Source organism: Ovis aries, chromosome 12 (genome assembly GCF_016772045.2).
Source record: "Ovis aries strain OAR_USU_Benz2616 breed Rambouillet chromosome 12, ARS-UI_Ramb_v3.0, whole genome shotgun sequence".
NCBI classification, from domain to species: domain Eukaryota; kingdom Metazoa; phylum Chordata; class Mammalia; order Artiodactyla; family Bovidae; genus Ovis; species Ovis aries.
The window spans coordinates 20905749-21027926 of record NC_056065.1 but is presented as its reverse complement, the minus strand read 5'-3'; the positions used below and the strand labels follow the sequence as shown (position 1 = coordinate 21027926).

Genomic DNA, 122178 nt, shown 5'->3' with positions numbered 1-122178 from the left:
AAAAATATACCATTTGCTATTGTACATTGCTATGGACTGGAATTTTGTATCCTCCCCCGCAACGCATTCTCCAATTCCTATGTTGAAGCTCTATTCCTGATATGATAATATCGGAGGTGGAGTCCTTTAGAAGGTAACTGAGTCATGAGGGAGGTGCCCTTGTAAGAGACACTAACAAAGACAATCTCTCTCCCTCAAGTAGACACAGCAAGAGGTCAGCTGTTGACACACCAGGAGGAGGGTGCTCATCAGACATTAGATTTGCTAGCTCCTTGACCCTGGACTTTCCAACCTCCAGAACCACGAGAAATAACTGTTTGTTGTTTCTGCCACCCAGTCTATGGTATCTGGTATAGCAGCCTGGACTAAGACACACACTCCATCCCCCTCAACACACACACACACTTCCTTAAGAAATTACAAATGTCAAAAAATACTTACTGATTTCTTCAAATGTTTTAAAAGTGAGATTCATGTGGCACAAATGTATTAATAATAATATACTAAGCATACTAATGGTCCTCTGTGGGCATTTAAAAAGACTGAAAAAATAAAACTCCCATCCCATTTCACTTATGACTCCTTCAACACATATATTCATAAAAATCTGTACCAAAAATAAGTATATAGAGTGATAGAGAGAGGAAAATATAGAGAGAGAGAGGAAAAAAATTATCCAGAAGACGCCAAAGTGTCAACGTATTTGAGCTCCTCTTATCTCTTGGACTTCTCTGCTGTTCTATGTTTGACAGGGACATCTTCGGGTGTCTATAAACTGTAATTAGATGGCCTCATGGTTCAGTACTCCATGGTCCTCAAGGCCAGCATGGGTGGCTATAGACTAGGTAAGTTGGTGGCCACTGAATATAAGTATGCTCATATGTGCAAAAGCACAGTGACTGGGAAGTCCTAAGAGGCTTTCCACAATTCAGGCATTCCCTTCGCCCACGTGTCATAAAAGAAGGGTTGGACTTTCCCTTCAATCCCTCTTCTGCAACTCCCTCCAGAGTCATTTCAGGTTCTCAGTCCCGAAAGGGAGCCTCCAAGCTAGTCCATCCAAAGTGTTTCACAGAGACATTTTTTAATGAGTAGAATAATACCTGATCTAGTAGAAGTCTCAGTAACTTTAAAAATGCAGTATTTTAAATTAAAGTACTAACCTACTGTAATGATTCTAAGTTACTGTCAGTCTATAACTTCGTGAGATTGCAAAGCCTAAAAACAAAAAAATGAGTAATTCTAAACTATGCTAATACTGAGAATATTCTCCCTAGCTATCTGAACATCCAGATAAGGGAATATGATAATACCTAATAATTGGTTTCTTGGTTACTATTTTCCATTGTTCTTTCTAAACAAAAATAAAATCTATTTATTACTATTACCCTAAACAGTTACCAAAACATATACCCAAATACTGTTATATTTTAGATGTCAGAAGAATTTAAATGTTGTAGGGTAAAATATTTAGGGTAGAGATGAGAGTTACTTAAAACATTCACCTAAAGATACACACTTAGTTTCTAAAATAATATGCTAATCCTTAGATTCATGTATGGTGGTATTTTGCTCAATTATTTGATAGTCAATATGCAGAAATACTAATATACAAAAAACATTCCATCTTTATGATAAAAATTATTTTATATAATTTAAATATGCTTTACAGCCTTTTAGCATAAGTGATACATTTTTTTCCTTACAACAGCACTTCAACTTTATTTTGGAATAAAATAACTTCTGAGAGAAGAAAATCTACAAATATTCTCTTACTATCAGTTTGAAGTTAAACCAAGGACTATACAAAAACAACTATTTTTTTTTAACTAAATGAGAAGTTATTTACCTATTTCTATCACCTGATGTTAGCACAGCAGAATTTTTGCAAAGCTTTAATATGATTCAGAAACAGATTAATAGCAAAAAAAAAAATTAAAATCTTTGATTCTGAGAAGGTAAGTTTTTAGGTGCTGCAAATTTCTCACAATGATCTACATATTAGGCTGCACTGAAATACTTACGTGTGTTAAGTTACATTGAGATATTTAGGTGCTCATGTTACTACTGAGGAATAACTGTTCACATTTATTTATATTACATTGACAAAACAGCAGTCCTATAATTCAAGAAGACACTAAATTTCAAAAGTTTGGATAAATATAAAAATGCATTTTGAGCTCTGCTGGTTTAAGCATTTGATATCTTAGATGTATACCTTCCTTTTAGGATAACAAATACCAGGCCATGGACTAATTTGACTCTGGTTACATAATACTTGTAATACTCAAATGGGTTTGCAAATATAAACAACTCTGCTCTAGCATAGTTCTGAGGGGAGGATTATCCTTCCATATATATAACACACACAGACAAGTGCAACTGGGTAGTAGGAGGCAACTATTTTTATTATGGAAAGATGGTGAAAGAAATGAATCCTTTTATAAAATGAACAGACCATTTTTATTAAATAATTCCCCTACAAACTTTGCAGCTTAGGCCCAGTGTCACAGAAATTTTGGAATGGTATTTAAATAGTCCTGCTTTCGCATCTCTTTCTGTTTAATATCTAGACTTTAAAAGCCACCCAACTTAGTAATCTTTAAGGCAACTATAAGGAATCAAGCCTCAACTCAGATGCAGCTTTCTGATGCAGACTATCTGCTGTCTGGGCTTCCCTGCTAGCTCAGTGGTAAAGAACCTGCCTGTAAGTCAGGAGCCACAGAAGATGCTGGTTCGATCCCTGGAGGAGGGCCTGGCAATCCACTCCAGTATTCTTGCCTGGAGAATCCCATGGACAGAGGAACATGGTGGGCTACAGTCCACAGGGTCGCAAAGAGTCAGATAACGACTGAAGTGAGTAAGCACACACATACGCATCTATTGTCTACCATTTCACTGGTCAGTCTGTCCATAAAAGAAAATTTAAGCTAACTCAAATATAGGGGAAAAAACTCAAAAATAGGGAAAATAAGAGAAACTAGAACATGTCAAATATGCTTCCTAAGAAATTATGTCTCACTGTTTAAGTTAAATATGAGAATTTCCACCTCAGTAAATCTCTCATACAAAAATAAACACTTAAAATAAATCTGTCATTATTTATATACATTACTTAGCATATAAAAAGCAATATAGAAGTAGAAATTTGATATTTCTTAAATCATTATTTGCCAGAGTATCTATAAAGAAAATCATTACCCCAAATCAGAAATGCTATGATTTAAAAATTTTGTTATTAATACATAGGTTTTCTCAATACCTCACCAAAATCACCACCAACCCTTTCCCACAAAAAAATATACATATTCAGGTCTGTAAGTTAGAGGCTGAAAAACACTAACATCAAGGAGTTCATTTTAATTATGAATTGATGTTGCATTTCCACAAACACTGGTGATAGCTGAATGAAATACCAATATCCAAGAGCAGTATGTAAACCTATAGTGAACCTAGCAAAATGCACCTCTCAAGTAGAAATATTTCTTTTTACAAATGTTCTAAGGAACAATGCTTAAAATCATATAAGGTTTGAAATATAATTTTAACAAAGTTTACATTAAAAAAGGAAACACCAAAGTTGGTAATAATGAAAGTCTTTTGGCTTTCTTACAAATGCAATCTCTATAGTTTCCCAACCTTCAGAGTATGAACTATTTTTCCAGGAAAAATAAAACGTAAACTGTGTTTCTTATACAGCGTTATGTGTCAGAGTCACTTCTAGACCCTGGTCCGCTGGCATCTGGTCCGTCACTTTCTTTGTCCCAGTCTTTCATGGATGCTCCCATCATGAAATCATCACGCAAGATTGTCCATCCTGGGCCCTCTTCTGATTTCGCTTCCGTCTGAGGGAAAGTACATGATCAAAATATTCAGAAGTCAATTTCACCATAAGGAAATTTTAAAATTCTAGGCTACAAAACAAACCTGTCGACACTGTTTTATAATAGGAGTGAAACCAAGACAAATGATAGATTAACTGTATACATTATGATCATATACACACAAATATGTAGTACCGTGTTAGAAAATGTGAGCCTCCTACAAGAACCACAGAGGCAGAATTATATTTTTATCTGCAGCGTGTGTGTGTGTGTGTGTGTGTGTGTATGTGGCGCGGGGGTTGTTTGTGGTGATAATCTAGGTTTGGGATCAATTTTATAAATCTTCTGACAATCAAAACAGACTTACAAAATATTATTTAACATTCAGTGACAACCTATTAGAAAACATTTGGTAAATTATTTTAACACAGAGAGAAATTTTTAACAAAGCATTTTAATCCAAAGTTAATTAAAAGAGTGAAAAATGAAACTAACCTGATACTGTGCTAGGTGTTTATAGATGCTATTACATTTAAAATTTGATAAAAATCTGAACCAAAGGTTATGTAAGTTACGATCTCACTGCCTCCCCAAATCATGGACTCAAAAGACTAGTCACATGCTAAAACCATAAATAACCGAACCAGGCAATAAACATAATGGTCAATCCATTTTGTTTATTCATAGGATTTATGTAAAACTATGCAAGAGAGTCTAAGAATTACAGCCTTTTATTTCACGGTACAACAGTACCACCTTGTGGCATTAATTAAGTAGTGCAGGATGCCGAACTAGTCCCTTTTCTTTATTCCAAAAATAGTCACTGAGAACTGCCTATCAAACACTGTCCCGAGTGTCAGAAAGAGAGATGAACAAAACAAAGTCCCTGTCTTCATGGAGCTAACAGTCTGTGCTTTTCCACTTACTCCATGCACAGAAATACACAATGCGGGGAAAATATCTAAATATACACGAACCCATTTGGTTAGAGAAAACAGTTACTTTATGGGAGCCTATTAACCTATAAAAAGCAATTATTAGGAGAAAAGATGTTAAAAACACTTACCAGGTTAAGAGATTACTGATCTAATTCTGCTGAAGCCATTTTTTTTTTAATTTCAAAAAATATAGCCCTGAAACAGTAATGCTTTTTTTTTTTTTTTTTAAGGATGCTATCACAGACAGGAAAAAATATCTTTTTGGATTACTCATCAAAGCTTTTTCCTAAACACCCAAAGACTGGAGAGCATATAAAGGTGAACAAAGATTTCAGAACTGACTTAGTAAATCAAACAGTACACTTTGTACTATAATTTAACCAGCATGAAGAAACAAGAGACATCTGTGTTGGTTAAAAACCCAACCACAGAATAGTTCCAAAGCTTTCTGTGCCGCCACTGACAGAGGGCGACAGAGCAGAAAGGCAGTTTATAACGCTGCTCCTGGAGGACGCCAACACACCCCCATTCCTCATCTCTACAGGACCAAACCCACATTCCTAAATGACTTCTGCTTCTGTTAAATTAAGTTACCTAACTGAATAAAGGCCATTTTCCCTGAGTCAGCTAAAGTTTTCTCTGCCAATCTCACCTTACTTAAATAAGCGAGAGCTGTTCCCAAGGAACAGAGATCCACTTTGAACCATTAACTGTAACACCTCTGCCAAGTTAATTACTCAAGGTTTTCGATTAAATTCTAAAAAGTATATGTTTCCTGGTATTTGTTGTTAGTCACCAGTGAAGTAAAAGTCACTCAGTCATATCTGACCCTTTGCGACCCCACAGACTATATACAGTCCACGGAATTCTCCAGCCCGTTGGACACTTTGCGACCCCATGGAGTGCAACCCGCCAGGCTCCTCTGTCCATGGGATTTCTCAGAGGCAAGAATACTGGAGTGGGTTGCCATTTCCTTCTCAAGGGATCTTCCTGGCCCAGGGGTCAAACCCACGTCTCCTGCACTGGCAGCTAGATTTTCTACCACTGTGCCACCTGGGAAGCTCATTCCATGAGGACAAGATCCAAAGACAAAACAGCAACATGATTTTAGAAGGTGGAAGCAGATGGACCATGTCTTGGCAAAGCCAAGGAAGGTGAATCCTACAACTCCAACTGTCAGTCTGACAACTAACCCAGTTCACCCTGCAGACTCTTCAGGGGAAAAAACCAAAACCCAGGAATGGGCAGTTCTGCTACTTTTGGAAACAGAGGAATCAAGATAAAGAGAAGTAGGTGAAAGTGTTTCCCCTGGATTCCCCTCCCCACTCGCCTGGCAGGAGACTAGAGGTTTAACCTCCGGAGGGGTAATGGGCTAGCGCAGATGAAAGCACTGGTGCAGTACCAAAACCAGGGGATTAAGTTACAAACAAGCACATACACTTCACCTCCAATGAGTCCCAGCCGCCTTCTCATGGTGGACTCCCAAAATGCTGGCAGCCAGAGCTCCTCCAGGGAGGAGATCAGGAATACTCCATAGAAAATCTAACCAGTAACTACTAAATAACACACTAAGGGAAGGCTACATTAAAGCTCACGTGTCATGTGGACAAACTCCACATATTCAGAGCGTCCAATCAACTTTTCTAGGATTATTTGTTCTAATCATGAACAAGTAAGATTTATCAAAAAGAAGAGGAAGAATAATATAAACAAACATTTAAAAAGCAACTTCTAAGAAAAAGAAACTATTCAAATTAAAAAAAAAACTTAAGGGAAAATATCATTATTAGCCCTGAAGAGTTAGGAGATTATATCGTATCTACAAAATGAGAACAGTTGCTATTTTAAAAGAAACATTAGCAGAATAACAAAGAGCTTAGAAATAAAAGCAGGATGGCTGAAAAAAAAAAGTATAAAGGTGAGAAGACAAAGCTAAGGAAATCATGCAGAAAATAGAGCAGAAAGAAAAAAGTAACGAAAAACATTAGAAAAGGTAAGATAACTGGAAAAACAGTCTGGGAGACTCCAGCATGGTGACTACAGGCAGGCAGGGAGGAAAGCCTGGAACAGTGACCTCAAGGAAGACAAACCCCCGGGGGGTTGCTGCTGTTGTGCAGTCACTGAGTCGTGTCCGACTCTTTGTGACCCCATGGCCTGAAGCCCACCAGGCTCCCCTGTTCATGGGGTTTCGTATGCTTTACCAAAATAGTGGGAGTATCAACTTACATTCCCATCAGCTATGCAAGAAGGTTCCCCTTTCTCCACACCCTCTCCAGCATTGGACTTTTACCAGCAACACAAGAGGGTTCCCTTTTCCCCACACCCTCTCCAAAATTTACTGTTTGCAGACTTTTCGATGATGGCCATTCTGACTGCTGTGTGGTGGTATCTCATTGTAGTTTTGATTTGCATTTCTCTAATAATGAGTGATGTTAAGCATCTTTTCACGTGTTTGTTAGCTACTTGTATGTCTTCTTTGGAGAAACGTCTGTGTAGGTCTTTTTTCCCCACTTTTTGATGGGGCAGTTTGTTTTTCCAGTATTGAGTTGTATGAGTGGCTTGTATATTTTGTAAATTAATTCTCTGTCAGTTGGTTCCCTTGCTATTATTTTCTCCCATTCTGAGGGTTTCCTTTTCACCTTGTTTGTAATTTCTTTTGCTATGCAAAAGCCTTCAAGTTTAATTACATCCTACTCATTTTTGTTTTTATTTCCATTATTCTAGGAGAAGGGTCACAGAAGATCAAGGGTTCTATGTTTTCCTCGGTTTTATAGTTTCTGGTCTTACCTTTAGGTCTTTAATCCATTTTGAGTTTATCTTTGTGTATGGCATTAGGAAGTGTTTTAATTTCATTCTTTTCAACCGAGCTGTCCAGTTTTCCCAGCACCACTTACACAGGGCACTATGGAAGATGGTGAAAGTCGCTCAGTCATGTCCAACTCTTTGTGACGCCATGTACTATACAGTCCATGGAATTCTCCAAGCCAGAATACTGGAGTGGGTAGCTGTTGCCTTCACTAAGGGATCTTTGCAATGCAGGGATCAAACCCAGGTCTCCAGCATTGCAGGTAGATTCTCGACCAGCTGAGCAGTACATGGGTGCAATCTCAAAAACGACAGAATGATCTCTGTTCGTTTCCAAGGCAAACCATTCAGTATCACAGTAATCCAAGTCTATGCCCCAACCACTACTGAAGAAGCTGAAGTTGAACATATACCCCAACCACCAATGCCAAAGAAGCTGAAGTTGAACAGATCTATGATGACTTACAAGACCTTCTAGAACTAACATCAAAAACAGTCGTCCTTTTCATCATCGGGGACTGGAATGCAAAAGTAGGACGTCAAGAGATACCTGGATTAACAGACAAATTTGGCTTTGGAGTACAGAGTGAAGCAGGGCAAAGGTTAATAGAATTTTGCCAAGAGAGCACACTGGTCATAGCAAACACCCTCTTCCAAAAACACAAGAGATGACTCTACACAGGGACATTACCAGTGGTCAATACTGGAATCAGACTGATTATATTCCTTGCAGCTGAAGATGGAGAAGCTCTATACAGTGAGCAAAAACAAGACCAAGAGCTGATTGTGGCTCAGATCATGAACTCCTTATTGCAAAATTCAGACTTAAATTGAAAAGTAGAGAAAACCACTCGACTGTTCAGGTATGACCTAAATCAAATCCCTTACGATTATACAGTGGAAGTGACAAAAAGATTCAAAGGATTAGATCTGACAGAGTGCCTGAAGAACTATGGGAGGTTCGTGACACTATATAGGAGACAGTGATCAAGACCATCGCCAAGAAAAAGAAATGCAAAAGGGCAAAACGGTTGTCTGAGGAGGTCTTACAAATAGCTGTGAAAAGGAGAGAAGTGAAAGACAAAAGAGAAAAGGAACCAACCATCTCATCCTCTGTCATTCCCTTCTCCTCCTGCCTTCAGTCTTTCCCAGCATCAGGGTCTTTTCAAATGAGTCAGCTCTTTAAGTTTCAGCTTCAACATCAGTCCTTCCAATGAACATTCGGGACTGATTTCCTTTAGGATGGACTGGCTGGATCTCCTTGCATAAGGGACTCTCAAGAGTCTTCTCCAACACCACGCATGAACACAATATACTACTAAATCATCTGTTATAACCTAAAAATTACACAGTAGAATGAGTACTAAAATACACTGAGAACTGAAGCATACTTTAAGTTAATTTCTATGAAAGCCAGAAGTTGGGCAAATTATCTCACACAACAGATATACATAATTGCAACTTATTTGGATCTTTTCCATAAAGATTGCTTACCATTAAGAATAAAACTTCCTTTAAAAAATGCAGCACCCACAAAGAAAAGGTGGATCAGACATTAACATAAGAGAAAAAGAAAGTGTGAGGCAAATTCCAAATGTGTCATTCACTGGTAAAATTTAAGGTCCCTAGATACTGTTGTTCAGTCACTGAGTCGTGTCTGACTCTTTGTGACCCCCATGGACTATAGCCCATCAGGCTCCTCTGTCCATGGGATTTCCCACTGGAGTGGGTTGCTATTTCCTTCTCCAAAGGATCTTCCTGATCCAGGGATCGAACTCTCATCTCCTGCATTGGCAGGCAGATTCTTTACCACTGAGCCACCAGGGAAGTCCAATCCCTAGAGAGATTTCATTAAATTTTGAGACATCATGAGAATTAAAAGTTTTTGTTTTGTTTGTAAAACAGAAGCAATGACAAACTGATGTATTACAATTACAATATAGAGAGTTCTGGATCTGAATTACTGGTTAACTGCTGACTACAACAACACTACAAATGAGAAAGTTTAGACAGAGGTCTAAGATTGGAAAGAAAGAGACAAGGACCCAAACTGTATACATGAGACTCAGATATTTACCTCTGTCAGACGAAGTTGTGTTGACTGATCAAAACGTACCAGCTTATGAAGTCGGTCAGATTCACTGCAAGGCCACAGTGACCCAATGACCTAAAGCAACCTACAAGACAACTCTCTGCGCCTACATCAACTGAAAAATAAAACTGACTTAAACGCAAAAGCTAATGAAAACCACATGACACATGGAAACAAAATAGTCCCCACCCTCACTGGCCTGGCTCTGTACAAATACTTAATCAAGATCATACAGAAGCAGTCTGTGCTGATTTTGAAGATGAAGACAACCCTTCAAAATGTTAATCAGCTTCCATTTCAAGGACCAAACATACACTGGCAGCTACTGAAAAGGAAAACTGAAAACAGAATTTTGGAATTATTCATTAGTCTAATACCAAACAATTAAGAACCTGAACTCATTTCAGTTTTGAAGGGGGAAAAATTAAGCCAAATCCTAAAAAAATAAACATGATGATCATATCTATATTTAGCCATCAGCAACAGCTGATTTCAATGCTTCCCCTAAGAAGACCGCTGTTTTCATTTTAATTTATTTTCATCTAAACTAAAAAAGGTTCACACCACTGGCTAAATTCATCTGAATACCTTTGCTGCTGTAAATTCTTTTATGCGATTTACAACTGTAGTTAGTAAATCTCCTCTACATGAGTGAAAGGCAATCAAAATGGAATCAGTAGTGTGCAAAGAGCGCCCTCTAAAACAGAGCCCAAGAAGCCATTAGAGAAGTATGACTCATGTACACCTCTGCCTGGATGGAATCTGACCTTCTGATCGGAAGAAGCCATTCAGGTCATTTGCCAGAAATTCATGACAGCAGAGTCTTATCTACTTGTTGGACCTCCTACCCTGAAACAACTCATGATTCTTTAAGGACAAATCTCTGACTTGAGTCAGTTGATCACAATTCTCGGTGGGTGACTTTTGTTAAATCCCTGTCTCTTTCTCTTCCAGGATTATCCAAATCTGCCCCCCTCAAATTTTAATTCTTAAGATCCAACAAATAAACTCTTTCCTTATTTGCAGCCTCCTGCGTTGAGAGGTGGTGGTGGTGATGACAGATCCTATCTTAAAGTTCGGCCTATGAAATTAAGAGCATACGAAAAACCCCTTCATATTAAAAAATGTATTCTGGTAGAAATCAACAGAAGTAAAATATAGCCCCAAATCTTTAGAACTTGACTAAGAATATCAATGATTTTCTAACTGTGTAAGACATTGTGACATCCCACTAAAGAACTGAAAATTGAATCATAAGAATTGAGTATTTTCAATCTTGAATATAAGAGAATTTCAATGAAGAACCTACTGATTCAAGAACATACTGATGGAAGATCCCCTGTCTAAGCAAACTTAACTTTTCTTTAATTCTCAAAGAATTCTTAATAAGCAATTCCCAAGTGAAGAGCAACTAAAGAGCCTCTTAATGAAAGTGAAAGAGAGCATGAAAAAGCTGGCTTAAAACTAACATTCAAAAACCAAGAAAATGGCATCTGGTCCCATCACTTCATGGGAAATAGATAGGGAAAAAGTGGAAACAGTGGCAGATTTTATTTTCTTAGGCTCCAAAATCACTGCAGATGGTGACTGCAGCCAGGAAATTAAAAGAAGCTTGCTCCTTGGGAAGAAAAGCTATGACAAACCTAGACAGTGCATTAAAAAGCAGAGACATCACTTTGCCAACAAAATGACATCTAGTGAAAGCTATGTTTTTCCAGTAGTCATGTACGGATGTGAGAGCTGGACCATAAAGAAGGCTGAGCACCATAGAATTGATGTTTTCAAACTGTGGTGCTGGAGAAGACTCTTCAGAGTCTCTTGGACAGTAAGATCAAACCAGTGAATCCTATAGGAAATCAATCCTGAATATTCACTGGAAGCACTGATGCTGAAGCTGAAGCTCCAAGCCTCTGGCCACCTGATGTGAAGAACCAACTCACTGGAAAAGACCCTGATGCTGGGAAAGACTGAGGGCAGGAGAAGGGGGCAACAGGATGAGATGGTTGTATGGCATCACCAACTCAAAGGACATGAGTTTGAGCAAATTCCCAGAGATCGTGAAGGACAGGGAAGCCTGGTGTGCTGCTATCCACAGGTTCGCAGTAGGACACAACTAAGTGACTGAACAGCTGTCTTGATCAATTTCTGCCTTCTCCTTCCTTCACAGGCTTTTTTAGTTCTTTTAACTGTTTTACTATGATGGTATTCTGGGAACAAGCCCACTTGAGTTTCATTTTTGTTAACTTTTTGTTTAGTTTCCAGATTCTCATATAGATTACAAATTCAGATGGATAATTTCTAAGATCCTACCAAACTAGAAAAAAGCATTTAGTAGTATATCCTAGGTAAAAAAAGATCAAGATGCTGAAATCACATCACCTTTAGTTATAGCCTAGGCATACATTAAATGTACAGAGCTCTCTAAGAAAAACAAATTCTGTCTGGCTTTCCAAGAATTCAGGCCTCATACTCCTGGAAAACAAGCTTCGTTGATGCATTTTTTTTTCATCCACATACTGTTTTTTGTTTATTTTTTAATTCCATTTGCTGCCCTTGACTTAACTATGGACTTAATTAACACTTATGTCCTTGCTCAACGAAGTCTCTTTCTGGTTTTCTTCGATTCTAACTTGCATCCATCCAGCTCCACAGAATTAAATTTTAGGAAACATTCCTGCAACTCTGATTTTCTTCATTGTTTATAATCTCTGAAGGACTGCTAATAAGTTAAAGTTGACAAAACTGCCTAAAAGGACAAAAGTAACATCTCAAGGAGTCTTTTGACACAAGTCCTCTATTCATTTTCATACTTAATTAGGAATGTGAGATATTCAGAATACACTCCACCAGTCTCTTAAAGTACATCATTATTTTTTTATCTGCTACATTACACAGTACACATCAATGAGAATTCAGATTTATAACAAATGAGCAGAGCAGTGAATTTATCTAGAAAATAGATACCAATGTTTTAGTATCACAAACTGTTAAGACCTTAAATGACACAAACATAACGTAAGCCTCTCCTCCACAGGAGAACATAGCAAGAAGACACCTCTAATGATAAAGGAACTGTGTCCTCTCCAGACACCAAATCTCCCAGTGCTGATCTTGGACTCCCAGCCCCCAGCACCGTGAGAAATGAATGTCTGTTGTTTTTAAGCCACCTAGTCTGTGATAACCTGGTGTAGCAGTCTGAATGGGCTAAAACGGTATGTGATCTGACAATTCTCTCTTCTGAAATGTGAGGGATGATAATAAATACCCCCTCTCTCACAGATTACACGCACAGCCAGCCATATGTCACTGATTATAAATACATGGCTGCTTTTACCACCAGATAGACTCCTTGTCAGTCTTTTAAATGTAATATGTGATGATTCTCCCTCCATTCTTCTCTTTAACTTGTTGAAGAACAGCAAGCATCAAGGCCCTTGCAGCAACAGAATGCAGAGAATTCTTGCTAGTCCAGCACTGCAGTTAATGAGACAAGGTATCAACAAACAAAAATTCCCCCCCCCAAAGTTTTTTTAAGTTCTTTGTAAGACCATGAAAAGCTATCAAAGGAAATGAAGTTTTTTCTGGTAGATAACATGCGTAGTATCAATCTACTGAAGTCAAGAAAAAATTTAAAAATAAATGTATTGTCTCACTAGAGCTCCCTGTACAAATAGGTGATTCCAAGTCTGAGATACAGGAAGTTCAAGGTTCAGTCTGGGACATCTTGCTGCCCTAACAAGCAAGAAAGCACTCAAAGAAAAATGAGGTCAAGTCAAAAGGCCATGAGGGCTAGTATGCACTGGTTCCCATTACCTCATTTGTGAATTTAAGTGTCAAAAAACACAATGATTGTAAAGGACTGAACAAATAATAACTCCTGTGTCCATGATATTTTAAAAAAAAACAACAACAAAAACAAAGGCAAAACAGGAGGGAAAGAAGGTTCACTTGCCACAACTGGAGATGACTGCTAAACCAACTTCTCACTCCAGAAAGCAATAATTAAAGGGAAAGGAATCTTAGCCCCCACCTTTAGGAACTTATATTCAGTCCTAGAAAAACAAACAAAAAGTAAATGGGAAAGTCATCATTCTGTAAATGACATTAACTGTTTTAGGCAAGAATAATTAATTGATGCTAAAAGGCAAAGATACGCAGGGAAAGGTAAACTAGATACTGGCTTCTTTCAAAGTATACACCCCAGAAATGACTTTGTAACTGTAGCGGGGAGATGTACCCTTAATAGGGGACTGTTTATTGCCACTTTAACCGAATGAGAAACCATCACTAATATGAAATGTGATGCAACATGAAGTACAGAGCATTTAAGTATCACACCTATGAAACAGGCCGAGAGTCTACCCTAAATCCTAAACTTTAGCCCTAACTTTGGGGTTACATAAAAAGGACACAGAGGAACAAGTTAGTAGAAGAAATCATGACAAAATCATCAGACAAATTCAGAATCTGGATTCATTTTCAAGACAACTGCTTTCTCTCTGTATAGGGTCTCCTTAAAGGGTGGGGGACGGGGGGTCACACGTGGGATGGGGAGGACCAGGGACTGGCCAGGAAGAAGAGGGAGGAACCAAGATTAACACAACCAAACGAAGGCATGAACCCTGACTGGATTCTGGGTCTCAAAGTTACAAAAGCATTCTTTGAATTTTGTGGTATGTGAATCATATCTCAATAAAACTCTTTCTTAAAAAAAGAGTCTCTGAGACAGCACAGAGAGTACCTTCAAGTAATCATCCCAACAAACAAAAACCAGAGGGAGCGAGAATAGGCAGACAGCTATATAAAATAAACACATGGACAACTGCTAACAATTTTAGCAACCAGGTGAGAGAAACAGTGGTCTTTCATACTTTTTTCCTGTTTAAAAATCTTCTATAAAATAACTAAAAGAAAAAAAAGGGTTCTAAAATTCTATTAGGCAAACAATTAAATGATACCCAGTAACTTTACAAAATTTCTTATTAAGTGAATAGAAAGTCAATGCCAACAGTAAACTTGTAAAGAATTTTCTCTTCTTTGGCCACATTGCATGGCTAACTAGATTTTGGTTTCCTGACCAGGAACTGAACCCAGGCCCACCGCAGTAAAAGCGCAGAGTCTTAAGCACTGGACAATGAGGGAATTCCCTAAAGAACTTGCCAAATGAGTTTAATGAATTTCATTATTCTGGAGTGTTTCACTATGATAATATTTTATTTTGCTTCCTTCTTAGCAGTTTTGAGGAATAAGATTTTAAAATGAGTCATTCCCAAGTGCTACCATGCAACCAGCGAAGGGGAGCTGAGACTCGGGAGAACTCAGCAAGCTGCCTGGCTCGCCGCTTGGTCCAGTCTGGGCAGGTGGCCCTGTGGCTCGCCAGGCAGCCCCCTTCTTTCCAGCTTATCTAGGTGAGAGAACGGAGACAGTTTTCTGCTCTGCTTCTAAAAAAGTACCTCACTACTCTAAGCACACAGGCACTGACGGCTAAAAGAGGGTTCTGAAGCAACATAGACTGGGTTTTGATCCAGAGTATCTCCATTATTATCAGTGGGATCTGGGGCAGGTCATTTAATCTCACTTTGGGTTTCTCAACTCTAAAATGGAAGTTCTAATATTTCTTAAAGTGATAACTACAGAAAAACACCTTCCACAGTACCTGGTGCAAACAATAAGACGACCCCCTCCCAGCCCCGCTACCACAATTCCTACCTAGAAATGCCTTGAGTCGTCATGTACACAGAACTCCCAACTCAGGACATCTGTGATATTCTAATGATGCTATGTGCTTTGCTCACAATGATGAGAAAGCTCAAATGGTAGGAAAGCACACACTCAGAAATCAAAGTCTCCGCTGTAAAGAAAATCTTTTAAGTAACACATTTCAACCATAGCTTGAAGTGAGGGGTAAGAAAAAGTAGACACATTTCTAGGTCCTCAAATCTAGCTTTATTATTTTGTTAAGAATTATGTATTAGTAAATCAGATACACCTAAAACGAGAGTTGCTGTAGCTTAGTTGTTTAAGTTGACCCCGTGGGCTGCAGCCCACCAGGCTCCTCTGTCCATGGGATTTCCCAGTCAGTACTGGAGTGGGTTGCCATTTCCTTCTCCAGGGGATCCTCCTGACACAGGGAATGAAGCCGTGTCCCCTGCACTGGCAGGTCGGTTCTTTACCACTGAGCCTCCAGGGAAGTGCAAAATGAGAGAGAATTTTCCAAACACAATTTTTATTCAATTACTGGATAATTTTTGGACTACCTTGTAATTCAGCGGAAGTTAACAACAGTTTCCCTTCAAACTAGCTTCCAACTTTAGATTCATCTTTGACTATTTGTTAGGAAAAAAAAATAAGAACTGAATATAAGAAACTCATTCTAATAATGACAAGCAGTTGCAAACATTTATATAGCGCTAACCAGATGCCAAGCATTGTTCTAATTCTAAGCACTTTACAAATACTAATTCACTTGACCCTCTCAGTTATCTCTATGAGGTGACTATAACCCCTAGAATGACTGTCACAAACAGAGGAAAAACCTGAGGTTTGGTGAGGCTAAGCAACCTCTCTTCACTAACTGGTAGACCAAGTATTTGGAACCCAGTTTGTCTGGCTCTGGAGTCTGGCGTCTCTGCCACTATATATAATACACCATCCACCCCATACACATACTCAACTGCCTACAACACAGAAACGATGATTTTTAGTGAGAAACAATAAAATATTCTTTTGATTTTTAAAAATGCACCATAAGTGCAAACACATGCTACAAGACATACTTTATGCGGGACATTTAAATTTAAAAAAGAACCTCAGTCTCACTGATGAAAATTCTATGTAGGCAGCCACTTCAGCAACTTCAAATAGAACATTTCTTCAAAGAGGGCCAGAATATGTATGGCACCATTATTAATTTTTAACAGTAACTAAAGATTTCCACAGCAACTCCATAATTATATTCTTCACTTATACCCGTATTTTCCCCATGTCCATGCTGCACGTTACCACACTGGCAATCCTAAATTCACTGTGATTACAACTGCTGTTCACATCAGAAACCGCCCTACATCAAAATTAAACAGCGTATTTTAAAAGAAGTGAGTACAAAGAGAAACTGGCTTTAAAGTGTTCCCATCAACAGCAGTGTGCACAATCACGTGCATTTTCATTTCAAACTCCGAGTCTCTCTTTTGTCTAAACTCTAATCTATTTAGGCATTTTCAGTAAACAAACATTAAGCTGAATTATTTACAAAGTTAGCATTCCACACATTCCTGTTGGAGCAGCTTTTATGTGAGAGTAAAATACTGTCGCCCTGCAATGTAGGGGCAACTTAAGGACAGCATCTTTCTCTCCATCCCCCACCCCCGCCCTGGCCTGGCGTTCCACACCCCCAACTCCCTTTACAAACTGAGGCCTGAAAATTGCTGGGGACCACTGGAGGACGTGTATGGAGTCCTTCCATTCCCAGGCGTTCTCCTTTGGGAGCAGGAATTCAGAAGGTTTAGGAACCAGCATGAATGCACAATTTTAAAAGTACACAGCAGTTAAGAGTTAATTTGGTCTAAGTTACCAAGATACCAAAGAAGCCAGGTATTGCAAAAGTATTCCCACCACTAAATATCTAGCTGTGAAGAAATTACATGGCTGCCATTTATGAGAAACAGAGTCCCCTAACTTATTTCTGTGTTTGACACATATCTGTGCTTGTGCTCCTAGCACAAAATCAGGAAGAAGTAAATACCTTATCTCTTTTAGTAATTTCTCCCCTTGATTTTGATCGAAATTTGCTGCCCTGCAATCACTAGGGAAGCTGCTTTCTAACAGAAACTAGCTGGCACTTTCCCTTACTACAAGATTATCATTATAGTTTCATTATCACAAAAGCCAAAATGGACATACTGGCAATTTCAAACAGACGAAAACCTTGCAGAAAGTCTGTAACTTAAGAGTGTTAGTAACAGTTAGTCAATGATCTCCTAACAGCAGCCAATATATTCTCCTTAAGAGACTTACAGATTTAAATTGCATCATGCTTGCTTTAGTGCCACCTTTAAGGAAACAGGCACTTAAATGCCAAGAAATCTGACTGAATTTCAGTCAACTTTTCAAGAAAAGAGCAAAAGGAAAAATCACAACTTTAAAGGTATGGAAAAACATGAGCAACTCTAATTACCAAAATCTTGGGTTATTCAACATACTGGGAAAACAGATCACTCTAGACTGGTAAGTGTTCTGAAATGAGGGTGAGAAGGTACTATTTTCTTAAGGAGTAAAACAAATCTTTTTTACACAAAATGTAAGTTTTTGTTGCTTCCTTAAACAGAGTGTCCTAAATACAATTTAATCTTTGTTTTCGCTGAAGGTCAACATCAAGGAAGCAGCCAGTGTGCCCCGCCATGTGTTGGTATGTGGCTGGTACAGGGCTTCATTTATTTGGTCCAACAGAGGGATTTACAGATTCTAGATTAAAGAATTCCCTCCAAATAGGTGACAATTATTTATTGGAACCTAAAAACGTTAACATTTCTAAAATATACTACTGACATTCCCCGACTCTGTAAACTGGCTAATTGTTCTCCGGGTGCCTGGGACCCTACAGAAACGGAAAAACTGGCCCCCCCCCACACACACACATGCACACACACCACACACCACACACACACACATTCCCTACAGAGACAGAAAAACTGGCCCCCCCACACACACACACTCCCTACAGAGACAGAAAAACTGGCCCACACACACACTACACCACACCACACACACACACACACACACACACACACACACACACACACACACACACACACACACACACACACACACACACACACACACACACACACACACACACACACACACACACACACAGCCCAGGCTGCCTGCTTCTTTGTGTCATGTTTCCTGCACTAACCCAGGGCCTCTCCCCACAGCTGATGTTTTCAGTCTGATCATTGCTTCTGTCATTCACGTCATTTCCGATTACAACCTGGAGCAGGCACTGCCTCCGCAAGTCTTGACCTCGCAGACACATTCCACTTTTTATAGGCTCCATTTGGTGAAAGTTCTCACCATTTCTGAATCTCCCAAGCTGTCACCCTCACAGTCCCTCCCCCTCCTTCATCCTTCTAAATCCTGTCAGTCCCAGACTCACTCACCCTCCAAACTGCCTTTCAAGCCTGCCTCCTCTTTTCTATTCACCCCCCGACCCACCCCATCTTACACAACCTTAGTTCTCCCCTCTTCTCTGATTACTGCAAGAGCCTCCCACTTGTTGGCCTTCTGATACAGGTGTTACATCCTTCAGCCTTCCTTTCCTTAAAAATAATAAACTCTGATCACATCACTTACCCGATGAAAAATTACAACTGGCACCCAAATGCCTAAAGGATAAAGGCCAGATTCCTTAACTAAAGGCACAAGACTAAAAAAATCTGGTCCCAACTTCCTCAGAATCCCCTTTTCCAGCTCCCCATTGCAAAGAATCAGACAGGACTGAGCGACTTTCACTTTTAACTGTCAGTAAATACCCTATATCCCAACCTTTATGGAGGAAGAAAAGAGAGAAAAAAAAAAAAGAAAATTATAAAGAATGTGAAAAACTGAAAAATTGCTAGGCTTTTCCACCTTCGAGTAGTACAGTGATTGGCAATTCTTTTTTCCCTAATCAATGAAGTAAAAATGAGATGCATTAGCTCCTTTTCCTTGAATTAATAGTAGTGAAAACATCTACTGATTATGGCTTCATTCTCTGATGCTTACCTCATTTAAGTGTTTTCAAAGACTGCCTCAATATAGGCTGGTTTCAGCAACACTGAACACTTGTTCTTTGTGACTTTCTTTATGAAATGCTTCTGTTTGAAGGTAAACACTTCAACAGAAGTATCACTCACTGCTGCTGCTTCCCCTGTTGTCATCTGAATTCACCATTACACAACAGAAGACACTCTTCCAGTTCCTCAAAGCACCTTCCCTTACCGACAGCTAGGTAGGTCCCGGGGGTGAGCCAGTGCCATCTCTGTGTCCTCTCCATGACACTGAAATCACAGCTAAGGTTCTTAGTCTTCCAAGCACACTCCTCGAGTGACATTTTCTATGAATATTCTCACACCATAACTTTTCCAACATTTAAGACTCTAATTTCATAAGCAAATATCTGTACTGCCTGGAACACATACTAAATCAATTTTCCAAATGTGTTCTCTTCTTGTTTCTATATGAACTATTTGGTGGACTGATTCATTCAAAGAACCAAACCTCCATCTACTGAACTTGATGTTTGACACTTTATCCAAAATTTCTATTTCTTCAGGTAAGAACCACTCCTTTCTTGGCTTTCTCACTTTCACTAATGATGCTCTTTTTCATAGCCCTATCTCACAAAAAATTATTAAAATAAAGAATAAAAATAAAATAAAATAAGTCTGCTGTACTTAAGATTTGCTGTATCATGATATGATAAGGAATAGAGAAAACAAGGGGCATTACTGAGAAGTGAATATTGTGTAATGAATTAGTAATTCTATTTTTCAGACTAGATAACAAAAATTATCAGACTAGTCAAAATTTTTAAAACACATACTCTTTTTCTTTATTTTCTAAGAAATAATGCTAAACACACATGTGCCACAGCATGAATCTAAATATCTAAAGATTTTCAAAAGAATAATCACAAAGATTGTTTCCAAAGAAGAAAAAAAAAAAACTAGAGAATGGAGGTGTATACACCTTCTTTCTGTGGACATCCCTTCTTTATATGGCTAAAATTTTAGGAAGTATTTTTTTTAATTAATTCACTTAAAATGTCCATTATCAAAATTTCAAGGTTTACTATTTGTGAAATACCTTATAATCAACTTAAGACTACCAACAATTCTATTAATATGATAAGATCAACCTTTTTGCTGTCAAAATAAAAAGGAAGTCTTCCAATTAAACATCAGCCATGCATTTTATCTCCAATTTTTATGGAAAACTTAAATTAGAATAAAGGTATCAAGTTATAAACATATAAGAAAACAACACAGAAGAGAAAATAAGAGTAAACACAATAATCCAATTAATTGGGAGGGGGAATGAAAACTAGATAGAGTAGCAGCAACCAATTAACAGAAAAATAAATTAACATTTAAGTGAAAACCAGTGGATTCACGCTCAGAAACTGGAAGAAATGGGCAGAGGTGGGGAGCCAAGCACGTGATAAAACCAGAAGACTGGCTGACAGTCCATGTAAGAGGCAGCTATTAAACTGCTAGGTCCGTTCTCCAGCCTATGGAGGCAGTGACTGACTCTAACATAGACAGGAGTTCATTCCCTGAAGATAATTAAATCAGAGAGGTCGTGCACTCCAGAACACTGGTTAACACAAGCAGCTTATACTGAATAGTCTTCATACTGAATGCTGGAGCCCCAAAGACTATTCCTATATTCTGTTCCAAGAATACTGGCAGCAAGTTCTTAACCCATACATAGGCAGCAGATCGCTAAGAGTCTTCTCTAGAAAAGATAAGTTCCCAGAAGAAAGTCCTACAGAAAACTGACATTTGGACATTCCGCAATGAAAGAACCAACCCTCTTGACTCTTCCACAGCTGAGCTCACCAACCAGTAAACTCTGGGCTCATGCTGGGATGTGCAATCCATCCTCTTTGCTCTTAAATACGAATGGACAGTGAGGCTCACCATGTACTAAGGAAGGCCTCCAACTGCTGAGTGAGGCCAAGACAAACGGCATGAATGAACTCAGAAGAGATTAAAACAAGGCAGAGAAAAAGAAAAACTTAAGATCCCTATAATTAATTCCCCACAGAGAATAGACGGTGCATTTGTGAAATAAACGGGTCCGAAGAACAAAAACAAAACAACAAAAAAAGAGTTCCTCAAAAATAAAAAATATGAAGTCATATATTTTTAAAATTCAACCTAAGGGCTAGAAATCAAAGAACTTCCCCAGAAAGTGTCAGAGAGAGAATTGAAGGGGAAAACATGAGAATAAGAGGATCAATCCAGAAGATCTAACAACCAATTAGCAGAAGCTCCAGAAAGGGAACACAGAAAAAAAGGGACAAAAATAATCAAAGATATTAATTCAAACAAAGCAAACAATGTGTAGAGAAGGGAGGAACAGGAATTTCTCACTGGGTAGACAAAGTCGCCACGGTCCAGCACAAGGAGTGAGCAAGCTGCACAGGGCACTTCGCTGCCACGCTGTGGACCAGCAGAGATAGAGAGATGACCCAAAAGGTTTCAAGGAGTACAGAACCAGAAATCAGAGCAGCGCCAGACCGCTAACCAGCAAAAAAAAAAACCAAGAAAACGAAACAGTAATTTCAAAGTTCTGAGGGAAAATTATTTCTAACACACACATCTATATGGTGTTAGTCTCCCATGGCTGCTATAGGATTACCACCAACTGGGTGGCTTCAAACAACAGCAACATATCCTCGCACAGTTCAGAATCGGGCCAGGCCTCCCTTCCTGGGGACTGCGGGCACTCTTTGGCTCACGGCTATCACGCCAGCCTCTGCCCTGGCTGTCACATGACAGGCCTCCTGAGAAGCCTGCATGCAAGTCAAGAAGCAACAGTTAGAACCAAACATGGAACAACGGACTGGTTCAAAACTGGGAAAGGAGTACAGCAAGGCTGTATATGGTCACCCTGTTTATTTAACTTATATGCAGAGTACATCATGCAGAATGCTGGGCTGAATGAATCACAAGCTGGAATCAAGATTGCTGGGAGAAATATCAACAACCTCAGATATGCAGATGATACCACTTTAATGACAGAAAATAAAGAGGAACTAAATAGCCTCTTGATGAAAGTGAAAGAAGAGAGTGAAAAAGATGGCTTAAAACTCAACATTCAAAAAACGAAGATCGGAGAAGAACAAGATGGTGGAGGAGGAGTAGGTGGTCATGGAGTACATCTCTCCCCACAGAACATCAGAAATACACCTTCAGACACAGAAGTGCAGGCAGAACACCAGCTGACAGTGGACAGGAGTACCTGACCAGCGGAAAAGAATACATAAAACCACCCAAAACTCGGCAGGATGAAGGGACTAGGGGAAAAAACAGGAGTGTTAGGAGGACTCAACCTGCCCTCGGTGGGGAGGAGGAACTGAAGCAGGGGTCTGATCCCCACATCCAGGCAATTGTCTGAGTCAGAGGAGGAACATTTAAGGCTGAGAGTGAAACAGCTGATCTGGGGCAGCCTAAATGGAACGAGAATCAGACAGTCCTTGCCACAGCCATACAGTCCCCGGACAGGGACGCAGGTCTGCTGAAGGTGCAGCAGCTGGGAGCTGGAGTTTAGGGATTGTGGAGCAACCCCAGGCGAGGGCTGCTGTTGACTGCAGAGAGACGGATCTGGGGGATGTGAGGGAGGAGACTGTGGTGGGAAAGGCCTGTGGAGGAAAGCCAGACAGGCAGCCATGGGAGCAAGCAATACTGCTGAGTCACACGAGGGGGTGGAGCCATAACCATAGCCCCTCTCCCCACAGGTGACAATGACCGCATCAGCAGCTGAACAATAGAGGCCAGCCCATCAAATGCCTGAGGCACTGAACTACAGAGCAGGACCACATCCAGAGTGCTCCTTTAAGTGACTGACATGCAGATCTACAGAGTAGGACCCCAGCCAGGAGGGCCCCTCTATGTGCCTGAAGCACTGAACAACAGAGAAGGACCACTAAGTGCCTGAAGGGGTGGAGCTATGGAGAAAGACTGGCCAAAGCGGCCTTCTGATCACCCGCCACAAGAAGCTTGAAAAAAGACTCTGACAGGGCCATAACTCCTGCACCGGAAGCAGTCCATGTGCCTGGACACTTGGCGCCGCCAGGGTCCTCGCAAGCCAAGAAACCACGCCACCTTCACACTCAGCTCTCACTGGGAGAGAGCTGCTACAGGCGAAAAAAGTCTTCGTCTATGCGAGCAGTGTCGCTTTGGTTGTAAACAACTCTGCGACCCTGCAGACCGTGGGCTGCCAGGCTTCTCTGTCAGGGGGGTTCTCCAGGCAAGAATACTGGAGCTTATTGGCCAATACTGGCTGCCATGCTCTTCTGGAGCACTATACTTCCTGCTGCCCCAGCCCCCAACTCCCCTGAGTACCTGGTGCTGCCAGAACCCCTGCGACCCAAGCAGCTGCACCACCTCCACACCTGGCCCTCACAGGGGCAAACTCAAGTCCTCCAGGGCAGTCTCAGGAGCAAACCCCAGTGATGACCCAATGCAGAGGTGGAAATAAAACCACAATTGAAACCCAGGGGCAGTGTGACTAAGGAAGAAGACCCAAGACCTTCCCACCAGCTGTACAAGCTACAGGTTAAATCCACACGATATATCAATTAGGCAGACTCTTCCCTGGTGGCTCAGACGGTGAAGCGTCTGTCTACAATGCGGGAGACCCGGGTTCAGTCCCTGGGTTGGGAAGATCCCCTGGAGAAGGAAATGGCAATCCACTCCGGTACTATTTCCTGGAGAATCCCATGGACAGAGGAGCCTGGTAGGCTGCAGTCCATGGGGTCACAAAGAGTCGGACACGACTGAGCAACTTCACTTTCACTTTGTGTCTAACGAATATTCAAAATGACATTGATAGCGCCCACAAAAGAAAATGCACTAGTTCTGATACCTATGGACTCTGGAGGAAAGAACACACAGCAGGACCATATGAGGATCTGAGCTGCCCCAACAACAGGTCCAGAGATCAGCACAGCATTGGTGGGCCTCCCAGGGAGGTGAGGTGGACTGTGACTCCCAGCGAGGGAAAGGACTCTGACTTTAGTGACTCAAGATGAACATTGTTCTTATGTTTTGATTTATTCTGTATATTCTTTTGGATTTTATCTTTTTTTCCTCCTTTTCCCCACCCCACTCTGTTGTAGTTATTGATTTTACTGGCACTATGAAATCTAATTAAGATTTTGAGCTGTTTTTTTCTCAGTCACATTTTTTATTGTTATATACCTCTGCCTCAGTTCTGTAGAGTTTTTCTTTCTTTTTTCTTTCTTCTTCCTTCGTTTTCTTCTTTTTAAAATTTTAACTTAAACCTGTTATTACTTCTTCCACATCTGTTTCTTTGTTTGCTTTTCCTACTGCTCCTTCCCCCTTGCAATTAATCTTTAATGTACGTAAGTCTCTTTTCTCTGCCTCTATTTAACTCTGCATATCTATTCTTTCTTTTCTCTCTTTCCTTTCCTCTCCACATACCTGTTAGTTTTGTTTGCATTGCTTTATTTCCCAGCAGGCACCCTGCTTTAGTTTCGTCTTCCAGTTTATGCGCTAGTTTTGTTCTTAACTAGTACATATAATCTTTGGTTTCCTTTGTTCATCAGATCAATCTTTTACACTTTATTTTTCGTTCTTTTTTTTTCTTTCTCTTAACCCTATTATGCTCTTTCTGCATTTATTCCTTTGTTTGCCTTTCCTACTGTTCTTTTCCCCCGGCAGTTAATCTTTAATGGATACAAAACTTCTTCATCTACCTCCATTTAACTTTGAATATCTATTCTTTGTTTCAGTTCCTCTCAGCATATCTGTTAGTTTTGTTTTCATTGCTTTATTCCCTACTTGGCACCTTGCTTTAGGTTTTCCAGTTTGTGCTTTAGTTAGTTTTGTTCTTAACTGGTAAATGTAATTTTTTATTTACTTTGTTTGCCAGGTCAATCTGTACTTTATTTTTGTTGGACTGTTCTGACTTTGTTTATGGGTGTATGTATATATATATACACATATGTGTGTATGTGTGTATATTCCATTATTTTAATTATTATTTGCCTGATTTTGTAACTGCCATTTGTCTGGGGTTCATCATGGTTTCTCATTTCTGGGTATTTGTTTTAATCTCACTCAATGCCATAACAAACCACTTGTGGAATCTTCATTCCTGATCAGAGATCAAGCCCTGAGCCTTTGGAGTGGGAGCACTGACTCTAACAACCCTAGACTACCAGAGAACTAAACGTAGGGAGTATTAAATAGTGAGAACTCACACAAAGGAAACCATCTGAATACAAGACCCAGCATCACCCAACCACCAGTAGCACCTTGTGCAGGATGCCTCATCTAAACAAAAAACAAAGCAAAAACACAAACCCAATCATCAGCAGACAGCGTTACCACCTCACTCAGCCCTGCCCTCAGACGAAAAAGAAACAAACAAAAAAGTCAGCGGAAATGTCACCCTGTATGAACCTTACACAAACCACTGGTCCAACCTCAGGAGGGCAGAAACCAAAAGGAACAAAGAATTCAACCCTAAAGCCTGTGAAAAGACCTCAAACATAGTAAGCAAAAAAAAAAAAAAAAAGAAAACAAAAATGAAAAGGCAAGAAATACTACACAAATGAAGGAACAAACTAGAAACACAGAAGTCCAAACATATGAAGAGGAAATAGGCAAACTACCTGACAAAGAATTCAGAATAATGACGGTAAAGATGATCAAAAACCTTGAAAACAAAATGGAGAAAATGCAAGAATCAATTAACAAAGACCTAGAAGAATTAAAGAATAAACAGACAAACAACACAATTACTGGAATTAAAAATACTCTAGAAGGAATCAGTAGCAGAATATCTGAAGCAGAAGAACAAATCAGTGAGATGGAAGATAAAATGGTGGAAATAACTTCTGAAGAGCAGAATAAAGCAAAAAGAATGAAAAGGGCTTAAGACAGTCTCAGAGACCTCTGGGACAATGTCAAAAGCACCAACATTCGAATTATAGGGGTCCCAGAAGAAGAGAAAAAGAAAGGGTATGAGAAAATTTTTGAAAAGATTATAGTTGAAAATTTCCCCAATATGGTAAAGGAAATAGTCAATCAAGTTCAAGAGGCACAAAGAGTGCCATATAGGATAAACCCAAGGACAAACACGCCAAGACACATACTAACCAAACTAACAAAGACTAAATACAAAGAATATTGGAAGAAGCAAGAAAGAAGCAACAAGTAACATACAAGGGAAACCCATATGCTTAACAGCTGATCTTTCAGCAGAAACTCTGCAGGCCAGAAGGGAATGGCAGGATATATTTAAAGTACTGAAAGGGAAATATTTACAACCAAGATTAAGGTACCTGGCAAGGATCTCAGTCAAAATTGATCAAAAATAAAAAAGCTTTTCAGAAAGGCAAAAGTTAAGAGAATTCAGTACCACCAAACCAGCTTTACAACAAATGCTAAAGGGACTTACATAGTCAAGAAATACAAGAAAAGGAAAAAGATCTGCAAAATCAACCGCAAACAATTAAGAAAATGGCAATAGGAACATATATATCAGTAATTACTTTAAATGGATTAAATGCTCCAATCAAAAGACAAACTGGCTGAATGGATACAAAAACAAGACCCATATATATGCTGTCTACAAGATACCCACTTCAGACCTAAAGACACATATAGACTGAAAGTGAGAGGATGGAAAAATATATTCCATGCAAATGGGAAGCAAAAGAAAGCTGGAGTGAAAGTGAAGTCGTTCAGTCGTGTCAGACTCTTTGTGATCCCATGGACTGTAGCCTACCAGGCTCCTCAGTCCATGGAATTTTCCAGGCAAAAGTACTGGAGTGGGTTGCCATTTCCTTCTCCAGGGGATCTTTCCAACCCAGGGATCGAACCCGGGTCTCCTGCACTGCAGGCAGATGCTTTATCGTCTGAGCCAGCAAGGAAGCCCAAGTAGCAATCCTCATATCAGACAAAACAGACCTTAAAGTAAAGAAGATTACAAGAGATGAAGATGGACACTACTAATGATCAACAGATCAATCCAAGAGAAAGACATAACAATTGTAAATATCTACACACCCAACATAGGAGCACCTCAGTACATAAGACAAACACTGACAGACATAAAAGGAGAAATTGACAGTAACACAATCATAGTAGGAGACTTTAACACCCCGCTTACACCAATGAACAGATCATCAAAACAGAAAATTAATAAGGAAACACAAGTCTTAAATGATGCATTAGATGAGATGGATCTCATTGATACCTTCAGAACATTCCATCCAAATGCAGAATACATGTTCTTCTCAAGTGCACATGGAACATTCTCTAGTACAGACCACATCTTGGGTCACAAATCAAACCTCAGTAATTTTAAGAAAATTGCAATCGTATCAAGTATCTTCTCTGACCACAACGCTATGAGACTGGATATCAATTACAAGAAAAAAAACTGTAAGAAATATAAACACATGGATATTAAATGGTACGTTTTCTAAATAACCAACAGGTTATTGATGAAATCAAAAAGGAAATCAAAATATTTCTAGAATCAAATGACAATGAAAACACGACAACTCAAAACCTATGGGATGCAACAAAAGCAGCTCTGAGAGGGAAGTTTATAGCAATACAATCCTACCTCAAGAAACAAGAAAAACATCAAACAGACAATGTAACTTTACACATAAAACTGGAAAAGAGAAGAACAAAAAAAAAAAAATTAGAAGGAAAGAAATCATAAAGATTCAAGCAGAAATAAATGAAAAAAAATGAAAGAAACAATAGCAAAGATTAATAAAACTAAAAGCTGGTTCTTTGAGAAGATAAAACTGACAAATCTTTAGCCAGACTCATCAAGAAAAAAAGAACCAAATCAACAAAATCAGAAATGAAAAAGGAGAGGTTACAACAAACACTGCAGGAATACAAAGGATTTTAAGAGACCATTATGTACAACTATATGGCAATAAAATGGATAACCTGGAAGAAATGGACAGATTCTTAGAAAAGTTCAATTTTCCAAGAATGGACCAGGAAAAAATAGAAATTATGAACAACCCAATTACAAGCACTGAAATTAAAGTTGTGATCAAAAACCTACCAAAAAAAACAAAAGCCCAGGATTAGATGGCTTCACAGGAGAATTCTATCAAACATGTAGAAATGACCCAATGCCTATCCTCCTGAAACTCTTTCAAAAAGTTGCAGACAAAAGAACATAGCCAAACTCATTCTACGTGGCCACAGTTACCCTGATCCCAAAACCAGACAAAGACAATACAAAAACCTACAGGCCAATATCACTGATGAACACAGATGTAAAACTCCTCAACAAAATTTTAGCAAACAGAATTCAGCAACACATCAAAAAGCTCATACACCATGATCAAGTTGGGTTTATTCCAGGGATGCAAGGATTCTTTGATATACACTAATCAATCAATGTGATATAGCATATTAACAAATTAAAGATAAAAATCATATGACAATTAAAGGAGATGGAGAAAAAGCCTTTGATGAAATTCAGCACCCATTTATGATTAAAACTCTTCAAAAGTGGGCATAGAAGTAACCTACCTCAACATAGTAAAGGGCATATATGGTAAGTCTACAGCAAACATTATTGTCAATGGTGAAAAATTGAAAGCATCCCCCTAAGATCAGGAACAAGAAAAGGTGTCCACTTGCATCACTATTATTCAACATAGTTCTGGAAGTCCTAGCTACAGCAATCAGAGAAGAAAAAGAAATAAAAGGAATCTAGATCAGAAAAGTAAAGCTCTCACTGTGCAGATGACATGATACTGTGCATAGAAAATCCTAAAGAGAGTATCAGAAAATTACTAGAGCTAATCAGTGAATTTAGCAAAGTTGCAGGATACAAAATTCACAGAAATCACTTGCATTTGTATATACTAACAATGAAAAATCAGAAAGAGAAAGTAAGGAATCAATCTCATTCACCACTGCAACAAAAAGAATTAATTATCTAGGAAGAAACTTATCTAAGGAGACAAATGGAGAAGGCAATGGCACCCCACTCCAGTACTCTTGCCTGGAAAATCTCATGGATGGAGGAGCCTGGTGCGCTTCAGTCCATGGGGTCGCTAAGAGTTGGACACGACTGAGCGACTTCACTTTCACTTTTCACTTTCATGTACTGGAGAAGGAAATGGCAACCCACTCCAGTGTTCTTGCCTGGAGAATCCCAGGGACGGTAGAGCCTGGTAGGCTGCCTAGTCCAGTCCATGGGGTCGCATAGAGTTGGACACGACTGATGCAACTAAGCAAAGGAGACAAAAGAACTGTACACTGAAAATTATAAGACACTGATGAAAGAAATCAGAGATGACAAAAACAGACATACCCATGTTCCTGGGTAGGAAGAATCAATATTGTGAAAATGACTATACTACCAAATGCAATCTATAGATTCAATGTGATCCCTACCAAATTACCAATGACATTTTCCACATAACTAGAACAAAAAATTTCACAATTCATATGGAAACACAAAAGACCCTGAATAGCCAAAGGAGTCTTGAGAAAGAAGAATGGAGCTGGAGGAATCAACCTGCCTGCCTTCAGATTATACTACAAAGCTACAGTCAACAAGACAGTATGGTACTGGCACAAAAACAGAAATATAGACCAATGGGACAAGAAAGAAAGCCCAGAAATAAACCCATGCACCTATGGGTGCCTTATTTTTGACAGAGGAGGCAAGAATATACAATGGGGCAAAGACAGCCTCTTCAATAAACGGTGCTGGGAAGACTGGACAACTACATGTAAAAGAATGAAATTAGAACACTTCCTAACACCACACACAAAGATAAACTCAAAATGGATTAAAGACCTAAATGTAAGACCAGAAACTATAAAACTCTCAGAGGAAAACATAGGCAGAACACTCAATGACATAAATCAAAGCTAGATCCTCTATGACCCACCTCCTAGAGTAATGGAAATAAAAACACAAGTAAACAAACGGGACCTGATTAAACTTAAAAGCTTTTGCACAGCAAAGGAAACTATAAGCAAGGTGAAAAGACAACCCTCAGAATTGGAGAAAATAATAGCAAAAGAAGCAACTGACAAAGGATTAATTTCTAAAATATACAAGCAGCTCATACAACTCAATAGCAGAAAAACAAACACCCAATCAAAAAGTGGGAAAAAGACCTAAACAGACATTTCTCCAAAGAAGACATACAGATAGCTAACAAACACTTGAAATGATGCTCAATACTGCTCATTATTAGAAATATGCAAATCAAAACTACAATGGAGATATCACCTCACCCCAGTCAGAATGGCCATCATCAAAAAGCCTACAAACAATAAATGCTGAAGAGGGTATGGAGAAAAGGGAATGCTCTTGCACTGTTGATGGGAATGTAAGTTGATACAGCCACTATGGAAGACAGTATGGAGATTCCTTAAAAAACTAGGACTAAAACCACCAAATAACCCAGCAATCCCACTCCTAGGCATACACCCTGAGGAAACCATGGTTGAAAAAGACACATGTATCACATTATTCAACGCAGCACTATTTAGAATAGCTAGAACATGGAAGCAACCTAGATGCCCACTGACAGATGAATGGATAAAGAAGTTGTGGTGCATACACACAATGGAATATTACTCAGCCATAGAAAGGAACACATTTGCATCCGTTCTGATGAGGTGGATGAACCTAGAACCTATTATATAGAGTAAAACAAGTCAGAAAGAGAAAGATAAACATCGTATTCTAACGCACATATATGAAATCTAGAAAAATAGTACCAAAGGATTTATTTACAGGGCAGCAACGGCGAAACAGATATAGAGGATAGAGTTACGGACATGGGGAGAAGGAGTAACATGGAAACTTACATTACCATGTGTAAAATAGATAGCCAACAGGAATTTGCTGTATGGCTCAGGAAACTCAAAAAGGAGCTCTGTATCAACCTAGAGGGGTGGGATGAGGAGGGAGACAGGAGGGAGGTTCAAAGGGAGGGGATATATGTATACTTATGGCTGATTCATGTTGAGGTTTGACAGAAAACAACAAAATTCTGTAAAGCAATTATCCTTCAATTAAAAAATTAATTAATTTTAAAAAATAGGAATAAAAAGAAAAAAAGAAAGATGCCTCCTGGCAGAACAGACTGTACATGGAGTGAGGGCCCTCTATAATTGCTGGAGGGCTGGAGGAGGGGACTTTGGAGTGTTCGATTAAGGGCAAGTTGGGGCACTGGTCCTCTAGGGGAGCCACTACCTGGGCCTGGAGGGGACTCGGAGGCCACCAGTGGAACTGCTATATTAAAACATGCACTGTCAGTGCATCAGAAAAATAAGGAGTAATGCATCTATGTATAGTGGACATGTGATAAACCAAAACTAACATGTTAGCAGTGGGAGGATCTGGATGGTGTCTATATGGATATTCACTCTATAACACTTTCAACTCTTATGTATCCTTGAAAGGGCTCATAATTGAACAAAATTAAATAAACGAACAAAATAACAGACTTGTACACCTGTCTATAGCTGCTACTACTCTAACTGGCCCTTTAGATGGCTGCAGGGTGACTGGACACTGGAAGAACGAGTCTGGCCCCTGCACAGGCACATCTGCCGTGGCCATGAAGCTGGGGCTGTGGGAGATCAACTTTCTTACCTGTCTTCACCGCATCTGCCATCAGCAATGTCCCAAGCAGCAGGAACATGGCCCCCACCTCGCCCCTCCTTGCTATCTTTTCTGCAATTCTTGCAAGTGTGCTTTAATTTGAAGAAAATTAGTCTGACTCCTTAATTCAAAGAAATCTGAGAATCGCGGTTCTTAGCTTCCTAGTGTCTGCAGTTTAGGGATACACAGAAGGAAATCATACGGAGTGAAGTTAAGTGGGACAGAGAAAGACAGTTATATATCACTTACATGTGTAATGTAAAAAAAGTCACAAATGAACTTATACACAAAACAGAAATAGAGTCACAGATGTAGGAAACAAATGTATGATTACCTGAGGGGAAAGGGGAAGGAGGGATACACTGGGAGATTAGCACTGACATATACACACTCCTTTATATAAAACGGATAACTGATAAGGACCTGCTGTATAGCACAGAGACGTCTACCTGATACTCTGTAATGACCTATGGGGAAAAGAATCCAACTATACTTCACTAAAAATTTAAAAAACTAAAATATATACTTTAAAAAATAAGATTGTGGCATCTGGTCTTATCATTTCACAGCAAACAGATGGGGAAAATATGGAAACAATGTCAGATTTCATTTTCGTGAGCTCCAAAATTACTGTGGACAATGACTGCAGCCACGAAATTAAAAGATGCTTGCTCTTTGCAAGAAATGCAATGACAAACCTAGACAGCGTATTAAAAGCAGAAACATCACTTTGCCAACAAAGGTCCATCTAGTTAAAAGCTATGGTTTTTCCAGTAGTCATGCATGGTTGTGAGAGTTAAACCATAAAAGAAGGCTGAGCACTGAAGAACTGATGCTTTCAGAGTCCCTTGGACAGCAAGGTGATCAAACCAGTCAATCCTAAAGGAAATCAACCCTGAATATTCATGAGAAGGACTGAGGCTCAAGCTGAAACTCCAATACTTTGGCCATCTGATGTGAAGAGCCAACTCATTGGGAAAGACCTTGATGCTGGGAAAGACTGAAGGCAGAAGGAGGAGGAGGTGACAGAGGATGAGATGGCTGGATAGCATCACCAACTCAATGGACATGAGTTTGAGCAAACTCCGGGAGATAGTGAAGGACGGGGAAGCCTGGTGTGCTGCAGTCCGTGGGGATGCAAAGAGTCAGACAAGACTAAGCGAGTGAACAACAACAACCATGAAACCCACTGCATGTATCCAGTCAATGAACGTGAAGGTGAAGTTGCTCAGTCGTGTCCGACTCTTTGCGACCCCATGAACTGTAGCCTACCAGGCTCCTCGGTCCATGGGATTTTCCAGGCCAGAGTACTGGAGTGGGTTGCCCTCTCCTTCTCCAGGGGATCTTCCCGACCCAGGGACTGAACCCAGGTCTCCCACATTGTAGGCAGACACTTTACTGTCTGAACTAAAATGAGGATCACCCCACTCCAGTACTCTTGCCTGGAAAATCCCATGGGTGGAGGAGCCTGGTAGGCTGCAGTCCATGGGGTTGCTAACTTACCTTTCACTTTTCACTTTCATGAATTGGAGAAGGAAATGGCAACCCACTTCAGTGTTCTTGCCTGGAGAATCCCAGGGACGGCGGAGCCTGGTGGGCTGCCATCTATGGGGTCACACAGAGTCGGACACGACTGAAGCGACTTAGCAGCAACAGCAGCATGACACAGTTTAAAAATATTTGTCACAATGTCTCAAAGTTTCTAATAGCTTGGAGGAGTATGGAAATTCTTGAAACAGGGTTCTTCAAAAAAAAAGTAGTAAGTTTCCAAAATCATAAGTCTGCCTAAGGAGTCAAAAACAAACAATCAAACCACACACACCACCACCAGCACTCCTTAAGTATGCTGACTAACAGATCCACCCTCTGTTACATTATTATAACTCTACCCAGCTTCGCTTAATGTAACACTGCTGGCTCCTTTTCACTTCTGAACATTATTACGTCACAACCATAAATAACCGGTGTAACCAGGTAAAGGAGTTCAAGATATAATCGAGACTGGTATCTGGGAAGATACCTGCCAGTGAATCCAGTCTGTAGGTGAATGGACTCTAAAGATTGCACAATATTAGGAAGATGAGATTAAAAGCCTGTGTTCTGAATACACCCAGAGAAGGACAATGAGCAGCTTCCATAAATGCTCTTCTGTCAAGATTGTATGAGGAGAGGAGGAGAGGCTATTAGGGAAATGTGTGGCATTAAGGGTGCTAGGACAAGGTGAAATGGGAAAGGGAAATCTTATTCTCTACTTAATCAATATCCTCCTTTATCCAGTTCATTAATGTCTGACTCACTGGCACACCAAATCTATTTCCACTTTGGCCTTCCCTCCTCCTCTTCAGTTGCCCTGAACGTCCACCTACTTCCACTAGACACAGACTAAACTGCTCTTATGTCCTAAATGAATATTGGCTACTTTGAAATTCTCCCCACAAATACGGACAGCCACTTAATTACAGCTATTGTACTCAGTGTAACTGGCAATGACAAACAGTCTAAACGGACCAGTTTAGAATCTCTATGTTGTCATGCTAATCTTATTTACTTATTTCCTTGAGGTCGTGCTGCTGCTGCTAAGTCGCTTCAGTCGTGTCCAACTCTGTGCAACCCCATAGACGGCAGCCCACCAGGCTCTACTATCCCTGGGATTCTCCAGGCAAGAACACTGGAGTGGGTTGCCATTTCCTTCTCCAATGCATGAAAGTGAAAAGTGAAAGTGAAAAGTGAAAGTGAAGTTGCTCAGTCGTGTCCGACTCTTAGTGACCCAATGGACTGCAGCCTACCAGGCTCCTCCACCCATGGGATTTTCCAGGCAAGAGTACTGGAGTGGGTTGCCATTGCCTTCTGTATGAGGTCACGTGTCCACCTGAATTGTAAACCTTTAAAAGATAAAAGGATAGCACCAGGTACAAATAGGTAACCTGAAAATACAATGATGCCACTGAAAGAACCTTTTCATAACTCATGATTAAAAGGAGTTAGAAACCAACCAGGAAAATACATCAATTCAATATGCAAAATGTGAGTCCTTCTGATATTCAAAAGATAGATCAAATTCAAACAGCTTAGAAAACTTTTGTCAAAATGAGATAAAATGGCAACTTAATCAAGAAACTTGAAGAATACTTCAACTCTAGAAGAATTTTAAAAGTTAAGCCCCAGTCATTTCAGAACCTTTCAGTACAGTTATTGGGATTCATAGGTCAGAGGGCTGGAGAAGCGGAGCTGCATGCAAAGGATCACGAAAAGCATTTAGGTTCTTTATCTCCCAACCAGCCGAGTATCACCAAAGCTGCCTCAGCACAAGGATGAGTTTTCATCATACTTCCTAAAGCTCTAATTCTTCATTTTAGAAATTATGCACCATGTCAATTACCACTGTGGGTTAACAGTCTCAATTGAAGCTGTATCCCTCACTTGGCCTTCTATTCTACAAAATGCACAAAACACAGGATTTCAGATAGAAGACCGTCCTATCTCTAAAAAATTTACCTAAATCTACCAGTTCCTAAGTTTTAACAGCAAGGCCCTGGCATCTGTAACTGGCAACTTCTACACTGAGTAAGTCAGTCATCATGAAACATAAGAATACGGAGTTAAAGTAGGCTGTGGGCATGTGGAAATCTTAATAACATCTGAAAAGAAAAAATATTAATTCTATAGTATGCTTTTTTTTAATTTGGCTGCGTCGAGTCTTGGAGTGGCACGCGGGTATAGTATGCTTTTCAACCGCCAAACTCTTTAGAGTTGACATCTATCTGATGTGCGGAATCCTGTGTAAAAGTCTTACCTGTTTGGCTTTCAAGTTCTTCCCAGCAGAATTCTCACTTGCACTTCCGTCCATCCCTCTCAGAACACTGATGAAGTCCTTCTTGGAAACCGAGGATATCAGCTTAGCTCGTTTTCTAATAGAGCCTCCAGCTTCTTTAACCTTTTCATCTACATTCTTTTGATGCTTTTGAACGGCATTAAATAACTGCACCACACCCCTATGGAACACAAATGACCAGGATAATGTCATTAAATAACAATTACACTAGAACACAAACTCTTGAGGACAAGCGCAATCTATTTTCACTGCTCAGAAAAGAGGCAATCATCTAATATGCACTCAAGTGAAAAGCACGGAATAAATCTGAAAGGTGAACGTACATTTCAATGAAACTGAATATAAGTATCTGACTAGAGAATACATGTGAGTTGGTCTGTGGTTTTTCTCAGCTTCAATCTTTGTAAATCAACTTCTGAACTGATACTTCTCAAAATCTAATCACATAATGGCTGAAGACTTTAAGTGTCAATGGGATAAGCACAGGCTTTACAGTTAGCTATCTGATTATCTGAGGCTAGAAAGATCTCCTGGATCTTGATTTTACCTGTAAATGGCAAAAATAATACTCAAGAAGCTTAGAAAGTATTCAGCTACCTTATCTGCAGGTTTTATGATATAAAACTAATTTTTTTAAAAGTTTATCTGGAGTACTTTGTTCTGAAGTTAAACTCATTGAAATTCTGAACATTAAGACTTGTAGTGTCCATTATAGTAGTCACAGGCTACAGGTAACAGGTGAACACATGACATACGGCCAGAACAATGTTGCAGTGTGCTCCAAGTTTAAACTGCACACTAGATTTTAAAGATAGTTAGCATGAGAAAAAAAAATTTTAATTTCATTAATACTTGTTTTGTATTTATTACATGTTGAAATAATTTGAATATATTGAGTTAAAATTTATCATTGACTTTCATTTCATTTTTACTTTTATCAAGGAGGCGCTCAGAAAATTTTAAGTTGCACATGTGGCTCACACTGGATTTCTAGTCGATTTCTACTGGCCAGCACTGCTTTATGCCATCGACACCCCTTCCAGCTCTAAACTCCTCTCATCTCTTCATGTTCCTGCTATAATCATCATCAGTGCAGGCAATCCGCCACAGGTGCTGAGCATCCCTGCACGTTCTTGCTGGGTTCTGAAGAGCACAACGCCTGCTCTTTACCAGCCCGTTTCTCAGGGCTGTGTCTGCGGTGTGCAACCTTGAGAGATGAGGTAATGTCTCCCCCCAGACAAAGAGCAGGCTTGTTACCGTTCCCCATAAAAGCAACGGATCCCCAGATACAGAGTTCCTCTCCTGTAACACAAACCACCGCACGCACAGGCATCTGTCGAGGGCACCTGTGCCGCCCCCAGGGACACAGGGAACCGGTGGGAATGTGAAGCTCTGGCTATGGCTTCAGCTGTGAGTAACAGTCCTTTGTCTCTGACCTACAAGTCCTCTGCCAGAATCCAAGAAACCTTACCAACCTAGCTTATTTGTTTATAAGATGGGTAAAATTCCATACGCTTCACAGCAGGGCTGGGACCACGGTGCCGAGAGGGAGATGCCCAGGGTATAAAATATAAGGGGCACTTACTCTCTGGCACCAATCCTGTACTCTTCTCAGCTCTGCGTGGGTATTAATTCATTTAATTCTCAGAGAAATCCTATAGCATAGGTATAACGTTCTCACTTGTTTCCACGGATAAATAAACTGAGACAGAAGGAAATTAAGTAACTGCCCAGGGACACCCAGCTAGTAAGTCAGTGCTGGGATCAGTTAGCAGTCTTGCTCTGCTCTCACTCCCTCACCCATCCGGCCTCACTGGCTCACCATCCAATACCCAGATGGATTGCTGTAGGCAGCTAGGAAGTTAAAAGGGATTTCACTGAATGTAACTGTTGTATGCTTTAAATGGTAATCCAACTGCTACCTCCTTCATGGACCCGTCCTCAACTCCATACACAGTCTCCCATCAGATGTTCCCAACACACAGGACACACCTTTACTCCCAAAGAGACCAGAAACCCGCTCCCCCCCCCCAGATAAGTGGGCAAGGACCATGCAGCAGCCTCCAGATTCTATTCATCTGTGGGCACAGATGGCCATCAACTAAATGTTGGTGTCACTATTAAAAAAAAAAAATGCTGAGTGAAAGGACAGCATGAAGCTGCGATAATGTGTAATCTGTTAGTCATAAGTATAGTGCAAGATAACAAAAACAATCGCCTCGTGCCATAAATTTAGATAAGCATCCTAAGAGAAACGCAGGTAGAGGTCTGATGATAATGTTCTCGTGACCATAAAACACAAGATGATCCAAAACAGGTTCACACCAAATACACACTTAGCCCATTAGACTCTTGCCTCATGAGGCCGCCAAAATCTGTGGCTGAATCCAGTATTAGGTAGGCAGGCTGAGATATAAATCACTTGGCTCTGATCAGGCAGAGCTTAAGAACCAAACCTCATCAGAAATGGATCACTACAAAGCTTCAGTGCACTTAGCTTTTACAGGGCAAGAACACTGTCTTACCTCGTAGCAATTCTCTGAAGATTTCTCTCCGTTTCTTTGTCTTTGACAACATCTGGCTTTACTCTGCACATCATTTCCCATTCCCGCTTCTTATCAAGCTGTGTTATAAATAGTGTTATGTGAGAGAATATTAGGCATTTTTGAAAGTGCAGCACACTTTGATATGATACTCTGTGAAAGGACAAAGGTAATAAATCATTCGAGCTTTAGTTTGTCACAGGGCCTTTCAGAAACCCACCCTTTCAGGGGTCCGGCTCCGGGAGCCTGCGGTTAGCACTCGGCATGTCACGTGAGAGGCACCAAGTGAGCAGCCGGCAGGCTCTCCGACAGCAGGGGCCTGGAGCACCGCCAGTGTGCGGGGCCAGGAGGGCCAGGCTGGGGGTGAGGGAGCCCCGTGCCCAGCCTGCCATTGCCAGAAGCCTCACAGGGCAGCATCAGCAAGACGCCAAACCACCCTCTTCTGTAACCAGGAGTTTAAGCACCGCTTCTCTTTATTTTTAGAACCTGACTTCCCCAGTGGCCAGAATTATTACTAGCGCTATAATAGATAGAGCCTATTTAAACAGTGACTGTTCCTCTTTCCTCTTATGGCACATCCGACCGCTGTCCTTGCCATACATGGCTTATCAGTCACAAACTAGAGCAAGCTGACTCTCCAAGATAATGCAGATACAGAAACAGATTAGGAAATAAGAATATCCCACAGACAACATCATCTCACTCAAAACTGTTCTCAGGGGGTTTCCTGATCTCAGGTCCTTGATTTGGCACACTTGCTTCTCCAGGTCCCCTGCTCAGGTCAATGTATCACCAAACATCAAATAAACTGAATATGATGAACTAATTATCAAGAAGCTGGTAATAAACATCAAAATCAGGAAGAACCAGTGGGAAAAGTCTCCTTTTATCTTTTCCTTTTCTTCATTCATCTGATCTCTCACTTTGTATTAACGAAAACATCTGTTCACGGTAAAATCAAATCTTTGCTCTTGCTATACTCTGAAGCCTTTTTAAAGAACAGATTCTCATATATATCCGAATATATATATATACATATATATATATTCTTATATATCCGAACAGATCGGATATTTTAACTATAATGAAATTCATTGTCAGATTACACCAGAAATAAAAAATCTTACTTTTAAGTTTAAAACAGTCAATCCTTAATTATCTTTTGTACCGAGGGGATAATAGGCATGCATGATCCCTAGTATTTCTTTACCTATAATTAGAAATAGGTAGCCAATATTCTGGAAACCAATAATACTTAACATTAAGAAACAAACACAATTTACACAGACTCTACCCAGAAATAATATACTCAAGAGCATCTGTGGCTGCTGTGTCGTGTTCCTGGTATCAACACACGTGCTTTCATGCATTATGTGGACAGCATCAGCTCCAGCACTCAAAGCTTTGGTCTAGAGCAGAGTTAGGAATTTCTTTCTGTTGGCTTTACAATGCTGTTCTCTTACTGGAACACTGGGACTAGGGGTAATTAAGGATTCTGATATTTTTAAAGCCTCCTCTAGCTTTTGCCAGATTAAAAAAAAGAAAAACCAAGGTTCAAATTTTAAGTTGAAAAGCTATCAGTAAGACTCAGAGACAAAGCTGATCTTAAATAAAGTACAATGAGAATATTGAATTAGTAATAGAGTATGTTCTGTTTCAAAGGGCAGTACTTGAAAAGTTCCATCTTTATACAGCCTCCAACAGAGGGCACCCAGTATTAGGAACAAAGAAAACATTCATCTTGAAACAAGATAAGGGGATGGTGAACTTAAAAGCAAACAAATGCCACCTGAAACTTAAGTTTTCTCTCCTTTTTACGTATAAAGTATCTCTTTGAAATGAGTACTCTTATATTGTCAGTATGACTGTAGAAAGTTATTTTTCTTTCATTAAAAAATAGTATCTATTTCAGCAGCCAAATAGTTTAGACATATTATTCAAATAGTTTAGACATATTATTGTCCTACTGTTCATTTATTATTATTTATCTTTGTAATACACAACAGCAAACTTAATTAAAAGTCCAACTTCTGGCCTTTCATTAGCAGACAGCACCAGTCTAGCTTCTTCCATCAGTGGTTTAACAAAAGATATAATGAACTCTATCCATCAGTAAAATAGTTTGTTTTCAGAACTGCAACCAACCCTGTCAATGACATCATCACAGATTTATATCATAAAATAGATTTTAAGCTAAAAGTAACTAACATGATTCTATTAGTTCAGAGTTAACTTTATTAATAAAGTCAGCATCTGAACAGGTAAGTTGAATAAGATATTCAAACCCAGGAGTCACTGGCACAGGTATAAGTACTTGACTTTTAAAAGGACACATTTCCTTGGAGTTCACATTTTTATTATTTTGTTTAGATGAATAAAAAACATGCTCAAGAGAATGATTCAGACTAGGTTTCTGAACGCAACCTTGGTTATCCACTCACAGATAAAACACAAGTTAGGAACTGGAATGCTAACTGGACAAACACTGCAAGGAGCAATCTGGTAGCAATGAGAACTAGCCTTGACACCCAATGTACATAACAACGGGTAGGACACACCTGTTTTCTTTTCTCTAGTCGCTCTTGTTTCAACTTTTCCTTTTCCTTTTCCAGCTCTTTGTTTCTGACCAGGATGCTGGGCTTGCTTTCAGGAATCTTCTTGTTCAGGACTCTGGCCATGGCATCTGCCCAGCCCGCATTAGTCCCCACACTGGCCTCTGCAGCACTGGCATTGTCATCCTCGCGGGGTTCAGCTTCACCTTCGCTGTCAGCTTCTCCTGCTTCATCACCAGAGGAAAAATGATCTTCTTCCAATGCACAGCTTCCTAGAGAACCTAACAGGAGAAACAAACTAAACTTTAATACTGGAGGCAGAGTTTGGCAAGGCCGAGGTGAGACCCCCCAGGGGCCTTCCTAAGGCTAATGGCTCTCCATCTGTCTCCATTCTTATTTCCCTAAGTCCCACAGCTGCCGTGATAGTGGAGAATGGCAGGACCCTCCATCCTACCGTCACCCACCCACAAAGACCTGGCCCGGCCGTGTGGACAGGGGAGGCCGCCACAGCATCAGCACCCAGGACCCAGGGAGTGGAAGTCAATCCATCAGCCTCAGGGCATCCTGTGGTCAACGGTGACAGATGCTGCCATGGGGCTGCTGCAGGGTGTGCTCAAACCCACAGGCTTTTAATTGTGTTATTAAACTACTTGAAGAGACTAACAAATATTATTTTAAAAACAAGTAACAACAAAACACTTTAACCTGTCAAGAAAATGGAATAGTATTTCCACAGCACAGAGAAGTCACAGTAAGTTCTCTGAGGGCTTTGGCCCAGATGTTTAAAATCCTGAATCCTGGCATGGAAAAATCTAAACACTTGTTTCCTTTTATAGAATCTGCCTATAACATTAATAAACTGGGTTTATTAATGGGTTGCAACATTTTTGAAAAAATAATCTAATGGAGTGATATGTGCCCAAAATTTGACTGCACTGCTGGATGGCCGAAAGTTTTGAGTGAAGGATCCAAATTTGTACACTGTGGAGCTGTACCATGCAGAACCACTCAGAACCACCTAAAGAAGCATACACATGAAACTATGTAATCTGTAAGATTCAAACGGCTGAGATCAGAGGAGTGGCCAGAACACGATCCAGTTGGTGGCCTCGCTTGAAAACCAACTTGCTGGGAACCCCTGGGTACTTTAAGTTTTGCAGTCTGTCTCAAATTCTGAATCTCACTGTAGTTTAGCAACAAGAACACAAGTGCCAGTGAAATCTGTGTGCCACTATATGATCCCGAGCCTTCTGAAGAGCTTCTGCTTTGCTCTTCAAAAACCTGTGGAACTAAATTAGGAAGTACTTCAAAAGTAGTTTTATATTAGCTCATGGCTACGATCAAAGAGAATGGAACTGACCGTATAGTCAGCTCTTCCACTCTGAGTGATCCTCCCTAACCTCTTGACTTGAAGTCATGAATTACGACAGAACTGCTGAAAAGACTTGACTTAGCTAGTCATCACTACACTTGCTTTTTGGTATTACATTTGCCTAATATCTTTGCTTCTTTGATTGCTGAGAACTCATGAAACAAAAGGATGGAAAACTAAGTATTTAATACATTTCAAAAACAAAAATTTGCAGCATATTATAAAATGGCAAATAAAAATATATAAAACAAATCATAAACTGATTTAATAAACTACATATATAAAACGAGTCTCAAGCATAGGAGTAAGAATGAAGTATCTTCAAAAGGTAACAGAACAACACATAAAATTAAACAGAGCAAAATAATACTTTAAAAAGGCATGATCTTACATAAACTATGTTAATGGTATCAAAAAATTAAAGGAAATGATAAAGAAGCAGGAATCATTAATAATTCTACTGTCCTAATGTATTGCATATTTAATAAAAAAAAATTTTGAAAGAGAACTTAATTTGACACATAATTTGAAGCCGCCACTGTATCCTGTATGCCTGGCAAATTTAAATCTGAGAATGTGACAAGGATGTGATTTAGGTGATATAAAAACGCTCACTGCCTGCAATATAAGAGTAAGTATACAAATTTTGCCAAACAAAATCTGAAAGCACTACCATTCAATAAAAATCTGTGTGTCTACTATATACCAGATTCCAGAGCCCAGAAGCATCTCCTAGGACCAGCGTTCCCTGGAAAGTACATTGAGAAACAGAGTCTGGAGAATGTAGTTAAGTGAAAAACATGTATGTTAATACAGACTATGTTTATTCCTCAGAGCCAGCAGCACTGGAGAGGTACTAACAACAAAATAAACAATTCTTTGAAAAGTACTTCTTCTAGGTACGCAGTCATCTAAATGTAAAGAGGCACAGTGGTTTGTGTCAATGAAGAACCTCTGAGTGATCAGAAGCAGAGGTCTTTACTAGCTCCTGGTAAAAAATGTCAAAACGGCAACACTGACACCTAGTGTTGTGTCCTAATGAAGTCACACACAAACTGCAGTGAATTTCACATAGTCACCTACACAGGCAGCCCAAGACTTTCTGGTTGTATAAGCCACTGCAGTTCTCCATTTCTAAACCTGGGCTATTTTTCTTTGGTGTGTTTCTTAGCCAGCTTGACTACAACAACATGCATGCTACGGACACAATAAATTCATAAAGTTTTATAACACCATTTCATACAACCTGCACTTACTCCAGTTTAAAAAAAAATAATTCCAGAAGAATTTGCTGCAGTCATGGCTTTTTATTATATTTTTAAGAGGCCCTAACTCAGAAGTTTTCAGTCATGCATTCATGACCAATGGGAATGATGGCATTTTCTAGAAATAAATTTAAATACGTCAATGTTATGAGGTCAGCTAGCATATTACAAAACAAAGTTTTCTTCTGGAATACCAAAGCGAATCACTACACAAGTCAGAAAATAGAACTGGCCCTTAAAATTTTACTGTGGCCAATGAAGAAGAGATTTTTTTGAATTTACCACAAACTGATATCCAACAGAAGTGGGTGTAACCCAGGGATCTAAGGGCCCCAGATAAGCAAAAAACTCCTTTGAAGTTCTCTGTGTTAAACATTAACTCTAATTTTGCATTCTTTTTTAAAAACCTGGAAATTAAGGAAGAGCAACAAAGAATGCTTACTGGAAGTAAGAACTAATGGTTCCAACAGAACTTTCTGCGTTTATGGAAATGTTCTCTTATCAGAGCTGCCCACCAACCACAAGAGCCTAGTGGGTCCTTCCCATGTGGCTAGTACAATGAAGTCACTGAATTTTTTTTTAACTTGACGAAATTTTAATTCCTTCAGCATGACTAGTGGCCACCACATTGGGGAGGGCAAAGTTAGACTTCTGAGGTAACCAGGTAGGCAGAGGCCTCTCTCCATCTCTTGCTGCACTTTCCCCAAACTTCCACCAGCCTTTCAAACTTGCCATCTGTCCCTCATCCCAGATACGGTGAGCTGCTGGCAGAAAAGTGAGTTATTTTCCTTACCCTCTGGGACTGGGATAAAGTTTTTTTAAAAACTCACAGTCCTTCAATATGAATGAAGACGAAGGAAGGAGAAAATGAAAAATCTAGATTTTCCCCTTGAAGAAGTAAAATATTTAGTAGGATACATAAATCAGTTAACACCAATGGAAAATTTTGGTTTAAAATTTGTAAGCGTTCTTCTAATAGAAAAACAACGAAGAAAAAGGTTTAGGGGTTTCTTTTACAAAGATGATTTCAAGTTATTTCTTAAAGGTAAAGAGCGAGCCTGAATGACAAGAGAAGGAAAAAGCCAAAGAAGTAAGATTCTACAATAAGGCCAACCAAAAGAGGCACGGAAAAGATCACTGAATCAAGAACCGAAACGTTCTAGATTTGAGTCAATGCCCTGTATTAAAATTAAAATTACTACTGTAATCATCACTACAACAGTCCAGGCCGAAGAAACCAGCATGCGCAAAATGCATGGGGATGTTGAAGAAGGGAAGTGAAGTGAAATGGCTCAATCGTGTCCGACTCTTTGCGACCCCATGGACTGTAGCCTACCAGGCTCCTCTGTCCATGGGATTTTCCAGGCAAGGGTACTGGAGTGGATTGCCATTTCCTTCTCCAGGGGCTCTTCCCAACCCAGGGATCGAACCCAGGCCTCGTGCATTGTAGACAGATGCTTTACCGTCTGAGCCACCAGATATCTATAAAATATAAAGAAGTTCACATAGGCTGAAACTGGAGCTGTGGAGACTAAACGGTAAGAACTGGGTGTGAAAAGCTTGTTAGTTTATATAAATAAGCCGGTCTGATTTATCATCCAAGAAAAAAACATACATCAAGCCCAGGTTCTGCACTATAGGTGTGTACTTCCAGTAAGCGGCCAAACTGCTACTGCTATTTTCACCTCCCACTTACCTCAGATCCCTCCTTTTAAGAAAGTTTCTCTACTGGATTAAGAAGGTTTTTCTTTTAAAATACAATTATCATCTGGGAGCACTAAGGACACTGCTTAACCTTGATCTTCAGTTCAGTTCAGTTCAGTCGCTCAGTCGTGTCTAACTATCTGAGACCCCATGAATCGCAGCGTGCCAGGCCTCCCTGTCCATCACCAACTCCCGGAGTTCACTCAAACTCATGTCCATCGAGTCAGTGATGCCATCCAGCTATCTCATCCTCTGTCGTCCCCTTCTCCTGCCCCCAAATACCTCCCAGCATCAGGGTCTTTTCCAATGAGTCAACTCTTCACATGAGGTGGCCAAAGTATTGGAGTTTCAGCTTTAGCATCAGTCCTTTCAATGAATAGCCAGGACTGATCTCCTTTAGGATGGACTGGTTGGATCTCCTTGCAGTCCAAGGGACTCTCAAGAGTCTTCTCCAACACCACAGTTCAAAAGCATCAATTCTACGGCACTCAGCTTTCTTACAGTCCAACTCTCACATCTATACATGACTACTGGAAAAACCACAGCCCTGACTTGACGGACCTTTGTTGGCAAAGTAATGTCTCTGCTTTTCAATATGCTATCTAGGTTGGTCCTAACTTTCCTTCCAAGGAGTAAGCATCTTTTAATTTCATGGCTGCAATCACCATCTGCAGTGATTTTGGAGCCCCAAAAAATAAAGTCTGACACTGTTTCCACTGTTTCCCCATCTATTTCACACCTTTAGAGTTTACTTTAAATCAAACAGAACTTATAAAAATTTGAGATCAGTTAGTAGTGATTAAAGAGTAAAGACATAGAACTCAGGCTGCCTGATTCAATCTTAACTCCAGACACAAACCTACGTGACTTTTCTGAAGGTTTTTACCTTTTCAACCTTAGTTTCCTCGTCTGTAAAAATGGCAATAAAACAGTACCTACTTCATTGGGTTTTATGATAATTAACTGTTTTCTTAAAAGAGTGCCTAGCCCATAAGAAATGTTTACATGTCAATTACACCCCTCCCCGCCCTCCACCCCCATACCCTTCAAGACATACATAATATGGCTGCAGAGCAGACAGGAACAAAGAACAAACAACTTTGGTGGCTGGAATCTACAGGACATATGAGGTGCTGAATGGGAAGCTTTAGATGACCTGTTACAGCACAGGGGTTAAGCACTCAGAATATAAAATAAGCAGACGTGGAGCTATGCCCCATTTCCATTACTTCCTACTAGCATAATCTTGGGCAAGTTACTTAACCGCTCTGTGTCTCAGCTTCTGGGAAGCTGGGAACAAAAACAGTACCTACCTCACTAGGTTGTTATGATGATTAAATGAGATAAAACAGGAAAAGCACTCAGCACAGCTCTGGCACACAGCAGGCATTAAATAGATGACAATAATAAGACGACAGACAAGGAGACTAAGAACCTGGGAGCCAGAGCAGGGAGGCATCCCAAAAGTTCTAAAAAGGACTGACAAAAGACAGGGGGAGGGGGAATAAATCTTCCTTCCACTGTAATTCCACCCAGTCTTGGCTCTCCTGTAACCCATACGCCAGGGGTTCACGGTGAGCAAGACACCTTTGATTCTGTTTCAGAAGCGGTCGATTATCTCTGTCCTACAGCTTCCCAAGCACTCTAAAACAATGATGAATATTAACTAGCCAGCAAGTGTTTAGGGCTAGGTACTATTTAAAGTGCTTTTTATGCATTATCACTTAATCCTCACAACACTCTCTGAGACGCTATTATTATTCTACTTACAAGGAGAATGCTTCTGAAGCTTAGAAAAGTTTTAAAAATCTACAGAGTCACAAAGTGAACAAGGTGGGATGACAGGGTGTTGATTTCTAAGGCACTATACAAAGCTCTGAATCCAAGATTCAACTCAGACTAAGGTAACTGAACTAAGGCCGAGAGTAGCCACAATATACTGGGTTGGCCAAAAAGTTCATTTGGGTTTATCCTACCAAAAACCTGAACAAACTTTTTGGCCAATTCAATAGCTTAATAAAGCTTGAATTAAAAAGGAATTTCTCTCTAAGCCATAGCTAACCAGAATGGCCAGTGCTCACATCCCATTCTCATTTTGCCCGAAGTCATACAGAGCTCCCCAGTCCAGGTATTAAAACATCTGTTCTATCACGCCATGTGCTCTTTCCTGCCCTTTACTACTTAATTTAGAATATTCAAAATTGATACTTGAAAATTTTTTTAAAAAGCATTTACTTGTTAAAAAAAAAAAAAGAAGTTACTCAGGTTTCCATAAAAATAACCAAAAATAAAATGATAGTTTTACCACGGGACAAACTGTTGGATGTGATTACTATGTGCTATCTGGGCAAACCAGACAGAGCCTGGAAGTAGTCTGTTTCCTGAGCCTGTTCTATAAATTGCTAAACTACTCAAGTAGGACTATGATATACTTCATTTCTTAGGCATGTTCCTTTGCTATTTTAAGTAACTTAAACAATGCAGGAGGTTATAAGCTACAGTTGGATGAAAAGTTTATTTATCTGCTAGGTTATTACATCTTAAATACTGCTTTGTAGTTTATCAAAAAAGGAAGGGATTGCTCCTAGGACCTTCTAAACTGGATTGGTATCAAGTCTTGTTTTAGAAGTATAAGGCCGTTATTCAAATATGTGACCAGAATAATTCAGAAAAAACGAAATTAGCATTCCTCCCTGCTAGTTTATAGACACATGGGCACGTGCTCTGAAGGAGCAGTCAATCACTCGATGGCACTGGACCGAGGCTTTTTTCACATGGGTTGATTTACCGACTACAGAGGTTTTTTTTTTTTTTAATAAAGATTACAATCTTAAGCAAGTAGCCACTGCATATAAACCTCCAACAGTGCATAAATTCTGTAGGTCTGAGTAATTCAGTAACTCAGAGGTACAGGTTATCATTGTTGTTTAGTCACTAAGTACGCTTTGCAAGCTCGTGAACTGTAGCCCACCAGGCTCCTATTCCATAGGACTTCCCAGGCAAGAATACTGGTACGGGTTGCCATTACTGCTCTTTATAATACTTGACATCATCACCACTGTTTTCATTTTTTCACCTGAACTGATCTACCGAATGGGAAGGCTGTGTTTTTTATTTAGACTACAAAGGTAAGAGCCAAGCACACACGGTATCTAAACCACCACCAAGGCATTAATTGAGTAACTCTGAGTAGTTCCAGGTTAACTAATGTAGGCATGTCATCCTCTCCTTTATATGCTTGGCATTTATGTATTACTTGAATGCTGACTAGAGCATCTTACCTTACACATATCTTTGATTTGGGATCATTTGCAATTTTACTACGACCAAAGTTCAAACCCTACTGAAGAGTATTACAATTTATCAAAACTTACAGTCTGAATCATTTTGCTATCATTCAAGTTTATATCACATATAACTTCTGCTAATCTGTAACCTCAGTGATATCCGGAACACGAGAAAAGAGTGTAAAAATCACATTAAGAGAAGTTTCCAATTTTATAATAAATGGATATCGAGTACTACGTCACATTATCAGGATTCATGCCAAGTTCTGAAACACAGCTTTTACCAAAGCTTTAAGGTAACAACTAGGAAACTTCTGCAAAGTCTGACAAACAATATCCAAGAGTTTTACACTCACGAAAGCACAATTTTCTACCTTTCTTACACAACATGTCAAAAGAAACTAAAGCCAGAAGATAAAAAATAAAAGTGCAAACAACACATGGGGTATACTTGTGTGTAAGTAGCATTTCACTGAAGGAAGCTGCTTCCAAATGTTGATATAAGGCACATCCTTATCTATTTTTATGAACCAATTAAAATTCAAAGATAAGTCTCCGACTCAATTTCCTGATAAAATGAGCTGGTACACTTCAATAACAAGCCTGTAATGTGCACACTGATTCCTCATGTGTCTGAAGTCCACTTCAGTCGCCTGCCTTTATAGTCTCTCAGAATCCAGCCTCTGTGAATTTTTGATAACTTACTATAGTTCTGCCAAGGTCACACGTACACAAATATCTGAACTAGAAAAGCTATTTCCGGGGACTTTCCTGGTGGTCCAGTCGTTAAGAATCTGCTTTCCAATGCAGGGGACACAGGTTCGATCCCTCGCAGGGAGCTAAGATCCTGCATATTGTGGGGCAGCTAAACCCACTTGCTGCAATTAATACTCAAAGCAGCCAAATTAATAAACAAAAATAAATTTTAAAAAAAGAGAAAGCTGTTTTTATCACTTTTCCAGAAATATCTGATTTCACAAGAGGAAAAAAAAATCCATTTCTTTATATTAAATAAAAAATTCTGAGTTAAACCAAAGGAAAACATCTCCATCCAAAGGGCCTACATTACTGAATTTATTAAATAAAAGGCCTTTTATTATTTGTCTTTATTGAAGAGACACATTCTAAATCCTGAAAGAAAAGGCAGAGGGAGACAACTAAATAGAACTCTAGAGAAGCTGGTCAAGAGAAAGTGAAGGGAAAAAAAAGAGTAGCTAGTGGGCCAGCATAAGCATGGCGAGGAGGGAGGAGAGCAAACGCGTTCAAGAGATGAGGAGTTCAGACACCATGTCACCAGCAAGCCAGGGGGGCAGCAAGATGTGTGCCCGGAGGAGTAAACAGCCGTCAGGCCACATGCAGATCACCAGTGCACAGTGACACGGGCCATCCTCCTTATTCACTGGATTCTGTTTTGAAGATGAAATCATGAATTCAGCCTGGCAAATATCAGGTGCATGCTATCCACAGAACAACGAGGCAGAGACAATCCATCATTGTCAAAATCACTATCACTAAATAGAACCACTATTAATGCCTAATTTTACCACGAAAACATGACTGAATGGCTAATTACGGAGTAAGAAGGACAGAATTAAGAGATAACATCTGGCATCTATGGATTGAACAGTTTTCCACTGAGAGGCTTTCTACTAAAATGGAACACAGTATCTCCAAGCCTCTGTCTCCTCATCTGGAAAACAGAGAGGCCATCAGCTCCCTTGTAGGGTTACCTGAGGAAATTCTAACCTCTTTTCTGGAGAAAGCTCCAGCTTATAAACATGGCTGTTATCAAAGGCTGGAAGGCTTATTGGGTGGCCGAGAGATGGGACTAGCGGTTATGTTAGATCAGAAAAGATGTCACGATCATGACACCACATATTTATGAGTAGGCTGTTATCTAGTCGCTAAATAGTGCCTGACTCTTTGCGAACCTATGGACTGTAGCCCACCAGGCTCCTCTGTCCATGGGATTTCCCAAGTAAGAATACTGGAGTAGGTTGTCATTTTCTTCTCCAGGGGATCTTCCCAACCCAGGGATCGAACCCACGTCTCCTGCACTGGCAGGTGGATTCTTTACCACTGTGACTCAAAGGTATGGTATTTATTTTATGGTTGCCATGTGCCAACCATTAAATTAAATGCTTTACATACATCAGCCCACTGAATCTTCACAACAATCTTGAGGAGACACTATTACCACATCCATCTTATGGATGAGGGAACTGAGGCAAGTTCCCTCCTAAGAAGCCCAAAGTCCCTCTGAAAGGCAGTACAAACATAGATGCCTCTCACACAACTGAGAAAAGAGTGATCATTTATTTCTGGAGATAATACACAGATTTTAGGAGAAAAGAAAGGAAAGGATGGGAGAAGAGAGGAAGGGAAGGAAGACTACAGTTATCAACAGCGGAAAGAGTGCTATAAAATCTGACCACAAAAACACCCCTTAGTGATCGAACCTTCAGTTCAGTTCAGTTCAGTCGCTCAGTCGTGTCTGACTCTTTGCAACCCCATGAACTGCAGCACGCCAGGCCTCCCTGTCCATTACCAATTCCCAGAGTTCACTCAAACTCACGTCCATCGAGTCGGTGATGCCATCCAGCCATCTTATCCTCTATTGTCCCCTTCTCCTCCTGCCCCCAATCCCTCCCAGCATCAGAGTCTTTCCCAATGAGTCAACTCTTCGCATGAGGTGGCCAAAGTACTGGAGTCTCAGCTTTAGCATCAGTCCTTCCAAAGAACACCCAGGGTTGATCTCCTTTAGAATGGACTGGTTGGATCTTCTTGCAGTCCAAGGGACTCTCAAGAGTCTTTTCCAACACCACAGTTCAAAAGCATCAATTCTTCGGTGCTCAGCTTTCTTCACAGTCCAACCCTCACATCCATACATGACCACTAGGAAAACCATAGCCTTGACTAGACGGACCTTTGTTGGCAAAGTAATGTCTCTGCTTTTTACTATGCTGTCTAGGTTGGTCATAATTTTCCTTCCAAGGAGTAAGCGTCTTTTAATTTCATGGCTGCAATCACCATCTGCAGTGATTTTGGAGCCTAAAAAAACAAAGTCTGACACTGTTTCCACTGTTTCCTCATCTATTTCCCATAAAGTGATGGAACCTTAGGGAGTGGAACAAAAACCTGTCTCAATACCATGGTGTGTTCATAACCAATTCTTGCTTAAGATTCTGTGGCCCTGCTCTTTTACTTTCCAGAAAGTTTTGTTTTGTTTGATCATTTCTGTCCTCCTGGTTCATCAACCGTTTTTCCGACCCCCGTTAGAGGTCAGAGAAAAAGCTACAGAGCAAGCTCCAATACTGGTTGTGTCCTCTATCAACCTATCAGCTTATGCACTGCGGGAGCAAGGTATAAACTCTCTACATCTCATTTTCTTACAAGTAAAATGAGGATAATATTAAAAATAACCCTGTCTTACAGGATTGTTATGAGAATTAAAGTGATACAGTACCTATTATTATGAGAATTAAAGTGATACAGTACCTAAACTATTATTATTACTACCTAATTCCTCTAACAGGAATATACCCAAAATTTATGGTGCTACAAATTTATTTGGAAGTTGGTTGTCTAGAAAATTGAATGCTTTCCTTCTGAAAAACATTTCAAGTGGGGACCTCCTCTCTGTCTTCACTGTACTTTTCTAGTGCAATCCCTAACAGAGCTTTGCAACTTTGCCTAACTGTTCTGGCACTCTTTGGCAGTCACCATACAGTTAGCAGTGATACTTACAAAGTGGCATTCTCTTGCTTAAAATGTCTCAAGAGCTCCATATTGCCTACTAATAGAGAATCCAATCTTCTTCATATGGCACACAGGGCCCTTTACAATCTGGCTTTACCCTGTTCCTAGTCTCAATAACACCTCTGAACAGCTAGAGCCACAGCCAACAATTCATTTCAACCTAACTAGCCATGTGTTTCAGGAGACTACATGCCACTGTGCGTGCTTTCCCTATGTCTGAGAAAACTGTGCTCTCCACCCCCAGACTGAGAAAACTAAGGCCCTGATGAAATGATTCCTTATTTATTTATTCAGCAAGAAAACTTACTTAGTACCGAAATATATATAAGGGAGGCCCCATGAGAATAAAGATAAAGAAGACGTTCCAGCACTTGAAAGACTTGCATCCGTAAGGAGAAAGACACGTTAAAATAAAAATAATCATACAGCATGAGGTTTATGTATAAGACAGAGGAAGCAATGCTTTGACTGCGTTCTACAGGATATGGAATTCTCTGTCTCCATCCTTATTGTTAACTGGACCAGGATCATGAGAACTACCTTTGTAACCACCTCTTAATATATTAAGGACCAATCTCTGAGCAGGAGAAGGTCAGGGGTCCTCTGCGATCCCTTGTAACCCGAGAAGCCAGTGCCAAGAAGGAGTAAAGAGTACCGCATGCACACACCACAGCTGAAAGCCTCAAAATACATTCCCTTCCTTTCGGTATAAACGTCTCTGGAAGACATCTTTATCAACCGCTTTTATTTATTCTACTTTAACCACCTACGGTGTCCTCACTAGTATCTCATCCCTAATTCCCCAACACACGCACGCACCTACTGCACAAGAAAATTCAAGTGTACCAGCCGTCTTCCTCTCTCCGCTTTTCCCTCCTTGTTCCTTATGAGCCTCTCTCAGACTTTTCCTCCTTGCTCCCTAGGAGACCCAACTCACTCTTGTAATTTTAGATATCGCCCTTCCTTTCGCCCCTTGCTACTGTAAGCCTCTTTTTTTTTTTTTTTTGCTGCTGCTGCTATTAAGGAAAAAAAGCAACAGATTCATCTTAGTTAATTACAGTGACAATGAAAATGTCTAATAAAAGAACTTGGAAGCTTTAACACGCAACAGCGACCTTCCTTCCCCTGAACATCACTTTCTCAAACCTCACACCGAGCCAAACTCGCCCCTTCGCCGTCCTGGGGAGATGAAACTGGGGCTGCCAGCGAGAAATTCTCTCGCACCTCTTGCTTCCCGCAAACTCTACCCGGCCTTTTCTCTGAGCAGCCAAAGCTCAGCCCAAGTAAGTTACCTTCATTATCGGAAGCGTCTTTGTCCTTATCTTCCAGCTCCGATGCTACAGACGGGACTACCATTTTCATCCTCTTCTTCTTCCTTAGTGAATTTTTCAGCTTTTTCCCCGTACTCACACGTGAGTCGCCAACGGCCGCGGCCATGATTCCTAACCGGAAGCGTCCCGTTACATTTGTGTCCGGCAGTAACACAGGGAACTTCGGCATCTAGTTCCGATGAAACAAGGTTACAGTAAAACAAAGTTCCGGTGGAACAAGATTCCGAGGTGGGGCCATCTAGTGGGAGTTCTCTGGCTGGAGCTTCAGAATGCGGGGGAAGAGGACTTGCTGGTTGTCTTCGCGAGCTACCGGCTCCAGTAAAAAATAATAATAGAAAAAAAAAAAAATCAGTGAGTGTAAGTTCTCCGCTGAGTCCGCCAGCTTGCCCTGGTCCTGGCCCGCCGCCCCACTCTGACCCCAACCCGACCCAGTCCGCTTTCATTTCCTCCCGGTGGCCGATTCCGTATCTGCCGCCTTATTTCTTGTTGATTTACGGGGTTCGACGAATGTCCCGAACGTGCCCACTAAATGCGTTAGAAGATAGGAAGGGAGGAAAATCGCATGGTGGGTTGATAATTAAGAGTATGAGAGTGTCCTCCCTTCTGCCCGGATCACCACCAGCAAAGATGCATAACACGCCAGATCTGTCTTAAAACGGATCAGATAAATCTCGCTGTGATTAACCCCTGAGTGGCTTCCAACTGCACACCGACAAGAATCTGGATTTTCCCCCCGGGGTCCTGGGTGTGAAGGACTCCAGCCCCATCCTCCTGCCTCGGACCTAGCTCCGCTCGGCCGGCTTGCGGCGCCCGCCCGCGCGGTGTAGACCGAGGCTGGAACAGCTCTGCCCTTGGCAAGATGCCCCTGCCTCCCTCCTGAGGCTGGCTTCTGCCTGAGCTCAGCCTTTGTCACCTGTTTTCCCAGCCCCGCTTTCCCTAAAACTGCTACCACAATCCGCCGCTATTCCTTTTCCCTGACTTGCGGCTCCTTCTCAGTAAGGACCATATTTCATTCACCATCCTACCCCAAGGCCAGCAACGGGACCTGGCCCAAGGTAGGAACTGGGACATACATTTCTAGAAGCGATAAATGAATGAATGACAAATACCATTCACAAAGTTAGTAAGTCGAAGGGATAGTGTAGCATATTCTTACATCGTGTTCCATAGGCCGGGCATAGTCTAAAGGCTTTCTGTAAGCTTAGCATTTTCTTGGAAGAGCATTTCTTGTTTTGTTAATACTCAAAATTTCTAAAGGGGGAGAGAGCACACTTTTTCTTTGGGTGCTGTATCTCTCTGCTTCTTTTAACTGCTATTACTATATTTTTTAAAGTTCTCTTCACTTACTAGCACAGTCCCTAGTTATTCCGATCCTCTGTGGAATCCACGGGATCTTCCCAACCCTGGGATTGAATCCAGGTCTCCTACATTGCAGGCGGATTCTTTACTGTCTGAGCCACTGGGCTGAAACTTATATTAAAATTTATAATCAAATTCCTGAGTGGTATCCATCTCCTGATTGGCCTTGACTGATGCAAAGTTAGAATGGATGTTGTGATGGAAATGTTATCAGTACCCAACTACTGTCCCTGCCAGACTACAGCACTGTTAAAAGTTCCACTAAAGCTTATTCGTTTTTGGAAGAGTGGGAGGTATTAAGAGGGCTTCCCAGGTGGCAGTGATAAACCATCTGCCTGCCAATGCAGGAGACGAAAGAGACTCCAGTTGGATCCTTGGGTCAGGAAGATTGCCTGGAGTAGGAAATGGAAACCCATTCCCGTGTTCTTGCCTGGGGAATCCCACAAACAGAGGATCCTGGTGGGAATACAGTTCATGGTGTTGCAAAAGAGTCCTCTCACAGGACTGACTAACATTTTCACACCCTGTTCATGGATCAGAAGATGCAACATTATTATCACTTCTTCCCATTCAGTGAAATTTCAATCAAAATTCCAACAGACTTTTTGTGGAAATTGACAAACTGATTATAAAACCCTTATGAAAATTCAAAAAACCTAGAAATTTATTCAAAAAAATAAATGCAAAAAGAACAAAGTTCGAGTTAGCATTATATAATTTCAAAGCATTATAAAACTACAGCTACCAATACAGTGTAGTATTACCATCAAGTAGACAAACAGATCAACAGAACAAAGTAGAAAGTCAGAAAATAAATACATACACACACATATATATAGAAAATTGATTTTTGACAGAAGTGCAAAGTCAAATCAACAGAGAAAGGACAGTATTTCCAACTAGTGTTGTTGGAACAATTGGATATCCAGATGCGAAAGATGCACTTCAATCCATACCTTGCACAACACATAAAAAATTGACTCAAAATGGAGTAGTAAACATACAACTATAAATTTTGAAAAAGAAACCAGAGGAGAAATCCATTGTGCCCTTGAGTTAGGCAAAGTCTTTGGTACAGCACCAAAAACATGATCCACAAGGGAACAAATTGAAAAATTAGACCTCAGCAAAGTTAAAAACCTGCTGTTTGAAAGACACTAGAGACTGAAAAGTCACATCAAAAGAAAGCAGGAGTAGCTGTATTAATTTCACACCAGCAGAATTCAAAGCAAGAAAAGTTATCAAGGATAAAAAAGGGCGTTATCACAAAAGGATAATTCTCTAAGAAGACATAACAACTGTTAAGTGTATTTACCTAACACCAATTGTCAGACTATGTAAGACAAAAGCCGTTAGAATTGCAAAGAGAAGTGGATGAATTCACCAATCGTAGCTGGAGATGTCAACACACCTCCATCAGAAATGGAGAGATTCAGGGGGCAGATATTCAGGAAGAACACAGTTGAATTCAGAGCACCATCAACCAAAAGGATGTAATTGCTATATATGGACTCCGTCCAACAGTAGCATAATTCTTCTCAAGATCACATGGAACATTCACCATGATAGATCACACTGTCACTGTAGCCTGCCAGGCTCCTCTGTCCATAGGGATTCTCCAGGCAAGAATATGGAGTGGATTGCCGTGCCCTCCTCCAGGGGGTCTTTCCAACACAAGGATCGAACCCAGGTCTCCCACATTGCAGGCGGATTTTTCACTATCTGAGCCACCAGGGAAGCCTTAATAGACTTAAAGAAATAGAAATAACGCCACGTCTGTTCCTGGATCACAAAGGAATTAAACTAGAAATCAATGGCAGAAAGATACATGAAAAATCCAAAAACATGTAAAGATTAAACAGCAAGCTTCTAAATAACATATGAACTAAAGAAGAAATCTTGAGAGAAAAATTAAAATATTTTGAACTAAATGAAAAACAGCTTATCAAAATTTGTGGGCTACAGAAAAAAGTAGTGCTTAGAAGAAAATTTATAGCATCAAATGCATACCTTTATAAGCATATACAAGAAGAAAGCTCTAAAATCAATCATCTAAGTTGCCACCTTTGGAAACTAGAAAGAGAAAAGCAAATTAAATCAAAATAGAAGAAAAGAGATAATAAGCATTACAGCAGGAATCAATAGGTTGAAACAAGCATCTCAAAAAAAGAAAATTGACGAAACCGAAAGCTGCTTCTTTGGATAAGTCTCTAGTCGGGCTAAGAAAAACAGAAGTTCAAGAATTACTAATATCAGAAGCAAAAGAGAGGGCATCACTAGGTACTATGAATGTAAAAAGGATAATGAAAGAATACAGTGAACAACGCTATGCCCACAAATTTGATAACCTAGACTAAATGCACCAATTTCTTAAAAAGTGTTTTCTCCAAATTCACACAAGACTAGACAGTCCGAATAGGCCTCTCTCTGTTAAATAAATGGAGTGAATACCCGACCTGTCTCTTGAGAAACCGGTATGCAGGTCAGGAAGCAACAGTTAGAACTGGACATGGCACAGCACACTGGTTCCAAATAGGAAAAGGAGTACATCAAGGCTGTATATTGTCACCCTGCTTATCTAACTTCTATGCAGAGTACATCATGAGAAACACTTGGCTGGAAGAATCACAAGCTGGAATCAAGATTGCTGGGAGAAATATCAATAACCTCAGATATGCAGATGACATCGCCTTTATGGCAGAAAATGAAGAGGAACTAAAAAGCCTCTTGATGAGAGTGAAAGAGGAGAGTGGAAAAGTTGGCTTAAAGCTCAACATTCAGAAAACGAAGATCATGGCATCTGGTCCCATCACTTCGTGGGAAATAGATGGGGAAACAGTGGAAACAAGTGTCAGACTTTATTTTGGTGGGCTCCAAAATCACTGCAGATGGTGACTGCAGCCATAAAATTAAAAGACTCTTACTCCTTGGAAGGAAAGTTATGACCAAACTAGATAGCATACTGAAAAGCAGAGACATTACTTTGCCAACAAAGGTCCATCTAGTCAAGGCTATGGTTTCTCCAGTAGTCATGTATGGATGTGACAGTTGGACTATAAAGAAAGCTGAGTGTCAAAAAATTGATGCTTTTGAACTGTGGTGTTGGAGAAGACTCTTGAGAGTCCCTTGGACTGCAAGGAGATCCAACCAGTCCATCCTAAAGGAGATCAGTCCTGGGTGTTCGTTGGAGGGACTGATGTTGAAGCTGAAACTCCAATACTTTGGCCACCTCCTGCGAAGAGTTGACTCATTGGGAAAGACTCTGATGCTTGGGAGGGATTGAGGGCAGGAGGAGAAGGGGACAATAGAGGATGGGATAGCTGGATGGCATCACCGACTCGATGGATGTGAGTTTGAGTGAACTCCGGGAGTTGGTGATGGACAGGGAGGCCTGGAGTGCTGTGATTCATGGGGTCACAAAGAGTCAGACACGACTGAGCGACTAAACTAAACTGAACTGAGCTAAATAGAAAATACCAGACCCAGCTGTGAATACCATTATGGATAGAATTGGGTTCTCAAATTTCATAAGTTGAAACTGTAACTGCCAATGTGGCTATATTTAGAGACAGAGCCTTCAAAGAAATTATTAAATTTAAATCAGGGCCTATGAGTGGGCCTCTTTGAGCAAACTCCAGGAGATAGCAAAGAACAGACAAGCCTGGCATGCTGCAGCCAATGTTTGGTACCAAAAGAGTCAGACATGACATAATAGCTGAACAACAATGAATGAGTGGGCCTCAACCCAATAGGACTGGTGTCCTTAAAAGAAGAGGAGAAGACAGCAGTGATGTGTATACAGAGAAGGTGGCCACTTACAAGCCAAAGAGACTGGCTTCAGAAGAAACCACCCCTGCTGGCACCTCAAAGCCTCTTCAGTTCAGCTCAGCTCAGTTCAGTTCAGTTGCTCAGTCGTGTCCAGCTCTTCTTGACCCCATGGGCTGCAGCATGCCTGGCTTCCCTGTCCATCACCAACTCCCAGAGCTTACTCCAGCTCATGTCCATTGAGTCCGTGATGCCATCCAACCATCTAACTGTGAGAATATAAGTATGTGTTATTTAAACCACTGAGTCTGTGGTATTTTGCTACGACAGCCCAAGAAAACTAATTTTGCTATTGCTGTTGTTTAGTCACTAAGTCGTATCCAATTCTTTTGTGACCCCGTGGATGGTAGCCCACCAGGGTCCTCTGTCCATGGGTTTCCCAGGCAACAATACTGGAGTGGGTTGCCATTTCCTTCTTCAGGGGGTCTTCTCTACCTAGAGATCAAACCCACATCTCCTGCATTGGCAGGTGAATTCTTTACCACTGAGCCACTTACTCTCACCCTGTATCTATCCTTTCTTAAAAGGAAGTGAGATAAATGGAATCATTATTTAGGTCAGTTTGTAATAAGTCAAGTTTTCTGTTCTTTGCATCCAAAAAGCATTGCACTGGATACACTACATGACCTTGGTCAAGTTGCTTTACTTTCAAAGAGGTAAATGTGTTTCAATTTCCTCATGCTAAAAATAAGGGAGCTGGACTAAATAAACTTTGAAAATTTTTTCAAGTTACATTTCTATGCTATTGTAGAATATACTTCTAGGAACTCTTTGTTTTCCCAAACCATGCCCCCTTCATCCAAAATCTATGATTCAATACTGGTATGCAAAGTTACTTGATAACTTTTCCAAAGTTATTTGATGGCAGTAATCTAACATTAATAGCAATAATAATAATTTTGGGTTCTGAACTCTGGGTGTTTTTTAGAGTATAGCAAAGTAGAAAGAATATAAAGATGAGCATAAATTCTTCTGTGTAGAAAGACTCTGAACACAGCAAAGGAGTCTTCCTTTGTGGGAAAAGAGGACTCATGGAATTTAGATGCCTCTGGAGATTGTCACTAAGGACAGAAGAAATTACTTGTAATGATCTTTCATGTGAGTCACCTTAAGGCTTTTGAAATCCACTAAGGAGCAGCTAACTAGAACACCATTTCCTCCAAACCAGGTAACTTTGCTTTCTAAAGAAAAAATGTAACTCCCCACAAAGCCCACATATTCCAAACTCCTGTTCTTATGGCTGTTTCTGAATCTTATCATCTTTATTTTAAGGACACATGTCAGGGTGTCCCTGGTGGCTCAGTGGTATAGAATCCACTGGCCAATGCGTTCAATGCATGAAAGAAATTATTTTAAAATGGACACATGCCTCTGAATCCTTTGGAACGTCTTAGGAGGATAGCTTTCCCTCCGTCTTTCTTCTCCTCTACCACTGGACTTCCGCCAGTGATAGAATTGAGACCCAAGCAGTGGCTTCATTATTTGTAATCAGACTGAGGCATTGTTAGATTGCCTCTTTAGAAACACCCCTGTAAACAAGAAAGGGACAGATTATATCATTTGGTTGGTGTTAAACAACAAAGCAGGGGAGTACTGGCAAGACTAACAGGCATTATTTCATTTGAACAAATTACTCTTGGACTCCTGGTCTCAGAGCCCGCATTAGTAAGATGGCCACTATCATGCATCAAGAAGACATATTCCACCTTGCATAAAGCCTTTCCATTAAATACTCACCTCCCTGTGGGAGCTAACAGTCTCTTAGGCAGTATTCATCAGCCACGACAAGATTTGCCCTGGATTTCTGAATGATCAAGCAACCACACGATAAAAGTGGGCTTCCTTGATCCTTCTAGGCTTTCAGGCTCTCACTGGTGCGAGTATAAAGTGCATCCTGAACATTATACAAGGAACTGCTGCTTCCTTTCCGTGGTGACAGCGGAACTCAATCTCTGCATCCTTAACAGACCATAGATACAGATGAAAGAGGCCTTAAGAGCTTGGCCTTCTTATTTCACCCTTCTGAAATTGAATGGCTTCATCATCCAAGACAAGTGATTGTTTGTCCAGTGGTAAGGTCCCAGGCTCTGGCCTTCCCAGACATGACATCCGTTCATTCATTTATTCATCAAATATTTAATGAATGCTTACTATTCCCTGGTGGCTCAGAGGTTAAAGCGTCTGACTCCAATGCAGGAGACCCGGGTTCGATCCCTGGGTCGGGAAGATCCCCTGGAGAAGGAAATGGCAACCCACTTCAGTATTCTTGCCTGGAGAATCTCACGGACAGAGGAGCCTGGTAGGCTACAGTCCACAGGGTCAAAAAAAGTCAGACACAACCTAGTGACTTCGCTACTATGTACCAGGTTCTGTTTGAGGCACCAGGGATTCCTAAAAAAGCAAGCCAAAAGGTCCTTATTCTTATTGACGCTTACATTCTGCGTGAGGGAGACATCAACAAATAAGTAAATAAAAAAAAATAAATAAATAGCTACAGATAATAGTGCCAGGAAGATAGTAAAACAGGGTCATGTAATAGAGACTGATTTGGTGATAGGGTGATGGCTGGAGTGGAGTACCTTAGACAGAGGTCAGAGCAACTCCAGGGGATGACATTTGAGCTGGGATGTGAATGGTGTGACTGAGCCAGTCACGTGGCAATCTGGGGAAAACTTTTCAGGAGAAAGCAAGTTCTTTTGAGGAACAAAAGCAGAGTGAGCAGGGGAGATGTAGGGCATGCTGAGATAAGATGGTTAAGAAGAGGCCAGATGAAATTTATCCTTATAGGTCATGGCAAAGACATTCGACTTTATGTCACGAGAAGTGGGGAGCCATGGTACTGTTTTAAACAGGGCAATAACAGGATCAGAACTCACTTCTCAAAGATGCTTTAAGTTCCTTTGGGAAATGCGGGGATCAGAATGCCAGTGCACAGGCCAGTTAGGAGGCAACTCTAAAATTCTATGTGAGAAATAATGGTCATTCAGACTGCGGTAGAGATAAATGACAACTGACATAGTAAGGGTATATTTTAGATATGGAAACAGCTGTTGATGGTTTGGATATAGGAAGTGAGGGACAACAAATTAGAAATTAGGCCTAGATTTTTCTGTTTAATAGGTAAGTGGATGATGGTGTCATTTGCTGATAAGTGGAAGGCTGGGAAGAACAGCTTTATGGGAAAAGTCAATTGTTTCTACTTGGACTTTTCAGGTTTAAGATCTTGACAGCTAAGTCAAAATGTTGACTAAGTAGTTGAATCTCAAGAGAGAGGCCAGGGTTAGAGATATGAGGTCTAAAATTTGGTAACAAAAGACCTCCTGTTGGTGGGTTTTAACATCCTGGGATGGTGGAGCTTTTCCAGGAGGAAGAGAAAAATGGAGGCTACAGCTCAGGTGGCAGGAACTCCAGTACTGGGAGATGTGGAGTCAACGCATGAAAATGAATAGCCAGAAAGTAGAACGAATTTGCAAATTAAGAAAGCAAAGGAGGAAAGTGTTTCAAAAAGGAAGCAAGCATCATCTTTGTTAAATGTGAGGTCAGGATAGATGGGAACAAGACTGTGTTCATAGGGTATTTTCAAAGTAGAAATCTCTATTCTGATCTCATCCATCTCATACAGATGGTGGAAATGCCACGCAGGGGAATATTTTCGTCATCTCATTCAGGCTGAGAGGGAGGGATCGTGTCACTTCCACAGAGGAGAACCAATGCCGAGGTACAGGAAGACTCAGCCACATACAGACCACAGCCCTCACCCCATCACCACTGCCTTTTCCCTGGGGTTCCCAGCACTTGCTGAGACTTGCCGACTCCCTGAGGGCACTGGGTAGGGAAGGCTGTACCAGGAGTCTGCCCTGAGTCTGGCCAGCATTGGCCATCTGTCATCCTTCCTGTTTGCAGACTGAGGCTCTCCTGCTGGCCTATTGGGCAGATATGGTGGTCTTTGAAGTCTACACTGACATAACCAGAGGCTTTGCTACCAACAGCCAGCTGGGCACCTGTTTCTCCTTTGGGATGTGAAGAGTGCTCTCTTTTCTCGGCCATGAAACCCAACTTTGCAGAGCCCATGCAGCCGTTGGCTGGAACAGCCCTGAGTTCTCTGAGCTGAATCCTGAATCCTGAGGTGCTTTATGGTGCGAGAGACTTCCTTTGAATAAAACAGGTCAGGTGATCTGAACCATTTTGTAAGGCTTCTCACATGGCCATGGGAAGCTAAGATTTCCAGTGCTCTATTTACTAAGCCCTTGTACCAGGCAATGTGATAGGTGTTTAATAACCCCATTTTACAAATAAGGTCTGCTGCTGTTGTTCAGTTGCTCAGGCGTGTCCAACTCTTTGCAACCCACGAACTGCAGCACGCCAGGCCTCCCTGTCCCTCACCAGCTGCAGCAGTTTGTCCAGGTTCATGCCAATTGTGTCAGTGATGCCATCCAGCCATCTCACCCTCTGACAAATAAGGATATAGCGGCTCAACAATAATCTGTGACATACCCAGAATCAAGATTTTAGCTCTAGCAATTATTGCTTCAGGTATTTTGAGTCTCTGTTACTTGATATACACAAATTTAGGATTGTTAATGTCTTCCTGGTGGATTAATCCTTGTATCATTATGTAATGTCTGTCTCTAGTGATTTTCTTTGCTCTGAAGTACACCTTGCCTGATATCAATATAGTCTCTTTTCTTCTGTCTTCCACTGTATCTACTCTACTATTGAACGAACCCAGCCTGCTTTTTATTTTGACTATTGTATTGGATTGGTCAAAAGGTTCATTTGGGTTTTTCTGTAACAGTTTTTAAAAACCCAAATGACCTTTTTGGCCAACCCAATGGTTTTCACTTTTATAATTTCCATTTTTCCTTTTAAAAAATAACATAATTATTTCTCAAGATTTTCTATTTTTTTCATTGTTTCAAAAAATTCATAGTTACTGTTGAGACATTTTATGATGGCTGTTTTTACTTATTTTTAAAATTTATTTTGTTTATTTACTTTTGGCCATGCTGTGCAGCCTGTGGCACTTTAGTTTCCCGACCAGGGATTGAACCTGCGCCCCCTGCATTGCAAGTGCAGAATCTTAAATGCTGGACTGCAAGGAAAATCCTGATGACTATTCTTAAAATCTTTGTCGTACTTCTAAGACCTGAGTCATCATCATCTCAAAGTCTATTGATTGCTTTTCTCACTCAAAGTGTAAATGTTCTTGGTTGTTATTATAATGAATAATTTTTAAAACTTGTATTTTGGACAGTTAAGGTGTCCTATTATAAGACTCCAGACCCGATTGAATATTTGGAATATTATAAGACTGAATCCTGTTTAATCTTCTGTATTTAGCTGAACGTGCCCCTGTCGAGGTGTAACATAGGGTCAACTAGGCATGTGTGCTGCTTCCTGCTGAGTCCTCTGATCTCATCCCAGCAAAAGTAGAACTCATTCCTGTTGCTTAGTTGTTTCTAAATGGAGATGTCAGCTCAGCTCCCTGTTGAGCACTGCTGACATCAGCCACAAGCTCTGTGGCTGCTGGGCCCTCCGGACACTAGACCTGCCCTCCCCCCACCTCCCTGTGCCTTGTCCCACCTCCTTGCTGCCAGATGGGAGTGGAGGTGCTGCTGTCTCCTGGGCTCTGATGCACTATCCTGATGAGGCAACCAGAGCACCGCCTGGCAGAGTGGGGGACAGAAGGCAGCTCCTCACGTAGTCTTTGACACCATTGGCAGTCCTCGAAGCAGTGCCTACTTCCATCAGGCACTGGAAAGAAAATCAGCTCCCTGTTCTTTACACACCACCTAGACAGCATATTAAAAAGCAGAGACATTACTTTGCCAACAATAGTCAAAGCTACAGTTTTTCCAGTAGTCACATATGGATGTGAGAGTTGGACTATAAAGAAAGCTGAGTGCCAAAGAATTGATGCTTTTGAACTGTGGTGTTGGAGAAGACTCTTGAGAATCCCTTAGACTGCAAGGAGATCCAACCAGTCCACCGTAAAGGAGATCAGTCCTGGGTGTTCATTGGAAGGACTGATGTTGAAGATGAAACTCCAATACTTTGACCACCTGATGTGAAGAATTGACTCATTTGAAAAGACCCTGATGCCGGGAAAGATTGAAGGCAGGAGGAGAAGGGGATGACAGAGGGTGAGATGGTTGGATGGCATCACTGACTCGATGGACATGAGTTTGGGTAAACTCCAGGAGTTGGTGATGGACAGGGAAGCCTGGCGTGCTGCAGCCCAGGGGGTCTCAAAGAGTTGGACGCGACTGAGCAACTGAACTGAACTGAACTGAACTGGACTGGAAGACTGGTGCACTACAGCCTTTGGTGGGGCAGATAGGAGTGGACTGAGGTGGGAGATCCTCTTTCTCCTGAGAGATAAGTCCTATTCCAGGATTACTAAACCCACACCTCTGGGGAGAGGGCACCAGCCCTGGTGTTTTCAAGAAGCATTTCAGTTCATTCTGATGTTCAGTGAGGGTGAGAGCCATGAGTCTATGCAGCTGCAGAAGTCACCAATGATGATAAGAGGTGCTAAAATCCATGATGAATGATGTGCTGAGACTGAAGGATGACAAAGCAAGGTGAACGGGAGCAAATGTTTCAGGACAGTGTGGTTCTCAATGTTTATCATTTATTTTTGGTTGCACTGGGTCTTCGTTGCTTCCTCTAGTTGCGGTTCGAGGGCTTCTCACTGCGGTGGCTTCTCTTGTGCTGGAACCCGGGGTCATAGGCAGGCAGGCTTCGGTATTCGCAGCACATGGCCTTTGAGTGCTCCAGGGCATGTGGAATATCTCCAGATCAGGGATTGAACTTGTGTCCCCTACCTTTGCAGGCAGATCCTTACCCACTGTACCAGCAGAGAAGTCCCAGGAAGACATGGTTTTAAAAAGGAGAAGTGGGTTTGGCAAAGAGGAGCAGGAAAAATACTTTGGCCACTTTAGGTGTGACAGGGGAAAAAAAAAAAATAAAAGCAGACTCCCTATGAGAGATTTCTGAGGTGAGTCAAATTTCAGATGAAGAGGATGTACAAGGAATCCTGAGGGAAGAAGTTGAGACATAGGAAATTTGCTGACGGCAGGATTTGGTTGATGTAAGGCACAGGAGGAGGTTTTGAGAGGATGGCAGAAGAGAGAGTGCATCAGATCAGAGATTTTCCAAGCAGCACGTGACAAGTGTCTGGGTGAAAATGGATGATCTAGAGGTCTCAGGGGGTAACTAGGGGAAACAGGGAGACACAGTCATGATGGAGCTCATCCGATCACCAGCTAGTGAAAGGAGCAAAACTCAGATACAGCTCAAGAGTCTTGTTTTTGGTAGACATGGGCTCACTGAGCAACTATGAAATCCTGTAGCAATCTAGGCCAGGGGCCATCTCACCTGGGAAGAGTGGTCTGCTGGCTTGAGGGTGATACTTTCTCATACAGTCACGGCATTCCCTTGTTGCTACCTTAGGGTAACTCCCAGTTTCCAGTCCACAGGATATTTCTCTTCTCTCCTTCGTCACTGAAAGGTATTCCCCTCTCTTCCCAGCAACTTGCCTATCATGCTGTAAGTCTCAGAGTCAGTAAAATACAAAGGACTAGATACCTGTTTGCAACTAAAAAGAGGAGAGGATGGGACTTCCTGGCGGTCCAATGTTTACAACTCTGAGCTTACACTGCAGGGGGTTCGAGTTCCATCCCTGACTGGGGACTAAGATCCAGAATGTCACACGATGCCCCTAAAGTAAATTAATAAATAATTTTTAAAAAATAAAAAGAAGGGAAGAGTCTAGAAAGAAGAACACAAATTAATGACTCAAAATTATCTGGACTCACGATACAGAAAATACTTTGTTCAGCCAAACTTAACTGAAAATTTAAATGAAAGTGTTAGTTGCTCAGTCATGTCCCAGTCTTTGGTACCCCATGGACTGCAGTGCACCAGGCTCCTCCATCCATGGGATTCTCCAGGTAAGAATACTGGAGTGGGTTGCCATTTCTTTCTCCAGGGGATCTTTCTGACCTAGGGATTGAACTGGATTCTCCTGCAGTGCAAGCAGATTCTTTCCCATTTGAGCCACCAGGGAAGCCCAAATAAATAATTCTTAAAAAATAAAGAGAAGGAGGAGTCTGGAGAGAAAAACATAAATTAATATCTCAAAATTATTATCTGGACTCACCATACAGAAAATTCTTTGTTCAGGCAAATTTAATTGAAAATCTTGCTTATAAAGAATCCTTATAGCACTTACTGGAATCTGAAATTATCTTATGTATTTATTGATTTGATTCAATCAAAAAATATTTGGGGGATACTTTTTATATGCCAGATGCTCTTCTAAGTGCTTAAGTTATGGCTAAGGCTAAGAATGGAGCTTCCCTGATAGCTCAGTTGGTAAAAAATCTGTCTGAAATGTAGGAGACCCCATTTGATTCCTGGACCAGGAAGATCCTCTGGAGAAGGGACAGGCTACCCACTCCACTATTCTTGGGCTTCCCTTGTGGCTCAACTGGTAAAGAATCTGCCTGTAATACGGGAGAGCTGGGTTCAAACCCTGGGTTGGGAAGATCCCCTGGCGAAGGGAAAGGCTACTCACTCCAGTATTCTGGCCTGGAGAAGTCTATGGAATGCATAGTCCATGGGGTCACAAACAGTCAGACACAGCTGAGCAGCTTAGGACATTCTTCTTGTGGAGACTATATTCTTATGGGACTGAGTGAACAAAATCCCATCAACCATCAAGAAATAAGCAAGGAAGATGCCAGTTAATGCTTCTAACAGGTCGTTCATGAAATTTTTACCACGTATGGTAAATGCTGCCCCTTATCCCCTCTCCAGAACTTAAGGTCTTGCCTCAAAAGCCCAAATAGGTTTAGGTGAATCTTGTCCGTTTCCTCCTCAATTATGTTTATTAAGGTATTATTTACATGCACTAAAACTAACCAATTTTAAAAGTACAGTTTAATGAGTGCTTGAATAGAATCATGTCAGCACAATAATTAAGATACTACCCTAAAATGTTCTCGTGTTCCTTTGTATTAGATCCCCTCAATCGGCCACCAGGCCCTAACAACAGCTGAACTCTGTTTAGACACCCTAGTTTTGCCTTTTTTACAATTTCATATAAATAGAAGTGTGTAGTATGTGGGCTTCCCAGATGGCACAGTGGTAACGAATCTGCCTGCAAAGCACACAACAGGGGTTTGATCCCTAGATTGGGAAGATCTCCTGGAGGCGGAAACGGCAATGCACTTCTAGTATTCTTGCCTGGAAAATCCCATGGAGAGAGGATCCTGGCAGGCTACAGTTCATGGGATCACAAAGAGTTGGACACAGCTGAGCAACTGAGTACACAGTACATAGTCTTTTGTATTTAAGTTCTATTTTTATTGAATCTGTAATTATAATTTCCTTAACACCATCCCATTGATTCAGTAATGACCGCGGTTCAGTTCAGTCACTCAGTCGTGTCTGACTCTTAGCGACCCCATGAATCACAGCACGCCAGGCCTCCCTGTCCATCTGATTCCTAGAATGTCGATGTTCACTCTTGCCATCTCCTGTTTGACCACTTCCAATTTGCCTTGATTCATGGACCTGACATTCCAGGTTCCTATGCAATATTGCTCTTTTTACAGCATCAGACCTTGCTTCTATCACCAGTCACATCCACAACTGGGTATTGTTTTTGCTTTGGCCCCATCCCTTCATTCTGGAGTTATTTCTCCAGTGATCTCCTGTAGCATATTGGACACCTACAGACCTGGGGAGTTCTCTTTCAGTATCCTTTCATTTTGCCTTTTCATACTGTTCATGAAAAAAAGATCTTCAAACAGGAGATGGCAAGAGTGAATGTCGACATTCTAGGAATCAGCGAACTAAAATGGACTGGAATGGGTGAATTTAACTCAGATGACCATTATATCTACAACTGTGGGCAGGAATCCCTTAGAAGAAATGGAGTAGCCATCATGGTCAACAAAAGAGTCTGAAATGCAGTACTTGGATGTAATCTCAAAAATGACAGAATCGTCTCTGTTTGTTTCCAAGGCAAACCATTCAATATCACAGTGATCCAAACCTATGCCCCAACCAGTAACGCTGAAGAAGCTGAAGTTGTAGAAGACCTACAAGACCTTTTAGAACTGCCACCCAAAAAAGATGTCCTTTTCATTATGGGGGACTGGAATGCAAAAGTAGGAAGTCAAGAAACACCTGGAGTAACAGGCAAATTTGGCCTTGGAGTACGGAATGAAGCAGGGCAAAGGCTAATAGAGTTTTGCCAAGAGAATGCACTAGTCATAGCAAACACCCTCTTCCAACAACACAAGAGAAGACTCTACACATGGACATCACCAGATGGTCAACACCCAAATCAGATTGATTATATTCTTTGCAGCCAAAGATGGAGAAGCTCTATACAGTCAGCAAAAACAAGACTGGGAGTGGACTGTGGCTCAGATCATGAACTCCTTATTGCCAAATTCAGACTTAAATTGAAGAAAGTAGGGGAAACCACTAGACCATTCAGGTATGACCTAAATCAAATCCCTTATGATTATACAGTGGAAGTGAGAAATAGATTTAAGGGACTAGATCTGATAGACAGAGTGCCTGATGAACTATGGACGGAGGTTCGTGACATTGTACAGGAGACAGGGATCAGGACCATCCCCATGGAAAAGAAATGCAAAAAAGCAAAATGGCTGTCTGAAGAGGCCTTACAAATAGCTGTGAAAAGAAGAGAAGTGAAAAGCAAAGGAGAAAAGGAAAGATATAAGCATCTGAATGCAGAGTTCCAAAGAATAACAAGGAGAGATAAGAAAGCCTTCCTCAGCGATCAATGCAAAGAAATAGAGGAAAACAACAGAATGGGAAAGACTAGAGATCTCTTCAAGAAAATTAGAGATACCAAGGGGACATTTCATGCAAAGATGGGTTCGATAAAGGACAGAAATGGTATGGACCTAACAAGCAGAAGATATTAAGAAGAGGTGGCAAGAATACACAGAACTGTACAAGAAAGATCTTCACGACCCGGATAATCACAATGGTGTGATCACTCACCTAGAGCCAGACATCCTGGAACGTGAAGATGACCACATTCAGCAAAGATATAATGTCTTTAAACTAGTTATTTTAAAGCCACCTGCCCCACTTTTGTAAATTGCACAATAAAGTACTGTAGGCAAATATTCATATAATGCCAAGAGCTATGACACTGAAGGCAGGGATTTTGTGGTTCTTATTCCTAATCTTCTCATTTGCCCCATGATGTCACACACACACACACACACATACACACATGCACACACACGAGTGAGAGAGCATTTGAATGCTGTAAAATAATATCCACCTTACCTATGCTTAGCAAAAAACATGGAAATTTTTGGCACAACAAGTCAAAGTCATTAATATATGCATAAAGCTTTGAAAAAATAGAAATTAAAGCTGGAGTGACTTCTCAGCTTGCATAGATTTGCTTACTATTTCTATGTTTTCAAAATGGAATTTGTTGTATTTTTACAACAAAATAAATTTTCACTGTAATAGTTTTGAAGAGGATACATATAAAGAAAAATTTGTGTTTATATTTAAATATAATTTGGAGCATAGTTGTATTTATTACTTCTCTACTAAATGTCATATTATAAGGATTTTGTCTTCAGATTCTCTGCCATTTCACTGCGTCATTTCAACACTGAATATGTTTTCCTCTTTGTACCTGGAAGGGATGCTAAGCACAGAGGACTGATGCTATTACCCTACAGAGCTTTTCAGTGTTTATTTCTTATTGAATTTATGAGGATTGGTAGCACTCGCTGGGTTCAAAATATGGACTCAGCGTGTGGCACAATTCACCACTCAGCCGTCAGACTTCTTTGTCATAGAAAACCAGGATTCTGTTTCCTGAATCTCTGATTCACAGAGAGGTCATAACAAGAATCTTGACGTGTAGACAATGGAGAGATTTGTCTAGCCTTTCAGTCTTGTTCTGAACACTTGCTGCCTAGTGGTGTGAGAAAAACATGCCTATTTTCAGAATGATCCCAGGCCTGTGCAGAAAAGGATGCCAATATGCAGTGTCTGGAGACTGAGTTCTCTAAAGAGAGAAATTAGGGGACAAATCACCAAAAGCCAATCACCTCTTCCTCAGCAAGGGGATTAGTTTCTCTTTTCCCTCTCATGGTCATATACAGCCATGGAGGATTAAAAGAAGCATGCAATCTTGTAAATTCTTTTTCTATTAATAATTTTTAAATTTTTTCTGCCCACATGGCTCTATGTGATCTTAGTTCCCTAACTAGAGATCAAACCTGTGCCCCTGACACTGGAAGCATGGAGTCCTAACCACTGGACCACCAAAAAAGTCCCCGATCATAGAATTTTAATGCCTGACGAAACCTTAGATGCATGAGACTCGAGTGGGTTGATACTGACTACGACCAAGACCACGAAGGGAGAGGAACTGTCCAGCACTCATGGGCCTGACTCCCAGCTCTGTATACTTTCTTCAGCACCAAGTTGCCTCTCCACGGCTAAGAAGGTTGCCCTTTTCAGGCTCTACTGAAATACTAACTTCCCAGTTTTTTGGACTCCACTGCTTTGAGTGGGCTTCCCATGTGGTTCTAGTGGTTAAAAGACAGAAAAAAAAAAAAAAAAAAAAACTCCTGCAAAGTAGGAGACACAAGTGAAAGTGAAAGTCACTCAGTCCTGTCCGGCTCTTTGCGACCCCATGGACTCTATAGTTCACGGAAGTTTCCAGGCCAGAATACTGGAGTGAGTAGCCTTTCACTTCTCCAGGGGATCTTCCCAACCCAGGGATTGAACCCAGGTCTCCCATATTGCAGGCAGTTTCCTTATCAGCTGAGCCACAAGGGAAGCCCAAGAGATGCAGATTCTGCCCTGGGTCGGGAAGATCTCCTGGAGAAGGTTATGGCAACCCACTCCAGTATTTTTGCCTGGAGAATTCTGTGGATAGAAGAGCCTGGTGGACTACAGTCCATAGGGTAGGAAAAAGTAGGACACGACTGAAGCAACTTAGCACATACACAGCTTAAGAAGTAGTGACAGATTTTCTTTTCTTTCTTTTTTTTTCTTTTTAGCTCCAAAATCACTGCAGCCATGAAATTAAGAGACACTTGCTTTTTGGAAGGAAAACTATGACAAACTTAGACAGTGTATTAAAAAACAAATACATCACTTTGCTGACAAAGGTCCATATAGTCAAAGCTATGGATTTTCCAGTAGTCATGTATGGATGTGAGAGTTGGACCATAAAGAAGGCTGAGCACCAAAGAATTGATGCTTTCAAACTATAGTGCTGGAGAAGACTCTTGAGAGTCTCTTGGACTGCAGAGAGATCAAACCAGTCAATCCTAAAGAAAATTAACCCTGAATATTCATTGGAAGGACTGATGCTAAAGCTGAAGCTCCAATCCTTTCATTCGCTGATTGAAAGAGCCGACTCACTGGAAAAGATCTTGATACTGGGAAAGATTGAAGGCCAAAGGAGAAGAGGGTGGCAGAGGATGAGATAGTTAGATAGCATCACTGACTCAGTGGCAAGAATTTGAGCAAATTCCAGGAGATAGTGAAGGACAGGGAAGCCTGGTGTGCTGCAGTTCATGGGGTTGAAGAGTTGGAGATGACCTGGCAACCGAACAACAATCTTGAGAAGCTGTTGTGGTATTAAATAGACATAACTTTCCTTTTTTAAAAAGGAAGGCTTGTCCTTTTTTTGATCAAGTCTAATTTTAGTCATTGTCACAAACAAATGAAAAATGGCCATTATCACCACCATTTCTTGAGGTAAGATGGAGCACATTGCCTACTTGCTTTCCTAATTTTATTTCAAACTTTGTTCATTTTGTGATTTCCAATAGACTCATTCATATGCAAATAGAAAACTTGAAATTTACGTTTTTTAAGATGGAAACTGGGCAACATTTGGCAACAACAACAGTATTGAACTCAGTGCCCTTAGGTCTTGATTTTGCGCAGAAGATGAGGAATGGGTGGAGAATGTGGGAGCTTGCAGCAGAATTCATAGCTAGCTTCACCGCCAAAGAAGGTGCCTCCATGAAGCTAGTGGTTCTCTAGTGACTTGAGATCAGGTTTCCAGGTCCTAATCTAGTGGTGTTTATACAGCTCTAGGTTGAAGTAAGTACCATGGCTTTGTCTCTATGTATATTTACTCATGGATCTTCCCAACCCAGGGATTGAACCCTGGATCGGAAAGATCCCCGGGAGGAGGGCATGGCAACCCACTCCAGTATTCTTGCCTGGAGAATCTCAAGGACAGAGGAGCCTGGCGGGCTACAGTACATGGGGTCGCAAAGAGTCAGACACAACTGAGCGACTAAGCACAGCACAGCACATATTTACCCACAGATTATTTTGGAAGGAGTGCTGTTAAATTGCTCCTGGAATATGGTTGGCTTTAAGGAAATCTTGGTGCCTTTACTGAAGAGTTTTCCTCTCAGTGTTAGTATTTTTTCCTAAACTTGCCATTGAACAGGGTTCACCATGGTAAGACTAGTTTACAATGGCTTTGGATCAGAAGTAGGTCCCAAATGGTGACTTGTCCATTCAGTTTCTTTAATGTGAGGCATAGTAATAGCATCCTGGAGCTGGAATCTCACATTTAGAAAACCCATCATTAATAGTCTTGCTGCGCCTTGAATATCCATTGATGATCTGTGTCTCACTGATAGAAAAACCAACAAAAATGAAATTGTGTATTTTTTATTTTATAATGGGATTAGGTAATGGCCCAATTATGTTCAGCCTTACCGAGTAAAGGGTCTCTCTCTCTCTAATTAGTGGGTGGACGTTGCAGGATAGCTCTGACCTTTTGTTCCTCCTTATACTAATGGAAAAGACCTTATACTGTGTGAGGGGGGTCATAATGAGATTGTTACTGAAATCCACTAAATAGGGTAATAAATATAGTCTGACGACTGTTGATTTTTCTGTGACATAATCAGAAGGCAATTCTGTTGACTTCAGCAAGTACTCAGACTGTGGTAGACTCACCAACGGTAATTATTTTTTCCCTTTAAACTTGGGATTTCTCCCTGAGTTTCCTTGTAAAATGGGGATCAATGGAAAGATGAGAACTGCTTCGACAAGCTTCTGGTAATCTTGCCTCCAGGAAAGACAGGTAGATAATCAAAAGGGGCATGCATGTCCTGGGCTTCACTTCAAAAGAAAACGCAAACAGTGTGTTTCACAGTTAAGAATTATAACAATAAGCAAGGAGGGCTCCTGAGTCAGAGAAAGAATCTAACCGATTGAAATCAGACGGGTATTAACAAGAAGACTTGCTCTGCTGATTCTTCCTCAAGCATTGAGTAGAGTCCATTAGAACAGTGAAAATGGTCAGAAAAAAAGATGCAGGGCAAAATTATTAATACTACTTGCATTCTACTCCCTAACATCCCTTGAATCTACCAGTTTTTGTCCATCTGACTGCTACCACCTTAGTCAAAACCTCCATTGCCCTTGAGTGGACTCCTTACCATGGCCTTCCAGTTGGTCTCTCTGCATGGATTCAGCAGACAGTAATTTCTTCAAAGTGAAAGTCAGGTCACAGTGATCTCCTACACTTCCTTGTGTGATCTTCAAGCCCCTGCCACAACCTAGGGCCCAGTGGTTCTCAGCCTCAGAAGTTTGTCTCAAGGGGCCTTTTGGTGGTATCTGGAGATGGCTGTGGTCATCCCACTGGGGCAGACTGTTGGCGTCTAGTGCTTGTGCTGCTAACCATTTGTTAATGCAAATTCACATGCCTAACATGCAGGGAGGCCAAGCAAGCTGAAACATTGGAGTCTGGAGCAGAAAAAGGTTTATTGCAGGGCCTCGCAAGGAGATAAGGTGGCTTGTGCCCTAAAAAGCCATCAGGGTACGTGCGTGTGCTCAGTCATGTCCCACTCTTTGCAACCCCATGGACTGTAACCTGCCAGGCTCCTCTGTCCCTGGGATTCTCTAGGCAAGAATACTGGAGTGGGTTGACACTTCGTACTCCATGGGATTTTCCAGATCCAGAGCCTGAACCCATGTCTCTTGCATCTCCTGCATTAGCAGGTGGATTCTTTAGCACTGTGCCACCTGGGATGCTCCCTCCCACCCCCCAGCCAAAAACAGCCTCGAGTTCCACACACCCCACCTTCCCCGGCCAAGAGTTTCAACAAAACCCTCCAGACGAGACAGGAGTGTCACCGGGTCAGAGATCAGATCCTGCACAATTGTCTGATTGGCTGATGGTGGGAAAGCAGTGTGGAGTCACAGGAGTATCAGGCCTTAGGCTCCAGGAGGCCTGGGGCCGTGTGCTCACAGCCCTGAGGTAGTTAACATCTTTAGTTTGGTTCCAAGGTTTTCACATATGCAAAACAACTCAGGAAATGTATATCAAATACTGTTATCTAGGTACCACAGAGAGGAGCAAAAGAGGAGGATCAGAGGCGAGAGGTGTCCTGGGAAAACCCAGAGGGTCCTGCTCAATTATACATCCACAAGGCACAGACCCTGAATATTTATTGGAAGGACTGATGCTGAAGCTGAAGCTCTAATACTTTGGCCATCTGATGCAAACAGCCTACCCACTGGAAAAGACCCTGATGCTGGCAAAAACTGAGGGCAGGAGGAGAAGAGGGCAACGATGTATAAGACGGTTGGATGGCATTATCTACTCGACAGACATGAGTTTGAATGAATCCTGAGAGACGTGAAGGAGAAATAAACTTGGTATGCCACAGTCCATGGGGTCACAAAGAGTCAGACACGACTTGATGACTGAACAGAAAGCAAAGGTGCAGGACAGAACTCCACATCAGAGAGTTTTCTGGCCCCAAATGTCAAGCACAGAAATTGCCAACCCAGCCCTAGCCCTGCCCACCCCTTACCCTCATCTTGAACTACTCTCCTCCTGACTCACTCTTCAAGCATGCTGGATTTGTTCCACAAATTTTCCATCTTTCTCATTTTCAGTCCTGCGTGTCTGTTATTTTCTCTGAAGGCTATACTCTCTCCTCTAAAATTCCCCTCACACATCATCTGAATGTCTCTTTAGGAGTGAGTCCCTTTCACAGGGAACCTTGACCAATGTCCACCCAATCTCTTATATGCTAACAGGCTTGGTTAGGGTCATTTTCTGGAGAAGGCAATGGCAACCCACTCCAGTACTCTTGCCTGGAAAATCCCATGGACGGAGGAGCCTGATAGGCTGCAGTCCATGGGGGTCTTGAAGAGTCAGACACAACTGAGTGACTTCACTTTCACTTTTCACTTTCATGTATTGGAGAAGGAAATGGCAACCCACTCCAGTGTTCTTGCCTGGAGAATCCCAGGGACGGGGAAGTCTGGTGGGCTGCCGTCTATGGGGTCGCACAGAGTCAGACATGATTGAAGTGACTTAGCAGCAGCAGCAGGGTCATTTGCAAATCTAGATAGGGCTGACTCTAAAATCTTTACGTAATGGGAGAACTAGGATCCCATATGCTATGTGGCCAAAAAAATAAAAGTGGAAGCTAAAATCTACAGTATTGGCAGCTGGCCAGTGGAGAGGGCTGTGGTGGACACAGGTTGTAGGGGGCTTGAAGCAGACACAGCTGAGCGCTGATCCTTCCCCCACTTAAGTTTTCTATTCAAAATGATTATTAACTGACAGACATTTTTCTCAAATAAATTCCAAGCCCTTTCTATGCTCCAATGACTATGCCAGGTAAGGAAGGGTGAGGGGAATACTAAGATGAACATAACACGCTCTCACCTGGTGTATTGTTTAAAGTGCTGTATCATTTGTTCAGAGCAAAAGAGGAAGTGACTAATTTGATCTCTATTGGTGTTCATAATCATACAGTCATTTTTTTCACTAAGTATCTACTAAATGCCGAGCATTGTGCAAGGTGCAGGGGATACCAAAGTAAACAGCAAATACTTTTTACTCTTAAAGAACTTCCTAGTCAGTGGAAATAATAGCTAACTTTACTGGGGTTCATGATTCCTTCACACATATTGTATCCCATCCATTCCCTCCTATTTTCTCCATGAATTAGGTGTTATTATTACACTGAATTAACAGAGGCGGAAGCTGAGCTTTGGAGAAGACAGTTCAGTTCAGTCCAGTCACTCAGTCATGTCCAACTCTTTGCTACCCCATGGACTGCAGCATACCAGGCTTCCCTGTCCATCACCAACTCCTGGAGCTTGCTCAAACTCATGTCCATCCAGTCTGTGATTCCCTCCAATCATCTCATCCTCTGTTATCCCCTTCTCCTCCTGCCATCAATCTTTCCCAGCAGCAGGGTCTTTTCCAATGAATAGAGTTAAACAGAGTGAAATCTTTTGGGTGAAGGGCCTATACCTGACTTTTTATTGTCAGAACTCCAGTGGTCAGCTGAGAGTGGGTGGTCATTGTATTTTTGTTGCATGAATGAATAAACTTCCTTGCCAAAGGTCACAGCTTACAAAGTGATGTGCTAGGATTTCCAGCCTTCCAAGTGCACACCCATTCTTTCATATCACAGCCTTCAGTGGTTTCATGCTTGCCTGCACTTACTGTCTGTTTGTCTACCAGGTGGCTAATCTATGAGGTATAAGAGGGAGGTTGATAAGAGGAAGGGAGAGGGACTTCCTTGGTGGTCCAGACTTTAAGAATCTGCCCTCCAAAGCAGGGGATGTAGGTTTGATCCCCGGTCAGAGAACTAAGGTCCCACATGCCCTGGGGCAACTAAACCCCTGAGCCACAACTGCTAAGTTACTTCAATCGTGTCTGACTCTGTGCGACCCCATAGACGGCAGCCCACCAGGCTCCGCTGTCCCTGGGGTTCTCCAAGCAAGAACACTGGGGTGGGTTGCCATTTCCTTCTCCAATGCATGAAAGTGAAAAGTGAAAGTGAAGTCACTGAGTCTTGTCCAACTCTCAGCGACCCCATGGACTGCAGCCTACCAGGCTCCTCCGTCCATGGGATTTTCCAGGCAAGAGCACTGGAGTGGGGTGCCATTGCCTTCTCCCTAGAGAAGCCTGAACGCCACAAGGAAGACCCAGCACAGACTAAAAAGAAGTAGAGGGAAAGAGCCACATAAGCGAAGCAAAAGGAATGCTCAGGATTCTGTTTCTTTCTCTCCCTTCAGCTAGTTAGAAGCCCCTGGAATAACAGGCTGTTCTTTAATGAATCCCTGTGCACCCCCTGTTAATGGCAAAGAGTATTCAATTTTACACAGAAGTTATCTAACAGAGGAAAACTTACACAGCAGAAGGAGACCTTTAAAACTACGCTTCATTTTCACAACTATAGACTTAAATTTAAGTAAATGAGACCTCCCTTGCCGGTTGTGACCGGTTTGATGATTTTATAAGTCCCATGAAATGCTTTGGCTGTTAACTATAGTTGACTTTCAGAAGCAGAGTCAGGAAAGTTAGCAAAGTGGAAATTATGCAACAAGGTATTTTGTTCCCCTTAAATGGTTGAAAAGAGTTCTTTAAGAAACAAAAACACTAATTCAAAAATATACATGTATCCCAATGTTCACAGCAGCAAGATTTACACTTGCCAAGATATGGGAGCAACCTAAGTGTTCACCATGAGATGGATGGATAAAGAAGAAGCACACACATCTTCAATGGAATACTACTTGGCCGTGAAAGAGAACAACATTTTGCCATTTTTAGCAACATGGTTGGACTTGGAAAGCATTATGCTAAGTGAAGTAAGCCAGACAGAGAAAGACAACTACTGTCTGATATCTTTTATATGTGAACCCCCCAAAATACAACAAACTAGTGGATAAAACAAAGACGCAGATTCACAGATATAGGGAACAAACTAGTGGTTACCAGTGCAGGGGTGGAGGGGAAGGTACAAATTATTGGGTGTATGATAGGATCAAGGATGTATTATACAACGTGGGGAATATACCCAATATTTTGTAATAACTGCAAATGAAAGTAACTTTTAAAATCATGTAAAAAACAAAAATTTTAAAGAATTCTTTGGGGAAAAGATATTATAAGACTTATGTATACAGTATATGAGTAATTATACCGGTGTCAAGTAGATATAAACATGTATATATGCTATGTCATTAGTGACTTAGTTTGAATAATTATATACTGGGGATAAAAATTAGTCCCACTATTCATGTCATATCAATCCAACCCTGGACTAGTCATGAGCATTAGAAACCTAATACGAAGTGGTCTGCCATTCATAATTCCAAACCCTGTTCTTTTGGAGTCATTAATTGTAATTCGTGGATGTTACAGATAGCGGCAGTTGCACATATTGCCGAAACCGACATGGTTATGATTATCTAAGCTTAAACTGAGTGCTACTGCCAGGGAGTCTTGTCTGAAAAGCTCTTAGGCATCAGCCCGGCAGGAGACAATGACATAGTGTCTGGGGATAGGTTAACAGAAACTGCCAGATTCGTTTTCCCTTAAACTCCATCAAAAGCGTCTAAGCTCCAAACCTAAGCTCTGAATCCAATCAAACAGTTACATTGCCTGTTCCTAGAAGGAAATGGCAACCCACTCCAGTATTCTTGACTGGAGAATCCCATGGACGGAGGAGCTTGGTGGGCTGCAGTCCACGGGTCACAAAGAGTCAGACACGACTGAGCAACTTCACTTTCACTTTCACTTCACCAACCATAAAGAGTATGATATTTGTTAAACTTTTAGAAGATGAGTGGGAAGTGGGCCCAAGCTAGCCAAGGACTGTTTTTAGAGAAAAAAATGGGAGAAGCAGGAGAAAAGCTAAGAACTTCTTTTTAACTTGGGGATAGAAAGAGAATAGAAGTTCAAAATCAATTCTAAGACACTAGAACAAAATCAAAGCTCAGTGGCCTCGTTGACCGAGAGGCAGGTCCAGTTTGAGAAAGGACCTCGAGACTTCTGAGTGGTGATTCTTGCATTTAGTGTCATCAGTGCCAGCTGGTCTGAGAGGTCTGTTCAGGAGGGTATGAAAGATACCAGAACAAATTCTGGCCCAGTGGACTACTGGGAGGAACTGGGAGAAAGGAAGGAGGTCAAGTCCCTACCTATAGTAGTTTGATGCTTTTGAACTGTGGTGCTGGAGAAGACTCCTGAGAGTCCCTTGGACAACAAGGAAATCCAACCAGTTCATCCTAAAGGAAATCAGTCCTGAATATTCATTGAAAGGCTTGATGCTGAAGCTGAAGCTCCAATCCCTTGGCCACCTGATGCGAAGAACTGACTCATTGGAAAAGACCCTGATGCTGGGAAAAATTGAGGGCAGGAGGAGAAGGGGGAGACAGAGGATGTGATGGTTGAATGGCATCACAGACTCAATGGATATGAGTTTGAGCAAACTCTGGGAGACAGTGAAGGACAGGCAAGCCTTGTGTGCTGCAGTCCATGGAGTTGTAAAGAGTCAGACATGACTGAGCGAGTGAACAACAACAATTCGTTTCCTAGGGCTGACACAAAGTACCACATACTAGACGGCTTAAAATAACAGAAATGTATTCTTTCCTCATACTGGAGACTGGACGTTTGAAATTGAGGTGTCAGCAGGGTTGGTTTCTTCCGTATGCTCTGAGGGAGACAGCTCTTCCATGTCCCTCTCCTAACTTCTGGTGGTTGTCTGTCATCCTTGGAGTTCCCTGGCTTGAACACGTGCCACTCAATTCCCTGCCTCCATCATCACGTGACATTCTCTCTGTATCTCTGAATCTCTCTCTCTGGATAAGAACACCAGTTATTGGATGCAGGGCACACTCGAATCCAGTACAACCTCACCATTTATGTTATTTTATTAAAGTTTCTTATTTTGTATTGGAGTGTAACCGATTGAGAGCGCTGTGACGGTTCCCGGTGCACAGCAAAGGGTCTCAGCCATACTCACACATGTATATACCATTCCCCCCAGACTCCGCTGCTATCCAGGCTGCCACATGACATCGGGCAGGGTTCCCCGTGCTGTACCGTAGGGCCTTGTTGAGTCCTTCTTAACTTGACTTCATCGGCCTAGACCCTATTTTTGAATAAGCTCACGCCACTGAGACCAAAGATGAGGACTGGAACGTACCTTTCTGGGGGAGACAATTCAATGCATGACAACCTCTTTCCTTCTCTTATGCTAACATGCCTTCTACCGTTCTTCACCTAGCCGCCATTCATGCCTGAGGTTTCACCACCCTAGCTGTCCCATGACCTGAGTATCCCCTTGACCTGAGTATCCCCTTGAGTATCTCATTATGGACACTGTTTGGATCAGTGCTGGCCTGTAGCAGGTTGGGTTTGTGATTTGGACTGCTGACTCTTCTTTGGTCAACAGGTGGAAGTGGGTGGGGTAAGCGAGTGGGGAGAGCAGGGTCACACTTCTCTCATCATTCCCAGCCCCACAGCCCCCTGCTCCCAGGCAGCATCAGTTGCATCTGGCATCTGGGCAGTGTCTGTCATCAGCAGTGAGGCCTCAGCTTGCTTCTGAGCAATGACTATGCCATTTATCAAGAGTGCGCAGTCATTGCACATCCTCCTTTTCACATTCTCTGTGATTCTCAAATTCAGACAAAAGGAAGGACAATAATAGGGACTCACAACTAAGTCCCAATACTTGGGCTTGAAATCTTTGCAATTTCCTGTATAAAACATTTTTTTCTCTGTCACTAATACTTTTCAGGACCGTGTGATTCTGAAGGGAACGAGAGAGGTTTTGCTGTTGATTGCTATATAGCTTGAAACCATCCTTATTCTTTAGAGAAATGATAATCTATAGTATTAATACACAATGCCAAGAGGGGAGGGGATCCAAGGGGACCGTATATTGGGATTCTACGGTTTTCAGATTTCCAATATAATTGAAGGAGGGGATACTCCCATAATAGAAGCTGTAGACCTGAGTAACTATACCAGTCCCACAAATCCAATCCTCTTTTGAATTAATTTAATAAAGCCATGATTTACAGTTTTCTTTGTAATCTTGAGGCAAGAGGTAGATACTCCCCTCCCCGCCCTCTCAAGAGTAAAGCAATTGGAGTTTCCTTCCCTGTGGACTGAAACTCCAAGGCAGAATAGCAGGACAATTGAGAGAGGAGGCTGGACTCTGCTCAGACCACATAATTCTCAACCTCAAGTCAGGAGACCTCCCCACCCACACATGCGCAGAAAGGCTCTTTGGAGGTTGAAAGGGAAGTGATGCTAAGAGATGCTTTGCCCATATGCCTCTTCTGTAGAACCATCTTGGCTAAGAGATGCACGTGCACACCTGGAAGGATCCTGAGATATACTAAATATGGACTCAGAACCAAGTGAATCAAAATGATTGGCCAAAGGAAACCCAGGAGAAATGCCCCATGTAAGTGTCGTGAGAGCATGACTCAGCAAATTTCTCTCTTTCAGTCTGTCCATGTGCCCACATCGCCTGTACTTTTTTTCCTCCTAATAAATACTATACTTGTTTCTCTGCTTTCCATCTTTGAGGAAATTCATTTCTGCCGAGCTGAAGGGCCGGGGCGTTGACCTTTGATCTAGTGTCTGGAATTCGGTGCTCCCACCACTATGACCCAGCCTCATCTCTGACCTGGAGCCCAAGTCCTGCTCTGAGCCACTGCAGGCTGAAGCCACCCGAGGTCAATCTGAACTTAATTTTTTAAATTTTAGAATAATAAAGTACAGAATTTGAAGAAAAAAAATTCTTTTCTGCTGAGATGGGAACAGTAAGAACTAAAAGAGAAGAAAATTATGCCCCCCAAATCACATCTAAATAGCAAGAAGCAGATAAAAAGCTTTCTGCTTTGCTAGTATCCTCTAATAGTTACTATAGATAGAATATTTTAAAAGAGAGAGTTATTGATAAAAAAATTTTTAAACACAAGATGAATTTCCACAGAAATCACCAGGCACCCTGAAAATACTCCCATCTTGCCTGCTTCCTTATTTGCACTATGTTACATTTACTGCAGGACAATCTTGTTATTGTTTCAATGTACAGACACGCAGATTTATTGATCTGGCCAAGTGCAAATACTAATGCCACTGAGAAGACTTCAGTGGTTGCTTCCAAATTCAGGACTTAACAATTTCCTGTCCCTGAAGACTTTTCCAGAGCACCGTTAAATGCACAGCCACGTCTGAAATCTGAAAAAGAGTTCTGGGTACCCCCCTGGTCAGCTCTGCTTTGGAAAGAGGTCTTTCCCCCATCTCTCTGGAGGGGGAGGGGGTGCATTCTTGGCCTCACTCTAGCATTCTTTATTTGCATGTGCTAGCTTTTTTATTGCAAATAGGGCTCTAAATCTTACTTTAGAAATGGATATTGCACTGAATGTGGGTGCCTGCGAGGGAGAAGCTATCAATAATGTTAGTTATGAAAACCTGATCATAAGTGTTTTTAGTCCATTAGCCATTTCGCTTTATTTATGTCCCCTTTCAGGCAGGATTTGAAGCCAATATTCAAAAGATGAAGTTTGGATGAAGAGCAACACAAGAGGATATAAAACACTGTCACATATTTTCATGCTAGAAAATATTTCTTCCTTATATCATTTTTTTTAAACAGCTCCAAAAAAATAAGTAACCTCTGGGCAAATGAGGAATGCACAAAAGAGGAACTGGGTCAAGCATAGATATTATTTAACATTTGTCTATCTATCTATTCCTTTTCTATCATTGCATCTAATTACTTTAACCAAAGGTAAATTACAAAATTTTTAAAATTACTTATCACACCCCTCATAAACATACCCACAGGCAATTCGGACACGTTTTTTTCTCCATTTCAGCTCCTGACAGAAATTCAGCTCATGATTTATTAATAAAGTCCCGTTTGCTCTTATTTGCTGCTTTATCTTTCAAAGAGCCTGCAGTCTGAACAGTTAAACCTGCAAGGAGAAAACACTTCTGGGCCTTTTCCTGGTGGACAGTGGCTGTCCAATATTGAGATTGTGTGGTTACCAATTTAATGCATCCCCGAAGCGACTGCCTGATCCTGATGTAGAGAAAAGCACGTGGAAATGTGAGTCCAGGGACTTTGCTCCAAGCTTCACCCCAGTGTAGGGAGCAGAGCCATACTGAGCACGTCCAGTGATTCGCTCCCATTTCACAAAAATAATGCTCAAGGAGAGTAGGAGAAGAAACCAGACTGGTGAGGAAAAGGACATCTTGAGTGATCTAACTTTCTACTGTATTAAAACCCATCATAATATAAATGCAAAGGTGAATGCATTTTTTTCCCCTGGAGGTTAATAGAGATTTGGGGGTCTTTTAGGAAAAAATCAAATGTTTCAGTTGAATGTCTCACACCAGTGAGCAATGTTGTTTCTCAGTGTTGGGCTCTGCGCTTCATCTGAGCTCTGCACCCTTAACGGTGAGGCCCTGACTTTCACGTTAATTTCCGTGAATGACAAGGCAGAGATGAGGTTTTAAGTTCTCCTGCACACCCAAATGAAGGCGAACCCTAGCAACTTGAGTCACCTAGTCCTTCTCTGTGGACTTATTTCTAATTGAATGTTAAGATCAAAGTTTAAGTTTATAAGAAAGAAAAACAAGTGCCTATAAATAGTTATTATCTGACATCCTTATGAAAATTCATGACCTGCCATTTTATCAGAGACTTTCGAAGAATTCTAATTGTGAAGTCTGCAGAGCTATTAAATGGCTAGTACACTTCAGTCTCTTGATAAGAAGTGAGTTAAATAATTGTCCTGTTTAACTTGTGCTTGTTAACCTTTAAGGTCAACTAGTTTGAACATACGTTTAATGAAATCCTGGAGCCAGAATTTATGATACTGCTGCTGAATGTTAAATTGGACAATTTACATAAGCAGGACATTAACCTTCTGAGCACTAAATAGCATTTTAGCACTTAGCCGCTGGGGACAATAAGGAACATGTTCTATATATTTGTGATTAGCTTGCCTGGAAACTCTCATGATGACCAATTGGCCTACCAAGTTTAGCAGCATAATTAAATGAATGGACTCAGCCTAAGTAAATTATCAGTGCTGTGTACAGTATATCATTATAGTCTGAAGGAAAAAAAGATATGAATAATTTAATAATACATTACTAATTTATCAATGCTAAGTGACTTCGAGGAGGCTCTTTGTAGTTCATTGTTTTCAATTTGATATTTGATTGACTGCTCATATGATTAAAATTGAACCTATTTCATTTGTTACCAGAAATATATAGAAGCAAAAGATTTGATTTTTTTTTTTTTTTTTTTTGAGCTGAGCAGTGTGGTGTTTTCTGCCTTGGTGAGATTACGAGATAGCTACTACTGGTCACTGATTAGCAGGTAAGGTAGGCATTTGTCACAATCAGATGTGTGCAGTCCCTACTTCTTGGTGGCTTTCCTGAGGGGAAGGTGCCAACCCTTGCTTTGTTCATAAGCCCAGCTTGCAACACAGCAGCAATTATCATTATGGCTTGGAAGGGTCAAGCATGAGGGAAAGCAATTTGCACTTCACCTAGAAACGTTCCTGCTGATTGTGGACAATCAATCCACTGGGCGGGCTGTCCAGAAGTTGCATTCTGTAACCTCAGTCCAACACTTGGGTGTGTTGATGGCCAAGCACATATTTGGGGAAATAGTAGCTTACCCTGAAGTATGCTGTCTTCAAAGACAGTACCAGGATCTTATAGCTCTTCCCTGTGATATTCTAATTTGTATGTCTATCTTTTGAGATCCACTGGGTAACATACTGGTCATGCTAGTCAAATCTTTGATTTTTCACATAACTATATGTCTTGGTGACTGATCTCTTAGCACACACTAATATGTTTAATTTCTTTTAAGGTTGCACAGTACTTTCTTGTATGTATTTGTCGTAATTTATTTATTCTTCTGGCTCCATCAAATTTTTTGTCTTTTCCTATTACACACAATTTTAAAATCTTTGTAATACATTTTTATGTTTGAATTCAAGTATATCCAGAAGACTAATTTCTTATTGAAAAGAATCATTCTGATACAATTCCTGGTCATGCACTGGTTACTCAGCTTGGCGCCAAACTTCCTCATTATGGAAAGCAAGCTTTCCTATTAGTATGTATTCCATTTTGCTCTCAGTTGATTTAACTTAATTCTATCTTTCCAAAGTAAGCTGTCTTTGGGTTTGATAACCAGAATTAGGAATATAGCAGAACATTAGGAAGTTAATTGAGACAGAGGATCTGGCTAAGTTTGAGTCAAGTGGGCATAGTAAAAGGTTTAGACTCTGAAACACTACAGACCTGGATTCAAGTGGTAGCTCAGCTGATTAGTAGCTGTATAATGTGGACAAGCTACCTAGCACTCAGTCTGTTTTTGACATCTTTTCTGTGTAGCTAGTAACAGTATTGGCATTCATGTAACTGTTCGGGAATGAAATTATGTAATGTTGGTAAATGCACAGTTTCTGGCTCACACTAAGCAGTCAAAAAACTTAACTGTCATTAGCTATTAATATTATTTAAATTTTATAAAATGACTAGATCGCTGAGTCAATCCCAGACAAAATTTGATTGGTCAGTTTTAAATTTAAAACTATTTCCATCAAGCTATTGCTCGACTATTTTTATCTGGTCAGAATAACAGCCAGACAATTCTTTTGACCTAACACTGTTTAGAACTGTCTTATAACTAGATATGGTTCAAGCTTTAGCAACTACTATATATACCTTGTTAGGTGAGAAAAGTATTACTATTCAGATAAGCATTTTCAACTGAGACCTTATAGTAAAATATTTTGTAGGTGTGAAATCATTTTCTTTCACTGTTGCTGGTTTGCTTTTACTGTTAACTTTATATTAATCTATAATGCGAAAGGACTCACGTATGGGATTAACCGTCACATACTACCATATAGGAGAGATTAACAACAAGGATTTTACTGTATAGCACAGGAAACTATATTCAATATCTTGTAATAAACTATAATGGAAAAGAATAGAAAAAAGAACATATATAAAACCAAATCACTTTGCTATACACCAGAAACTGACATAGTATTATAAATCAACCACACTTCAATTCAAAAAATAAAAAAAATTCAAAGGAAAGCATTTTAACTATATGTCAGATATTAGATGTGCGTATCTTTGAACCCAGTGATTCTACTTTAGAAATTTATATAACAGATATTTGGAAAAATCTACAAATACTGTTACTCATATTTTTGGTATATTGCTTCTACTAATAAAAAAGTAATAGAGTGAGGGAAAAAAAGAACCCAGAATGTTTGGCCTTCGCTACTTTGGAACCCTCCAGGCCTATGTTTTTTACATAGTCAAGAGAAAAGTAAACGAATGAATCAAGTTAGTTGTCTCCTATGCCTAGTGTGACTGTGGGAGGCTGGAATCCTTCCTCTTGAATTCTCTACGACGACCACTCAGATCAAAGCCCTTTGGGATATTCAGTTTCCACTTGGAATGTACCAGCCCACCTTAAAACCTGCAACTTTGCCTCTGGATGTTCCATAACATTTCAACTCAGTTGGGGGAAAAATAAACATAGTAGGATCTGGAGTCCGAGGGCTTGAGTTTGTGGCTTATTCAGTTACTGTGCACTCTGAGGAGTTGCCAAAGTCAGCTTCTTTGTCAGGTTTTATAAAAGTACTGACCCTACCTACCTCACAGAAGCAAATGAACTGATAAGAGTCTTTGTAAATAACAGAACATGAGGAAGAGTTTAGCAATTATTGTTATTATGATTTTCTTAGAGACTGGAAACAATGTTGAGTCGGAGGTAGTATCTGAGGCCAGCAAAAGAAGTCATCTTTGGAATTAACTAGCCCTTTTTGTTATACTTCCCATTTTGTCCAGCAAATCCTTTGTCAGTATGTTCAGACCAACCGAGAGCTTTTCTATTGGCAGAACTTACGTCTTACTCCAGGGTTCAGCTTGAAATTGTAGATGTATATGTGTGTGTTGACAATATCACTGAATGGTTTTTGCACCTTTGTTACCACTCAGGTCAATACTTTGAGCTGACATAACTGAAACTGTGAAAATTCAGTTTCTTTTAAAATTTCTTTCTGGATGATTTTCTTTTTCTTTTTCCATGATCTTCCTCCTGGGCTTCCCATGTGGTGCTAGTGATAAAGAAGCTGCCTGCCAATGCTGGAGACATAAGAGATGCGGGTTCTATCCCTGGGTCAGGAAGATCACCTGGAAGACAGCACATAACCCACTCCAGTATTCTCGCCTGGAGAATCTCCCATGGACAGAGGAACCTGGCGGGTGAGAGCCCAACAGATCGAAAAGAGTCAGAAACGACTGAAGCGACTAAGCAGGCACACATGGTCTTCCTCTTAACCTGTCTTGCAAGTCAGTCAGTCAGTTCAGTCACTCAGTCATATCCAGATCTTTGCCATTCCATGGACTGCAGCATGCCAGGCTTCCCTGTCCATCACCACCTCCCAGGAACTTACTCAAACTCATGTCCATTGAGTCAGTGATGCGCTCCAACAATCTCATCCTCTGTCATCCCCCTTCTCCTCCAACCTTCAATCTTTCCGAGCATCAGGGTCTTTTCCAATGAGTTGGCTCTTCGCGTCAGGTGGCCAAAGTATTGGAGCTTCTTCATCATCAGTTCTTTAGTGAATATTCAGGGTTGATTTCCTTTAGGTTTGACTAGTTTGTTCCCCCTGCAGTCCAAGGGACTCTCAAGAGTCTTCTCCAACACCACAGTTGAAAAGCATCAATTCTTCGGCGCTCAGCTTTCTTTATAGTCCAACTCTCACATCCATACATGCCTACTGGAAAAACCATAGCTTTGACCAGACAGACCTTTTTTGGCAAAGCAATGTCTTTGCTTTTTAATATGCTGTCTAGGTTGGTCATTAGTGATTAGACCATCACTAATGGCAAGGGTCTCTTGACCAAGGAAGACATTGAACACATGGTTCAAGAAGCAGAGAAGTACAAAGCTGAAGATGAGAAGCAGCAGGATAAGGTATCTTCAAAGAATTCACTTGAATCCTATGCCTTCAACATGAAAGCTACTGTTGAAGATGAGAAAATTCAGGGCAAGATTAATGATGAAGACAAACAGAAGATTCTTGACAAGTGTAATGAAATTATCAACTGGCTGGATAAGAACCAGACTGCAGAGAAGGAAGAATTTGAACATCAGCAGGAGCTGGAAAAAGTCTGCAACCCCATCATTACCAAGCTGTACCAGAGCACAGGAGGCATGTCTGGGGGGATGGCAGGAGGAATGCCGGGGGGCTTCCCTGGTGGTGGAGCTCCTCCATCAGGTGGTGCCTCCTCTGGGCCCACCACTGAAGAGGTTGATTAAGCCAGCCTAGTATAGATTTGAGGCCTTCCCTTGTAGCTCACTTGGTAAAGAATCTGCCAGCCGTGCAGGAGACCCAGGTTCAATCCCTGGGTTGGGAAGGTCCCCTGAAGAAGGAAATGGCAACCCACTCCAGTATCCTTGCCTGGAAAATCTCATGGACAGAGGAGCCTGGTGGGCTGCAGTCCATGGGATCGCAAAGAGTTGGGCATAACTGAGTGACTAACACGACAAGGTTGGTCATAGCTTTTCTTCCAAGGAGCTCTTCTTTTAATTTCATGGCTGTAGTCATCATCTGCAGTGATTTTGGAGTCCAAGAAAATAAAGTCTGTCACTGTTTCCATTGTTTCCCCATCTATTTGTCATGAAGTGATGGGACCAGATGCCATGATCTTAGTTTCTTCAATGTTGAGTTTTAAGCCAGCTTTTTCAATCTCCTCTTTCACTTGCATCAAGAGGCTCTTCAGTTCCTCTTTGCTTTCTACCATAAGGGTAGTGTCATCTGTAAATCTGAGGTTATTGATATTTCTCCCAGCAATTCCAGCTTGTGCTTCATCCAGCCTGGCATTTTGCATGATGTACTCTGCACAGAGTGATGTACTCTGCACTTCCCAGCAGTGGCCACAGGACTGGAAAAGGTCAGTTTTCCTTCCAACCCCAAAGAGAGGCAATGCCAAAGAATGTTCAAACTACCGCACAATTGCACTCATCTCACATACTAGTAAAGTAATGCTCAAAATTCTCCAAGCCAGACTTCAGCAATACGTGAACCGTGAACTTTCAGATGTTCAAGCTGGTTTTAGAAGAGTCAGAGGAACCAGAGATCAAACTGCCAACATGCGCTGGATCATAGAAAAAGCAAGAGAGTTCCAGATAAACATCTATTTCTGCTTTATTGACTACGCCAAAGCCTTTGACTATGTAGATCACAATAAACTGTGGAAAATTCTTCAAGAGATGGGAATACCAGACCACCTAACCTGCCTCTTGAGAAACGTATGTGCAGGTCAAGAAGCAACAGTTAGAACTAGACATAGAACAACAGACTGGTTCCAAATAGGAAAAAGAATATGTCAAGGCTGTATATTGTCACCCTACTTATTTAACTTATATGCAGAGTACATCATGAGAAACACTGGGCTGGAAGAAACACAAGCTGGAATCAAGATTGCCAGGAGAAATATCAATAACCTTAGATATGCAGATGACACCACCCTTATGGCAGAAAGTGAAGAGGAACTAAAAAGCCTCTTGATGAAAGTGAAAGAACAGAGTGAAAAAGTTGGCTTAAAGCTCAACATTCAGAAAATGAAGATCATGGTATCTGGTCCCATCGCTTCATGGGAAACAGATGGGGAAACAGTGGAAACAGTGGCAGACTTTATTTTGGGGGGCTCCATAATCACTGCAGATGGTGATTGCAGCCATGAAATTAAAAGATGCTTACTCCTTGGAAGGAAAGTTATGACCAACCTAGATAGCATATTGAAAAGCAGAGGCATTACTTTGCCAACAAAGTCCGTCTAGTCAAGGCTATGGTTTTTCCAGTAGTCATGTATGGATGCGAGAGTTGGACTGTGAAGAAAGCTGAGCACCGAAGAATTGATGCTTTTGAACTGTGATGTTGGAGAAGACTCTTGAGAGTCCCTTGTACTGCAAGGAGATCCAACCAGTCCATTCTGAAGGAGATCAACCCTGGGTGTTCTTTGGAAGGAATGATGCTAAAGCTGAAATTCCAGTACTTTGGCCACCTCATGCAGAGAGTTGACTCATTGGAAAAGACCCTGATGCTGGGAGGGACTGGGGGCAGGAGGAGAAGGGGATGACAGAGGATGAGATGGCTGGATTGCATCACCGACTCGATTGACATGACTTTGAATGAACTCTGGGAGTTGGTGATGGACAGGGAGGCCTGGTGCATGCTGCAGTTCATGGGGTCGCAAAGAGTTGTACATGACTGAGCGACTGAACTGAACTGAACTGAACTCTGCACAGAAGTTAAATAAGCATGGTGACAATATACAGCCTTGACATACTCCTTTCCCAATTTGGAACCAATCTGTTGTTTCATGTCTGGTTCCAATTTTTGCTTCTTGAGCTGCATACAGATTTCTCAGGAGGCAGGTAAGGTGGTCTGGTATTCCCATCTCTTGAAGAATTTTCCATAGTTTGTTGTGATGCACATAGTCAAAGGCTTTGGCATAGTCAATAAAGCAGAAGTAGGTGTTTTTCTGTAACTCTATTGTTTTTTCTATGATCCAACAGATGTTGGCTATTTGATCTCTGGTTTCTCTGCCTTTTCTAAATCCAGCTTGAACATCTGGAATTTCTCAGTTCATGTACTGTTAGAGCCTGGCTTGAAGAATTTTGAGCATTACTTTACTAGCGTGTGAGATGAGTGCAATTGTGCTGTAGTTTGAACATTCTCTGGCATGCCTTTCTTTCGGATTGGAATGAAGCTGACCTTTTCCAGTCCTGTGGCCACTGCTGAGTTTTCCAAATTTGCTGGCCTATTGAGTGCAGCACTTTCACAGCATCATCCTTTAGGATTTGAAATAGCTCATCTGGAATTCCATCACCTCCAATAGCTTTGTTCATAGTGATGCTTCTTAAGGTTCACTAGACTTCACATTCCAGGATATCTGGCTCTAGGTAAGGGATCACACCATCATGGTTACCTGGGTCATTAAGATCATTTTTTTTTTTTTTTTTGGTATAGTTCTTCTTTATATTCTTGCCGCCTCTTCTTAATAGCTTTTGCTTCTGTTATGTCCATATCATTTCTGTCCTTTATTGTGCCCGTCTTTGCATGAAATGTTCCTTTGGTGTCTCTAATTTTCTTGAAGAGATCTCCAGTCCTTCCCATTCTATTGTTTCCTTCTATTTCTTCGCGTTGGTCACTGAGGAAGGCTTGCTTATCTCTCCTTGCTATTCTTTGGAACTCTGCATTCAGATGGGTATATCTTTCCATTTCTTCTTTGCCTTTCACTTCTCTTCTTTTTTCAGCTATTTGTAGGTCTCTTCACTTTGCCTTTAGCATTTCTTTTTCTTGGGGATTGTCTTGCAAGGGCCTCTGACAAATCGCTGTGTATGCTGAAGTGCAAAATCACTAGAATGTTTGTCATATCAAGATGAAATCAGAAGCATAGCTTGCTATGAAGAATCCCCATAAACTTCATTCTTCTCTCAAGCTAAACAGATGTGGTTTATAGGCAGTTTGGGTTAGCTAAACTGGCAATCCTCTCTAATGTGTTTGATACTCGAGTTAGAGACTTCCCTTGTGGTCCAGTGGTTAAGACTTCGCCTTCCAATGCAGGGGGTGCAGGATCAGTCTCTGGTAGGGGAGCTAAAAATCCCACATGCCTCGGGGTCAAAAGACCAAAACATAAAACAGAAGCAAAATTGTAACAGATTCATAAAGACTTTTAAAATGGTCCGCATCCAGAAAAAAAAAAAAGGTAAAGGTGTCATGGCTTTTTTTTTCCTCCTAATTCTTATGATTTACTCAGTGGTTTCGAGTTTTCCGGCCAACAGGTGTAGTAAGAAAGCATTTCCATCTTTGCTTCTGCATCTCCTTTGTGGAACAGCTTCCCCTGAGGCTATATCGCTACATTAATGTTACTAGGATGATTAAGTATGGAGAAAACTATTTTTCATAATATTTTATTTATTGAAATATAGCTGATTTACAAGTTGTGTTAGCGTTAGGGGTACAGCAAAGTGATTGAGTTATACATACACCTACATATTTATTGTTTTTTAGATTCTTTTCTATTATAGGTTATTATAATATGCTAATATGGTTCCCTGTACTAGATAGTAGGTCCTTGCCAATTATCAATTATATATATAGTACTGTGTATATTTTAATCCCAAATTCCTAGTTTATCCTGCCGGACTTTTCCCTTTGGTCACCATAAGCGCCTGTTCTTTGTTTCTGCTGCTGCCGCTGCTACGTCGCTTCAGTCGTGTCAGACTCTGTGTGACCACACAGACGGCAGCCCACCAGGCTCCCCCGTCCCTGGGATTCTCCAGGCAAGAACACTGGAGTGGGTTGCCATTTTCTTCTCCAATGCATGAAAGTGAAAAGTGAAAGTGAAGTCGCTCAGGCATGCCTGACTCTTAGCGACCCCATGGACTGCAGGCTACCAGGCTCCTCCGTCCATGGGATTTTCCAGGCAAGAGTGCTGGAGTGGAGTGTTCTTTGTCTCTGAGGCTACTGAAACTGGTAGACTTTGGTACAAGTAGCTATTTTGGGATCTGTAGCGCCCCCTAATGGTTGCTATGTTTATCCATTTAGACAGTTTACTTTTCCTCTTTAAACATATTGCTTGCCAGACACTACAAGAACATTAGTTTCAGGACAATTTTCAAAGAATGCAAATGATTTCATGGCCTTCTAATCTTAACTAGGGCTTGCTTTCAATAAGCATTTGATGCCTTGTAAGCATATTTTCTTGTCTCCTATTTACTGCTCTTCCATGTTTGCAATGTTTTCTTTCTTTTCTGGAATACATTAGTTGGAATAAATTACTTAGTTGCACAAGGACAGCTGTACATTGTTCTCAGTCAACACCAAGCTAGAAATACATACAATTTTTTTTCAGCTATAAGGACAAACTCAAAGCATTTGATGGAGAAGGAAGTGGCACCCCACTCCAGCACTCTTGCCTGGAAAATCCCATGGACGGAGGAGCCTGGTAGCCTGCAGTCCATGGGGTCGCCAAGAGTTGGAAACGACTGAGCGACTTCACTTTCACTTTTCACTTTCATGCATTGGAGAAGGAAATGGCAACCCACTCCAGTGTTCTTGCCTGGAGAATCCCAGGGACGGGGGAGCCTGGTGGGCTGCCGTCTGTGGGGTCGCACAGAGTCGGACAGGACTGAAGCGACACAGCAGCAGCAGCAGCAGCAGCAGCAAAGCATTTGAAAAATGAAAAGTGTTCTTGGAGCCATCTGAAAAGATTTGAAACATTCTTTCAACTTCAGTGCAACCATTCTCCTGCTTTGCAAAGAACATGCTTCCTGTTAACTGGAAGGAAAAGAAATTTCCCTGACATTTTTCCCCACTCAGCCCTCTTCAAGATAATTCCTTTCATTGCTTTGGTAAGTCAATCACACTAACAGGTACCAGCAATTCTGTGCCTGCCTTGGGCTAAATAGAGCAGGTGACAAAAACCCTTTCAGGTTGTCAGGTATTAATGTAAAATACCCCTAGACCTTACTGCTTATTCATCTTCATCTAGTTGACTAATGCTTTTCCCATGTTCTTACATGTTGGTAAATTAAAGAAACCTTCCAGACAGTTCTGTCAACAGTTTACTGAAACTTACCTCATTAGTGAAGTTGAGCTGTCACATGAGTGTAATTTAATTCCCCTGAATTATCACTCAAAAATGCCGAGATGCTTGCTTTTTATATACCAGATAGAACATAAGGTGCGAACATTGTCATGTTTCCAGTTGATGAGAGAGGAAACGAGAAAAAAAGATGCAGGGCCCCTGTCTCCACCTGCCCCCCTTCCCCAATATAATGATGCTAATGTCAACTCCTGAGCGGAATATTATGTTTCACTATAGATCAAAAACATCCCCAAGGATCATTTTCTTTTCAAATCTACAAAGGAAAGCATGAATGCTGACTGCTATCTTTATTTCCTTGTCCACTAACAGAAGAGCTCATTGATACACAGGCCAATCTGAAGGGAGAAGTTGGTTTGCAGAGACTATGTAGCACTTATTACATGTTGGTGAAATTTTTATTGTAAAATATTATTTCTGACCTGCTGTAAGTAATATCATGTTTCGTTGGTAGCAAAACAGTACATGACGTTAATTATTTTGCATTAGTTCTACATTTATGGCGATTTTTACATTATTCAGACGTGAACTGTGTCAAGAGAAGGACAAGAACTGATTATAAGGAAACCACGCATGCTTCACATTTTGTTAAGCTCTCCTTTGCAGAACACGTTTGTAATTGTTTCCCTGGTTATTCCAGTAATCGTCATGGTAAGATCAAGGTGTGAATTTTTTCATTGGTGTAATCTGCCAAGTTAATCAGCCTAACCTATAGAAATTGAGGATAGTCTCTTTAATAGGTAAAGTATATTGTGTGTTAGTCACTCAATTGCATCCAACTCTTTGTGACCCCGTGGACTGCAGTCCACCAGGCTCCTCTGTCCAGGGAGTTCTCCAGGCAAGAATACTGGAGCGGGTAGCCATTCCCTTCTCCAGGGGATCTTTCTAACCCAGAGATCGAACCCAGATCTGCATTGCTTCAGATTCTTTACCATCTGAGGCACCAGGGAAGCCCACAGTCGGTAAAGACAAAGCCAAATAACTATATGTGCTGCTGGGCTTAGTCACTCATTCATGTCTGACTCTTTGCAACCCCATGGACTGTAGCCCATCAAACTCCTCTCTCCATGGGATTCTCTAAGCGAGAATACTGCACTGGGTTGCCATGCCCTCCTCCAGGGGATCTTTCCAACCCAGGAATTGAACCCAGGTCTCCCACATTGCAGGCAGATTCTTTACCATCTGAGCCACCAGGAAAGCACATAATAGGTAAAGACAACCAAAAAACTATATAAGCAGGTCTAAGTCAATCAGCCTGGCGTATCACAGACTGGTGAGCTACCTGTCATAATCATAAAAGCTTCCTATGGGACGTATTCTGTTTCGTACATGGATTAGTGTTTTCTTTTAACAGCTCTAAGTGCTTGTCTTTATTCTGGTCACCATCCTGTAGTTAAGGAAGATGCAATGTATTGAAGCAGAAGTCAAAGTTATCCAGCTCACAAATGGGAGAATCAACATGTGAAGCCCAAACTCATGCCCTGAACACCTAGGCAGGACTAGGGTCACAATCACGAAGTCGCAGAGTCAGAGCCCAGTCGTAAGTTCCAGATGCCCTCATTGGTCATGAAGGCTCTTCAAAGCGATGCAGTCCAGTCGCTTGCATTTGGCCTCCTGGTTGTCGGGCAGGGAAGTGGCAGAGTTCTGCAGCTGTCCTGTTCTGTCAGAGTAGATTAGCTCTGGCCCTAGAGCGGGCCTTTTGTGCGCTGCGATGCAGGTCACAGGATAATGAAATAAAACCCTGCAGTTTGTGGAGGCCTGGCTAGCCCCCGTGACAGCACACTCGACCTTACCTGCTTGCTGTGCTCTTATGGTCTTGAAGACTGTAAATTAGACGGCTGCTTTCTTAGCCCTCTTGCCTTCCTCCAACCTCTCTCCACCGACCCTCCATGTACCTGTCAGGCTTCACCAAAGATGCACTGAATCCTAACTGGTCAAAAACTGACTCTGCATAATGGTGGGTGAAAAAGGCCAGGGGGCTTTATATTCCTATTCAGATGGCAGCCCACTTTACCTGGTAAATAAAGAGGGAGACAATAAAATAAAGACACCTGGGAGGAAAATCAGAAAGAACACATTTTCATACTCTTTTTTTTTTTCTCTAAAGTAGAGCAGAGGCCAAAATCAAACTAATGCATGTGTATTTTTTTCTGTAATTTCTACTGATGGAATAAAATCCATAAGCAACCTCTGGATTGCTATAGACACAGAACTTAATGATTTCCACTATTCCTTAATTATTTCCGCTGTAGCTATTTTACATAGGAGACACAAAGGCAGGGTGCCAGGGGAGGATTGCACCAGAGAAGATGGTGGAGAGAAGCTGGTTCTGGAGTATCAAGCTCAAGTTCTACCACTATTGACTTGTGTTACATAATATTTGGGAGATTACATAAGAAGATCTCAGAATTCCCTTTCAATTCTAAAATTTAAGTCAGCCCCACCGTCATACGATTCTTTAGGAGTGAATATAAGCTCACCTGCCACCACTGACACCGTATTTTAGTCTTCTCAAAGTGTGGTTCCCAGACCAGCAGAATCAGCATCACCCTTTAAAAATGCAAAGGCTTAGCATCACGCTGTTACCAAGTCCAAACATGGTATGACAGGTTAGTAAATCGAGAGAATGGTTACTGGGGCAACGCACAGTGACTGTATTTGGAAAGGCAGCAGATTGAGAAGGTGGTGAACTAGTGTCCTGAAAGATCATCTTCCCCTTGTTGGAATTCAGGCTTCTTTTATACTAAAAGAGAAGGGGAATGAAGTCCTGGTTCCAGCCACAGTCTTTAGAGGATGTGTTAATTTCTTTCTTCCTGTAGCCATTCACAGGTCAGGATGATTCCTGTGAGCTATACAAGGTATTTTTCCTTAACCCTCATTACTTGGGAGGCAGGGTTTCTGGAGGTAGACCATTATGTAGAATTTAAGCTTATAAGTGATTAACTTGTAATAGAATATAGAAGTTTTTCCCTATTACAATCTAACACCTACTGTATTAGTGATTCTGGTGGTGGGGCCCCAGTAATATGTGAATTAACACAGCTTCCAGGTGATTCTCATGCATGGCCAAGTTTGAGACCCACTGACCTAATACTTGCATGATGGTCTGTTTACACATATGTTTCTCCATGTATTCTGTGATAAACTTCTTGGAGTGGAAACTGCATTGGTTTTGCTCTAACTTTTGCTCATAGATTATGAGTGAGGCATGGCCTTTGCTTTCCCAGAGATTATGATCAAGTAAGGAACATAAAACTAGCAACTCTCAATGTATGAAAGAGACAGGCTCCTCTTATCATTCTGAGAATTACAAGTGTGGGAGTGACATTTGAAATCATATGTGGTAATTTTTGATAACAAAGTATAAACTGCAACTTAAAATTCATATCTACTGATAAACTGGCAGAGAAACATATTTGATTCTCTAGAAAACGACCAGCATGCCGATATCACTTTCCTGGACATGTCAGCAAATGCTTTGATACAGGGAAAAAGAACTGAGTATGATACGCCAAGCCTTTTGAAAAAGTCATCACAAAACTTCCCAAGTGAGGATGAAGTTCCTAACCTTCCTCAGAAAGAAGAGACCCCAGAAATGAAAGGATGTTTCATTGTCCTTCCTTGCTTCAAACCACATTCAGCCAAGCCAAGATTACTTTGAAAATGGTTGCAATTTTCAGATTTTACCTTCTCTTCACCATGGAAAATCCCATGGACGGAGGAGCCTGGTAGGTTACAGTCCATGGAATTGCAAAGAGTCAGACACGACTGAGCGACTTCACTTTCACTTTTCACTTTCATGCATTGGAGAAGGAAATGGCAACCCACTCCAGTGTTCTTGCCTGGAGAATCCCAGGGATGGAGGAGCCTGGTGAGCTGCCATCTATGGGGTCTCACAGAGTCGGACACAACTGAAGCGACTTAGTAGCAGCAGCAGCTGCACCCTTTTAATAAAAGTGAGCCTACCCTTTCTATGAACTTGTTAAATAAATGCTGGAGAGGGTGTGGAGAAAAGGGAACCCTCTTACACTGTTGGTGGGAATGCAAACTAGTACAGCCACTACGGAGAACAGTGTGGAGACTCCTTACAAAACTGGAAATATAACTGCCTTATGACCCAGCAATCCCACTGCTGGGCATACACACCAAGGAAACCCGAATTGAAAGAGACACATGTACCCCAATGTTCATCGCAGCACTGTTTATAATAGCCAGGACATGGAAACAACCTAGATGTCCATCAGCAGATGAGTGGATAAGAAAGCAGTGGTACATATACACAATGGAGTATTACTCAGCCATTCAAAAGAATACATTTGAATCAGTTCTAATGAGGTGGATGAAACTGGAGCTGATTATACAGAGTGAAGTAAGCCAGAAAGAAAAACACAAGTATAGTATACTAACACATATATGTGGAATTTAGAAAGATGGTAACAATAACCCTGTATGCGAGACAGCGAAAGAGATACAGATGTATAGAACAGTCTTTTGGACTCTGTGGGAGAGGGTGGGATGATTTGGGAGAATGGCATTGAAACATGTATAATATCATATAAGAAATGAATCGCCAGTCTAGGTTCGATGCAGGATACAGGATGCTTGGGGCTGGTGCACTGGGATGACCCAGAGAGATGGTCCTGGGAGGGAGGTGGGAGGGGGGTTCAGGATTGGGAACACATGTACACCCGTGGTGGATTCATGGTGATGTATGGCAAAACCAATACAGTATTGTAAAGTAAAATAAAAAAAATGAACTAATGACAACATGTGGTTTTAGGTGACTTAAGAGTTAGTGCATCAATGTGCTTCCCTTCAGCGTTTCTTTGTCTTATTTTTCTTAATAAACTACACACGCATAAATTACATGCACACAGCTCTTCATTCATTCATTCATTCATTTATGAAGTGGTCATGCCTATTTCCCATTCCAGACCTTTTTACCCTATCATGCCTGGTCAAGCTCTTTTGCCTGTCTTCCCACCCGTCTCTCCATCTTCCACTCGCTACCTCTGCTTTTCTAATTCCATTTTCCTTATCCTCAGGATCCTTCATGTTTATTGCATTAGAAGATGGAGGGTGTAGTAGCCCTATTTACGTGGGTGAGAAATGTTGGGAGAGACGAGAAGGTGGGTAGAAAGGACAGTGTGGACTTGGTGTATTTGAACAAACATCTGGACGTTCTTTCCAATATGTGCAGATCCAGGGCTCAGAGGGAAGATGTATGATGAATTAACGATGCATGTGGTAGTTTCAAGTCCACATATAGACGAGATCATTGCAGAGATTAAATAAAAGGGAATGAGCTCTGAACTTAGAGCAGCTTCCCAGGAAACGTTTGCTGTTTGTGGCATCTTTACTTGGATATTTACTACCAGTATGTGTGTTATTGGGTCTTCCTTCCCCAGTGGCTCAGCAGTAAAGAATCTGCTTGCAATGCAGGAACGGAAGTTTGATCCCTGGTTTGAGAAGATCCCCTGGAAGAGGAAATAGCAACCTATTCCAGTATTCTTGCCTGGAAAATCCCAAGGACAGAGGAGCCTGGTGGGCTACAGTCCATGGGGTCACAAAGAATTGGATGCAACTGAGCGCTCATGCGTGGGCGTCATGATCCTTTTAGGTGGTCATGACCTGCACCTTTGCGGTTGTTAAACTTGCTCATCCCCTGTGTTCACTATGGATTCTAACTCTCAAAAGTCACTTTAAAGAGAGAAATTCCTAGAAAGTTTTGGATACTCAAACGGCAGCTCAGTGGATGGAACACTTCTAAGATAAAGACTGAAAATAGGTTTTAACTCTCATCCATTTTGAGGATAAGAAAAGAAGTATTTTGTAGGAGAAAAATCCAACAGAAGCTAAAATCAGAGAAGAAATACTGGCAGGGACCTTGGAGACTGAAGCTGAAGCACTTACTTCCTATGAGAGGAAAATGAGGCAAAGAAAAGTTAAGAAGCTAAAGGGAGGGCGCCTGCTTAAAATTAGCAGAAATCTCAAGCCATGTCAACTGAATAGCAGATTTAAAGACAGAATATTTACTATAAGTTCTGATAATGCTGAGAGTGCTCCTGGAACTTAAGGGTCAAAATAATGGCCTGTTACCTAATTTCAAACTAAAGCTTTAAAATTTCAATTGTGTTTTTACTTAATTAAAAGAGGAAGGCAAGTTCTGTTATTAGTAAACTTTTTAAAATGTTTTTAAAATATAATAACAATAACACTAAGTATTATAATAAATAATAAACATAACAATTATTATAATAAATCTAATGCTATTTTTTTTATAGTTGTTATTATCCTGGCAGTACTGTGCTACATGGAGGCTCTTGGTTCCCCAGCCAGGGATTGAACTCATGCACCCTGCAGAGTAAGGGTGGAGTCTTAACCACAGGACCAATAGGGAAGTCCCTAAGCTGACTTCTTGACTTAAGTCTCATTGTTTTTTTTTCTCTTCAATCTTTTTATTTTAAGAGGGGAATGTGGATTGGAATAGGTAGTATCAGGTAACTTTTAGCTCCAAAGGGATGTGGCTTGAAACGGATAACATTAGGTCACTTTAAGCTTCAAAAATGTGACATCCTGTAATTTTTAAAAATCACAATATACTTGTGTAAGGATGAGAATGCCAGTAAACCAAATACTAACATTCATCCTGACATTTTATAATTATAAAAAGATTCAAAATTCTTGACCAACACAATCAGTTGTAAAGTGAAGATTTTGCTTGCTTTGTTCTATTTTGACAATCTGTATACATAGCTCTTCAAAACAGTTTTTGAATCATCATAGACATGGATGACTTCTGCAGTTTATAGAGCCATACTATAACCTTCAAAGGAGAACTTCAGACTACTTTTATTTTAGAACAAGCAAAAGTAAAAGTCCTTTCTTTCTTTATACCCTATGCTTTTTTCTTCCATGGTAATGAATTTTTTAAGTGTGAAAGCCCAAACTTCCCAAGTACCTAATCTTTCCTTAAAAAGAACAGACACTACCTTTTCTCTGACTTCCCACCACATAAATTGGTAGTGGTGGGGGGATGGGAGGAGTGAGTTTTAGTTATAAAAGAAATGATCATCTCTAATATTCTCTTCCAGTTCTACAAGTGAGTCACTATAGCTAATATCTATAAAATATCTTTTATGTGCAGCCAGAATTCAAGAACATGCCAATTATTTATTCATCTGATGTTAATTTTTTATTTATTATTCATTCAACAGACATTTTTCAGCCTTGACTTGTGAGCTAGGTGATTAGGTTAAAAAAAAAAAAAATTCTGATGTAACACCTAGCAGTTGCTTTCACTGAACTGTGGGCGGAAACTCTTCTATTAGGCAGAACTTTTCAAAGACAATTTAGAGCATGGTATGGAGTAATTATGGAGGTTGATCACTAACAGAAAAAAAAAATAACACAATTCCTTCATCATTTCCCTTGTCAAATCAACTTGTAAAATCATTAGGAATTTCTAAATCTTTTGATTTAGGGAAAGACTAGAGATCTCTTCAAGAAAATTAGAGATACCAAGGGAACATTTCATGCAAAGGTGGGCTCGATAAAGGACAGAAATGGTATGGACCTAACAGAAGCAGAAGATATTAAGAAGAGGTGGCAAGAATACACAGAAGAACTATACAAAAAAGATCTTCACGATCAAGATAATCACAGTGGTGTGATCACTCACCTAGAGCCAGACATCCTGGAATGTGAAGTCAAGTGTGTAGTTAGAAAGCATCACTACAAACAAAGCTAGTGGAGGTGATGGAATTCCAGTGGAGCTATTTCAAATCCTGAAAGATGATACTGTGAAAGTGCTGCACTCAGTATGCCAGCTAATTTGGTAAACTCAGCAGTGGCCACAGAACTGGAAAAGGTCAGTTTTCATTCCAATCTCAAAGAAAGGCAATGCTCAAACTACTGCACAATTGCACTCATCTCACATGCTAGTAAAGTAATGCTCAAAATTCTCCAAGCCAGGCTTCAGCAATACGTGAACCGTGAACTTTCAGATGTTCAAGCTGGTTTTAAAAAAGGCAGAGGAACCAGAGATCAAGTTGCCAACATCTGCTGGATCATCAAAAAAGCAAGAGAGTTCCAGAAAACCATCTATTTCTGATTTATTGACTATACCAAAGCCTTTGACTGTATGGATCCCAATAAACTGTGGAAAATTCTGAGATAGATGGGAATATCAGACCACCTGACCTGCCTCTTGAGAAACCTATACGCAGATCAGGAAGCAACAGTTAGAACTGGACATGGAACAACAGACTGGTTCCAAATAGGAAAAGGAGTATGTCAAGCCTGTATATTGTCACCCTGTTTATTTAACTTATATGCAGAGTACATCATGAGAAACGCTGGGCTGAAAGAAGCACAAGCTGGAATTAAGATTGCCGGGAGAAATATCAATAACCTCGTATATGCAGATGACACCACTCTCATGGCAGAAAGTGAAGAGGAACTAAAAAGCCTCTTGATGAAAGTGAAAGAGGAGAGTGAAAAAGTTGGCTTAAAGCTCAACATTCAGAAAACGAAGGTCATGGCATCTGGTCCCATCACTTCATGGGAAACAGATGGGGAAACAGTGGAAACATTGTCAGACTTAATATTTTTGGGCTCCAAAATCACTGCAGATGGTAATTGCAGCCATGAAATTAAAAGACATTTACTCCTTGGAAGGAAAGTTATGACCAACCAGATAGCATATTCAAAAGCAGAGACATTACTTTGCTGACTAAGGTCCGTCTAGTCAAGGCTATGGTTTTTCCCGTGGTCATGTATGGGTGTGAGAGTTGGACTGTGAAGAAAGGTGAGCGCCGAAGAATTGATGCTTTTGAACTGTGGTGTTGGAGAAGACTCTTGAGAGCCCCTTGGACTGCAAGGAGATCCAACATCCATTCTAAAGGAGATCAGTCCTGGGTGTTCTTTGGAAGGACTGATGCTAAAGCTGAAACTCCAGTACTTTGGCCATCTCATGCGAAGAGTTGACTCATTTTAAAAGACTGTGATGCTGGGAGGGATTGGGGGCAGGAGGAGAAGGGGACGACAGGATGAGATGGCTGGATGGCATCACTGACTCGATGGACGTGAATCTGAGTGAACTCCAGGAGTTGGTGATAGACAGGGAGGCCTAGTGTGCTGCAATTCATGGGGTCGCTTGACAGGTTCACAAACTGGCAGACAGAATCACAATGATAAGATGAGAGAAAGTTTTACTGTTCAATATGAACATCAAACAATAGTTTTATGAATTGCAGAGATTTATTTGAGAGTTTCTTTTCTTTCCCCCATACCTGTGCGCTCCGTCGTCAGTCCTGTCCAACTCTTTATGACCCTACGGACTGTAGCCTCCCAGAGTCCACAGTCTATGGGATTCTCCAGACTAGAATACTGAAACGGGTTTCCATTTCCTATTCCAGGGGATCTTCCGGCCCTAGGAATCAAACTTTAAGTCTCCTGCATTGGCAGGCAGATCCTTTAGCACTGAGCTACCTGGGAAACCCTTTTCCCCATAAAACACATACAAAACACTTCTGAAAATCAGCAAAAAGCCAAAGTCATGCAAAGGTGTTGATTTTCTTGCTAGCCATCCGAAAATGATCAGCAGATTGTAACAAAATAAAACCATAGGATTAGGGTATATTTTTGGATTTGACATAATCATGAAAAAGTCTCCATTTTCATTTTGTCATATAGTGATTCTGGACATTGTGTTCTTTTTTGACTGTGTTCCCAGCTTGCCTCCACCTTCCATGAAACAGTTCATCATTTCTGTCTCACTCTAGTCATTGTACTTCGTCCACATTTCTCATTTTGCTCATGTACATTTTTGATTACTCTTTCAGATTCAGGGTTGATTATTTATTTACACACAAGTAAGACATTGTTTTATTACTCTTTGCATTTCTACAAAGTGTCTAGTGCAAGGCAAACACATCATAAGCCTCTCAATAAATGAGGATTCAATGAATAAAGACTGACTCACATTCAACCAAATTATGATATAAGCACTGTTAATTCCCGAAGAGTGATTTGTTTACACGTTCATATCAATGCTGCCTTGGTTCTTTCTGTTTAATGTTTAAAACATAATGAACATATCACAGCTGAAATTTATCTGTAAATAGTACCAGATGTTATAGTAGATCTAAGCTTTATAGCTACAAGAAGGATTCTAAGAAATATTGTTGAGTTTGTATCTATTTTGAACCCTTAACGTCTCTGAATAGGATACCACCTTGTATCTTTGATAAGTATGAAATGAAATGAAGTTAAACAAAATCTTAATTATAAATAAAGGAAGCCCCCAGATCCATGCAGTTCATTTATTAAATAGTTGCCTATCAAATGGCACTGGACTAAAAATTCCTTGCCAAACTTTGAATTTATAGCATTCTATGAAAATAAGGGATCATGCTATATCAATATGACTTTTAAATAAATGTCATTAATTAAAACTGAGAAAATATTTCAGGCTTGCCTTCAATCCAACAAATGTTTACAGAATACCTATTAGGTGTTAGATGCTATTCTGGGTACTCAGCACGTAGCAGTGACCACACTTTCTGTCCTTAAGGAACTTATGCACAGTCTGTATTCATTTGCAACTGGAGGCATGTGGAGAAGATAGTAGCTTACTTCTTAAGCAAGTTAATAAATATGTTGTTTGCATTTTCTGACATTTAATTACTTGATGATTCAGATTTCATATGAAAGAATTAACATAGTAAGGAAAGAAGGCATTAATTCTTTCTGTATCCTTTCCAAACATTCGAGACTATTTAAAAACTGTTACTTAGAATGCTTCAATAATGATCTGGTGGATTCCCAAATAGGATGATTTTCTATTTTGCTTTTTAATTTACTGTTTTACTTATGTGTAATTATTATTCCTTGCCTTGCAGAAATATAGTTACAAGTAGATACCTGGATACATATTTAGTCAATAGGTTCAAATTTAATGTTTTATTTTAAAAGAAACATAGAATTTGTCTGAGCATAGGGAAAAATAAGCAGAAAAAAAATCCCTTACCTCCGGTCGTCAGTATAAATCCAGTTGCCTGTACTTTATAGGGAATTAGTCACTTTTTAGAAAGAGCTTTTAATTGCTTAATCTAAGTAATGTGGGCAATGGCATACGTGTTTTATTTTAGAGTCTATCTAGCCCACTCAGAAAATGTAATGGACCTAATTTTCATTTAGTATAGGTCTGTGCAGTTCCTAAAACATCCAAATGGCTATTAATTTAATCAGGTAATTTAACTATAGCTCAAGAAAAGGCCACCCGCTAGTTGTCACGCAATGATTACGAGGATGACATTTCTATCCCATGATGCCAGAGGCAGACTTTGATACATCATTTTCTTTTTGAAGGTTAAACTCAGATAACCTGCCTTTGGCATTTAATTAGCTACATATTAAACACTCTTTTAATAATAAAATGATTAAAAATTTTATTGCTTCTCAAATGAGGCCCTTTTAGATAGATTTAATGACTTGGTTAGAGCTCTATAGTTTGTGAACCAAACCTTACTTAGGCCAGTATGTAGTAATGATATGCTTTACAGCTTGCGAAATCTGTATTTTATTCAAATGATGGCCATAATCATTTTGGATAAAACTTATAATGCTTTCTTCTGTATTTTTAAGTCTAACTGTTAAATGTCATTGGAAAGTAACCAAAACCCCCTCAATTCAAAATCTCCAGAAATTATCAAGTTCAAGATGAATAAAGAGACCATGAAATGTGTGTAATGTGCTGAATCTTATATACTAATTTTTTACCCTTTGAAAAATCACTTGTCCCCATTGAATACCTGCCAAAACTTCATAAAATGATTGCAGAAATGACAGAGAAGTGTGAGTGGACTGCAAATCCTCATCTGTATTTTCACTTAATACTAGCTCTTCAATGAAAATGGTCATCAGGAGACACTTCATTGTTCATCCTGAGCATGAATTGGGAGGGAGGCAGGGAGTTAAAATACCTGTACCTATAAAATAGGTTGAAGAGACCAGAAGCTATCACACAAGTACATGTACTAACTACAGTCTGAATAAAAGTGATCACTGCCCTCTTACTCTTTCTTAAAATTTTAATTTCAAACTTATTTTATTATTTATATATGCACACATTTTAAGTGTCAGTCCAATGACATTTGATGAAAATTTCCAACAATATAATCACCAACTCAGCTGATCTATGAAACAATTCACTTATCACTCGCCCTTCCTCATGCTTCCTTCTAGACAGCTGCCCATGGCTAGCCAGCTGTTTTGAATCCACCCTGTCATCATAACTTGGTATGCTTGCTGTAGAATATTACATAGATGTCATCATGTAGAATGCATACTTCTTCTGCTCATCACATTATTTCTTGAGCTATATTTGATTTTGCGCCTATCAGTAGCTTGTTCCTTTTTTAAAAAAAATATTTATTTATTTGGCTGCCTGAGGTTTTACTTGTGGCCTGGATTCCTGACATCCATGAATCTATAGAGGGTATTTTTTCTCCAAACAACTGACTTATTAGTATTTTAGTTATTCCAAATAAAATTTGTGCTAGTTTCCTCCTTGACAAGATGTACATTTGGGTTCCTTGGGTCAAAGAAGAAACCCAAGTGTACAATCAATTTTTTTGTTAATTCTCTTTCTAAAAAGATAATAAAGAATATATCTATATATATTTTAAAATTATTGATTTTGTTTCATCAAATAACAGATATTGGAAACAATTTAAATGTAAATATGCAAATAGGAAAAGGAGTACATCAAGGTTGTATATTGTCATCCTGCTTATTTAACTTATATGCAGAGTGCATCATGAGAAACTCTGGGCTGAAAGCACAAGTTGGAATCAAGATTTCCGGGAGAAATATCAATAACCTCAGATATGCAGATGACACCACCCTTATGGCAGAAAGTGAAGAGGAACTAAAAAGCCTCTTGAAGAAAGTGAAAGAGGAGAGTGAAAAAGTTGGCTTAAAGCTCAACATTCAGAAAACGAAGATCATGGCATCTGGTCCCATCACTTCATGGGAAATAGATGGGGAAACAGTGGAAACAGTGTCAGACTTTATATTTTGGGGTTCCAAAATCACTGCAGATAGTGATTGCAGCCATGAAATTAAACGACACTTTACTCCTTGGAAGGAAAATTATGACCAACCTAGATGGCATATTCAAAAGCAGAGACATTACTTTGCCAACAAAGGTCCATCTAGTCAAGGCTATGGTTTTTCCAGTGGTCGTATATGGATGTGAGAGCTGGACTGTGAAGAAAGCTGAACACCGAAGAATTGATGCGTTTGAACTGTGGTGTTGGAGAAGACTGTTGAGAGTCCCTTGGACTGCAAGGAGATCCAACCAGTCCATTCTGAAGGAGATCAGCCCTGGGTGTTCTTTGGAAGGAATGATGCTAAAGCTGAAACTCCAGTACTTTGGCCACCTCCTGTGAAGAGTTGACTCATTTTAAAAGACTCTGATGCTGGGAGGGATTGGGGGCAGGAGGAAAAGGGGACGACAGAGAATGAGATGTCTGGATGGCATCACCGACTCGATGAACATGAGTTTGAGTGAACTCCGGGAGTTGGTGATGGACAGGGAGGCCTGGAGTGCTGCGATTCATGGGGTTGCAAAGAGTCGGATACGACTAAGTGACTGAACTGAACTGAACTGAATGCATAAAGGAAAAACTAGTGGTAATTCTATGACACAGAGTCACTAACATCACAGCACATATTCTGTCGGTTTTTTATGTTTATATATATAGATATTGTCGTTGTTACTCAGTCACCCAGTTGTGTCCAGCTCTTTGCAACACCATGAACTGTAGCATGCCATCACCTTCACAGATCACTGCCTTGTCGTGGCGAAGGGGCTTGCGTAACTCAATGAAGCTATGAGGCATGCTGTGTAGGGCCACCCAAGAGGAACAGGTCATAGTTCTGACTGGAGGAGGGAATGGCAAACCACCCCAGTGTGTTTGCCGTGAGAACTTCATAAACTGTATATATGTGTATACTTAAAAAAAAAGGAACCAATTTCATTCATCAAACAAAATACAGAAATACCTTGTCAATACATATTATCTACAAAATAATTTTGAATAATATGAATCATAGTCTATTGTATCACAGTTTATGTAATCATTCTCATATTGTTGGACATTTATATTGTCTACAATTTTATTTTCTTATACAGAATGGTGAAGTAAATATTTTTGTAGACAAAGAATTTAATACATACATTTAAATTTCTTTCCTTAGAATAAATTTCTATAAGTAGAATTGTACTATTACTAGATATCCATAATAAAGATTCTTATTTGGCAAATTAGTCTTGCATGAAGACCAATCAAACATAGCTCAGTTCAGTTCAGTTGCTCAGTCGTGTCCAACTCTTTGCGACTCCATGAATCGTAGCATGCCAGGCCTCCTTGTCTGTCACCAACTCCCGGAGTTCACTCAAACTCATTTCCATCAAGTCAGTGATGCCATCCAGACATCTCATCCTCTGTCATCCCCTTTTCCTCCTGCCCTCAATCCCTCCCAGCATCAGAGTCTTTTCCAATGAGTCAACTCTTCGCATGAGGTGGCCAAAGTACTGGAGTTTCAGCTTTAGCATCAGTCCTTCCAAAGAACACCCAGGGCTGATCTCCTTCAGAATGGACTGGTTGGATCTCCTTGCAGTCCAAGGGACTCTCAAGAGTCTTCTCCAACACCATAGTTCAAAAGCATCAATTCTTCAGCACTCAGCTTTCTTCACAGTCCAACTCTCACATCCATACATGACCACAGGAAAAACCATAGCCTTGACTAGATGGACCTTTGTTGGCAAAGTAATGTCTCTGCTTTTGAATATGCCATCTAGGTTGGTCATAACTTTTCTTCCAAGGAGTAAGCGTCTTTTAATTTCATGGCTGCAGTCACCATCTGCAGTGATTTTGGAGCTCCCCCAAATAAATTCTGCCACTGTTTCCCCATCTATTTCCCATGAAGTGGTGGGACCAGATACCATGATCTTCATTTTCTGAATGTTGAGTTTTAAGCCAACTTTTTCACTCTCTTCTTTCACTTTCATCAAGAGGCTTTCGAGTTCCTCTTCACTTTCTACCATAAGAGTGGTGTCATCTGCATATCTGAGGTTATTGATATTTCTCCTGGCAATCTTGATTCCAGCTTGTGCTTCTTCCAGCCCAGTGTTTCTCACTTTACTACTAATCCATGTTACTCACTTTTAACTTTTTATGGAACATTTTGTTAACTATAATACAAAATCTTGAGAACATTTGTGAACCATGGAAATATCCTTGAACTTTGATCTTACAAAAAGAAATTCATTATAGCTTGACTTTATCAGCTGAGAATAGATTCCTGTTTACTGCTGCTACTGCTGCTAAGTCACTTCAGTCGTGTCCAACTCTGTGCGACTCCATAGACAGCAGCCCACCAGGCTCCCCCGTCCCTGGGATTCTCCAGGCAAGAACACTGGAGTGGGTTGCCATTTCCTTCTCCAGTGCATGAAAGTGAAAAGTGAAAGTGGAGTTGCTCAGTCGTGTCCGACTCTTTGCAACCCCATGGACTGAAGCCCACCAGGCTCCTCTGCCCATGCTGTTCTCCAGGCAAGAGTACTGGAGTGGGGTGCCACTGTAATTTTTAGGGTAATAGTATATACAATTAAGGTAGAAACTAAGCAATAATGAGTCAAATAAAAGTGGACTAGAGTTTTTATTTTAACTTTACTTAATGATTTTTCGCCTCCTTTTGATGATTGAGAGCAGAGGTCCCTGACCTCTAGGATCTAATGCCTGATGATCTGGGGTGGAGGTGATATAATAATAATAATAGAAATAAAGTACTTGAATAGAAGTAATGTGCTTGAATCATCCCCAAGTCATCCCTCCACTGGGTCCATGGAAAAATTGTCTTCCATATAACCAGTCCTGGTTCCTAGAAGTTTGGGGACTGCTGATCTAAAGCTTCCCTTCCCAGTAAGGTAGCCACCGGCCACATATGGCTCTTGAGCACTTGAAATACGCTAGTCAGAATAGAGACTTCGCACCAAAGATATAAAATACCTCATTAATGATTTGTATATTGATCGCATATTGGAATGAGAATGCTTAGGATATATGGGTTCAATAAAATATGATATTAAAATGAATTTCACATGTTTCATTTTACTCTTTTCAAATGGCTATTGGAAAACTTTAATTTATATATGTGGCTCCTATTTTATTTCCACTGGACAGAATTCATCTAGATGTATATTCTACTGCTATAGAATACGTACAAGAATCGCCACATACTAACCATATTTTTTATGCTTATGAACTGAGAGTGGTTTCAATAACCGATCCACAAAATTTCCCTAAATTGTACTCTGATGAGTGAGTAAGTGATTGACAAGAGAAATCTTAGTTTGCTCAGAGCACCTAAGCTCTATAGACGGCAGAAGATGAATTCTCCCTGGCAGCTTAATAGACTTTCTCCCTGCTGAAGTTCCAAATTGTTGAAAAGCATTTACACCAGTTTTCATGAGGATGAATTGAGGGTGAATGGATAAAGGGAATGGCATTCTATTCTAGATCCATTCTTCCCATGTCAAGCTTTTAAAACTATATATATATATATTTATCTTTGGCTGCATTGGGTCTTCGTTGTGCACAGGCTTTCTCTAGTTGCAACAGGTGAGGGCTACTCTCTAGTGCAGTGTGCAGGCTTCTCTTTGCAGTGGCTTCTCTTGCTGTGGAGCATGGGCTCTAGGGCGTTCGGGCTTCAGTAGCTGCAGCACGTGGCCTCTGCAGTTGCGGCTGCCAGGGTCTAAGGCACAGGCTCAATAGCTGTGGCACGTGGGCTTAGTTGCTCCGTGGCACATGTGATCTTCCCGGATCAGGGATCAGACCGTGCCTCCTGCATTGGCAGGCAGATTCTTTACGACTGAGCCACAGGGGAAGCCCCTCAAACTTTGTTGATCGCCATTTGGCCGATGTAGTGTTTGCATTTATCCTCATGCAGTTTCAACACAGGCAAAAAGGATGAACTCAAGTGAAGAACTAACTTACCCTGAAGCAACTCGAGACTTAAACTTTGAAAGTAAATCTCCATGTGAATTTTTGTTCATGTCCTGTACATATATTTAGAATGCAGTAGAGAATTGAAGCATAGATCCTTCCCACAGAAACAGTAAACAACAAAAAATTGTAGACAAATGATTTAATGATCCAAACTAGGCATTTGATTTGGGGCGTTCGTAGAATTCCTCTTGAAAAAAATCCAGACGATATAGGACAATGGAAATATGAGTGTTTGGTGAGCAGAGCAAGGAAGGTTCTCTGACTTCTAGGAAATTTCTTATCTGCCTTGGGAGTACTGTACTTGGGGCATGCTCTGATAACTTCTAAAAGTGAGCCTATAGTGGGTATAATTGCAAGAGTTATGAAAAAGGAAAGAAAACAATTTCACACTATTGAGAAAAGGACTAGAGCCTTAATTTGCTCACCTGTGTATAGGATGCTGTGTAAAGTCTGGAAATTTACCTGCCACCTCTCTCAGTTTATTTAGAGAAATTTCTGCTTGCTTAGACTTTCTTTGGGAAATGTAATACCTGCTGAAAAGGTCAAATTGAGATTTAGACTACCTATACATATTTCCCCCACCAAACAGAAGTTATCTGTGCCTCTCCAAACAAGCTCTATCAATGCCTTTGAATCGTGTTATGGCTTCATACACCAAACGATTCACTGATGTGTGAAAAGACCAGTAAATCACCAAGTTGCTTGTTCTGTGTAAACCCAGCTAGCTGATGTGCTTGAGTTATTGGACTGGGCAGTGCAACGGTTTGGTGCCATGAATTTTTAGTCCTTGGTGAGACAGAGGTTCAGCAACTATTATTTCTCACTGAGGAAATGCTCATGAATATGGCAACCAAATTTCTAAACAGCGCCATCCAGAACTCATTGAATATCCTTATCAATTATAGTTTATACGAGTAGCCATTGAATTGTCAGAGACTTAGGCTATCTCTTTAATTATAAACGGGCACTATGGTGTGGCATTTAAGAGCAAAGATGCTGGAGTCAAACTGGGCTCTGCTCCCTGCAAGTAGTGTGACCCTCAGTACTCACCATTCTGAAGAACAGAAAAGAGCCCTCTCTTTATCATGCAAGGATAGAGCAATAAGTCTGCAAGCCAAGAAGAAAACACTGACCAAACACTGAACCTGCCTGCACTCTGACCTTGAACTTCCCAGCCTCCAAAACTGTGAGAAATATATGTTGGTTGTTTAAGCCACTGTCTATGGTATTCTGTCATAGCAATCCAAAGTAGGTGGTGGCGCTAGTGGTAAAGAATCCGCCTGACAATGCAGGAGACACAAGAGACATGGGTTCGATCCCTGGGTCAGGAAGATCCCTTGGAGAAGGAAATGGCAACCCAATCTAGTATTCTTGCTTGGAGTATCGCATGGACAGAGGAGCCTGGCGGGCTACAGTCCATGGGGTGGCAAAGAGCTGGACATGACTGAGCGCACACAGAACTCTGTCTATGCTATTTGTTACAGGAATCCAAAGTGACTATGACAACAGCTAACATTTGCTGAGCATTTATTCTGTGCCAGACACTGTTCTTAACATTCTTATATTAATTAATCTTCATAACTTCATGAAATAGGTATTATTATTATCTCATTACCCTATGTTGAAGATGGATACCAGGGCACAGAGAAGTTATATGCCCAAGATCACCCAGCTAGACAATTATCACACTAATATTAATACACAAGCAGTGTGTTTTGAGCTCCATAAGCATTTTACTAGATTGAGAGAATTCTTTTTCTCAAAAGATGGTCTCATGATGAAGACCATCATGAAATTCCTTTCTCCTTCGAATTTCTAAAATGCTACAATTCTTAAGAAGAAAACTAGACATTTGATACTGTGTACACGTGTACAACTTTGTCATCAGAGGGATGTGGTTTCATAGCTTGGTTTATTCACCTACTAGGTATGTAAATTTGGAGAAGATAATGCATTCTTTACAAGCAACTCCCCATAGCATCTCTGTTCTTCATCTGAAAAATAGTGACAAAATACCAGTTCCATACGGGGTTTTATAAAGGATGAAAGGAAACAATTCATATCAATTCCTTAGCATGGACCTTATGTATAGTAAGAGCTCAGTATATGATAACAAGTATTATTGTTCCTGATAATTTGTCTTTAATGTTCCTGTTGGTGACAGAGTATCTGAATAGTTTCAGCCAAGTGTAACACTTCTTGTTCCAATGATTTTGCAGATTTGAAACTGATAAGAAAACCGTGATGATTTATTATGGATGTAATATAATCTATTCCCTTGTGGTTGAAAACTTCATTAAAGTTGAACTCTGTACACAGTTGGAAGGTAGCTAATAATACACTACAAATTAATTAATTAAATTAATAATTAAATTTAATTTTAATTAAATAAATAATTAAAATGATAACTTATTATTTTTTATTAAGGTCCCATTGTGAACCAAGGACTATTCCAGGTATTTTATGTACAACACTCCTAGAAATAAAACCAACATATGACCCAGCAATTCCTCTATGGGACATACGCCCAGAAAAAACTACAATTGAAAAAGACACGTGTACCCCAGTGTTCATTGCAGCACTATTTAAATATCCAGGACATGGAAGCAACCTAGATGTCCATTGACAGGTGAGTGGATAAAGAAGTTGTGTTATATATATGCAATGGAATATTATTCAGCCATGTAAAGAAACAAAATTGGGTCATTGGTAGAGACATAAGTAGACCTAGAGACTGTCATACAGAGTGAAGTAAGTCAGAAAGAAAAAAACCACAAATATTGTATAATAACACATGTGGAATCTGAAAATGGTATAGATGATCTTACTTGCAAAACAGAAATAGAGACACAGATGTAGCGAACAAATGTATGGACACCAAGGGAAGAAGGAGGGGTGGGATGAATTGAGAGATTGGGTTTGACATAAATACACTATTGATACACTGTGTAAAATAGATAACTTATAAGAACCTACTGTATAGCTCAGGGAGCCCTACTCAGTGCTCTCTGCTCAGTTCAGTTCAGTCGCTCAGTCGTGTCCAACTCTTTGTGACTCCATGAACTGCAGCACGCCAGGCTTTCCTGTCCATCAACTGCCAGAATTCACTCAGACTCATGTCCATTGAGTCGGTGATGCCATCCAACCATCTCATCCTCTGTCATCCCCTTTTCCTCCTGCCCTCAATCTTTCCCAGCATCAGGGTCTTTTCAAATGAGTCAGCTCTTCACATCAGGTGGCCAAAGTACTGGAGTTTCAGCTTCAACATCAGTCCTTCCAAAGAACACCCAGGACTGATCTCCTTTAGGATGGACTGGTTGGATCTCCTTGCAGTCCAAGGGACTCTCAAGAGTCTTCTCCAACAACACAGTTCAAAAGCATCAATTCTTCGGTACTCAGCTTTCTTCACAGACCAACTCTCACATCCATATATGACCACTGGCAAAACCACAGCCTTGACTAGATGGATCTTTGTTGGCAAAGTAATGTCTCTGCTTTTGAATATGCTATCTAGGTTCGTCATAATTTTTCTTCCAAGGAGTAAACGTCTTTTAATTTCATGGCTGCAATCACCATCTGCAGTGATTTTGGAGCTCCCCAAAATAAAGGCTGTCATTGTTTCCATTGTTTCTCCATCTATTTGCCATGAAGTGATGGGACCAGGTCCCATGATCTTTGTTTTTGAATGTTGAGCTTTAAACCAACTTTTTCACTCTCCTCTTTCACTTTCATCAAGAGGCTTTTTAGTTCTTCTTCACTTTCTGCCATAAAAGTGGTATCAGCTGCGTATCTGAGGTTATTGATATTTTTCCTGGCAATCTTGATTCCAGCTTGTGCTTCATCCAGCCTGGTATTTCTCATAATGTACTCTGCATAGAAGTTAAATAAGCAGGGTGACAGTATATAACCTTGACATCCTTTCCAGATTTGGAACCAGTCTGTTGTTCCATGTCCGGTTCTAACTGTTGCTTCCTGACCTCCATACAGATTTCTCAGGAGCCAGATAAGGTGGTCTGGTAGTCCCACCTCTTTAAGACTTTTCCACAGTTTGCTGTGATCCACACAAAGGCTTTGGCATAGTCAATAAAGCAGAAGTAGATGCTTTTCTGGAACTCTATTGCTTTTTCTATGATCCAACAGATGTTGACAACTTGATTTCTGGTTCTTTTGCCTTTCCTAAATCCAGCTTGAACATCTGAAAGTTCACATTTCATATACTGATGAAGCCTGGCTTGGAGAATTTTGAGCACTACTTTGCTAGCATGTGAGATGAGTGCAATAGTGTGGTAGTTTGAACATTCTGAGACCTGGGTTCGATCCCTGGGTTGGGAAGAACCCCTGGAAAAGGAAAAGGCTACCCACTCCAATATTCTGGCCTGGAGAATTCCATGGACTGTATAGTCCATGGGGTCACAAAGAGTCGGACAGGACTGAGTGACTTTCACTTTCATTTTGAAGATTCTTTGGCATTGCCTTTCTTTGGGAACAGAATTAAAACAGGTATTTTCCAGTCCTGTGGCCACTGCTGTTTTCCAAATTTGCTGGCACATTGAGTGCTGCACTTTCACAGCATCATCTTTCAGGATTTGAAATAGCTCAACTGGAATTCCACTTAATGCTCTATGGTGACCTAAATGGGAAGGAAATCCCCAAAAGAGGGGATATATGTACATGTATAGTTGAGTCACTTTGCTGTACAGTAGAGACTAATACAACATTGTCAAGCAACTGCACTTCTATAAAAATTAATGAAAAAACACTATTAGAAATTTGCTCTTATTTTTATTTTAAAGAAACTGAAGCTTGAAGCTTTTATTTTTGAAGAAAGTAAAGCTTGAAGCGTTTACTTGCCTACAGCTGGCTTATAAAAAGAGCTAGTATTCTAACCTTCTGCTGTTTGAGTGGGATATAGACTTGATAAATCTAGTAAAGGATAGGAATCCTACATTAGTTATTGCTTTTGTCTCCTCAAGTTTCATTGTGAGAATGAGAGAATAAGAGAATGAATAAATGAATAATAACAAAGATAACGGGGTAAAAAATGTTCAGGACATGAGCAAGGAGATGTCTAACCTGTTATTAAATTAAAACCAAACACACACACACAAAAACCTTTCCAAACAAGTTGGTGATCTTCAAAAGGAACAGGAGGGATCATTTGCAATTGTTCAGTTTTGAAACTGACATCACTAAGAGATTTCCTTTTATCCTTTCTCTCAAATAGGCATGCTTTTCTAAGGCCTTGCTTATTCTTGCAGCTAAATAGTCAGCATTATTAATGACTGAGCAACCAATATCCAATCATATCGTTAAGGTCTTAATGGGGAAGCTTCAGGTGTTCAGGAAGGACACGATCTTTATCACGTCATGGTGGTGAGGAGATTGTCACTTCCGGTAATTCTCTACTTGGACTCTTTTTTTCTCTAGGCTTTTGGGTGAGTCATATTTGTCTGAGGAGGCAACTGCTATTTGTAACCCTACTTTGCTAGTGAACTTTATCCTCAACTTCTTGAATTCAGCTCTAGCATCGTCCCATTTTGCTTGCCTCTGGCTGTTTCATTTGCTCTTTCCTCGTCTAATAAGTGGAGAAGGAAATGGCAACCCACTCCAGTGTTCTTGCCTGGAAAATCCCAGGGACGGGGGAGCCTGGTGGGCTGCCTTCTCTGGGGTCTCACGGAGTCGGACACGACTGAAGCGACTTAGCAGCAGCATCTAATATATATTTGGGTTGAATACTCACATTACTGTTGCCTAAACCAACTTTCTTCCCTCCTTTTTCGCTTCTCTGCTGTGGAGGCATTCGATTCATGCCAGTTTTATGACTCGGGAGAGAAATTCTACTTCTTTTCACTCTCGGTGCACTCTGAGAGTCTCTGGAGGGTAGAGCAAAAAACTCGTTAGGCTGGCTGTTTATCTCAGTTGTAGCGAGGAGCCAGGGGTGGGGTCAGAGGGGAGATTTTCTACTTGCCTGATTTCACAGGACCCATTTCTGTGTTTTGCCAAATGGGAAGGAAGCCTCTATCAGATTGGACAGATACCCATTATTATTATTATTTTAGACCAAAATACTCACTAGAGAGGAGTGACCAGCTAGCAAAAGACATCCCCAAACACGAAGCTGTCCTGCTGGCATCGTCCTGCCAGTGGTTGCTTTCCTTTCCGCCGTCTCCCAGTACCCCCAGCCCTGAAGCAAAGGGCCCCTCTGCACAAAGGTGGAGATTGCTTCCCAGCTGCGGCTGTAACAGGGGCATCTATCCTCATCTGTTCCCCATCGCTGAATTCTCCATTGCGCTTTAGAAACAAGCAGTGCAACCTCCGCCACCAGCGACACCGGCGGGATCTGGCTTTTAGAAGTAAGATTGAACGGCTATTAGCAGGGGTGAAGGCTATAACCTAACACTGTACAGAGAGACCGCAGTAATGAAGCGACACAGTGTTGTGGAATGGTGAGACCCGGAAGGCTCTTTAGATACCTCACTGGACAGCTTCTTCCCTTTACAGGTGAAGAAACCCAGGTCCAAAGAGATTAATTGACTTACCCAAGGTCATATTGTGAATTGTTGTCCTTTGGTTGTTCAGGTCTCCCTTAAACAAAAAAATTTTTTTCTCCCAAGACCTCTAAGAATTCTGAATTCATAGCCCATTGGCTTCAGTAGTTTAAATGCTTCTCTATAGAACTCGTTCATTGGTGGTGTATCACAGGAAGCTATCCCGAGCATGCCCCATAAGTTGTAGGTGCTTAAAAATGGGGAAAGAGGTTTCTGAACCTAATATCTTAACAGTTTAATTGAAGACTTAAGAAATAGAAATAGCAAGAGGAAAAATGAAATGCTTGATGTATGTATGCATGTAAATGCTGTATATAAAGAGAGTTCTGTGGAGCAGGTGTCATGCTTTATCTTAAAGAAACTAAAGAACATATATTTGTATTAACATATAAAGGGCAATTAAATTATTATTGGGACTATCAAATAAAAATGATAAATAACAGTTTATACTTTGTGTTCTATAGTATGAACTCTCCATGTATGGAGTTTCCTGGGTATTTCAGCAGTCACCCACATCACTGAAAATATGCCCACAAAAAAATTCCATCTAAATCTCGGCTCCTTGAAACACAGCTTCCACTTTTAAAAAAATATTATTATTATTATTCCCATTTCACAAACATGGAATGAACTGTGTAATGAACGCTAAGTGCTAGGTCATTTTTATATATTTATTTGGCCATGCCACAGGGCTAGTGGGAACTTGATCCCTGACCAGTGATCGAACTGGTGCCCCCTGTGGTGATGTCATGGAGCTCTACCCGCTGGACCACCAAGGAGTTCCCCATAGCTTCCTCTCTTAATTCTTATTTCCTCATTTTTTTTCAACACAAAGTGGTCACAATAGATGATCTTTAAAGTTCTTGCAAATTTCCACTTTCCCTTGATTAGTGAGTGGCCAAAAACAAAAAGCAAATTCCTCCAGATCTTCTAGTAGGTTTACATTCGGATCTGAAAAAAAGTCCTAAAGCACCTCAGTACTTTTAAATTACATTTTGAGTGGTGAAATACTCCTGAGGATTTTCTGTGACGTTCTCCAAGTAGCAGAGCTGGTTTTAGAGTTGTACCCTGTCGATCTTGTAGTTCCTGGACAGATTTGGGATAATTATCATGATTTCCGTGGGGTAGAACAATATTTTAGGATCGTCATAATGAGACTCAAATTGTACAGGCATGACAGTTTAACAAATGTAACACATATTGGACAATTCTTATTGAATTGATGAGTCCTTTTTGTCTATCCATCAAAATTGTGAGAGGTAAATAAGCATTCATTTCTATGTGAACATTTCTGTATTGCTGTTGGAAAAGTGTTTCTAAGGGTACAGTAGCAATAGATGCCACTGAAAGGCTCAAGCCCAGAATGATCATTTGAATACTTCTTGTGAATGGCAAAGCTCATATTTCTGTCTCAGATACATTGAAACAACTTTGCCAGTGCAGCGTTAGCCAATTAGAATAGTCAATACTTACTGAGTACTGTCCAACTCTTTGCAACCCCAATGGACTGCTGCCCGCCAGGCTCCTCTCTTCATGGATTTTCCAGGCAAGAATACTGGAGTGGGTTGCCAAGCCCTTCTCCAGGAGATCTTCCCAACCCAGGGGTCAAACCCACATCTCTTACATCTCCTGCATTGGCAGGCAGGTTCTTTAACACTAGCACCATCTGGGAAGGCCAACTATGACCAGGGTGTCATTGGGTACCAGGCTTGGCAGGCTTCCTTCCTGCTAAGAACCTTCACCTGTAGGCATAAGCATGCATCATCCAGCCCGGGTCAGAACAGCGGGGTCAGAAGCCGTTTCATTATTTAAATTTTTTTTTTAATTTTTTTACTTTACAACACTGTATTGGTTTCGCCATACATTGACATGAATCCACCACAGGTGTACATGAGTTCCCAACCCCGAACCCCCCACTCGCCTCCCTCCCCATATCATCCCTCCAGGTCATCCCAGTGCACCAGCCCCAGGCATCCTGTATCCCATATCGAACCGAGACTAACCATTCGATTATTTAAATTTCTTATCTGCAGTGTTATATGAAATACTGTTAAGAACCCCATGCTTTAGGATCTGTGGAATATCAACATATTTTGCAGCCTAAATCTAAAGCAATGGTGCTTAAGAATTTATATGACTGCATTTCCCCCTTCTGCATGTGGTTAAAAATAATGAAAGAGAGAACCGTGCTCTCTGAGAATGTTACAGGCCAATTTATGATTCTAATTCTCTGTTTGGTCATCTGAAATATACAATTTTAGCAGCTTTCTAGCTTTAACAGGTATTTCTTGAAAGCAATTCCTACTTGCATTACTGTTCTGTAAATGTTTCAGCTTGAAAGGAAAAAAAAAAATGTGTCCTTCAAGCAAGTGTGTTTCTTTCAGGGCTACTTCTGTATGTGAATTTCTCTGTGGTGACTTCCCAGTGTTTTCTGTTATCATCTTCTCAGTGTTCAATTCATTACCCCTGTTCATTATTCAATTTGTTGGGCTTTGAGCACCTGAATAATTGAAAGCTATGCAAGTATTATAAATTATAGTGTCCACGTTCATAATTCCCATTTTAGAGTTTATAGCTTCACTGTAAAAATTCACTGTGTTGGAACCTTACATACAAGGTCTTATATTGAAAACAAATTAATTTATAAATATATATTTTTTCTTCCCTAAACTCAATATTCATCAAATCTTACATTTTTTTTCTAGTTATGACTTTTAGGACTTTTACTGCCGCAGAAAGACCAATGAAAAAGAATATTTGACATGTTCACTCATTCTTTTTTGCAACAAATATTTATGGAGTGACTATTCCTTTGACAGTGGAAGGATGGGGTAGGTCAATCTGTTCTCTTTGAGAAGACTGAGAGGCTTTGCAACACTTTAAGTTATGGCCTCCACCTCCCTCTGACATTCTGAAACCAAAAGGAACAAAAACACCCACAAACCAAATCCTCAGCAGTCCTGCCTCTGTAGCCTCTGCTCTTTAATACTTTCCGGTCCACCTAGAGCCCTGAGCACTGAAAGACCCTGCAGCTTCCTGGAGACAGGTAGCCTAGCTCTTTGCCCTGCAAATAAATATGGAAACAATTATTTTTCCCAAAGAGAATGAGAATGAAAGAGCCTGGGTGAGGCTTAAGAGACTGATACCCTAGTCAGTAAGTGCCTGAGCTAGAAGACAGGCTGCAGACTCAAGTCTTGTGAATGCAAGATCAGCAGCGTTTTAAATTTCATCTGTACTGCCTCTGCATTGCTAGACTGATCAATTGATTGATTGGCCTTATCATAATAAGAATAGCTTTACTGTTTTTTTTTCTATAATTATACCAGCAATACCCACCCTTCTTGTTGTGAAAGCTGAAACAGTGGATGAAAGTAGAAAGCAGAAAGTGAAAACCATCTGGAAACAAATTTGTGTGGCCCTAGCTCAACAAGCATTTTGCACATATTCTGTACCATTTGGTCCTGAGTAACTAATACAAATGTGGTTCCTGCCCTTAGCGTGAAATTGGCAACAACTAGGCAAGAAAGTAAATGAATATATATTATATTTTTATGAAAGCTAAGAACAGAGAATCATAATGGCAAATCAACAGAGGAAGTACTCCTTACATCAAGCTATTCGAAATAATCTCTTCTGGGAAGTAACACTGTAAGGGAGAGCCTCCCAAAGTGTATTCTATGGCTCTGTTTATACATTTTTACTTTTTACAAAAACAAGATCATATGTGCATGTTGTTTTGCAGCTTGCCTTTTCAATGTAACTGTGTTAATCTTCCATGTAAATAAGTATAGATTGAGTGTATTATATTGCAAGAATATATCATAATTTAAGAAAATCAATCCTTTATTGATGAATATTGATTTCTTTTTTTTTTAATTTTTGCTTTCATATGCATTGCAAGGATGAACTTCCTTTGAAATATCCCTTGAGAGTGTATTTACCATTATTTCTTAGCACAAATAGGAATAGAATTTCTGAGACTAAGAGTATATGCATTAAATTTTGATACTATATTACTTGGATAATAACTTAGGTGTTCACCCACTTTATAGAAAGACTTTGAG

At 40.7% G+C, this 122178-nt stretch overlaps 2 protein-coding genes across 2 annotated transcripts; one reads left to right on the top strand and one right to left on the bottom strand.

Moving 5' to 3' along the window:
* Window positions 1-1625: 1625 nt before the first annotated feature.
* RRP15 (ribosomal RNA processing 15 homolog) lies at window positions 1626-53840 on the bottom strand. Its single transcript, XM_012187050.5, has 5 exons — window positions 53679-53840; window positions 41006-41280; window positions 38430-38527; window positions 35866-36064; window positions 1626-3842 (listed from the first exon to the last, which is right to left on the bottom strand). The coding sequence occupies exons 1-5, from the start codon at window positions 53821-53823 to the stop codon at window positions 3699-3701; spliced, it is 861 nt and encodes a 286-aa protein (XP_012042440.3). The 5' UTR covers window positions 53824-53840; the 3' UTR covers window positions 1626-3698.
* Window positions 53841-53895: 55 nt separating this feature from the next.
* Window positions 53896-89144, top strand: LOC101121364 (heat shock cognate 71 kDa protein-like). Its single transcript, XM_060396811.1, has 3 exons — window positions 53896-54035; window positions 54643-54772; window positions 88685-89144. The coding sequence occupies exons 1-3, from the start codon at window positions 53896-53898 to the stop codon at window positions 89129-89131; spliced, it is 717 nt and encodes a 238-aa protein (XP_060252794.1). The 3' UTR covers window positions 89132-89144.
* Window positions 89145-122178: the final 33034 nt, after the last annotated feature.

Coding starts and splice junctions, on each gene's coding strand:
- RRP15 (XM_012187050.5), bottom strand. CDS start 53,823: ATGGCCGCGGCCGTTGGCGACTCACGTGTGAGTACGGGGAAAAAGCTG. Junction 41,281..53,678: donor AGACGCTTCCGATAATGAAG/GTAACTTACTTG, acceptor TTCTCCTGTTAG/GTTCTCTAGGAAGCTGTGCA. Junction 36,065..38,429: donor CTTCAGAGAATTGCTACGAG/GTAAGACAGTGT, acceptor TGTGTTCCATAG/GGGTGTGGTGCAGTTATTTA.
- LOC101121364 (XM_060396811.1), top strand. CDS start 53,896: ATGAAACAAGGTTACAGTAAAACAAAGTTCCGGTGGAACAAGATTCCG. Junction 54,036..54,642: donor TTCGCGAGCTACCGGCTCCA/GTAAAAAATAAT, acceptor CTGTTTTCCCAG/CCCCGCTTTCCCTAAAACTG. Junction 54,773..88,684: donor GCAACGGGACCTGGCCCAAG/GTAGGAACTGGG, acceptor ATTAGTGATTAG/ACCATCACTAATGGCAAGGG.